Source organism: Oncorhynchus nerka, linkage group LG3 (genome assembly GCF_034236695.1).
Source record: "Oncorhynchus nerka isolate Pitt River linkage group LG3, Oner_Uvic_2.0, whole genome shotgun sequence".
Taxonomy (NCBI): Eukaryota; Metazoa; Chordata; class Actinopteri; order Salmoniformes; family Salmonidae; genus Oncorhynchus; species Oncorhynchus nerka.
In genome coordinates, this window is record NC_088398.1 from 7,315,010 (window position 1) to 7,459,188 (window position 144,179).

The 144,179-nt window shown below is 44.2% G+C and overlaps 3 protein-coding genes and 2 pseudogenes across 3 annotated transcripts; 4 read left to right on the forward strand and 1 right to left on the reverse strand.

Moving 5' to 3' along the window:
* Positions 1 to 148, forward strand: part of LOC115119138 (ETS domain-containing transcription factor ERF-like) — an 83,128-nt pseudogene extending 82,980 nt beyond the window's left edge.
* A 7,796-nt stretch (positions 149 to 7,944) lies between these two features.
* Positions 7,945 to 74,530, forward strand: LOC115116689 (protein capicua homolog). The gene is given in 22 exon segments (XM_065007750.1): positions 7,945 to 8,190; positions 22,659 to 26,692; positions 50,788 to 50,937; positions 51,106 to 51,268; positions 61,260 to 61,368; positions 61,534 to 61,716; positions 61,834 to 61,972; positions 62,166 to 62,344; positions 62,498 to 62,636; positions 62,982 to 63,079; positions 63,235 to 64,186; positions 64,284 to 64,423; positions 64,650 to 64,810; positions 65,854 to 65,929; positions 65,932 to 66,043; positions 66,971 to 67,507; positions 67,608 to 67,927; positions 68,116 to 68,273; positions 68,764 to 68,915; positions 69,118 to 69,252; positions 70,870 to 71,046; positions 72,471 to 74,530. Coding segments are annotated over 21 exon segments (8,196 nt in total). The 5' UTR covers positions 7,945 to 8,190; positions 22,659 to 22,845; the 3' UTR covers positions 72,740 to 74,530.
* A 1,724-nt stretch (positions 74,531 to 76,254) lies between these two features.
* On the reverse strand, positions 76,255 to 82,902 carry LOC135563906 (zinc finger protein 574-like). Its single transcript, XM_065007753.1, has 8 exons — positions 82,660 to 82,902; positions 80,810 to 81,416; positions 80,475 to 80,641; positions 80,233 to 80,328; positions 79,348 to 80,141; positions 79,001 to 79,136; positions 77,283 to 78,821; positions 76,255 to 77,153 (listed from the first exon to the last, which is right to left on the reverse strand). The coding sequence occupies exons 2-8, from the start codon at positions 81,108 to 81,110 to the stop codon at positions 76,980 to 76,982; spliced, it is 3,207 nt and encodes a 1,068-aa protein (XP_064863825.1). The 5' UTR covers positions 81,111 to 81,416; positions 82,660 to 82,902; the 3' UTR covers positions 76,255 to 76,979.
* Positions 82,903 to 84,077: 1,175 nt separating this feature from the next.
* LOC115124714 (glycogen synthase kinase-3 beta-like) lies at positions 84,078 to 105,151 on the forward strand. Its single transcript, XM_029654161.2, has 10 exons — positions 84,078 to 84,456; positions 90,042 to 90,229; positions 93,166 to 93,249; positions 93,397 to 93,507; positions 98,652 to 98,782; positions 99,329 to 99,533; positions 101,422 to 101,517; positions 101,668 to 101,854; positions 102,262 to 102,339; positions 102,582 to 105,151. Exons 1-10 carry the CDS (start codon positions 84,282 to 84,284, stop codon positions 102,644 to 102,646), a joined length of 1,320 nt encoding a protein of 439 aa, XP_029510021.1. The 5' UTR covers positions 84,078 to 84,281; the 3' UTR covers positions 102,647 to 105,151.
* A 2,464-nt stretch (positions 105,152 to 107,615) lies between these two features.
* Positions 107,616 to 144,179, forward strand: part of LOC115124713 (zinc finger protein 850-like) — a 36,864-nt pseudogene continuing 300 nt past the window's right edge.

Below are 144,179 nucleotides of genomic sequence, written 5' to 3' on the forward strand. Positions count from 1 at the left end.
CCCCCCCATGCGGTTATATAACACTCAAACAGAGGGATGAGATTTAATACCATGATGTAACATTGAATTTCTCTTTAATTCTTTTGTTTGTTTTTCAAACTTGTCATTAAGCTGTAATCAGGGTTAATTAAAACTGGTTATAAACCAATACCCTCGTCTGTTGTTTGTTTACGTCTGCTGGATGTTTATAAACAAATACATGAATGAAGTAGCGTTGTGGTGCCTGGTGGGAAATTTCCAGTCCATGGATGTTTATCAACAACATATTAACCTCTAGTCCTCTAGTCTTCTCAGTCAGTCAGTACTAATCAATATTCTGTCTGACATCCCCAGCTCTCATCTCTAATTACATGACTGACAGGACAGGAATTCACATCACCAAGACATTCCCATTATGAGACATTAATTGAAATTCTTCAAGGATCAATGGGTATAAATCATTGTTAGTAATTACCAGTGAACAGCAGTATATCTTCCAGATTGTGCCTATAAACATGTAGATGTACCAAGTAGTGTCTAATTGATACTCCCCTGTGCTGGTGATCAATTCAGAATGTATATACTGTACAGTGTGTCAGTCCCTCCTTCCCTCCCCAGGACTGGACTGGAGACAGAACAGAGGGGACAGGCCAGCCTGGGCCTCAGCTCCACTGATGGAGAGTTGCAGAGTTCTCGCTATCTCTCAGCTTTATTTGCTCAGAGATGGTGATGAGGAAAAGCACTTTGTCCGTGGCGTTGCTGCCCACTCGTCCGCCTAATGCTCCCATACTGTATGTGGCTGTGGTGTTGCTGCCCACTCGTCCGCCTGTATGTGGCTGTGGCGTTGCTGCCCACTCGTCCGCCTAATGCTCCCATACTGTATGTGGCTGTGGCGTTGCTGCCCACTCGTCCGCCTAATGCTCCCATACTGTATGTGGCTGTGGTGTTGCTGCCCACTTGTCCGCCTAATGCTCCCATACTGTATGTGGCTGTGGCGTTGCTGCCCACTCGTCCGCCTAATGCTCCCATACTGTATGTGGCTGTGGTGCACATATACCTTTTAGCGTGACGTCGGTCGCTCATCTAAAGAGAAGGGAGGAGATGGAGAAGGATGGACGGAGTAATGGAAAGGAGAGATGGAGCCAATGGTAACATGTCACAAGTCTTCTGTCATTAAAGTAACTGTCCAGTGAAAATCCCACTTAAATATTCTGTTAACTCACAACCAAATAATGTTGATTCATTCTATACTTTTAATTGTGGCCAAAGCATAAATTGGAGGGGAAAAAAACACTTCAAAAACCCCAACTCAAACTTATCTCAAACAGACCGTTTGCTATTTCCTCATAGAACATGTTATGTTGGTTCATTATGCTAAACAGTGGTCTACTCGTGTTTATATTTTAAATGACTTTTTAACATACTTCATTACCGATTTTTGGAAGGAAAACGGTTTCCCTCATATTGTAATTAATTATTGTTCCTATTTCATGGAAATCTGGAAATTCTGAACAGTTACTGCATAAGGCTGCCATAACAATAATGTAATACAGTCGTCAGATGGTCAAGTAGTATAGTATTTTCTGTGTTGTCAGATGGTCAAGTAGTATAGTATTTTCTGTGTTGTCAGATGGTCAAGTAGTATAGTATTTTCTGTGTTGTCAGATGGTCAGGTAGTGTAGTCTATTCTGTGTTGTCAGATGGTCAGGTAGTGTAGTCTATTCTGTGTTGTCAGATGGTCAGGTAGTGTAGTCTATTCTGTGTTGTCAGATGGTCAGGTAGTGTAGTCTATTCTGTGTTGTCAGATGGTCAGGTAGTGTAGTCTATTCTGTGTTGTCAGATGGTCAGGTAGTGTAGTCTCGTCTGTGTTGTCAGGTAGTGTAGTCTATTCTGTGTTCTCAGATGGTCAAGTAGTGTAGTCTATTCTGTGTTGTCAGGAGGTGTAGTCTTTCAGACACCCAGATGGGGAACCCAGGTGACAGGTGCTTAACACACACAGATGTTCACTTCACGTGGAGGGGGAGATGGAGGAGGAGAAAAGAGTGGAGACCACAGGAACCACGTCGCTCTCGCACCTGCACCACTTTGCCCGCTTGCTCTTATCCAGCGCATGCTTTCGCGGAAACCTGCATGCCCCTACACACACTCAGACACACACACTCAGACACTCACATACTATGCATGCATTCATACAACCACACACATACCATATGCACTATGCATATACACACATTCCCAATCCTGTATGTTTACACACATACTCACACACACATACAATGTGCAGACATACAATACACTGCCTGCACACACTCCGACATAGTGAGCAGCACAGTGCGCCTGGCTCCACCCCAGCCACATCCTCTCCTGTACAGAGAAGAGCTGCTCTACTGAACCACAACACAGGCAGTCACAACTGAGAAAGTGACAGTTTCTCACACCTCCTCTGCTGGTAGGTAGGTTCATCTACATTCACTACAAGGTTCAGTTCCAGATCATCTGGCTGTTTCAGTTCCAGTTCCAAATCAGTTGATGAACTTGAACCCAACTTGTTCATGTTTTATTTTATTGCATTAGTTAATTTATGTGAATGCGTTAGTTATACTGTACAACATCTAAAGCTGATGGAAGACATGAGAACTAGAAGACTGTTAGAACAGGTACGTATCCGTTTTTGATGTAAACGGTGTCATTATCAGAAGCATATCCCCCTCTGCTGTGTGAAATGAGTACTGCAGGCAAACACAAACTCAGTCAAACTGCCCCAAAATGTACACATAATTATGCTAAAATGTCTTGACTAAAACTATTTTGGATTGAAACTGTACTGGAGTGTTTTAGCCTACTGTACTTTGATAACAGGTTATGGTTACAGACATACTGTACCAAGGCCCTGCCACTACTTCAATTAACCCCTTCAGTAGTAATAAGACTATGTCATCAAATAGCAGATCAACAGATTCATTCAAAGCAGTAACCTCAGCCATGCACATGTCATCACCCATATACCTAGCCTGGGTACCAGTCTTTTTAGCTACCATTCCACTCCTTGCCACTCTAGTCAAAGATCTTAGGCAAATGAAAGGAGTGTCAAGGAGTGGTATGTAATAGCTGAACAGAGATCCAGACTACCATAGGTTACTGGTTACCTCAAATTGTCCCTCACTCATAAAGTGTGGAATGTGTTGACAAGGGGCTCTTACATAGGAACAGAGTCTCAGTGTTGACTCGTATATGACATGTATCCCTGCCACAGCTGAACGGTGTCCTGTTACTGTGTCAGTAATGCAGCTGACACACAGGGCCCACTGTACTGTATGTTATGGATCGGATAGCAGTTGGCCTCTTTTACCACCTCTGTTAGCGTTTAACCATGCTATTATGTTCCGCTCGCAGTGTGCTGTCGTTTGTGTAGCCTTTCATCAATGTCATGTAGTGGTAGCAAATCACTGACAAACACTCTCCAGTCCACCTTAGGTTTAGTTTAGAAGGGGATAAAACGTGTTTATTTTTTGACTATTTGGGGATTTCTATTCGCTGAGTGAAGAGAAAATGTTTTTTTAAATGCTGCTGTTGTTCATGAAATGGCTTCTGTCACGGATCTCTCACCAATTAGTCGCAGCGTTCTCTCTGTGAGAGGCTGTCACACACACTCTCTCTCTCTCTCTAGACCATTGGATTCATATCTTTATCCATACATACTGTAGCCTTTCCTCATATCAACTGTAACTACAGTATCAGATGAGACAGGACAGACCAACCAACCAGGAGTGTGTTCCCTGTCTTTCTCAAACCCTTTACAGTTTAACAGGGTTTTTACGGGATTATTGATCAGACTAATGAGCCCTAATGGTCCTGGCTGTGTGGGGAGTGTTGTGTTGGGAGGGGTGTGGTTTGCTTGAGCGGAGAGAAGCTGTGGAGTTTGCTGTGTCTCCAGGAATAGGCTCAGTCTCTACTGACATGCAATATACACTATGAGCCTGATAGGAATGCTGTCCCTCTGTCGAAAGCTGAAGGTGCACAATGTAGAAATAGAGCATATAGATCCAAAAGAGCACACATCCACTTAATGATGTGGGCTTTTTAAGGTTGCTGTGTGATGTTGGCTCTATGTGTTGCATTGCTGTGGTAACTGGAGCCTCCTTGGCCCTGAGGATCTTCTTGCTCTTGTGCAGACAAGCAGCATAGAAATTGGGTTTATAGAACGGATAAGTGAAGCGTGATTGCATTGCATAAGCAGTTTGGCAGGAACACAATGTTCTGTTTCTAAGGTAACCAGGGACCTGTAGCCCCAGGTATCCTCTCACATCAGGGGAGTTGGTTACCCAGGTGTAATAGGAGGCAGGAAATAGGTCACAGGAAACAGGTAACAGCTTCAAGCCTTCCTTCAGTCCACCCTATAGAGAATGATAGAGGCCTCTAGTGGCCAAAATGATGTATTAGCATGACCAGCTCCATTGAGTGCTTCCAACATTTGAATGTCGTCAACTGGGTGGGACTTCCAACCTCATTGGCTGATCCCTCCTGATGACCCGGTTGGAATCATGTCCAACCGGGTCATTAGGAGGGGTTAGCCAATCGTGAAGAAGAAAATGGACCACTTTAGCCTCAGTGGCGCTGCCCATGCTGTCACAGACACTGTAATTGCACAGATACAAAGATGAGTCCACCCACACCTCCATTCCTGTGGCTCAAAAGATGTTTCCTTTCTTGGGAAATGTACCGCTAATCCTCTTCCTTGTATCTCTCCCTAGGCCTGGAAACATTGTTGTTTTTTACCTGGAAACCTTGTTAATGACTGTGATGGCATAGGGTCCTAAGTCATTGGTGTTGGGTCCGGAGACAGGAATTAGAGGTTAGAGGTTAGGGGTTATGCTACTGTGAGTGTCTGCGGTATTACAAGAGCCAGAGCTGTCAGACATTCCATCGGTCTGCCTGTGCAGTGTGGGTTACTGCTAGGGGTGAGGAGGTGGGGTGTTGGTTGGGGGTCACCTTAGCATTTAAGTGTATTACTGTATTATGTTCTAATGTTATATAAACTCTGTAGGAGCATACAAACAGTGAAATACACTAATTGCATACAGAGAGATTAATTTACCAATACCGTTACGCATCACTGTATAGTCATAGTGCATTTTCAGATACTACATACTTGGTTCTTGAACTCTCCATCAGTAAGAACATTGATGATGTGTTCTGTCTGTATCCAATGGAACATCTCATGGTAAATACCAGTGACAGTGAGAGCTGGAGATGGTTTAAAAGGGCATAGCTGTTGGATGGCTTGTCATAACTATGAGGTTACAAGGTTAGACTCTTGACATTTACTGGTCAAAGGTTGTTTGTTTAGGCCTCCTGGTTAAGAAGCAGGCCGTGTATACTGAGACGAAAGAAACTAACTAAAACAAAGAAAGAAAAACTGAAAAGAGTACAGCTAGTGTGATTCATTCAGGCTAGCCTGAATCCACAATAAAAAGTCCTCTTCTATCCTACCTTATATGGGCCTGCATATTATTCCAACTTTCAGTACAAATAATGGTAGTCCTCTAGTGTAGTGAATATATGTAGCCACCTCCACATGCATTTCAGTTTACACTGAATGGCTGAATAGGGATTTGTCCTCCTCTTTCTATTGGCTTCATACCACAGTATTATTATTACCCCCCCCCCCCCCCCCCCAGGACCCAAAACTCAGCAGGGGGGTTGAGCCTTTGACTTCTGATTGACAGGTCAGTGATGAGGGTATAGAGAGGAGTCGTTGCTGGGGTGAGGGGTCAAGGTCAAAGGTCAGAATCCTGCTGAGAGAGGGAGAGACTTGCTAACGAGGGAAACATTGCACAGCCATGTCGTCATCCACACAGCTCAGGTCTCTCTCTTTCAGTCAACGAACTGCTGACACGTGGCAGGGAAGAGCAAACTTATGTTTGATTACTAACAAGAGTGAATTAATCTATTGATTGGAATTAATTTGAAAATGGTCGATGAACCATGCTAATTACCATGTAAATACACAGTGGGACCACATTTATATTCAACTTTTTTTCTGAAACAGTTTGGGTCCTCAATGGTTTAAATACATTACAAACTGAAACAGATCTGAAACAGTCTCAATTGCTTTTTGTAATAATATAACTCCATTCAAACTATACATTACTGCATATTTTCATATAATCTACCTGTTATTTCCAGAAACTAATAAGAAAGCTAGAGAATGCTATGTCTGCGGTGGAGTTATTATAGCCAAATACTGCTCCCCTGACAGCAGAACTAGAAGTTAACTCATTCTCCAGAGATGGAAAGTAACTAATCAGCAACAGACAGAGACACAGACAGACAGACGTAAACGTTTTTAGACATTATATCACATTGCATTGCTGTCTGTTTACCGCTAGGTGTCTCCCTTCCTGCTCCTTTCTACCTCCTCTCACACACACACGCGATAACACAATCTGCCTCTTTTTACCTGCTGGTGTGTCTTTCAGATTTTTGTGTTGTTTTTGAATCAACATGTATTATTTTGTATAAACAGAGATTCTACTATTTTCATATTTTAATCGTTTACATATGGCATGTGAGGGAACACTAACAGGGGACACCGACATCGAGGACGCTGTGAGAGGCTTCTGCCCAAGCTATCTGTCTCTGCGTGAGTCTGTTTGTCTGTCTACTACAAGAGAAATGAGGATTATGTAATGTTTACTATGTAACTGTCTTTGTTGGCTTGCACAGCCTGGAAAAAAAGAGAAGACTACTCCTCTATATCTCTGTATCTCTGTCACTAAATCAGAATCAAAGGTAAAGACCTCAAACCAAATTTCTCTTTCAAAGGTTTTGCAGAAAAATCTCCAGAACAGTAGGCTACAAAAATGTTATTCATATAGTTTTTCAGAAAATCTGCCAGTGTGCTGTAGGCTAGAAGTCCGTTGTAGTCGTTGTCCTACTGTCTGTCTGTGACTGCCATAGTACTACAGAGGTTCGGCACGCCACTCTTCCATGCAGCCTGACTCTCTCGTACTACCGTACTTGCAGTAAACACTGGTGAGCCGAGTTTACGACAGACCACGCCCCCTTCGTCCAGCTGGTGGCAACATGCGTGATGACATCACCACTGCGTTCGGCCATTGGCTGGGAGAATTCTCCGTCCTGGCCAATCACGCGTTGGCAATTTGACGTCAGCTAAGATCCCCTGTTCATTTTCTAGGGGAGAGGCGGGGCTGAGAATGATCGTCGACGTCAGACAGAGCTGAATTCAGCGCCGTGATTGGCTGTTCGGTGCGAGGTGAGGGTCTGTTGCTGAGAGAAAATAAAGGAGTGTAAATCAGCGAAATGAGAGATACAAAGTAGTGAAAGCGGTGTAATGGCACAACATTTTACACTATAACAATTATAAAGAAAACGAATATCTCAACCATTGAACAAGGAAATGGGCTCGAGAGCAGTAAAACTTTTTAGGACCCCTCTTTCTGAATCACTCTATCCCACTTTCCCCAATTCTTCAGGTCTGCAGAGGGAGTTGACATACTTGCAGAAATCACAGATGAGCTTGTAGTTCTGTAAGTGCTCACACTATCAACGATCTATCTTTTCCTTGGTGTTTTCGTGATAAGAAACGTCCCAGAGCAGACTGTCTAGCCAGGGATGGCCCTTGCGCTGTCAGTTGTGGTAAACGTGCCCCATTATTTTGGAGGGGGGAGGACACCTATGCTATTCTATTGGCTAAACTCTGATTCGGTCCCTCCCTTGGGCCCACCCACACACTGTTCCTATGGTTCCCAATGCCCTTATTGGATACTGTGTAGTTTGGGACTAGGCACCGGCTTGGTCTAATATCCCATAGCCATTCGCCAGAGACACGTGTCAATCATGTGGACTTTGACAGCGGTCCACACCCTTTTCTTTGTGCCGTTCACGCTGGTAGGCTACTGTACCAGTCAGAGATCTGTGATTGGTCAGAGAGGCCAGCTGTTAGTGGTTCATTCACCATTTTGAGACTGTAGTGGAAAAGGGACCCAGATCTTTAAAAAAAAAAAATTAATCCCTGGTTGAGTTGCTCTGGGAAAAATACATGTTTTACGGAGGGAAATTAAAGTGCGAGCCCGGGACCACACAGTAGCAACGGCCAGCCGAGGGATGTTACCCGCGAGCGTGCAAGCTTCCTCATCTGCAAAATAGGATCGTACATGTTTCTATTGCCAACTGAATTTTTCTGTTTGGGTGAGTTACAACTGACCGACTCGTATGTTCTTCTCCAACTAGCTAACAACAGTTACTATCAACGGTTAACGGTCGGTCTGGTTGCCCTGTTTTTCGTACTGATCGCGTGTAAAGAAGAGTGACACAGCTTTCTCGCTAAGTATCAAGGAAGGGACGAGAGAAAAGAGGAGAGGGGGTGAGGGTGCACAGTCACTAAACTTTGTCAACGGATTAACTGCATAACCTGCAAGCAAGCTACAAGTAACTTTGCACTACAATTCTCCACCTCAACGTTGCGGTAAACTTGACTTTGTGCATAGCAGTAAATAGGTAATCGACCCATCTTGCACACCCCAGTGCAGCAAATACATGACACCCCAGCATCAGCTCCAGGATTTACTATTGCTGTCCTGACTGTTTGTAAATAGTAAACGAATGGAACACTATGTCCTATTTAGCCTAAAACAGTTGTAATGACGTTGTTGTTACTACTACTACTACTACTACTACTACTGAGCAGTAGTAGCCAGATTAGCTAGCGATTTGTTGAATTTAACTTTTGCGCCATGAACCGTCCCTGAAGTAACTGCACAATTTGCAATATATTTTAGTGTTAGAGAAAGCTGTGCAAAGCTGCGTTGTGTAGAAAATGTCGTTAGGCTAAGCATTCGACACAGGCTGTTGTGTTTGTTTGCTTCTGGTAAGACAGCCTTAACTCCTTTGACATTGTGCAGTATGGAGTGCAGCGGCTCTAGTACTAGCTAGGCTACTCTTGCTCGGATCAGCGCAGAACCTAGGCCGGGGAGAAACAGCTCGTTTGCTGTCTGGCACGATGTAACGGCTCCTCTAAGGCCGTGCTCCCACTTTTCTGCCCAGCTAAACTACTATCACAGCACTCCAGAGGCATCATGACTGCATTGAGCTGCAGTTTCCTTATAGACTTTTCTACATTTGACATGTAGAGTATTTACAGAGTTAAACAACATTTGCAATGGGGGTGTTACAGACTTGTACCTTGGTGCTGTCAGAATTGACAGCATTTGCAATGTGTTGCAGATTATGCAAATAGAAAACGTTTGATTTTGTATCATCATCATTGCTTTCATCCCTTAATTTGTGCATGAATATGGAAATCTCTCCTAGATTGAAATGTATTCTGTAGTTTAGCAGAGCAGTTTGCCATTGATTTGGCATTGGCAGTCCTGCCATTGGGTCCCAGTCAACACTGAACACCTCTGGTCCATGCTAAAGCTGTAGATCAATAACTGACTGGAGTCCCTAACGGTTTTCAACCTTCAATATTTCTGTTTCATCAATAATATGGACAGTGACAGTCATAATTATGCCAGCAAGCAACTGACCTTATTTTAACTACGTCACAACTAAACTGATGTTCTCCACCGTAGCGCCCTCACACACTCACTCACACTCTCACACACTCACTCTCACTCACACACTCACTCACACTCACTCTCACTCACACACACTCTCACACACTCGTTCATAGTTCTCCCTCTCACTACACCAAAAATACCCTGTCAAAATGTGTTCCTTCATGTCGCATTGTGCGATCACTCCACCCCCTCGTCGTACAGTGAGTACGTACACAAGAGCTACTCAAGTGTGTGCGTGTGTGTGATGTGTGTTATTTTTTGCTGTTTCATGTGTGTTGGTTCCCTGGTGACCCAGTTGAAGGGTAGGATGGCCCTGTCACCACGGTAAACCACGGGGGAGAATACAGTACACTACCCTGGTACTACACCTTTTAATCCTTAGTGGTGTAGTGTGTCTTAGTGCTCCCCTCTCCATCCCGTTCCCTCCACTGCAGCCCTGCGCCCTCTCAGACGCCCATAAAATACATTTCAGAGAGGGATGAACTGCAGTGTACCATACCCCACACACACAGTGTGAGACAACGTGAAGTCCCACACTCAACATATGCTGTTTTGTACACACACTCTTGTGCGGCACATCTCCTGCACACGGGCAGTCGGGCACACACACACCCTCTGCCACAGTGTGCCGGGGCACTGCACTATATTACTCACAAGTTGTTCACAAAAATTGCATTGTGGCAGTAGTTTATAACCGTGGGCTAGTACAGTAATAAAGTGTAGTAGGACTAGGAGCATGCTTTTATTCTGTACATGTGCCCATGTCTTTACACTCTCTGTTGAGATTAGATGTCTGTATTAATTACTCATCACTGTGTGTGTGTGTGTGTGTGTGTGTGTGTGGTCTTAGGCCAATGGAAAATTGAACAGTGTGTCTGTTCTGTAAATTCCTGGTTCAGTGTTATTGTGTGGGACTGCTCGCTGTGTGTGTGTGTGTAGTCAATGCTGCTCGTATTCCAGGGTGATCGTGTTTAGGCTGATTTCTGAGTACTAGGCCTTCACTGTCTGTGGGGCTAAATGTTTATCAATCAACCCCTTTAAGGCCAGTTCTGCCAGAGGCTCTCACAATACAGAATGGAATCATTTATACATTTAGATGGATCTAGTTATTGGCCTAGTATTTTAGTTGGTACAGTGTAGGCTACATTGGATGGTACTTGAATCACATGATAAAATGTACATTGTACAACATTTGTATTGTACTGTAATTAACAGGCTAATCTCCTGTTATTGCCTTTTTTGTGATTGAGCCAGAATCAACAGATCTTTATCAAGGCCAGTAAATGATCATTGTCTTTTCCCAGAAGAAGATGCAGCATATGCTTAACATTTCTCACAGTCATTTTTCTGGAATCTAAAACATGGTATTCGGAAACAGATGTCGGGCACATACAGACAGCTACTTTTACTTTGTTACTCTTGTTTTTTCAGGGACAATGCACATTAATGGGTGGCAGGTAGCCTAGCAGTTAAGAGCGTTGGGCAAGTAACTGAAAGGCTTCGAATCCCAGAGCTGGCAAGGTGGAAAAATCTGCTGTTCTGCCCTTTATCAAGGCAGTTAACCCCAAACAACAACTGCACCTCGGGCGCCGATAACGTTGGTTGAATGCATTCAGTTGTGCATTTGACTAGGTATCCCCTTTCCCTAATCTACAGTCTCGGTTTTAGCCAGCCGGCTAATTTTCTGCCGTAATCCCAGAGCAGGTTATTAAAAACACTTAAAATGAGAAGACTGACAATAAGCACATACGGAGCAGCATATGAGGAGTAACACTTAGAACGCAGACATACGGAGCAGCATATGAGGAGTAACACTTAGCATGCAGACATACGGAGCAGCATATGAGGAGTAACACTTAGCATGCAGACATACGGAGCAGCATATGAGGAGTAACACTTAGCATGCAGACATACGGAGCAGCATATGAGGAGTAACACTTAGCATGCAGACATACGGAGCAGCATATGAGGAGTAACACTTAGCATGCAGACATACGGAGCAGCATATGAGGAGTAACACTTATATGCTGCTCCGTATGTCTGCATGCTCTGAGGAGTAACACTTAGAACGCAGACATACGGAGCAGCATATGAGGAGTAACACTTAGAACGCAGACATACGGAGCAGCATATGAGGAGTAACACTTAGAACGCAGACATACGGAGCAGCATATGAGGAGTAACACTTAGCATGCAGACATACGGCACAATAACACAAAAAACAACCAATTCTTTGGAATTGTGGTCTTAAATGAAAATCAACATTTAGGTTTGATGAAAAAAAGACTAATTTTAGCCTTGGATGGTTGCTGATCTCTCTGGGCTGTATTCAACTAAAACCATGCCCATGATCAACACACTAACCTTGGCCCGATACTTCACACTAAATCTTGTACCACACACTACTTCCAGGCAGGGTTTCACCTATATTCATTTAGCAGTGGCAAGCCGCCGCTGCTAAATTGTTGCTCCCACTCCAAGAAATAGCATGTAATACATATATATACAATACCAGTCAGAAGTTTGGACACACCTACTCATTCCAGGGTTTTTATTTATTTTTACTATTTTCTACATTGTAGAATAATAATGAAGACATCAAAACTATGAAATAACACATATGGAATCATGTAGTAACCAAAAAAGTGGTTATGTTTGAAAGAATGCCAAGAGTATACAAAGCTGTCATCAAGACAAAGGGTGGCTACTTTGAAGAATCTAAAATATTTGGGGGGATTTTTATAAAAAGATCTGGATGGTAAAACATCAGTGTAAACTTAAATGACAAACAAAACAGATATAAAGTATGTAGAAAAGATAAAGGAGCTATGTCTTATAAATAAGATCATCTTTGAGGAATAACAGTCACCAAGGCATGGGGCTACCATTGATTTTGTTATAATGTTTGAGTCACTCAGATAGCTAAGATCATCTTTGAGGAATAACAGTCACCAAGGCATGGGGCTACCATTGATTTTGTTATAATGTTTGAGTCACTCAGATAGCTAAGATCATCTTTGAGGAATAACAGTCACCAAGGCATGGGGCTACCATTGATTTTGTTATAATGTTTGAGTCACTCAGATAGCTAAGATCATCTTTGAGGAATAACAGTCACCAAGGCATGGGGCTACCATTGATTTTGTTATAATGTTTGAGTCACTCAGATAGCTAAGATCATCTTTGAGGAATAACAGTCACCAAGGCATGGGGCTACCATTGATTTTGTTATAATGTTTGAGTCACTCAGATAGCTAAGATCATCTTTGAGGAATAACAGTCACCAAGGCATGGGGCTACCATTGATTTTGTTATAATGTTTGAGTCACTCAGATAGCTAAGATCATCTTTGAGGAATAACAGTCACCAAGGCATGGGGCTACCATTGATTTTGTTATAATGTTTGAGTCACTCAGATAGCTAAGATCATCTTTGAGGAATAACAGTCACCAAGGCATGGGGCTACCATTGATTTTGTTATAATGTTTGAGTCACTCAGATAGCTAAGATCATCTTTGAGGAATAACAGTCACCAAGGCATGGGGCTACCATTGATTTTGTTATAATGTTTGAGTCACTCAGATAGCTAAAATCATCTTTGAGGAATAACAGTCACCAAGGCATGGGGCTACCATTGATTTTGTTATAATGTTTGAGTCACTCAGATAGCTAAGATCATCTTTGAGGAATAACAGTCACCAAGGCATGGGGCTACCATTGATTTTGTTATAATGTTTGAGTCACTCAGATAGCTAAGATCATCTTTGAGGAATAACAGTCACCAAGGCATGGGGCTACCATTGATTTTGTTATAATGTTTGAGTCACTCAGATAGCTAAGATCATCTTTGAGAAATAACAGTCACCAAGGCATGGGGCTACCATTGATTTTGTTATAATGTTTGAGTCACTCAGATAGCTAAGATCATCTTTGAGAAATAACAGTCACCAAGGCATGGGGCTACCATTGATTTTGTTATAATGTTTGAGTCACTCAGATAGCTTATGCCATGTTCTAATTCTATGGCAAAATCACATTTATTGCAGGAAATTAGCTTTAAAACTGTCTGTAAATGTTCTCTCAGCCCCATGGCAAAATACGTAGAATTACAGGAAATTACCTTTAGAAAACCAACATTTTGTCTTTGTGGCCAATAGGAGGGCCTTTCAAATCTTTGGTCGAAGAAGTGCAATTGGCCACGCCTACTTCCAAGCCCCCCCTACGCTATCTTTGCCACCGCTGCTGGAAAAAAAATCCTAGGGGAAACACTGCTTCCAGGAATAGATGAATGGTCACTAACCTTGAATTCCTAGTGTGTGGAGTAATACAACGTAATAAAATACAAATGAAATGTAGCCTACAGTATGGCACAGTACACACACACACACGCTAAGGGCTTTACAGTACGGCACAGTACACACACACGCTAAGGGCTTTACAGTACGGTACAGTACACACACACACACGCTAAGGGCTTTACAGTACGGCACAGTACACACACACGCTAAGGGCTTTACAGTACGGCACAGTACACACACACACACGCTAAGGGCTTTACAGTACGGCACAGTACACACACACGCTAAGGGCTTTACAGTACAGCACAGTACACACACACGCTAAGGGCTTTACAGTACGGCACAGTACACACACACACACACGCTAAGGGCTTTACAGTACAGCACAGTACACACACACACACACGCTAAGGGCTTTACAGTACAGCACAGTACACACACACACACGCTAAGGGCTTTACAGTACAGCACAGTACGCACACGCTAAGGGCTTTACAGTACAGCACAGTACACACACGCTAAGGGCTTTACAGTACGGCACAGTACACACACATTACACGCTAAGGGCTTTACAGTACGGCACAGTACACACACACGCTAAGGGCTTTACAGTACGGCACAGTACACACACACACACGCTAAGGGCTTTACAGTATGGCACAGTACACACACACACGCTAAGGGCTTTACAGCACAGTACACACACACACACACACACACGCTAAGGGCTTTACAGTACAGCACAGTACACACACACACACGCTAAGGGCTTTACAGTACGGCACAGTACACACACACGCTAAGGGCTTTACAGTACAGCACAGTACACACACACACGCTAAGGGCTTTACAGTACAGCACAGTACATACACGCACACACTAAGGGCTTTACAGTACAGCACAGTACACACACGCACACGCTAAGGGCTTTACAGTACAGCACAGTACACACACGCTAAGGGCTTTACAGTACGGCACAGTACACACACACACACGCTAAGGGCTTTACAGTACGGCCCAGTACACACACACACACACGCTAAGGGCTTTACAGTACGGCACAGTACACACACACACACACGCGCTAAGGGCTTTACAGTACGGCACAGTACACACACGCTAAGGGCTTTACAGTACAGCACAGTACACACACACGCTAAGGGCTTTACAGTACGGCACAGTACACACACACACACGCTAAGGGCTTTACAGTACAGCACAGTACACACACACACACGCTAAGGGCTTTACAGTACAGCACAGTACACACACACACACGCTAAGGGCTTTACAGTACGGCCCAGTACACACACACACACACTAAGGGCTTTACAGTACAGCACAGTACGGACACGCTAAGGGCTTTACAGTACAGCACAGTACACACACGCTAAGGGCTTTACAGTACGGCACAGTACACACACATTACACGCTAAGGGCTTTACAGTACGGCACAGTACACACACACACACGCTAAGGGCTTTACAGTACGGCACAGTACACACACACACACGCGCTAAGGGCTTTACAGTACGGCACAGTACACACACACACGCTAAGGGCTTTACAGTACGGCACAGTACACACACACGCTAAGGGCTTTACAGTACAGCACAGTACACACACATGCTAAGGGCTTTACAGTATGGCACAGTACACACACACACACGCTAAGGGCTTTACAGCACAGTACACACACACACACACACGCTAAGGGCTTTACAGTACAGCACAGTACACACACACACGCGCTAAGGGCTTTACAGTACGGCACAGTACACACACACGCTAAGGGCTTTACAGTACGGCACAGCACACACACACACACGCTAAGGGCTTTACAGTACGGCACAGCACACACACACACACGCTAAGGGCTTTACAGTACGGCACAGTACACACACACACACACACGCTAAGGGCTTTACAGTACAGCACAGTACACACACACACACGCTAAGGGCTTTACAGTACGGCACAGTACACACACACGCTAAGGGCTTTACAGTACAGCACAGTACACACACACGCTAAGGGCTTTACAGTACGGCACAGTACACACACACACACACACGCTAAGGGCTTTACAGTACAGCACAGTACACACACACACACGCTAAGGGCTTTACAGTACAGCACAGTACGCACACGCTAAGGGCTTTACAGTACAGCACAGTACACACACGCTAAGGGCTTTACAGTACGGCACAGTACACACACATTACACGCTAAGGGCTTTACAGTACGGCACAGTACACACACACGCTAAGGGCTTTACAGTACGGCACAGTACACACACACACACACACGCTAAGGGCTTTACAGTACAGCACAGTACACACACACGCTAAGGGCTTTACAGTACGGCACAGTACACACACACGCTAAGGGCTTTACAGTACAGCACAGTACACACACACACGCTAAGGGCTTTACAGTACAGCACAGTACATACACGCACACACTAAGGGCTTTACAGTACAGCACAGTACACACACGCACACGCTAAGGGCTTTACAGTACAGCACAGTACACACACGCTAAGGGCTTTACAGTACGGCACAGTACACACACACACACGCGCTAAGGGCTTTACAGTACGGCACAGTACACACACGCTAAGGGCTTTACAGTACAGCACAGTACACACACGCGCTAAGGGCTTTACAGTACGGCACAGTACACACACACACACGCTAAGGGCTTTACAGTACAGCACAGTACACACACACACACGCTAAGGGCTTTACAGTACAGCACAGTACACACACACACACGCTAAGGGCTTTACAGTACGGCCCAGTACACACACACACACGCTAAGGGCTTTACAGTACAGCACAGTACGGACACGCTAAGGGCTTTACAGTACAGCACAGTACACACACGCTAAGGGCTTTACAGTACGGCACAGTACACACACATTACACGCTAAGGGCTTTACAGTACGGCACAGTACACACACACACACACGCTAAGGGCTTTACAGTACGGCACAGTACACACACACACACGCGCTAAGGGCTTTACAGTACGGCACAGTACACACACACACGCTAAGGGCTTTACAGTACGGCACACTACACACACACGCTAAGGGCTTTACAGTACAGCACAGTACACACACATGCTAAGGGCTTTACAGTATGGCACAGTACACACACACACACACGCTAAGGGCTTTACAGCACAGTACACACACACACACACACGCTAAGGGCTTTACAGTACAGCACAGTACACACACACGCGCGCTAAGGGCTTTACAGTACGGCACAGTACACACACACGCTAAGGGCTTTACAGTACGGCACAGCACACACACACACACGCTAAGGGCTTTACAGTACGGCACAGCACACACACACACACGCTAAGGGCTTTACAGTACGGCACAGTACACACACACACACACACGCTAAGGGCTTTACAGTACAGCACAGTACACACACACACACGCTAAGGGCTTTACAGTACGGCACAGTACACACACACACACGCGCTAAGGGCTTTACAGTACGGCACAGTACACACACGCTAAGGGCTTTACAGTACAGCACAGTACACACACGCGCTAAGGGCTTTACAGTACGGCACAGTACACACACACACACGCTAAGGGCTTTACAGTACAGCACAGTACACACACACACACGCTAAGGGCTTTACAGTACAGCACAGTACACACACACACACGCTAAGGGCTTTACAGTACGGCCCAGTACACACACACACACGCTAAGGGCTTTACAGTACAGCACAGTACGGACACGCTAAGGGCTTTACAGTACAGCACAGTACACACACGCTAAGGGCTTTACAGTACGGCACAGTACACACACATTACACGCTAAGGGCTTTACAGTACGGCACAGTACACACACACACACACGCTAAGGGCTTTACAGTACGGCACAGTACACACACACACACGCGCTAAGGGCTTTACAGTACGGCACAGTACACACACACACGCTAAGGGCTTTACAGTACGGCACAGTACACACACACGCTAAGGGCTTTACAGTACAGCACAGTACACACACATGCTAAGGGCTTTACAGTATGGCACAGTACACACACACACACACGCTAAGGGCTTTACAGCACAGTACACACACACACACACACGCTAAGGGCTTTACAGTACAGCACAGTACACACACACGCGCGCTAAGGGCTTTACAGTACGGCACAGTACACACACACGCTAAGGGCTTTACAGTACGGCACAGCACACACACACACACGCTAAGGGCTTTACAGTACGGCACAGCACACACACACACACGCTAAGGGCTTTACAGTACGGCACAGTACACACACACACACACACGCTAAGGGCTTTACAGTACAGCACAGTACACACACACACACGCTAAGGGCTTTACAGTACAGCACAGTACACACACACACACGCTAAGGGCTTTACAGTACAGCACAGTACGCACACGCTAAGGGCTTTACAGTACAGCACAGTACACACACGCTAAGGGCTTTACAGTACGGCACAGTACACACACATTACACGCTTAGGGCTTTACAGTACGGCACAGTACACACACACGCTAAGGGCTTTACAGTACGGCACAGTACACACACACACACACACGCTAAGGGCTTTACAGTATGGCACAGTACACACACACACACACGCTAAGGGCTTTACAGCACAGTACACACACACACACACACACACGCTAAGGGCTTTACAGTACAGCACAGTACACACACACACACGCTAAGGGCTTTACAGTACGGCACAGTACACACACACGCTAAGGGCTTTACAGTACAGCACAGTACACACACACGCTAAGGGCTTTACAGTACAGCACAGTACATACACGCACACACTAAGGGCTTTACAGTACAGCACAGTACACACACGCACACGCTAAGGGCTTTACAGTACGGCACAGTACACACACACACATGCTAAGGGCTTTACAGTACGGCCCAGTACACACACACACACACGCTAAGGGCTTTACAGTACGGCACAGTACACACACACACACGCGCTAAGGGCTTTACAGTACGGCACAGTACACACACGCTAAGGGCTTTACAGTACAGCACAGTACACACACACGCTAAGGGCTTTACAGTACGGCACAGTACACACACACACACGCTAAGGGCTTTACAGTACAGCACAGTACACACACACGCTAAGGGCTTTACAGTACAGCACAGTACACACACACACACGCTAAGGGCTTTACAGTACGGCCCAGTACACACACACACACGCTAAGGGCTTTACAGTACAGCACAGTACGGACACGCTAAGGGCTTTACAGTACAGCACAGTACACACACGCTAAGGGCTTTACAGTACGGCACAGTACACACACATTACACGCTAAGGGCTTTACAGTACAGCACAGTACACACACACGCTAAGGGCTTTACAGTACGGCACAGTACACACACACACACGCTAAGGGCTTTACAGTACAGCACAGTACACACACACGCTAAGGGCTTTACAGTACAGCACAGTACACACACACACACGCTAAGGGCTTTACAGTACGGCCCAGTACACACACACACACGCTAAGGGCTTTACAGTACAGCACAGTACGGACACGCTAAGGGCTTTACAGTACAGCACAGTACACACACGCTAAGGGCTTTACAGTACGGCACAGTACACACACATTACACGCTAAGGGCTTTACAGTACGGCACAGTACACACACACACACGCTAAGGGCTTTACAGTACGGCACAGTACACACACACACACGCGCTAAGGGCTTTACAGTACGGCACAGTACACACACACACGCTAAGGGCTTTACAGTACGGCACAGTACACACACACGCTAAGGGCTTTACAGTACAGCACAGTACACACACATGCTAAGGGCTTTACAGTATGGCACAGTACACACACACACACACGCTAAGGGCTTTACAGCACAGTACACACACACACACACACACGCTAAGGGCTTTACAGTACAGCACAGTACACACACACACGCGCTAAGGGCTTTACAGTACGGCACAGCACACACACACACGCTAAGGGCTTTACAGTACGGCACAGCACACACACACACACGCTAAGGGCTTTACAGTACGGCACAGTACACACACACACACACACGCTAAGGGCTTTACAGTACAACCATTTTACTCGCAAATGCGCCTAAATATTTTGCTGCGCAACCTGGAATTAAAATGTAGATCCACCAGTGTGCCTAGAAAAGAAATCACCCAGATGATGATTGTTGCAAAGATTATTTCACTGTACAGCAGCCCCTGAGTGGAGAATACACTGAGCACAGATTCATGACCATCATGCTTGCACCATTACTACAAAGAAAACGTCTTGTTACGTCAAACATTTTTTCTACATTCCTTTGTGCGCTCCAACATTTTTCAACTTAAGCGCACAGGTGCTCCTTGTAAAAAAAGTTCCGTTTAGAGTCCTGCCGCTTTCTTATCAGCCGAAGCCAAGAGCATTTTTAAAGACCATGACCATAACCAAACACATTTTTGAGGCTTGAGATCAGATCCCTTACTAGCTCCCTCCCCTGACTCCTCCAACACGTATCTCACCACCTCCCTACACTCACCGCGTCCCTACACTCACCACGTCCCTACACTCACCACGTCCCTACACTCACCACGTCCCTACACTCACCGCGTCCCTACACTCACCACCTCCCTATACTCACCACGTCCCTACACTCACCACGTCCCTACACTCACCACGTCCCTACACTCACCACGTCCCTACACTCACCGCGTCCCTACACTCACCGCGTCCCTACACTCACCGCGTCCCTACACTCACCGCGTCCCTACACTCACCGCGTCCCTACACTCACCGCGTCCCTACACTCACCACGTCCCTACACTCACCACGTCCCTACACTCACCACGTCCCTACACTCACCATCTCCCTACACTCACCACCTCCCTACACTCACCACGTCCCTACACTCACCACGTCCCTCCACTCACCACCTCCCTACACTCACCACCTCCCTACACTCACCACCTCCCTACACTCACCACGTCCCTCCACTCACCACATCCCTACACTCACCACCTCCCTATACTCACCACGTCCCTACAATCACCACAACTAGGGACAGGAGGTTTTTCTCACCACGTCCCTACACTCACCACGTCCCTACACTCACCACGTCCCTACACTCACCACAACTAGGGGCCAGGAGGTTTACCGCACAACGTAACCATAATTGCTCTACTTTCTGGCCAGGTGTCATTCTAATAAATGAATCAGGCTATCCGGTTATTTTAGCCGAAGGGAGAGAAAGGGCCAAAACCCGTAATGGGACGGCCAGGGGCCTGAGAGTGTGAGACCGGCTGAGGGAGTTTGTAACAGCCTCATATGAAGTAATATTAAACTAAATACTAAAGAGGTTAGGGTGTACAACAGGAAGCATGGGTTGTGTACGTGGGTTGTGTACGTGGGTTGTGCACGTGGGTTGTGCACGTAGGTTGTGTACATGGGTTGTGTACATGGGTTGTGTACGTGGGTTGTGTACGTGGGTTGTGTACGTGGGTTGTGTACGTGGGTTGTGTACAAGGGTTGTGTACGTGGGTTGTGTGCGTGGGTTATGTACGTGGGTTGTGTGCGTGGGTTGTGAACGTGGGTTGTGTACGTGGGTTGTGTATGTGGGTTGTGTACATGTGTAATTCGTTTTTTGGCAACAAACAGTTAAAACACGGTGTGTCTTAAAATGACTGTTGAAGAATTCTCCCTTTAGCCTAATCCTCACTTCGTCTCCGAGAAATGTGGGCGTGTTTACATCCGTGTGTGTGTTTGCCTCTGTGTGTGTGTTTGCCTCTGTGTGTGTGTGTGTGTGTGTGTGTGACTGTTTTGTTTTGCGCATCACTGAATAGTGTGCCTGACTGTGTGCCAGGGTTAACATTTTCCCAATATGAGCACATTAAACCATGCCAGATTATTCAAAATGTGTGTCTGTGTTTGCCAGTATGAAAAAGAGACAAGGAGACACAAAAGAGAGAGAGTGAAAGAAAAAGGGAAAGAGAGAGTAGGGCCGGATGTGCTAGAATGAGTGTGGAAAATCCCTATGACTCTATATGGGAAAGGCAGACCTATTGTACAGCCGGCTTACTCTTTTCTCTCTCTCTCTCTCTCTCTCTCTCTCTCTCTCTCTCTCTCTCTCTGTACCTGTTTATGCCCCATGTATTGGTGTGTGTGTTTTTACCTGATGTGTAAATGTGAGCCCAGGCACACACATGCACACACATGTCGCATTGAACTGCACAACCTGGATTGTGTGCGTGCGTGTGTGAGTGAGTGAGTGAGTGTGTTAGTTTGTAATACAAGAGAAGTGCTCAGATGTAAAACCATATGTATTGAGTCATAGTGACCAAGCTAATGTATTACATAATACGTATTCAGTTTCTTGTTTAACCTTAATGATGTTACATCTGTAAAAGCTCTGTTTAGCTAGTGGAGGCTCATCCACAAATGTTAGGAACTGTGGCCTTTGAAACATCGTCATTAGCTGGAGTGGGAATCATCAACACTCTTTACTTCCTCAAATTCAGTCAACATGAATGTATATCCAGGACACGCATGCACATACACATACCGTACACACACTTTAGTGGATTACATGGAGGTGAATGGTGGTGTTATGAGCCGGTCGGTGGGAAGTCATTCAGTGCAGTACACTTCCAGGTATGACATCATTTTGTAATCTCAGCCATTTTTGGTGATGACGATAATAAATGACCACCTGCCTTCTGTCTCTGTCTCTCTCTCTCTCTTTAGTCTGATTTTCAGAAGAACAAGGAAGGAAAAAGGGCAGTGAAAAGGAGAGCAGAAGACCAGGGGGCGAACGGAAAAGAAAGAAGAAGAAGAAACAGGGTAAAAATAAGACGAGCCAAAGAAAGGAGTGCAACCGTCAGCACTCACCCCACAGAGTATAAAGGCAGAAAGGAAAAGACGAGCTGAAGAGATGAAGCCACTAAAGAGACAGAGGGGATGCTCTCCCCCCTCCACGCGGGCCAAAGGGGGGAAGAAGAGAGGGGCGACAGAGACCCCCCCAGAGAGGGACAACAGGAACAAACTCAGGAAGGAGAACCAAGGCGGACAGCCTCAAACCACACCCCCCGCCCACTTGCCACGGAAACAATCCACAACCTCCTCTGAAAGCTCTCAGCAGGAGCCAATCAGAGGCAGCGAGACGCCAAAGAAGGAGGGGCCTAGAGAGCAGGTGCCGCCAAGGCAACCTGAAGTTAAAGAGAAAACCGAAGACAGCAGAGGGGGGGTTGGGGGGAAACCAGGGGGGCCTAACAGCACCCCCACCTCCTCCCATAACAACAGCCTCACCATCCCCACCCCCACTACCAGTCCCAGCCCTACCTCCATGTCCAGTAGGAAAACAGCCACCTTCAAGGCCAGAGTCCCCAAGAAGAAGTACATTGCTGAACACTATGCTGGTAGCAACGCTCCCAGCCTCCCCTTCACCCCTGCCCCCATGCACAACAGCCACAGTAACTACAGTAGTACTAGCAGTAGTATTAATATCATCAACAGCAGTAGTACTAACAGTAATAACAGTAGTAATACCATTAGTAACAGTCGTAGGACCAACACTACTATTAATGGTATTAACAGTGGTACTAACAGCATTAGTAACAGCATTAGTAACAGCGTAAGTAACAGCATTAGTAACAGCATTAGTAACAGCATTAGTAACAGCGTTAGTAACAGCATTAGTAACAGCATTAGTAACAGCGTAAATAACAGCGTAAGTAACAGCGTTAGTAACAGCATTAGTAACAGCCATAGTAACAGCTCAGTCAGCCACTCGTTAGCCCCCAGTGTGTCCAATGAGGAGAGGAGGGTAGCCGCTAGCAGCCACAGCCATGGCCCGGGGGAACAGGGGATGACAGGGGCCTCCATAGGGCCCAACAATGGCAGTGTGGCCCCCCAGGACAAAGAGAGAGACCCCCAGGGTGGGGAGACCGAGGCAGAGGGGGCCCCTAACTCAGTACGCTCCGTATCCACAGATACAGCCAGCGAGCACGATCTGGAGGTGAACTCCCAGCCCAGTACCAGCCCTGCTAGAGCCCCCTACCAGGGCAGTCTGTCCGGGGCGGATGCTCTGGCCAAAGGCCTGAAGAACCAGAGAGTTCTAGCCCGCTGTCGATGGAGAGACAGACTTAACGGAGAGCAAGGTGGGAGGGAGAGAGAGAGTGATGGACCCCTGTCTCCTATGTTCAGGGCTGGGGTGGTGCGGCGGGTGAGTGGGGGCAGCGCTGATATCCAGCTGCAGGGGGAGGAGGGGATACTCTGTTACCCCTTTCAGGGGGGGACCGCACACCCGGAGGGGGAGGAGACGAGCGTGGAGTTCATCCTGGACGCCCCTCCACCCGGCACGGCGTCCGTAGCCATCGGGACACGCGTATGTGTGCCTTTCGGAGGGGGAGGGCGAGATGGGGGTGAACAGGGGACACCTCAGCTATACAGAGAAGGGGTGCTGTCCCAGGTAGACCCCCACCCTGCCGTGTCGTTCCCCTACAGGGTGCTACTGTGTGAGGATCTAGAGGTGCTGGAGAATGGAGGGAGGGAGGAGGAGGGAGGGATGGAGGAGAAGAGGAGGAGGGCGCAGGCCCAGGCTGTATGGGTGTCCAGACAGAGCCTGAGGCTGCTGACTCCCCCCTGGGAACTGCCTCACCCAGGGGGGAGCGAGAGGGAGAGGGAGAGGGAGGAGAGGGAGAGGAGGGAGGAGATGGAGGTGGAGAGGGAGGTGTGCCAGCTGAGTATTGGGATGGCGCTGGGTGGGCCGATGGGAGGGGGGATGAGGTTGGTGCATAGCTTCTCTCCAGATGGGGTGGTAGGGGGGCATCACTATGGAAACGTCCCGCTCCACCCCTCCTCATTGGTAACGAACAGCGTTGTCACCATCACTGGAGAGGGTTACCCTGACAGAGAGATAGAACAAGAGAGGGAACAAGAGAGACAGAAACAGCCCCAAACACCAGAGGATGACATGGAGATGTCTAGGTTCACTATGGGTACCCAGCATTGCCACATCCTCTCCAAGCCCCTCCTTGGGGGGCACAGCTACCCCTCCTCCCAACACCTGGTCCAGGGCCTGGGCACGCCACTGGGCTCTCACCTGTCCTCCCTCACCTCGCCTGGCCCCGAGGCCCTGGGCATGACCCCCCCACCACACCTACCCCCTTCCAAGAGCGCCCTGGTCCCCCTGGACAAGACCCCCTCCCAGATCCCCACCCCTACCCCTGGAGGGGGGTCTACCTCCTCCTCAGCCTCCTCCTCGCGCTCCCGCACCCCCCTGTCGGCCGCCCTGCAGAAGTACAAGAAGGGGGACGTGGTGTGCACCCCTAACGGTATCCGCAAGAAGTTCAACGGCAAGCAGTGGAGACGCCTCTGTTCCAGAGAGGGCTGTATGAAGGAGTCCCAGAGACGAGGCTACTGCTCACGCCACCTCTCCATGAGAACTAAAGAGATGGAGGGAGCGGGCGGAGGGGGAGAGAGGGACAGGGGGAGAGGAGGAGGGGGGAGCAGTTCGGGGACGGTCACCCCCTCAGACCTGCGTGGGTTTGACTGGGATGAGACGTCCAGAGACAGCAGCGAGGCCAGCAGTAGAGGAGACTCCCGCCCTCGGCTGGTGCTGCCCTCCCTCCTACCCCATGACTTCTCCAGGTTTGACTTTGACGAGTGTGAGGCAGCAACCATGCTGGTGTCTCTGGGCAGCTCTCACTCTGGGACCCCCTCCTTCTCCCCAATCTCCAACCAGTCCCCTTTCTCCCCTGCCCCTTCTCCCTCACCCTCCCCCCTCTTCGGATTCCGTCCCGCCAACTTCTCCCCCATCACCGCCTCCTCCGTTCTCCCCCCTCCTCGCAGACACAGACACCCCAGTGCCACAGGGGGAAAGCTGGGCACCCCTGGAGGGGCAGAGAGGGAGAGGCATACCTCAGGGATCCAGCCGTCCTTCCACACTAACCTGACCTTCACTGTCCCCATGAGCCCTAGCAAACGCAAAACAGACGTTCCCCCTCCTCCCTCCTCCCACCCCCACCACGACTACCCCCCCAAACCTGAGCTGGAGCAGGGGGACCTGAACCCTGCCTCATTCCCCGTCCTCTCCCCCCAGACCCCAGCACACACCCACGCTTACACACCCACCTTCTCCTGTCCCCGAGGGGTGAGCACACCAACCAGCCGGCCCCCCTCCTCCTCCGCCATCTCCCCTCCTCCCCTCCTGGTGTCCCCAACTCCCCCCTCCCCTCCAGACTCAGGCCCCTGCCGTTTCCACCCCACATCCCAGCAGGCCTTGCGGGACTCTCCAGTGATCGTGCGGAACCCGGAGGTTCCTCTGGCCAAGTTCCCAGAGCGTCCGTTAGGCCGTGGGGGGGGGGGTGATCCTAAGAGTCTTAACAGCGTTACTCCCCAGCCTGTCTCCACTCTCCAAGTCCCTGTACCCATCAACGCTGCTGCTGCCACGGCAACCAATGGCACCGTCCTCCTCCAGAGCCCCACCCCCACCCTAGTGCTGGTGTCATCCTCCCTGACCTCCGTCTCCCCCGGTTACCCCGCTTTGGCTTGCATCTCCATCTCCACCACGCCCCCCTCTTCGGGACCCCCCCTCACCAACCCAGCCAGCCCAGGGGAAGGGCGGGGTAGGACGGAGAGGACAGGCTCGTTTGGAGGGGAGGTTCAGCAGCCAGTGGCCTGTCACCCCTCTCCTACAGCCCTGCTGCCCCTCATACTGCCTGCAGAGAACCTGCACCCCACACCATGCAAAGACATCATCATGGGACGCCCCGGGACAGGTGAGACAGACTGGGAGACAGCCTGGACATGAAGGGATGAGATGGGGTAGAGGTACAGGGGGAGGGATGAGATGGGGTAGAGGAACAGGGGGAGGGATGAGATGGGGTCGAGGAACAGGGGAGGGATGAGATGGGTGTAGAGGAACAGGGGAGGGATGAGATGGGGTAGAGGAACAGGGGGAGGGATGAGATGGGGTAGAGGAACAGGGGAGGGATGAGATGGGGTAGAGGAACAGGGGAGGGATGAGATGGGTGTAGAGGAACAGGGGAGGGATGAGATGGGGTAGAGGAACAGGGGGAGGGATGAGATGGGGTCGAGGAACAGGGGAGGGATGAGATGGGTGTAGAGGAACAGGGGAGGGATGAGATGGGGTAGAGGAACAGGGGAGGGATGAGATGGGGTAGAGGAACAAGGGGAGGGATGAGATGGGGTAGAGGAACAGGGGGAGGGATGAGATGGGGTAGAGGTACAGGGGGAGGGATGAGATGGGGTAGAGGAACAGGGGAGCGATGAGATGGGGTAGAGGAACAGGGGGAGGGATGAGATGGGGTAGCGGATCAGGGGGGGGGATAAGATTTGGGTAGAGGCACGGGAGGGATAAGATTTGGGTAGAGTCGCGGGGAGCGATGAGATTTGAGTAGAGGAACAGGGGAGGGATGAAATGGGGTAGAGGAACTGAGAGGGATGAGTTTTGGGCAGAGAAACAGGGAGAGGGATAAGGGGGGTGAGAGATGCTATGATTATAATGTTCTGATTATTTAATGTGACTACTAGGCTATGATTATTGTGTTTAACTCCAGGCGAGGACCTAGGTTGGCATCATGAAATGGAAGAGCTTTTGAAACGTGAATGCACTGTTTGTTGTAGCAGCAGCATGAAAATGGTTACCTAGTTTCATTTTCCACCAAATTCACATTTATGGAACAGGGATTGACTTCTGGGCAGGTCATTTCACTCGTCAAACAGAATGAGTTAAGTGACATTTAGTGAAGGGAGGGTACTGGGATGTCTGGTCTGTTCAGCAGCTTTGCATGCTCCTTGGGACCTCCCTACCCCATTGAAGTTGGCATTTTAAAATACTTTAGGTTAGGGTAACAATAGGGTTTAGGGTAACAGTAGGGGTTAGGGTTTAGGGTAACAGTAGGGGTTAGGGTTTAGGGTAACTGTAGGGGTTAGGGTTTAGGGTAACAGTAGGGATTAAGGTTAGGGTTTAGGGTAACAGTAGGGGTTAGGTTTAGGGTAACAGTAGGGATTAAGGTTGGGTCAGAGTAGGGAAATCAGTTCAGATTAAATGGGTATAAAATACAGGATATACTGTATGTAATGTAGGCCACATACGGACCGTTTCCCCCATCTCTCGCTGGGTGTGTGTGTGTCATCATTGTTTGAGACTGGGTTTAGATAGAGAGTGGGGAAGCCTCTGAAAGAGAGGATGGGAGGATGAATGACATTTGTGGTTTTGTCTTTGAGAGAATGCTACTGACATGAATCCTCTCAGGCCCATCTCTGCAGTGCCGTCTGACTGTAAGAAGGGGTACAGTCCCAGTTAGGATACGGTATGTAGGCTACCACTGCACCAGTACAGTCAGTTCTACCATTCTGGTGTGTGTGTGTGTGTGTGTTCTGGTGTGTGTGTCAGTTTATCTAATAAACAATAGGACAGTATTGACAGGAGGTAATCCCACAGGAGAACCAGAGGTGGGCCTGTGTGTGTATGTGTGTGCGTGTGCGTGTGTGTGTCTCTAAAGAGACGGAGGGATGGTTTGGTTAGCTGCCTTTCACCAAAGGCTATTATCTACTCACGCCAAATATCAATGACTCATTGTGTGTGTGTTAGAGAGTGTGTGTGTCTCTGTGTCATGTTGTATAGTATGAAGGGGTAAAATAAGGTCTGGGAGTTATTTTTGAGTGAGTTGCATTGGGCTCGTCCATTTTAGAGTTGTGTGTGTTTGCATGTGAACGTTACAGTGCCAGAGTGCATGTGGGTGTGTAAAGAATCCTCTGTGCTTCAAGCTCCTGTGTGGGCTCTCTTTCTCTCTGTGTGTGTGTGTCTCTCTGTGTTTGTGTGGGTGTGTGTTCTCTTTCTCTCTGTGTGTCTCTGTATGTGATCAATAAACAATGAATCAACATTTCTCCATCTGCGCTGGAGCAGTGGTATGACATTTAGATGGCCTGTTGTTGTATTCAGTGTGATTGTATGTGTTGTAGGTCTAGCTATTTGTCTGTCTTTGCGAGACAAGTGTATGTGGGTGTTTTCTCTCTCTTGAGAGAAAGAGGGTGTGAGTTCTTGTTTGTGCATGTGGTTGTCAGAGAGAAACTAGGGAGAGGTGTGTGTGCTTACTGCATAGTTACGATGAGCTTTGAATGTAAAACTGCTACACACACACAACAAATAGCCTAACATATTGCAGATAAAAGTGACATTATACAGTTGAAGTCGGAAGTTTACATACACCTTAGCCAAATAAATTTAAACTCAGTTTTTCACAATTCCTAACATTTAATCCTAGTAAAAAATTCCCTGTCTTAGGTCAGTTAGGATCACCACTTTATTTTAAGAATGTGAAATGTCAGAATAATAGTAGAGATAATGATTTATTTCAGCTTTTATTTCTTTCATCCAGTAGGTCAGAAGTTTACAAACACTTAATTATAATTTGGTAGCATTGCCTTTAAATGGTTTAACTTGGGTCAAATGTTTCAGGTAGCCTTCCACAAGCTTCCCACAATAAGTTGTGGGAAGTCCCACATTCCTCCTGACAGAGCTGGTGTAACTGAGTCAGGTTTTGTAGGCCTCCTTGCTCGCTCATGCTTTTTCAGTTCTGCCCAGAAGGATTAGGATTGAGGTTGGGGCTTTGTGATGGCCACCTTGACTTTGTTGTCCTTAATGAACTTGTTGGGGATAGGGGGCAGTATTTTCACTTTGGACGAATTGTGTGCCCATAGTGAACTGCATCCTACTCTGTCCTAGATTGCTAATATATGCATATTATTATTACTATTGGATAGAAAACACTCTGAAGTTTCTAAAACTGTTTGAATTATGTCTGTGAGTATAACAGAACTCATAGGGCAGGCAATCTTCCAAACGGGATGTGAAATTCTGAATGCGGGTCTAATTTTAAGTCATTGCCTCTTCACTTCCAAATAAGATATGGATCTGTTAGCACTTCCTACGCCTTCCACTAGATGTCCTCATTCAGTAGAACGTGGAATGGAGCCTCTGAAAGTGTGAACTTTGACCGAATGGGAGGGGAATGAGTCACTGTCCTGGCAGAATGCAATTTCCCTGTTGCGCATTTGTCTGTTGATATCACCATCGTTCCATTTGGCTGCAGATGAAAACGTATGTTCCGGTTGGAACGTTATTGGATATATATGAAAATAACATCCTGAAGATTGATTCTCTACTTAGTTTAACCTGTTACTCCTACCCCCTACTTTTTTGAACATTCTGTTAAAAATCGCGCAACATTTCAGCGCCCTGCTACTCATGCCAGGAATATAGTATATGCATATGATTAGTATGTGTGGATAGAAAACACTCAGACGTTTATAAAACTGGTTAAATCACGGCTGTGGCTATAACATAACGTGCGTTTCATCGGAAAGCGCAGGAAAAACTGATCACTGAAAATGGAAAAATATATTGCTGCGCGACTTGAACCCATTGATAAAGGTGAACCACAATTAATGGGGCTGAGGTTGCAGTACCTACAGCTTCCACACGGTGTCTAGAGTCTTGTCATTTGCCTACGATTTGTTTCTTGGTCAAACAGATGCAAGGCAGCGCAGTTCTTCAGGTCTAGGACCGGATATTTTGGTTGAGTTTCTAGCCTGACATTTTTCCAGACGGACAGCTATAGAATATACTTCGTCTTGTGATTAATTTGATCGCTTATTAACGTTTACTAATACCTAAAGTTGCATTACAAAAGTATTTCGAAGTGTTTTGTGAAAGTTTATCGTCGACTTTTTGAATTGTAAAAAATTACGTTATGTTATGAAACGCTGTTTTTTTTCGTTGATCACACAGTCTACATATAACGATATCTAGGCTATATATGGACCGATTTAATCGAAAAAAAAGACCCAATAGTGATTATGGGACATCTAGGAGTGCCAACAAAGAAGATGGTCAAAGGTAATGAATGTTTCCCAAAGCGCTAAGAACCTTGGCGTGATCCTGGACAACACCCTGTCGTTCTCAACTAACATCAAGGCGGTGGCCCGTTCCTGTAGGTTCATGCTCTACAACATCCGCAGAGTACGACCCTGCCTCACACAGGAAGCGGCGCAGGTCCTAATCCAGGCACTTGTCATCTCCTGTCTGGATTACTGCAACTCGCTGTTGGCTGGGCTCCCTGCCTGTGCCATTAAACCCCTACAACTCATCCAGAACGCCGCAGCCCGTCTGGTGTTCAACCTTCCCAAGTTCTCTCACGTCACCCCGCTCCTCCGCTCTCTCCACTGGCTTCCAGTTGAAGCTCGCATCCGCTACAAGACCATGGTGCTTGCCTACGGAGCTGTGAGGGGAACGGCACCTCAGTACCTCCAGGCTCTGATCAGGCCCTACACCCAAACAAGGGCACTGCGTTCATCCACCTCTGGCCTGCTCGCCTCCCTACCACTGAGGAAGTACAGTTCCCGCTCAGCCCAGTCAAAACTGTTCGCTGCTCTGGCCCCCCAATGGTGGAACAAACTCCCTCACGACGCCAGGACAGCGGAGTCAATCACCACCTTCCGGAGACACCTGAAACCCCACCTCTTTAAGGAATACCTAGGATAGGATAAAGTAATCCTTCTCACCCCCCCCCCTTAAAAGATTTAGATGCACTATTGTAAAGTGGCTGTTCCACTGGATGTCATAAGGTGAACGCACCAATTTGTAAGTCGCTCTGGATAAGAGCGTCTGCTAAATGACTTAAATGATGTTAAATGATTGTGCGGTTTGTGTAGCGCCGAATATGCTAATTATTTTTGTTTACGTCCCCTGCGGGTCTTTTGTGGTGTTACATGCTATCAGATAATAGCTTCTCATGCTTTCGCCGAAAAGCATTTTAAAAATCTGACTTGTTGCCTGGATTCACAACGAGTGTAGCTTTAATTCAATACCCTGCATGTGTATTTTAATGAACGTTTGAGTTTTAACTAATACTATTAGCATTTAGCGTGGCGCATTTGCATTTCCAGAGCTCTAGATGGGACGCAAGCGTCCCGAGTAGAAGCAAGAGGTTAACCAGTTTATTCGACCTGGAATATATATTTTTTAAGTTTTTGTCCGAGTTCTCCTGGACCAGCATCAGCTTTTGGGCACGTGAGTTGAAAGTGCTAGCAAATGCAGCTAATCGGATACTAGTATTGGACATTATGGAACAAAACAACGATTTATTGTGGAACTAGGACTCCTTGCACTGCATTCTGATGAAAGATCATCACAGGTAAGAGAATATTTATGATGTAATTTCGTATTTCTGTTGACTCCAACATGGCGGAGAAATATATTTACGTCTGAGCGCCGTCTCAGATTATTGCATGGTAGGCTTTTTTTGTAACGTTGAAAAAAAATCTGACACAGCGGTTGCATTAAGAACCAGTGTATCTTTAATTATATGTAGAATATGTATCTTTCGTCAAGGTTTACGATGAGTATTTCTGTTATCTGGCGTAGCTCTCTGTAATTACTCCGGATATTTTGGAGGCATTTCTGAACATGGAGTCAATGTAAACCAAGATTTGTGGATATAAATATGCATATTATCGAACAAAACATAAATGTATTGTGTAACATGTCATATGAGTGTCATCTGATGAAGGTTATCAAAGGTTAGTGATTCATTTTATCTCTAATTCTGCTTTTATGACTCCTAATCTTTGGCTGTGGAAAATGGCTGTGTTTTTTTTTGTTGATTTGGTGGTGGTCTAACATAAATATATGTTGTGTTTTCACTGTAAAACATTTTAAAAATCGGACATGATGGGTAGATTAACAAGATGTTTATCTTTCATTTGCTGTATTGCACTTGTTAATGTGTGAAAGTTAAATATTTCTAAAGAATATTTTTTAATTCCCCGCACCACCTTTTCAGCTGAATGTGGGGGGGGGGGAGTTCCCCTAGGGTTTTAAGCCATTTTGCCACAACTTTGGAAGTATGCTTGGGGTCATTGTCCATTTGGAAGATCCATTTGTGACCAAGCATTAACTTCCTGACTGATGTTTTGAGATGTTGCTTCAATATATCCACATCACTTTCCGTCCTCATGATGCCATCTATATTGTGAAGTGCACCAGTCCCTCCTGCAGCAAAGCACCCCCACAACATGATGCTGCCACTCCGTGCTTCACCGTTGGGATGGTGTTCTTCGTCTTGCAAGCCTCCCCTTTTTACTCCAAACATAACGATGGTCATTATAGCCAAACAGTTCTATTTTTGTTTCATCAGACTAGAGGACATTTCTCCAAAAAGTACGATCTTTGTCCCCATGTGCAGTTGCAAACCACAGTCTGGCTTTTTTACGGCGGTTTTGGAGCAGTGGCTTCTTCCTTGCTGAGCGGCCTTTCAGGTTATGTCGATATAAGACTCGTTTTACTGTGGATATAGATACATTTTTTTACCTGTTTCCTCCAGCATCTTCACAAGGTCATTTGCTGCTGTTCTGGGATCGATTTGCACTTTTCGCGTGGCTACGCAGTCGTGGGTGAACAGGGAGTACAGGAGAGGGCTCAGAACGCACCCTTGTGGGGCCCCAGTGTTGAGGATCTCTAGGAGACCGAACACGTCTCCTTCCTGTGCGGTATGACGGCTGCGTGGTCCCATGGTGTTTATACTTGCGTACTATTGTTTGCACAGATGAACATGGTACCTTCAGGCGTTTGGAAATTGCTCCCAAGGATGAACCAGACTTGTGGAGGTCTACAATTTTTTTTCTGAAGATTTGGCTGATTTCTTTTGATTTTCCCATGATGTCAAGCTAAGAGGCACTGAGTTTGAAGGTAGGCCTTGACATACATCCACAGGTACACCTCCAATTGACTCAAATTATGTCAATTAGCCTATTAGAAGCTTCTAAAGCCATGACATCATTTTCTGGAATTTTCCAAGCTGTTTAAAGGCACAGTCAACTTAGTGTATGTCAACTTCTAACCCACTGGAATTGTGATACAGTAAATTATAAGTGAAATAATCTGTCTGTAAACAATTGTTGGAAAAATGACTTATGTCATGCACAAAGTAGATGTCTTAACCGACTTGCCACAACTATAGTTTTTTAACAAGAAATTTGTGGAGTGGTTGAAAAACAAGTTTTAATGACTCCAACCTAAGTGTATGTAAACTTCAGACTTCAACTGTATACACTGAACAGAAATATAAACGCAACATGGAACTATTTCAACGACTTTACTGAGTTACAGTTCATATAAGGAAATCAGTCAGTTTAAATAAATAAATTAGGCCCTAATCTGGGAACCAGGCCCAGCCAATTAGAATTAGCTTTTCCCACAAAAGAGCTTTATTGCAGACAGAAATACTCCTCAGTTTCATTAGCTGTCCGGGTGGCTGGCCTCAGACGGTCCCGCAGGTAAAGAGGCTGGATGTGGAGTTCCTGGGCTGGCATGGTTACATGTGGTCTGCGGTTGTGAGGCCGGTTGGACGTACTGCCAAATTATCTAAAACAAGGCGGCTTATGGTAGAGAAATTGACATTAAATTCTCTGGCAACAGCTCTGGTGGCCATTCCTGCAGTCAGTATGCCAATTGACAAAACTGCACATTTTAGAAGTGGCCTTTTATTGTCCCCAGGTCAAGGTGCAACTATGTAATGATCATGCTGTTTAATCAGCTTCTTGATTTGGATTATCTTGGCAAAGCAGAAATGCTCACTGACAGGGATGTAAACACATTTGGACACCAAATTTGAGAGAAATCATATTTTTGCGCGTATGGTACATTTTAGGGATCTTTTATTTCAGCTCATGAAACATTGGACTAACACTGCATGTTGCGTTTATATATATTTTTTATAACATCATGTACTTTCACACTGGGCAGGTCACTTATAAGATGATTCCAGCCCCCCCTCCCCTCCATTCTCTACTGAATGGCTGTACAATTGAGTTAGTTGGTAGACCTCCAGCTTTGGCTAGAGGTGATATGTGAGAGAGAAGGGAGGAGGAGGAGTGAGTCAGGTAAATTAGATTGAACTCTGTTGAAGAAGTGAGTCAGAAGGATGAGTTTTCTGCAGCTTCCTTCCCCTGTTTCCACTCCTCCTTCCACCCATCCAATACAACGTTCCATTTATTCATGTTTATTATCGTCACACACACTAAAGCCACAGTCTGGGATTTGTGTTTCAGCCTAACAGTAGCCCTGCCACTCGGTTTGGTGAGCTGAGGGATGGAGCTGGGAAATGTAACCACACTCAGACGGAACTCTGGATTCAGGGACTGTGTGTGTGTGTTTGTAACTCAAAGTTCATTTTATAAAGGGAGTAAGAGGGTCAATGTCAGAGCAGAGGGTAGTGCTGTAAAATTGATAGAACCATTGAGAGACTATGTGAGCAAAGGATGAGATGGAGGGAGAGAGGATGAAAGGGAAAAGTATATCATATGTGCATGATGCGCGCAACCACGCATCAATCATCGAACACCGGAAATTATGTGTACGTGCCAAAACATCTGTTGCCATGGTAACAAAGCAAACACTCCCATACACCGATGTGCACGCATACAACATGCAGTACAAATAGATGCTGGCGCTACGCAGTTCCCCTTCCCTTCGCAGTCAGTGGAAGTGGAAAGACATAGTCCTGCCTCTTTCGGTTCATCTCTGACATTTTAGTTAACATTTGAACATGAACACAAGACAAAAATATGATGTTTTGCTCTCTAAATTGATTTGTAGTTGACGTTGAAGTGCTTGGGGTCAAATCTTTATTTGCATGTTTGTACTGTTAATGTTACCACAGAACCCAGCCAGAAATACACATCACACAAAGTCATGGCAACTGTGTTTTTCTCAGTCTCTTTTACCTGCTAAGGACAATTTGCTTTACATCATATGGAACATCATGGACGCATAAATAGTACTCTGATAAACAACTTAGGCCTCAACATTACATTCCCCATTTTGACACGCCTACTCTTAACATTTTGATTTCAGAATCTGACTGTTCTCTAAATAATTCAAATCAACGGTTTCACTTCTTATTCTAGTTATCCTATGTGCTCCACCTTTAAAGTGACCACCTACATTAGTAGCCTAGTTCTGGCCAGGCCCATTCAAACAAGTTTATGCTGTTACTTTCTGGAATACAAATCTACTGTATGTAGCATGAATGAACCTTTTGTAGTGAGGTTGGGACTGTGCGTGTGGTTGGTGCGTGCTTCATACAGAGTCTATTAGAACTAAACGATCCTTCTCAGCCCTGTGTTAGTTAGTGGACCCTGTTAGTTTCTCAGAGCCAAATGGAAACTCCAGCTTTCTCTGTGATTATGAGGTGAAATCTGGATAGTCGGTGCTTCACAGCCAGCCTGACTGGGCTTAGCACCTTCACACACATCTACCCAACAACAGGCGGGCACACACACACCCACCACTGGGGCCGGCCAGGCACAAACACACACACAGATGCAGCACGGATCACGCCACGCACACCCAACACAGGGAACTCACTTATACACACACACACACAACACAGGGAACTCACTTATACACACACACACACACACACACACACACACACAACACAGGGAACTCACTTATACACACACACACAACACAGGGAACTCACTTATACACACACACCATACACAGGAAAAGCAACTGGAGATCCGTCTCTTCCCCTCTCCTTTCTCTGTCTCGCTCTGCCTTTCCCAAACCACAAAAAGTGCCCATTCTCCATGTTAACCCTTCGCTTCATCGCACTGCAGTCTCCTCCTCTCCCTCTCATCATCCTTGTCTACCCGGATACAGATACCCGGGAATAACAACGCCCCCCCCCCTTTACGTAACACTTAAAGCCCCGCACTGGCTCCCAGACCATGGCAACAGACTACCACACATCTGGATAGACTAACACTCATTCATATCGTGATAGTTATATTACCGTGTATATATAGTCAAATACACAAGGGTAGGCTTATGCGTCACTATTGTACTTCATAAAACATATATTTTTTGTGGGGGGGGTCTATAAAGTACATTTTTAATGTTCCTCTGAAGTACAGGTGCTCTCCGACCTAAGTTAGACTTATCTTTACTTTAGGAGAGCAGTTTTTATTTTAGGGAGGTCGAACATCTCTCTTCCCGCTCTCTTCTTCTCTCTCCTGCTCGAGTGTTTTCCCAGGCTGTCTGGCATGGCTCTGTCCGTCTGCTGGTGCTTTATCTGCTGGCTCATACTGCCTCCAGGTGGACAAACACACACATTACATCTCAGCCACAGAACAGGGACGGGGAGGACGGCGCACCTAGACGCTGATCTGGAGTCAGTTTGGTGTGTTCCCCCCTATAATGGTTAAGGTTAGGATTTGGCAATGTTGAGTTGATCCTAGATCAGTGGCTAGGGAGTGGGAACAGGAGAAGTACTGTGCTCTTGAACAGGGTAATGCTCAATGTTAGTGCGCATGTGTCCTGTGTCTGAAAATAACAGACGACAAAGAGCTCGACTGTCGATGGTGGATATGTGTGTACCGAAGAACATTGAGCATCTCTTGTACCCATGTCCATGATTTGTCTGGGCAGGCTGGATCACACACTGAAACACACACAGCTTATGGTCTCAGGAAAGCTTCAGGTTGACGTGACGCACACTAGTTCTGTTTTTTACAGAAGCCGAATTCCATGATTTGATTACTCACGAATAGATGACATCATAACGCTCTGTCTCTAGGGAAGACACAGAGGCCAGGTGGAGAGTGGTGTGTGTTGTGGTGCGTTCAGGGCGCCGTTGGTCTCCACAAGTGACATGTGGACTTGTGCCCAACATGACTGTTACCGTGGTAACTGTGAAGGGTGGAGAATCGAGTTATAATTGGATAGAGCAAATGGGTGGGTGTTGGAGGGAGAAAGAGGCGAGAGAGAGAGACTGTGGCGTGACCCTATATGTGATGCCAGATGAGAGTGGGAGTCAGGGTGGGTGTTGGAGGGAGAGAGAGAGAGACTGTGGCGTGCCCCTATATGTGATGCCAGATGAGAGTGGGAGTCAGGGTGGGTGTTGGAGGGAGAAAGAGGCGAGAGAGAGAGACTGTGGCGTGCCCCTATATGTGATGCCAGATGAGAGTGGGAGTCAGGGTGGGTGTTGGAGGGAGAAAGAGGCGAGAGAGAGAAACTGTGGCGTGCCCCTATATGTGATGCCAGGTGAGAGTGGGAGTCAGGGTGGGTGTTGGAGGGAGAAAGAGGCGAGAGAGAGGGACTGTGGCGTGCCCCTATATGTGATGCCAGGTGAGAGTGGGAGTCAGGGTGGGTGTTGGAGGGAGAAAGAGGCGAGAGAGAGGGACTGTGGCGTGCCCCTATATGTGATGCCAGATGAGAGTGGGAGTCAGGGTGGGTGTTGGAGGGAGAAAGAGGCGAGAGAGAGAGACTGTGGCGTGCCCCTATATGTGATGCCAGGTGAGAGTGGGAGTCAGGGTGGGTGTTGGAGGGAGAAAGAGGCGAGAGAGAGGGACTGTGGCGTGCCCCTATATGTGATGAGAGTGGGAGTCAGGGTGGGTGTTGGAGGGAGAAAGAGGCGAGAGAGAGAGACTGTGGCGTGCCCCTATATGTGATGCCAGATGAGAGTGGGAGTCAGGGTGGGTGTTGGAGGGAGAAAGAGGCGAGAGAGAGAGACTGTGGCGTGCCCCTATATGTGATGTCAGGTGGGAGTGAGAGTCAGGGTGGGTGTTGGAGGGGGCTTCACGTAGAGCCTCATGTCAGAGAACAGGAAACACCCACAGAGAAACTGGACATAAACGCACAGACACACACACACCCGCAGCATAGATCAACACCTCATACAGTGTGAAGATATTCCTGTAGACACAGAGTATTATGCAGTCCCTCAATATGTAGCTTGTGGTTCGATGAGAACAAACTCCTACACAGATACAGGGCAGAGCTCCACCAATCAGAGACAGGAGAGGGAGATCGTTAAGCTTAGCTGAGGGGGTCTCTCTCCTTCAAGATTTTCTCCCTTTAATTTCAACACTCCTCTCCATGTCCTTTCATTTTGTCCTGTGGACTAGTAGTTTGTCACTATTCAGTCAAGTCTGCATGGTGATCTATTAGGTCTCTCAGAGGTAGGGGAGTATTCAGCCCAAGTGATCTCATAATTCTAGGTTTAGTCTTATCCTCAATTTAATGGCTTGAATGTCTATTGATAATGTCTTGTATTTCCTGCCTGTTGTTCTGTGATCTGTCTTCACCCGCGTGCTGTTTCATTTGTTGTTACCCAACATTCTTTCCTACCAAACATAATCACATAGTCTACCAAAGGAAATGACTCTTGTATAACTTGCATAAGTTAAAGCCCCCATGCAGTCTTTTTATTTTTATATCATCACTGTGGGCCCAATTCAGACCTAGGAAATGTATACCTTTCCTACACACGCCTTTCCTCAGTAGTTGGTATTCACACTTACCTTATGCCAGGAGCATAATAGGCTTTGCCGGCTTGGTTTGGAATACATTTTATTCAACCGCTGAAAACCCCCCCACTTGTCGCTCAACAGATTTTCTCGTTTAGTTTTGATTCAATGTATCTAAAGCCATCCCTTTAAATGTGGCACCTTTTAATTAGAATTGTCTCGACAGACTATATGGAGGGAACAGTTCAGATTATTAGGGATCAATGAAAGAAAGACATGAAAATACGTGTATATTCATCTCTGTTTCATCATCTTGTAGATGATTTAGGGTTAGGAAAGCATTTATAAACTCATAAAAACAGGTTTGTAGAGGCTTTATGCACTAAATATACGGAACAAAAATATAAAACGCAATCATTTCAAAGATTTTACTGAGTTACAGTTCATATAAGAAAATCTGTTCATTTAATACATTCATTTGGTCCTAATCTATGGATTTCACATGACTGGGAATACAGATATGCATCTGTTGGTCACATATACCTTTAATAAAGAAAGGTAGGGGCGTGGATCAGAAAACCAGTCAGTATATGTTGACCACCATTTGCCTCATGCAGCGTGACACATCTCCTTTGCATAGAGTTGATCAGGCTGTTGATTGTGGCCTGCGTTTATATTTTTGTTCAGTGTAGTTTAATAACAGTGTACCCTCAGGGACAGGGCTGTAACCTCCCCTCTGTCCCTCTGTAGTGGTTTATATGTATTGACATGGTCAGAGCTCAGTGTAGTTTAATAACAGTGTACCCTCAGGGACAGGGCTGTAACCTCCCCTCTGTCCCTCTGTAGCGGTTTATATGTATTGACATGGTCAGAGCTCAGTGTAGTTTAATAACAGTGTACCCTCAGGGACAGGGCTGTAACCTCCCCTCTGTCCCTCTGTAGCGGTTTATATGTATTGACATGGTCAGAGCTCAGTGTAGTTTAATAACAGTGTACCCTCAGGGACAGGGCTGTAACCTCCCCTCTCTCCCTCTGTAGCGGTTTATATGTATTGACATGGTCAGAGCTCAGTGTAGTTTAATAACAGTGTACCCTCAGGGACAGGGCTGTAACCTCCCCTCTCTCCCTCTGTAGTGGTTTATATGTATTGACATGGTCAGAGCTCAGTGTAGTTTAATAACAGTGTACCCTCAGGGACAGGGCTGTAACCTCCCCTCTCTCCCTCTGTAGTGGTTTATATGTATTGACATGGTCAGAGCTCAGTGTAGTTTAATAACAGTGTACCCTCAGGGACAGGGCTGTAACCTCCCCTCTGTCCCTCTGTAGCGGTTTATATGTATTGACATGGTCAGAGCTCAGTGTAGTTTAATAACAGTGTACCCTCAGGGACAGGGCTGTAACCTCCCCTCTGTCCCTCTGTAGCGGTTTATATGTATTGACATGGTCAGAGCTCAGTGTAGTTTAATAACAGTGTACCCTCAGGGACAGGGCTGTAACCTCCCCTCTCTCCCTCTGTAGCGGTTTATATGTATTGACATGGTCAGAGCTCAGTGTAGTTTAATAACAGTGTACCCTCAGGGACAGGGCTGTAACCTCCCCTCTCTCCCTCTGTAGCGGTTTATATGTATTGACATGGTCAGAGCTCAGGGCAGTTTCAAAGCTGCAGTCTCTCACTTTTTTTGGTCGAGGTCAGGTCTAATGCCCATTAGTTTATCCGTTCGCTTAACGCCACAGGCTTGGGCATTCCCATGACAGAAGTGACTCCCTCAGAGACTGGGGAGAAAGTCCCAGCTGAATGGACAACACAATGAATGACAGATAAGAACACTTCAAAGAATAAGTCTGTTTCGACTGCCATTTACATTTTGATAAAGTGAATCTTTCAACACAAAATCCTGAATTTTTCATTTTCATTTTTTTTTATAAATCCCTTTGGCACTAATTTCAGAACCTTGTGGTCATTTTTCAAAACTCTAGACACAAAACTCAAAACGGTCATCACTTGTAACACAGGCTGTCCAATGTTCAGAACATTGCATTGTGCATTCATATCTTTAAAGAAACCTTGCACTTGCAGAATCATTGGTTAAAATATCTCATTATCATGAAATATCAAAGGAACATTCATTTAGATCACCCAAACACAAGATACCGATAGTTTCACTGTGTAGTTGTTCGTTCATTCATTAAATATTGTAGTACAAAATATGTGATGCATGTTTCATTATGGTACTACACGTAAATACATCACTGTAAAAGGACTAGTAGAGAGAATACTACAGACACAGTGGAATCATTGAACAAAATATGACATTTATTAATGAAATACAATAAAATCACTCATAGGTTTCTTTGAATCAAAGCAAAAATAATTAGCCACAAAAAAAAGAAAAAAACTACAGTAAAACATCACCTGCAGTGTTCCTCACCTGGTTTACTGTAAAACATCACCTGCAGTGTTCCTCACCTGGCTTACTGTAAAACATCACCTGCAGTGTTCCTCACCTGGCTTACTGTAAAACATCACCTGCAGTGTTCCTCACCTGGCTTACTGTAAAACATCACCTGCAGTGTTCCTCACCTGGCTTACTGTAAAACATCACCTGCAGTGTTCCTCACCTGGCTTACTGTAAAACATCACCTGAAGTGTTCCTCACCTGGCTTACTGTAAAACATCACCTGCAGTGTTCCTCACCTGGCTTACTGTAAAACATCACCTGCAGTGTTCCTCACCTGGCTTACTGTAAAACATCACCTGCAGTGTTCCTCACCTGGCTTACTGTAAAACATCACCTGAAGTGTTCCTCACCTGGCTTACTGTAAAACATCACCTGCAGTGTTCCTCACCTGGCTTACTGTAAAACATCACCTGCAGTGTTCCTCACCTGGCATACTGTAAAACATCACCTGCAGTGTTCCTCACCTGGCTTACTGTAAAACATCACCTGCAGTGTTCCTCACCTGGCTTACTGTAAAACATCACCTGCAGTGTTCCTCACCTGGCTTACTGTAAAACATCACCTGCAGTGTTCCTCACCTGGCTTACTGTAAAACATCACCTGCAGTGTTCCTCACCTGGCTTACTGTAAAAAGCTAAACAAAGGATTGATTACTGTACTTCTATATTTCCATCAACCCTGTCTTGTGGATTTGGCCACAGGTTCTCATCCACATCACAAAGGATGTTTTCATTAGCCAAACATCTTGGGAAGAATGTTCGGGCGATTCCAGGCCTGACACTGGTCTGCCGTGATGTCATTGCATGCGTCATCCATGGCCTGGAGAAGGGTGGCTTGTTCGTGAGAGTGCCTACAATATACCTTCCACCTCCATGTGGAGAAAAATTCCTCAATCGGGTTTTTAGGAAAGGAGAGTACGGTGGTAAGTACATGGTGGTAAATTGTGGATGGGCCTGAAACCATGCTTGCACCATTTGAGCATGGTGGAACCTGACATTATCCCACACAATGACATAGGTCATACCTTCAGCTCTACAGACCTGATTTAGCTCATCAAAGAAGGTTACATTCGAACAGTGAATCATGTGGCTGCCTGCAACTCAATATATAGAGTGTATAGAGTAGAGAGCTTTAGTTGTTGTTCTACCTAACATTAGAACGGGCAAGATACATAATCTAAGATACTATGACTGTAGTATGATTGTTGATGCCACACATGGTGATTCCAGCATCTCAGAAACAGCTGCCTTCCTGGGATTTTTACGCACTACAGTCTCTAGAGTTTACAGAGAATGGGGCGATAAACAAAACACATTCAGTGAGCCGCAGTTCTGTGGGCAAAAACACCTTGTTAATGAGAGAGGTCAGAGGACAATGTCCAGACTCATTCAAGCTAACAGAAAGGCCACACATGCTCAAATAACAGCTGTTTTAAACAGTGGTGGGCAGAAGGGCATCTCTTAACATACAGCACTGTGAATAATTCAGGCTGTTGTGGAGGCAAAAGGGGGTCCTACTCCGTACTAGATGTGTGTACCTAATAAAGTGGCCGGTGAATGTACAGTAATGTCAAATCTGAAAACATGGTCTGGAAAAGTGGTACATGGGACCATGATAAAGAATGATGATGAAATATTACATCCATAGATAATGTAGTCCAATTGGTTGGTTCCACGGTAATTGATGTCAATGGATCTCGTTATCCTGAAACTTTCATGATCTAAACATGGAATATTGTTTGGCAGTTTCCATTAAACTATGCATTAAGAGTAATGCAACAGTTACTTATCATTTTGAGCAGTTGTATCAATTGATAGATCATTGTAATGAAATGAATAGTCATCTCAGATGTAATGTGTGAATTGCATTTTGAAATGGTAATACTTTGATGTTAAGTGTTGTCATTTTGAACAGGTGATTTTAGTTCAATGAACAAATGATCTTAGTTTTATGTGTATTTTATCCAAGCATTTGGAAAAAGTGTTAGAGTTTTGAAAAATGTGCATTTTGATCATTGGTTGTGGGCTTTGTGTCTAGAGTTTTGAAAAATGACATCAAGGTTCCAAAATTAGTGCCAACGTGATTGTAAAAAACTGTAAGCAAAAAGGTAGGATGCTGTTGACAGTAGCTGCGAGCAGATACTGTATGTCTGTCTTTCAGTAGTGGTTCTGGAACAGTTAATATAAGTTGTTTACTATGACAACAACATCTGCCTCATCTGAGCTAGTAGCGCTCGCTGTGACCTTATTGGCTGGCTCCCAAAGCTCCCTGTGAGATGACTGTCTAGAAGAGGGAGATTAGACCCTCCCTCTATTGTATTTGTGTCTGATTGAACAGAATAGTTCAAATAAAATGTACACTGTGCTGGAGGGTATTAGACACACTATTTGTCATAGTTTAGACTGTGTGTTGTGAAGTACACTATTTGCAGCTGTTAGTGAGAATTGTGTGTAGATGTACTGTGCCAAAACACTCAATTTGTCATAATGTGTGTATGTTTGCACGTGTTATGAGTTTTCTATTAGCAGCAGTTTTTAGTGATAAATTATATGTAGACATCTATGGGCAACCTTTTATCCAGTAATATGAATCGCAGTCAGTGCCCTTAGTAGTTGGTGTGTGTGTGTGTGTGTGTGTGTGTGCGTGTGTGCGCGAGTGAGAGATCCATCTCCCCCATCTCTGGCCTCTCCACCCTTCCTCCCATAAGAGAAGTTCTGTTTTCCCTCCATCTCTCCTCCCCTCTACACAGAATGACTGTTAGTTTATTTTTACACTGATACTCTCTCCTCTCACTCTTCTATTCCCACCCATTTTTCCCTGTTTCTAAAACCTCCACCACTCATTTTCTTTCTCAGTCCTGGTTTGTGTGTAAGTGCAACTGCGTATGTGTGTACAGGTGTGCATGTGTGTACACGCTTGTGTGCTTGTATCTCTCAGAAAGCACACACACATTTAAAAATCAGTCTGGGGGATGTTAAGCTGCACTATGGAAACATTTAGAAAATAAATTTTCTGGGATTGAATGGGCTTTTTATGGTGGAAAATGACATCATTGCTCGCCTCCCCTCTCCGTTTCTGACTAATGACACGGAAACTGAGAGAAACGCTCCACAAACAACTCAATAATTTACCACTCAGTTTACATGCCAGTGTGTGTGCCAACCACACATAGCAGTGTGTGTGTGTGTGTGTGTGTGTGTGTGTGTGTGTGTGTGTGTGTCGCATACACGTGGTTAAATAACATGTTGTAATAGAGTGAATAATTGTCCAACCATCTGATTTTATGGTGGTGAAAATGTATTTCATCGTTCCACAACCATTAGGCTACTTCTAATACTTCTAATGCTTATGACTACCATTATGTGGAACTGCTTCTGCTGTCTTTACTGCCACTATTTAAAACACAATGGTAGTGGAGCAATTAGTTGAAGAAGTAGTAGAATAGTAGTCTAGTTGGAAAAGACACTAGCGTTGGTTCCTCTAAGCTTCTCTAATGCTGCTAATTACTCATTACCAATACTCTGTCTCTTTTTAGCATTCCTGTAATTCAGTCACATGGTGTGTGTGTATGCACTGCTGAGTCATAAAACACATGGCTGAGCACTGAGCAGCAGTTATAACATCAGAGAGTAGGCTACATTAGATGATGCTAGATGACTGGTTGATGTTGTTACACTGTAATAACCCTACAGGCTCAGAGGATAAATGACATGATTCCTGGAATGTGGAAGGTAATTGTCTGGAAATATTATTAATGCATTTAATAACAAAAAGCCCAAAGATACAGATAGTGTGGTCTCACAGGCATCACCGGGTTGTCACTAGTTACCACAGCCACAAAGTCATAAACCCTGCCTATTTCTACAATTCATCTCCTTAAAATTGTGATTTTAAACCTAACTCTAACCTTAGTGGAAGCGACAGCATTTTAGCAACATGACATTTTATTTAAAAAATATGTTCATATACAGCCCCAGGAAGAATATTACACTTTTTATTTTAATTCTAATCAAACACTTAAATATGGTCATTTTCATGTAAGGCATTTGTGAAAATTCTATATCAATATAGAGTGGGAAAGCAGCCATGCGTTTGGACAATTAAAAGATACAGCAGTAAATAAAACCTAATAACAACATACAGTACCAGTCAAAAGTTTGGTTACACCTACTCATTCCAAAATATTTGTACTATTTTCTACATTGTAGAATAATAGGGAAGACATCAAAACTATGAAATAACACATATGGAATCATGTTGTAACCAAAAACCTGTTATACAAATTTGAGATTCTTTAAAGTAGCCACCCTTTGCCCTGATGACAGATTTGCACTCTTGGCATTCTCTCAACCAGCTTCTTGAGGAATGCTTTTCCAACAGTCTTGAAGGAGTTCCCACATATGTTGAGCACTTGTTGACTGCTTTTCCTTCACTCTGTAGTCCCCACCCATGCTAACTGGCTAGCTTGCCACTTCCAGACACAAATGAACGAACACCTCACTCTGCCTATTTTAATCACCCTAGCAGAGTTGGTTAGGCTGTTTACAAGTTTCAAGTGTCTAGAGCGTTCTTGACTAACTATTACTCCCCCCCCCCTACGTTTACTGACACCGGTCATATTCAGCAGATGTTGTGCGTTCGTAAATTCATCAGTTATTCTGCGCTCTGGCACACTCAGACAAGAGTACTCAGAAATGAGAGTAAAGGGGGATAGCTAGTCAGTTGTACAACTTAATGCATTCAACTGAAATGTGTCTTCCGCATTTAACTCAACCCCACTGAATCAGAGAGGTGCGGGAGGATGCCATAATCGACATCCACGTCTTCAGTGCCCGGGGGACAGTGGGTTAACTGCCTTGTTCAGGGGCTGAAAGACAGATTTTTACCTTGTCAGCTCAGGGATTCCAACACTAACCACTAGGCTAGCTAGATAGCCAGAGTGAATTTGCGAACGCAAGATATATGCTAGGTAACTGGATGACAGTTATTCAAGTTCTTGCTAGCTAACCAAATGACACCTGCATCTCTAGCTGTGAAAAGCCACCGAAAAACAATGAGGAGAAAAAGTCAGTCACCCACTCCTCTAATGGCATGACGTCCTCCTAGCAGCTAGCTAACGTTAGGCTCCGTGTTTTTAGATTGCTACATAAATAGATACAGTAGCCTATTAGCCACAGTATGACTGACTTGTGATCATTACCCTTGCTAGTTTGATTGTATTGACATACCAGCCTTAGTTACATTTGTCAGTTTTTGTCCAAAATATTGAGTCATTGAAACTAAACTTGGAATTTTATATTTTTAACTGATACGATTGTCTGTTTGTGTCATAGTTAAAACACTTGTCATTTGCACTTTAACCACACTGCTTAACCTTAAATTAAGACCAAAAAGACCATTTTTGTTTTCAAACATTTTTACCATAGTGCCAATTTTGACTTTGTGGCTGTGCTATCTAGTGGAACCTGCTTCACAGCTACACTTCAAAGAGTTTGATTTCTAGAGTGCCCCCTATGCAGATGGACGAAGTCGGTACTGCATGTCGTTTTTACTATTTTTGGTGAAGGACCTTATATAAACTTCTGTCAAGCGATTTGTTGTCCTCCATCTGAGTGTATCTGTTCACTTGCTCGGCAATCAATCTAGCATACTACCTAAAATAGACCGATGGGACATGGGCGGGATTATGAATAGTAATTATTGCGGTATGAGTCAGGTTGGGCAATTTGGGATTTGTAGCCAATAAATGAACGCCAGAAACGTCACGGTGGGATTGAATAACAGCCAATAAGGAAGTAATGTCCCAATTTTATATGTTATTTTTTAGGAGCTCTATTTCATTGCAGCTATCAGTGACTGACTGATCGAGTGAGATTTGCATATGACTGACATTCCAGTGCATATTTCAACCAATCAGCGGTCACGGCGGCGGGATGACAGATGGCTGCCTTGACCAATGGTGGAGCTTAGATTAAGAGAAAGGGGCGGGGCACGGTTGGGCGAGGTTGACACACTGAAAGAGCGAGAAGGGGCAGCCTAGTTTACAACAAGGAACAGGGAGGGGGAAAATAAAGAAAGGGCCAGACGAAGCAAGAGAGGACAAATCGTGGGGAAGAGAGTTGAGCTAAAGTGAGGAGATGTTGTGATACGATAACTTTTCTACTACAAATACCTGCGGAGCTGACGGACAGGAGTGGGCGCGCGCGAAGTGACCTGCTGCAGGCAGAGATCGCACCGGACATCGAGCGGCTATTTCTATAAAGCCCCCGATTCCACGGATCTGTGTCGGAGCATCTCCGGCTGGCCTCTCGCTTCGGTTTCCTGCCTTTGAGCTCAATCCGGTCGTTTTCTGTGGTCCAAGGGGGGCAGCAACCAACACAGAACAGTGCTGTGGTCTCGCCCCACTTTCTGTCATTGGGGTCCGAGGTCCGAGTTATCATCGTCGCCGCTGCTCTTGACAGCGTTGGAGTGAAATACTTCTGGCAACTATATTTTCAGTCGATTACCTTTTTGAGACGTTGATAGATACGAGGCAGGGGTGTGTGTGGGAGCCGACTGAGGCCACGGTGGTGTTTAAAAAAATATTAACGTTAGTGGGGGTAGTGCATTGGTGGCTAGCCTTAAAGAAAATCCCAAAACTGGTATATTGGATTTAATCAACAACTGGAGAGCCAGTGTGATATGGGAGATGGATGACCAGTTTTACGCACACCTGCATATGATCCGCCTTGTGTGGTAGAAAGTTAATTGATGGTGAATACGATTTCACGTTACTTTACATTTTTAATATGAGTTGGTGCCAAAGCAATAGAATATCAATGTTGGATGCTGACAGTAACCATACGGCTAAACAGGCAGGTGGCTAACGGTTTTGGGGGTAAAAAAAATGCAGGTGTATTCAGACAGGTTTTTTTTTGTCAATTTAGCTACCATCTTATAGATCTAGCACGCAGCAGTCATTGTTCCTCAAATAATTTAAGTGGTTTCATGGTGTGAAGAAAAACAATAGTAACAGACATATGTTGTGTAAAGGAAGGGTAGTGACATGAGGACAACAATTGCGTTTCTTTGACTGCTTTCTGTTCTGCGGGTGCAGGGCCAGGGGCGTTACGGGGGGTACGGTGTTATTTGGACCGGTGCACTTGAGGCTGGGGTTGCCTTCTCGTGTTGAACCTGTCGGCTGTATTTTGAAGTAGAAAAGGTTACTTTGACCGACAATTGCAGTGCTACTTGCGTCAATGTAGACGGCAATAAACCCCGTATGTGGTGGAGAGGTAACATAAAATAAACAATTGGGGTTGTCACTTGTCCTCCAAACTTCAGCAAGAACATCCAAAGTTAAAGCATGATGTTGCTGAGCATAGCCTGCACGAGTTTATGGATGGCAAATAGCTGCTGCTAGCCTGTGTTAATTCAGCTAACTAGAAGTTGTGTATAACTTTACACACGGTCCGATGCATACGCATTTGATTGATATTCAGACAGATACAAATCCCTTCAATAAACAAATCTAGCAGGATTATGAATTTGATAGCTTTGTCATTTTGAGCATTTGCATAACAACTAGCTAGCCAGATGGCTAATGCACGTAGTTAGCTAGCCAGCTTGCTATCCACTGCTAGCAATTAATGTTAGTGTCGTCCAAGCTAGCTGTCAGACATTATTGGTCGACTACATGCAATACATCGAATACTCCGTTTCTGCCCTAAACATGTATTTTTTTGCATTTCGCACCATTTGTACACTGCTAGACTGAAGCGAGTACGTGTAGAGACAAGTTGAACATGGTCGCGAGGATAGCGTATGTCTCGGACTGATGTGCCAATTTACTCCGTGGCTGAGGGTGAGGCCTAGTTAACCTATTCGTGACCGCAGCACTCCAGTAATGTAAACAAACAGGCGAGGGTGCATCAGGGGTTATTAGACCAAGAGGAACACAGACTTTTCCGACTATATTTAACGTATTGTCGTATCTTCTGTATCCTGTTGCAACTTGTGACTACTGACTAGTTGGCAATCCATTTGACATTGTGTTATTCCCCGTATTTCATGTTCTGCACTGGGGAAATGTAATTGTTATCGTCAATGCGCGTGAACAAATAGGCTGCTCGCAGAGAATGCGGCATTCTGAAAAGATGAAAGCGTGAGCTGGTCTCATGTTGTTGACGGATACGCATGGGACTTCATTTTAATCCGAAATCAACATTTACAGATATATCAGTACGCCACCGGATAAATCATAATAGCAGTGCGACTATTGCAGTGAAAGTTGTGCGTGATGACCGCAATCTGAAGATAAGCGTCAGATGCAGGCACTATCGAGCACTGTTGCCATCCACTATACGATCTTGGATCACTGATTTAATTTTTCAAAACATGGATTTTTATCTGACGTTGTAAAGGGACGCTTTCAAGGACCCTTTTAAATTGAGACTCGTTTTTGGAAAAACACCATAAAGGACTCTTTTCAACCATGTATTCATCAGAGACCCCTCAATACCTCCGTCAAGGACTGAGCATGTTTGGTCAGTCATGGTCATTTACTACTTCTGTGTGTTTTTCATATTTGTCTCCAGCACCATTTTGAATATTGTAGCAGTATGAATTTGCAGTGAGATATACAGGTCTTTCTCACGGCTGATTGATCAGCTACCCGCTGGTGAGTTTCCAGAGGTGTCCCATATGGGGAGCAGCAACAGCCATGAGTATATACCTGAGGCTAATTGGTTAAGCCAGTGGGCCACTGGTTCTGGGAAGATGGGCCTTTGTTGGTCACTTCTTGGCCATACTAGAAAAGTGTTCATATTGTCACAAATAAACTATTAGCATGTGTACAGGCTAACAACAATATGTTCCCAAAATCTGGAAATAGAATCTTGTTTACATGAAAGTTGAGATTGTTTATCGGAAGTTGAGATTTTAGAAAAAATATGTTTGAGCTAGTTTACTATGAGGAGTGTATTGTCTGGACATATTGTGAGTCCATAAACTGTTGCTCAAAAATAATATTAATTGACTGGATTACACTGAATAAAAGGAGTAGGCCTAACCATTTCTTTGTATTTTTTTTGCAGTCTGGACCAACGTGGAACCCCGGTCAGTTCCTGTGTTTCCCTGGCATTCATTGGTCCCTTTCCTGGCACCAACCCAGTCAGATGCCTCTACTCAGTCTGGTGAGGGCCAACAACCAATCAATCACCCCCAAGCTGCCAGTCTGAAAACAGGTAGGTTGTGGATGAAATTCGACCCAAATCCCAGCAAGATTACCATTTCTACCATGATTTCAAACACTTGAAACATAATGAATTACGTAACACAAACATTGGTATTACCAGATAATTATCAGAGATTTGAATCATTGCGAAAATACCCCCTTTTCCTGTCTTTCTCAGAGTCTCAGGGGGGTGCAGTGCTGCTACAGGAGGCCAACGAGGGCCCCTCCCTAGAGAGAAGACCCACAACACGGCTGACTCCCTCCACGGACGACCTGGCCCCGGAGAGGGAGGCCGAAAGAGAGAGGCCAGACAGTGAGACTGAGAGTGATGTGGATGACCCGTAAGTGTGTGCGTGCGTGACTGCATAGACGTGTGTGGACACTAGGGCTGACCCCAAATAGTCGATTGTTTGGCTGTTGGTCAACCGATATTATTTTTAGTTGAGCAGTAGAAAATATATACAGTACCAGTCAAATTTTGGACACACTTACTCATTTCAGGGTTTTTCTTTATTTTTACTATTTTATACATTGTAAGACAAGAGTGTGCAAAGCTGTCAGGGCAAAGGGTGGCTACTTTTTTTGGTTACTACATGATTCCACATGTGTTATTTCATAGTTGTGATGTCTTCATTATTATTCTACAATGTAGAAAACAGTCAAATAAAGAAAAACCCTTGAATGATTAGGTGTGTCAACTTTTGACTGGTACTGTATATATTTATTTATTAAACACGAGATACTTGTCTGATTTGCACCCATCTCAGTGAACTAATCCATTGCGGAGGGTGGCACAGTCCAAGAGGAAGGGGAGTGTGTTAGGATGCATAATGCACGTCTCTCTCCTGCAATTTGTGCACTTACATTATTTCATAACTTCATTGTGAGAATTGTTTGTGTGTGATTGTTAGTGTCTATCAATTCCCCATTACATATATCACCGGTAGTAAATTTACCATTAATTCCTATAATATCTAATCCATAATGTTTTTTGGTTACGGTCATTTTTGTTATTGCATTTAATATATTGTTAATCCAGTCTTTTACTGTTCTCATTGTCAGAGTGGACACATTGTTAGCCTACACTACCTACACTAAACTTGTGCGAAACAAGTTTTGGTTTATTTCATTCCATTTACGAGTTTTGTCAATTATAGACCATATTTTTGCGCAGTGGCAAACCTATAGGCCTTCAGTGTGTGACAGGTTAGTACAGTGGTGAACCTATAGGTCTTCAGTGTGTGACAGGTTAGTACAGTGGCAAACCTATAGGCCTTCAGTGTGTGACAGGTTAGTACAGTGGCAAACCTATAGGTCTTCAGTGTGTGACAGGTTAGTACAGTGGTGAACCTATAGGCCTTCAGTGTGTGGCAGGTTAGTACAGTGGTGAACCTATAGGCCTTCAGTGTGTGGCAGGTTAGTACAGTGGCAAACCTATAGGCCTTCAGTGTGTGACAGGTTAGTACAGTGGTGAACCTATAGGCCTTCAGTGTGTGACAGGTTAGTACAGTGGCAAACCTATAGGCCTTCAGTGTGTGACAGGTTAGTACAGTGGTGAACCTATAGGCCTTCAGTGTGTGACAGGTTAGTACAGTGGTGAACCTATAGGCCTTCAGTGTGTGACAGTGGCAAACCTATAGGCCTTCAGTGTGTGACAGGTTAGTACAGTGGCAAACCTATAGGCCTTCAGTGTGTGGCAGGTTAGTACAGTGGTGAACCTATAGGCCTTCAGTGTGTGGCAGGTTAGTACAGTGGCAAACCTATAGGCCTTCAGTGTGTGACAGGTTAGTACAGTGGTGAACCTATAGGCCTTCAGTGTGTGACAGGTTAGTACAGTGGCAAACCTATAGGCCTTCAGTGTGTGACAGGTTAGTACAGTGGTGAACCTATAGGCCTTCAGTGTGTGGCAGGTTAGTACAGTGGCAAACCTATAGGTCTTCAGTGTGTAACAGGTTGGTACAGTGGTGAACCTATAGGTCTTCAGTGTGTGACTGGTTAGTACCTTTGTGAACCTATAGGTCTTCAGTGTGTGACAGGTTAGTACAGTGGTGAACCTATTGGACCTTCAGTGTGTGACAGGTTAGTACAGTGGCAAACCTATAGGTCTTCAGTGTGTGACAGGTTAGTACAGTGGCAAACCTATAGGCCTTCAGTGTGTGACAGGTTAGTACAGTGGCAAACCTATAGGTCTTCAGTGTGTGACAGGTTAGTACAGTGGTGAACCTATAGGCCTTCAGTGTGTGACAGGTTAGTACAGTGGCAAACCTATAGGCCTTCAGTGTGTGACAGGTTAGTACAGTGGCAAACCTATAGGCCTTCAGTGTGTGACAGGTTAGTACAGTGGCGAACCTATAGGTCTTCAGTGTGTGGCAGGTTAGTACAGTGGCGAACCTATAGGCCTTCAGTGTGTGACAGGTTAGTACAGTGGCAAACCTATAGGCCTTCAGTGTGTGACAGGTTAGTACAGTGGCAAACCTATAGGCCTTCAGTGTGTGGCAGGTTAGTACAGTGGCAAACCTATAGGTCTTCAGTGTGTGACAGGTTAGTACAGTGGTGAACCTATAGGTCTTCAGTGTGTGACAGGTTAGTACAGTGGCAAACCTATAGGCCTTCAGTGTGTGACAGGTTAGTACAGTGGCAAACCTATAGGCCTTCAGTGTGTGACAGGTTAGTACAGTGGCGAACCTATAGGTCTTCAGTGTGTGACAGGTTAGTACAGTGGTGAACCTATAGGTCTTCAGTGTGTGACAGGTTAGTACAGTGGCGAACCTATAGGCCTTCAGTGTGTGACAGGTTAGTACAGTGGCAAACCTATAGGCCTTCAGTGTGTGGCAGGTTAGTACAGTGGCAAACCTATAGGCCTTCAGTGTGTGACAGGTTAGTACAGTGGCAAACCTATAGGCCTTCAGTGTGTGACAGGTTAGTACAGTGGCAAACCTATAGGCCTTCAGTGTGTGACAGGTTAGTACAGTGGTGAACCTATAGGCCTTCAGTGTGTGACAGTGGCAAACCTATAGGCCTTCAGTGTGTGACAGGTTAGTACAGTGGCAAACCTATAGGCCTTCAGTGTGTGGCAGGTTAGTACAGTGGTGAACCTATAGGCCTTCAGTGTGTGACAGTGGCAAACCTATAGGCCTTCAGTGTGTGACAGGTTAGTACAGTGGTGAACCTATAGGCCTTCAGTGTGTGACAGGTTAGTACAGTGGCAAACCTATAGGTCTTCAGTGTGTGACAGGTTAGTACAGTGGTGAACCTATAGGTCTTCAGTGTGTGACAGTGGCAAACCTATAGGTCTTCAGTGTGTGACAGTGGCAAACCTATAGGTCTTCAGTGTGTGACAGTGGCAAACCTATAGGTCTTCAGTGTGTGACAGTGGCAAACCTATAGGTCTTCAGTGTGTGACAGTGGCAAACCTATAGGTCTTCAGTGTGTGACAGTGGCAAACCTATAGGTCTTCAGTGTGTGGCAGGTTAGTACAGTGGTGAACCTATAGGCCTTCAGTGTGTGACAGGTTAGTACAGTGGTGAACCTATAGGCCTTCAGTGTGTGACAGGTTAGTACAGTGGCAAACCTATAGGCCTTCAGTGTGTGACAGGTTAGTACAGTGGTGAACCTATAGGCCTTCAGTGTGTGGCAGGTTAGTGCAGTGGCAAACCTATAGGTCTTCAGTGTGTGACAGGTTAGTACAGTGGTGAACCTATAGGTCTTCAGTGTGTGACTGGTGAACCTATAGGTCTTCAGTGTGTGACAGGTTAGTACAGTGGTGAACCTATTGGACCTTCAGTGTGTGACAGGTTAGTACAGTGGTGAACCTATAGGTCTTCAGTGTGTGACAGGTTAGTACAGTGGCAAACCTATAGGTCTTCAGTGTGTGACAGGTTAGTACAGTGGTGAACCTATAGGTCTTCAGTGTGTGACAGGTTAGTACAGTGGTGAACCTATAGGTCTTCAGTATGTGACAGGTCAGTACAGTGGTGAACCTATAGGTCTTCAGGGTGTGACAGTGGCAAACCTATAGGCCTTCAGTGTGTGACAGGTTAGTACAGTGGTGAACCTATAGGCCTTCAGTGTGTGACAGTGGCAAACCTATAGGCCTTCAGTGTGTGACAGGTTAGTACAGTGGCAAACCTATAGGCCTTCAGTGTGTGGCAGGTTAGTACAGTGGTGAACCTATAGGCCTTCAGTGTGTGACAGTGGCAAACCTATAGGCCTTCAGTGTGTGGCAGGTTAGTACAGTGGTGAACCTATAGGCCTTCAGTGTGTGGCAGGTTAGTACAGTGGCAAACCTATAGGCCTTCAGTGTGTGACAGGTTAGTACAGTGGTGAACCTATAGGCCTTCAGTGTGTGACAGGTTAGTACAGTGGCAAACCTATAGGCCTTCAGTGTGTGACAGGTTAGTACAGTGGTGAACCTATAGGCCTTCAGTGTGTGGCAGGTTAGTACAGTGGCAAACCTATAGGTCTTCAGTGTGTGACAGGTTAGTACAGTGGTGAACCTATAGGTCTTCAGTGTGTGACTGGTGAACCTATAGGTCTTCAGTGTGTGACAGGTTAGTACAGTGGTGAACCTATTGGACCTTCAGTGTGTGACAGGTTAGTACAGTGGTGAACCTATAGGTCTTCAGTGTGTGACAGGTTAGTACAGTGGCAAACCTATAGGTCTTCAGTGTGTGACAGGTTAGTACAGTGGTGAACCTATAGGTCTTCAGTGTGTGACAGGTTAGTACAGTGGTGAACCTATAGGTCTTCAGTATGTGACAGGTCAGTACAGTGGTGAACCTATAGGTCTTCAGTGTGTGACAGTGGCAAACCTATAGGCCTTCAGTGTGTGGCAGGTTAGTACAGTGGTGAACCTACAGGCCTTCAGTGTGTGACAGGTTAGTACAGTGGTGAACCTATAGGTCTTCAGTGTGTGGCAGGTTAGTACAGTGGCAAACCTATAGGTCTTCAGTGTGTGACAGGTTAGTACAGTGGTGAACCTATAGGTCTTCAGTGTGTGACTGGTGAACCTATAGGTCTTCAGTGTGTGACAGGTTAGTACAGTGGTGAACCTATTGGACCTTCAGTGTGTGACAGGTTAGTACAGTGGTGAACCTATAGGTCTTCAGTGTGTGACAGGTTAGTACAGTGGCAAACCTATAGGTCTTCAGTGTGTGACAGGTTAGTACAGTGGTGAACCTATAGGTCTTCAGTGTGTGACAGGTTAGTACAGTGGTGAACCTATAGGTCTTCAGTGTGTGACAGTGGCAAACCTATAGGCCTTCAGTGTGTGGCAGGTTAGTACAGTGGTGAACCTATAGGCCTTCAGTGTGTGGCAGGTTAGTACAGTGGTGAACCTATAGGTCTTCAGTGTGTGACAGGTTAGTACAGTGGCAAACCTATAGGTCTTCAGTGTGTGACAGGTTAGTACAGTGGTGAACCTATAGGTCTTCAGTGTGTGACAGGTTAGTACAGTGGTGAACCTATAGGTCTTCAGTGTGTGACAGTGGCAAACCTATAGGCCTTCAGTGTGTGGCAGGTTAGTACAGTGGTGAACCTATAGGCCTTCAGTGTGTGGCAGGTTAGTACAGTGGCAAACCTATAGGTCTTCAGTGTGTGACAGGTTAGTACAGTGGTGAACCTATAGGCCTTCAGTGTGTGGCAGGTTAGTACAGTGGTGAACCTATAGATCTTCAGTGTGTGACAGGTTAGTACAGTGGTGAACCTATAGGTCTTCAGTGTGTGACTGGTGAACCTATAGGTCTTCAGTGTGTGACTGGTTAGTACAGTGGTGAACCTATAGGTCTTCAGTATGTGACAGGTTAGTACAGTGGTGAACCTATTGGACCTTCAGTGTGTGACAGGTTAGTACAGTGGTGAACCTATAGGTCTTCAGTGTGTGACAGGTTAGTACAGTGGCAAACCTATAGGTCTTCAGTGTGTGGCAGGTTAGTACAGTGGCAAACCTATAGGTCTTCAGTGTGTGGCAGGTTAGTACAGTGGTGAACCTATAGGTCTTCAGTGTGTGACAGGTTAGTACAGTGGTGAACCTATAGGTCTTCAGTATGTGACAGGTCAGTACAGTGGTGAACCTATAGGTCTTCAGTGTGTGACAGTGGCAAACCTATAGGCCTTCAGTGTGTGGCAGGTTAGTACAGTGGTGAACCTATAGGCCTTCAGTGTGTGGCAGGTTAGTACAGTGGTGAACCTATAGGTCTTCAGTGTGACAGGTTAGTACAGTGGTGAACCTATAGGTCTTCAGTGTGTGACAGGTTAGTACAGTGGTGAACCTACAGGCCTTCAGTGTGTGACAGGTTAGTACAGTGGTGAACCTATAGGTCTTCAGTGTGTGACAGGTTAGTACAGTGGTGAACCTATAGGTCTTCAGTGTGTGACAGGTTAGAAAGGGCCAGTGGTGTAGCGTAGGGTATACGCAGGTACAGTTTAAGATGTATACTCACTTTTTTCCCCAGTGGGCTTTGCGTATACTAACTTAATCCCTGCTGATGCGTATCAAAGTAGTGTAGTGAAGGTATATGACTTATCAATTATGAAGTACAATAGAGAAATCATTCACAAAGTAGCCTACAAAATTGCAAAGCAAGTGAAATATATTCACATGCACACAGCCTAGTTTCAATGGAATATCATCTGCAGACAGTAAGAGTGTGTAGCTTTCAAATGGTTTTGTCATGGAACAGCTCCGAGAAGAATGACATCGGTAGCTGGTAGGGTAGGAAAGAAGTTTCAACGTACGATATCTACCAGTAAATGCTGACTTAGGCAACAAAGGATATGCATACCAGGTATTTAAAAAGTTTAGTCAGAAGAGTTGGTTAGTAGGCTATTTGTAATGCGCGATTGTCATCATGCACTGTTTGCGTCAGGGGCGCAGACATGGATGTGCCTGGGTGGACAGAGGCCCACCCACTAGGGAGCCCACCCAATCAGATAGATGTGGTTTAAGCGTTGTTGTGGACTTACATGCTGACCAGACCGGGCGCGTGCATCCGCGTGTGCCATCGCAACCATGTCGATTTTGTCCATCCACACTAGACGTGATCAGGACACGCAGGTTGAATTATCAAAACAAACTCTGAACCAACTATATTCATTTGGTGACAGGTCGAAATTATTAAACTTTCATGGAAATTTAGCTAGCTAGCTTGCTGTTGGTGCCTTTCCTTCTCTGGGCGGCCTGTTTGGGAACTTTTTGGCAAAATTAGAATTGACCAACTTCTCCAGGACAACTACATAGGGCAGATGGAAAGACAGCATGAGGTTAAAGGATAAGCTGTCCATAAACTCTGACATAATAAGCCAGTAGGTCCCAATCATAACAATACAAAACACAACCATTAAGCATTTCCCAATGGAAATGTACAACTATTACCTCCCATTGAAAAAAGCATTTCACGTTTAGCACACAAAGTAATTGGTGACCTGAAGTTTAAAGTGGAACTGACAACATTTTAACTACTTTGCCGATATGAAACAAACACACAATCATAATATCAGTCAAAAATATCAAATTCCCAGTTTATGCTACAAAACCAACTTTACAAGGTTTTTATAAAAATAATTTTAAAAATTAAATGTTTTATATTTGACTCAACGTTCCATGACATACACTAAGGCATTGTTGGCAGAACAGATGGATGCAGTTCATTGCATGATTAATATAATTCAGCAATACAAAGTTTGCTGCCTCCATTCGGGAAGCACTGTTTCAGTTTCAATGACTCAATATTCTGGACAAAAACTGACAAATGTAACTAAGGCTGATATGTCAATACAATCAAACTAGCAAGGGTAATGATCACAAGTCAGTCATACTGTGGCTAATAGGCTACTGTATATTTATGTAGCAATCTAAAAACACGGAGCCTAACCTTAGCTAGCTGCTAGGAGGACGTCATGCCATTAGAGGAGTGGGTGACTGACTTTTTCTCCTCATCGTTTTTCGGTGGCTTTTCACAGCTAGAGACGCAGGTATCTTGAACGACTGTTTGCATATCTCTTTCGTTTGCAAATTCACTCTGGCGATCTACTCTGATTTCAGAGTACTCTCGTCTGAGTGTGCCAGAGCGCAGAACAACTGATGAATTTATGAATGAGTAACACCCGCTGAATATATTAGTAAACATAGGGGGGGGGAAAGGTAATAGTTAGTCACGAACGTAAACAACCTAATCAGTTCTGCTAGTGCGAGTAAAATAGTCAGTGAGGTGTTCCCTCATTTGTGTCTGAAAGTAGTTAACTAGCAAGCTAGCCAACTTTAGCCAGTTAGCTTGGGTGCTTGGTTGGGACAAGCATGCATTGGTAGGCAAGCTGCAGAAGGTCGAGGAGGCTACAATTACGCATCGTTTAAAGTGCAGTTTTAACAGCAAACTACCTGAAATGTTACTTTGTTAGATTTTAGCTCATCTTGCTATGGCTAGCATTAGTTGATGATATTGTTGTTGTTATGTGTATAACTAAGGAAGAGAGAGCCTACCTTTTCATGGTTGTTTGATCAATAGGACTGTAAAGTTCCCAAATGTAAGAGGACTCCTGTGGTGTTTATATATTTGCAGAAATCCATTCCAGGGGTATTTTTAGGGTTTTTGGTGAATGTGTTCTAATGATTTAAAGTCGCAGTGTTGCATCTGCCTGTAAACACATGGCAGGCTCGTGTGGTAAATGGGATGTTTGGCAGGAGCTGGAGGAGCATGGTCGGGTCAGGTTAATTTATTTCTTCTTCTGGTTATCTTGATCTGTCATATTTATTCAAATATTGTGCTTAAAGGGAAAGGAGGATACCAAGTCAGTTGTACAACTGAATGCATTCAACTTAAATGTGTCTTCCACATTTAACCCAACCCCTCTGAATCAACATCCACGTCAAGCATCAGACAATCTCAATGCATATAGTTGATTTTATATACACGTTTAAAAATTGATACCAGTTGATTGATCGAAAGAACAGACTACTTTCGGTCGGCCAAGATAATTTTTGTGCAGGGACAGGCCTAGTAGAGTGAGTGGCTCCACGCGTCCACTTACGTTTTCTACATGTAGAGCAGCATGTTATATGAACAACGAGGTGAGGAACAAAAGCATCCATCTCTGTGCTTTATTACTAGCCATATGAATGGCTATATGAATATAAGCTAAATGAATATACAGGGTGGCAGGTAGCGTAGCGGTTAGTGTTGGGCCAGTAACCAAAACGTTGCTGGTTTGAATACCCGAGCCGATAAGGTGAAAGATTTGTCGATGTGCCCTTGAGCAAGGCACTAAACCTTTACCCTTATTGTAAAATAAAACATTTCCCTGCACCTATCCGGTGTTTGACAAAAAAGCATCAAAAATAACTGAAAAGAATGGCAGGGGCCAGGCTGCTGCTGTCCATTGACTGTTATGAGCTGTCTGCTGAATCCACTGAACTCTCTGGGGAGATGAGACACTTTTCCTGCTCTTTGTGTGTGTGTGTGTGTGTGTGTGTGTGTGTGTGAAAGAGTGACAGTTTTATGCAAATCTCTCTCCTTAGAGTTGTTTTTGTCTCTTTTTTTTATGTTCCATGTTTGCAGAGGTATGATGGTGGGTGAGATATATTTATCTCTCACCCACCTGTGTGTGTGTACATACAGTTGAAGTCGGAAGTTTACATACACCTTAGCCAAATGCATTTAAACTCAGTTTTTCACAATTCCTGACATTTAATCGTAGTAAAAATTCCCTGTCTTAGGTCAGTTAGGATCATCAATTTATTTTAAGAATGTGAAATGTCAGAATAATAGTAGATAGAATGATTTATTTCAGCTTTTATTTCTTTCATCACATTCCCAGTAGGTCAGAAGTTTACATACACTCAATTGGTATTTGGTAGCATTGCCTTTAAATTGTTTAACTTCAAATGTTTCAGGTAGCCTTCCACAAGCTTCCCACAATAAGTTGGGTGAATTTTGGCCCATTCCTCCTGACAGAGCTGGTGTAACTGAGTCAGGTTTTGTAGGCCTCCTTGCTCGCACACACTTTTACAGTTCTGCCCACAAGGTTTTTCCAAGCTGTTTAAAAGGCACAGTCAACTTAGTGTATGTAAACTTCTGACCCACTGGCATTGTGATACAGTGAATTATAAGTTAAATAATCTGTCAGTAAACAATTGTTGGGAAAATTACTTTTTTCTTACACAAAGTAGATGTCCTAACCGACTTGCCATTTTTATAGTTTGTTCACAAGAAATTTGTGGAGTGGTTGAAAAACGAGTTTTAATGACTCCAACCTAAGTGTATGTAAACTTCCGACTTCAACTGTGTGCATGTATATGTGTATATATATATCTATATATATATTATGTCTGTCTCTTAGGTTCTTTCCCAGTGTTCTTCCTGAGCCCTTGTCGGTGACTCCTGTGAAGAGACGCACTCAGTCCCTCAGCGCCCTGCCTAAAGATGGGGACAAGAGCAGCCCTGGCAAGGTAACCTCTCCCCTGTCTCTCGCTCACTTATTTTGTCAATTCATCTCTTACCTCGTCATACATTCCATTCCTCATTTAATCACATTGTTAAAAGAGGAGCATCCCTGGCAAGGCGCTCTGGCTTTCTCTCACCCTCTCATCTAATCATTCTTTCCTCTCTCTCAGAGGGAGAAGGACCACATCAGGCGGCCGATGAACGCGTTCATGATCTTCAGTAAGCGTCATCGAGCGCTGGTGCACCAGAGGCACCCCAACCAGGACAACCGCACGGTTAGCAAGATCCTGGGCGAGTGGTGGTATGCCCTGGGGCCCAAAGAGAAGCAGAAATATCACGACCTCGCCTTCCAGGTGTTACACACACACACCAATTTAGTGCAATGGTTTAGTCTGACTTGACTAAGCAGCCAAAAAAATGAATGTATTTTGTTTGCTCATCCTCTATCTCTCTCTCTCCCTCTTTCTCAGGTGAAGGAGGCCCACTTTAAGGCCCACCCAGACTGGAAGTGGTGCAACAAAGACAGGAAGAAGTCTAGTTCTGATGGCCGAGGGCTCCCGGGGCCGGGGGGCAAAGACATTAGAGAAAGGAGTATGTCTGAGACGACCGGTGAGTCACACACTGCTGCTCAAAACACCCAAATAAGAGATAACAGAAAGGAAGAGGGATGTTTATTTGATTGCGAAGGTTTCTTCTGAGCTCTGTCATCATTAAAACTTTATCATTGAATATCTATCTAGCTCTCTCTTTCCTCTTGCTATGCACCACTGTCTCACTCTCCCACTTACTTTCTCTCTCTCAGAGCCCCATGGTGTGGAGCTGAAAGGGGTGGGGCCTGGCCTGCTGGGTGTGTCTGAGCGGAATCCAGGGGAGGGGCATGTAGGTCAGCTACCCCGCCCCCGAGCCTTCTCCCAGAGTGCCGTGCACAGCCTGGAGAGGAGTGACAGGGGCAACACACAGGCCCTGGCTGAACTGTCACAGGTAAGGCCATGCTACATAATGTTGTTTCCACTACAGCCACTTTACTTAAATGATAAACAGGTTTCTTAGTTTAGTGTGTCAATTTTGACTCGTCCCTCTCATCCATCACTTTGTTGTTTTATATCTGGCTTCCTCCTCCTCTTCCTCTCTCAGATGTGTGGGGATGGTGGTGGCCAGTTTTCGGGGCGCGCCCAGACCCTGTCCCGGTCTCAGAGGGGGGTCAGTGAGGACATGACCAGTGACGAGGAACGCATGGTCATCTGTGAAGAGGAGGGAGACGACGATGTCATCGGTGAGAAACTGAACTGCTGTGACATCATCTCAACAACAGTTATAAGCTTATTTTGGAGTAAGCCCCTGTAAACACGTGAAATTCAGGTTATTACACTGCTGGGAAACACAGTACTACTAGTAGTTCTTTTCCCATAATGACATAATCTTAATTGGACAGTTTGAGAAATAACTCAGAAATTCAATTCAATTGCCCTTCAGGGACAATAAAGGTCTATCTGGTCGCAGGAAATTACACACGAACAATTCCCAGACAAGCATATTACGTGTACAATATACTGGCAGAGGAAGTTAGAAATGGGTGTTTATGCACATAAACCATGAGTACCCTCACTCCCCCCTACAGAGGACCCGTACCCTGCCAGCTCCATAGACCTGAAGTGTAAGGAGAGAGTGACAGACAGCGACAGTGACAACGCCTCTGGGAACGAGAGCGATCGCAAGGTAAAGTCTCTTCCTTTATCAAGGCTAGATTGAGTTACAGTTGTCTGACTGATCATGTTGTTGATATAGTACCATTATTTAGAGAAGTGGAACATGTTTTAGTCCTGCTTTTCACCCTGCTACAGACATTTAGTTGTTTCTCTTTGTCTCTGCAGCGTGTCTTTGCTCCAGTGATCTGCTCTTCCTCCTCCCAGCCCACCCCCCACGGACGCTCCGTCTCTCTCTCCTCCTACCCTTCCAAACGCTACGACGAGGAGAAAGGAGGGGGGCTCTCAGACCGCAGGAGAAAGAGAGGAATAGAGGGAGGAGGTGGTGATGGAGGAGGAGTGGCATCCCTCTCTCTTTCCCTGTCCTCCTCAGGCCACTCTGTCATCTCCAGCCCCGGAGGCCCAGTTCCTTCTGCCCTTGCCCCCCTTGGCCTGTCTCCTCTCCTCGGGTTGGGGGCTGTCAGAGTGGCCTCTACAGTGGTGACCAACGTGGTTCGTCCGGTCGTGAGCACGCCAGTCCCCATCGCTAGTAAACCCCGAGACGGAGCAGCTTCATCCATTCCTCACCCACCAGACAGGAGGTCCCTCCCATCGCAGCAAGCGCAGCTTCTGATTGGATCCGGAGTAGGAAGCGGAGGGCCTGGGTACTACTCCTCATCCTCACCCAATCCCATAGGTGCAGGGGCGGGTCCAGGGGGGCTGGTGACCAGCTTGGTGTTCCCGGGGCACAGCCAGTCCACCGTCCAGCTCATCAGTCCCTCCCCCCATCCGTCCTCCCACCACCAGCTGCCCCCCACCGCCCCTGTCTCTGCCCCCACACACAACCACACCAACGGCCCCCTGCCCCTCTCCCTGCCCCAGTTCCTCTCCTCGTCATCTCTGGCATCCCCCGGGGGCAAAGCCATCACACAGGTCCAATACATCCTGCCCACCCTATCAGCCAGCTCCAATCCCAAGAGCCCCTCCCCTCAACTGCACAACCTGCCGAACAGTATCTTCAACCTGCCCACAGCTCCGTCCACCCACATGTCCATAGCCAATGGGAAGCAGGTGGGGCCGGGCTCGCTGATGGGATACGCCTCCAGCCCAGCCGTGGGAGTGGTCAGCCCGGGAGCCAGAGGTGAGGGGGTGGAGAGAATCGTACACCAAAACTGTGTGGAGAGTTTTCAAAAAAGGCTTAACCTTATCCATATTTTCCTCTCTCTTTCACTCTTTAGTGCAATCCCAGTCCCCAGTCCTACAGGGCAAGATGCTGCTTCCCATGGCAACAGTGAGGACGGCACCCGCCCCTGCCCAACAGTACCCCCTCGTGGCTCCACCTCTTCCTGTCCAGAATGGAGCTCAAGCAGGAAGCAAGGTAAGCAGTGTTACCATGGTGATGACAGCCAAACCAAGACATTGAGATTTCAGCAGGTTTATTCTGTATCCCAGGGCTGTCAGAGCTCCAACATGACCATTCTTACTTAGATTATTCTATGATTACAAAGACTAAGTCATTACACTTGTAGTTACCCCAGGTGAATGACTAAATACACAGATATCCATCTTCTCACTCTTTCTCCATCTCTTTTTCTCTCTGATAGATCTTCCAGATCGCTCCCATGCCTGTTGTCCAATCCCAGCTCCAGCAAGGCGGGGCAGGGCATCCTGGGAGCCCTTTTCCCGTTACCTTGGGAACGGCCACAGTGTTGCACCAAGGTTCTGCCCCATCTCAGACTGTGCTGCTGCCGCCCCCACCAACCAGGTAGGAGGATACAGACCAACTCAATCTAACAGTGCACTATTAGCGCTGCTGCCCTACCATAATACATAACACAATGGTTTTGGAAGAAGTGCAGCTCTTGTGTTGTGTGTTAGTCATTCTGCTCTGTTGCTGGCCCAGGCTGCCTCTTCCTCTGCAGTGCCTGCCGCCCCCTCACTGCCTCTCAGCTCCACCACACAGACACACTCATCTACTGTTTCCTCTACTGTTCAGTCACCCACTGACACCCACTGCACCATTTCTCTCCTCTCTCCTCCTTTCATTATTGTTCATGTTCTATTTTCCTATTTTTTTTTCTTTCCGCCTTCACTGCCCTTTTCATCTTCTCTCCCACTCATACACACTTTCACTCTTTCCCTGTTCACCTTAACTGTCCTCTCTTTCCTCTCTTTGCTCTTTCATCTTTGCTCTTTCCTCTCTTTGCTCTCTTTGCTCTCTCCTCTCTTTCCTCTCCTCTCTTTCCTCTCCTCTCTTTCCCCTCCTCCCTCTCTCCTCTCTCTTCTCTTTCCTTTCTCCTCCCCCTCTTTCCTTTCTCCTCCCCCTCTTTCCCCTCTCTTTCTCCTCTCTTTCCCTTCCTCTCCTCTCTTTCCCTTCCCTCTATTTCCTCTCCTCCCTTTCCTCTATTTCCTCTCCTCCCTTTCCTCTATTTCCTCTCCTCCCTTTCCTCTATTTCCTCTCCTCCCTTTCCTCTATTTCCTCTCCTCCCTTTCCTCTATTTCCTCTCCTCCCTTTCCTCTATTTCCTCTCCTCCCTTTCCTCTATTTCCTCTCCTCCCTTTCCTCTATTTCCTCTCCTCCCTTTCCTCTCCTCTCTCTCTCTCCCCCCTCTTTCCTTTCCTCTCTTTGCTCTCTTTCCTCTCTTTGCTCTCTTTCCTCTCTTTCCCTTCCTCTCTTTCCCTCTCCTCTTTCCCTTCCTCTCCTCTCTTTCCCTTCCTCTCCTCTCTCTCTCTCTCTCTCCCTTTCCTCCCCCATCTCTCTCTCTCTTTCCTTTCCCTCTCTTCTCTCCTCTTTTTTTCTCTCTCACAGGATCACCTATGTCCAGTCCACGCCAGGAGTCCCCTCTCCTCTGCCTCTGGTCTCCACAACAACAGGCTCCTCCTCCCCCAGCAGGCCCAGCCCACCCCTGGATCTGCATATGTTCCGTCGCCCCTAGCAACGCTGGGCTTTACAGCCATAGCTCCCCCTGGACAGAACCTAGTCCAACCCCTCATCACAGGTCAGTAGAGCTCTGCTACCCGAGCCTGAAGGGCCCTGACATTATACATCAGGTTAGGGCCGGGTAGGGCCCTCATCAATAACTAAGGTACGGGCAGGGCTCCTGTATCACTAAATTGATCACTAACATTTTGAAGCTGAGCCATTTGCTCGTGTTCTGCTGCGAAGTACAGTCATGTCTGACTCAGATCATAACATGGTGTCAGAAATGCTTCAACCTCGTTCAATATAAAGCAGGAGAGATTATTTAACAGAAAATAAGAATGTCCCTTGAATTTCGTGGTAGTATAGAGTCTCTCATGTCTCGTCATTGAGCAGAGCAGCCCAAGCAAAGCCGTTACTATGGATACTCACAGACCCAGAGCCTCCATGAGCAGAGTGCATGCAGAGTGACAAGCGCTTACGGAGTGAGTGACAGACTGAGAGGAGCAGCTAATGGATGTATTAATGGAGGAAGTTATTTCAGGTTTCGGGCCGAATCAGGCCTGGGTAGGACATGGGTTTGGCTCAGGCATAAAAGGGCTTTACAGGTCAGTGCATCCACCCGAAGGACATCTAGAATAAGATGGATACTGGATGGTTGCCGTTTTGCAAGCTCCAACCTAATTTTGCTTGCTTACTTTATCATATTCTTCTTATTTCTCTATCTGGTGTGTTTCAGTTCTACCTTGTTATTTTTAGTGTTACATTATTATTGATTACTGTAGTGTTGGGGTTAGAGCTGGTTAGAAAATCATTTGACTGTACATGTGCATGTGACATTCAAACTTAACTATATTGTACTTTTAAGGTCACTGTGAACTGCATCAGTAGCAACAAGAAATCTCCCCTCAGTTTTGAGGAGCAAAACCTTTTATCACACTCTGGCTGTACACTCTGGCTGTACACTCTGGCCATTGAAGGGTGTTAACTATTTCTCTCTCTCCAGGTCAGCCTCCCCTTCAGCCCCCAGTCCAGTCCCCTACCTGCCCCTCCCTCCCCTCTGGCCCAGCCTCTGCTTCAGTGGGACAGATAATCACCGCCATCTACCCTCCTACCAACATCACCATGGCAACCGGGGTGGTCTCCATATCAGCCGTGCCGCCCAACATGGTGTACACAGTCTCCAGCTCCTCCAGTCTGTCCACTCACATCCTGCCCAAACACACATTCGCCCCTGCCACCCCCACCACACACACTCACATCCAGCTCCAGTCGGACAGACAAACAGACAGGCAAGCAGGGGAGAGACCCACAGACAGAATGTCTCACTCTCAGTCAGAGAAAGCGGCAGACAGACCAGCGGAGACGCAGCCTGAGCTACAGGCGTACGGACAGACGGACAGGTCATCCCTCACGCAAGCGGACAGACAGACGGCGAGGCAAGCCCAGACCTTCAATAAGAGCAGCAGCTTAGTGGCGCCCCCAAGTGGCTCCTCATTGTCACTGAGGCCCTGCAGCCCCCCCCTGCCCTCTCACACTTCCAGTAAGTCTAAGGCACCCGCCTTGTTTTTCGAACAAAGATCTAATGCTTAACAAATGCAAGTATATGAGGTAACATAAAATATATATATATATTATTTCAGCAGGCAGTGCACCAGGCACCCCCAAACTCCCCCAGCTCCCGGTGAGAACCCCTCAGAAAATCAAAGCCACTGTTGCCAACATCCCGGTGGGCAGCTACGAGGGAGGAGGCCGAGGAAAGGAGAGGGAGAAGAACCGAGAGAGGGAAAGAGAGAGCACTGGAGCAAACAGTCGTTTTTCCTTTGAGCTGGAGCATCCTGGGAAGTCGGCGTCCCCCTCCCAAAACACACACGCTGCTGAGGAGCCCCCCTCTGACAGACTCCCTGAGGGACACTGCCCTGGGGACAACACTGACACACGCAGCACAGAGGCCAGCAACGAGGTGAGAGAGAGATGGAGAGATTGACCTAATGGATTGTTTTGGTTTTTCTTCTCAATAATCAGAGAATGCAAATAAGATCACATTCATAGAAAATTAGATGCATTTCTGATTTTACACCCTGTGTCCCTAAACTAAACCCTCCCAGCATACTGTATTATTAAACTGGTTCTCCTCTCTGCCCCATACAGTCAGGGTGGAAGGACTCCGTCCCCTCCTCACCCCTGCCCCCTCCCTTGGGTACAGACCCTGCCCTGCCACCTCCCCAGAGCGACAAAGACGCCCCTCCTCCCAAGAAGGTGAAGGCCCGCCCCCCGCCACTCAAAAGGACCTTTGACTCTGTGGACAAGTGAGTTACCCTGAGTATAGACACACCATCTATCAATTTATAAAATATGTTTGTTAGTGAGAATCCCTGAGTATAGACACGCCATCTATCAATTTATAAAATATGTTTGTTAGTGAGAATCCCTGAGTATAGACACACCATCTATCAATTTATAAAATATGTTTGTTAGTGAGTTACCCTGAGTATAGACACGCCATCTATCAATTTATAAAATATGTTTGTTAGTGAGTTACCCTGAGTATAGACACACCATCTATCAATTTATAAAATATGTTTGTTAGTGAGTATCCCTGAGTATAGACACACCATCTATCAATTTATAAAATATGTTTGTTAGTGAGTATCCCTGAGTATAGACACGCCATCTATCAATTTATAAAATATGTTTGTTAGTGAGAATCCCTGAGTCATCCTGACACTTCAAAGGGTTCAGGTACCTTACTCATGTGTTTCTCTCCTTTCTCTCCCTGCATCCCCCTCTTTCTCTCAGGGTGTTGTCAGAGGTGTATTTTGAGGAGCGTTTTGCTCAGCTACCAGAGTTCAGGCCAGAGGAGGTGCTGCCCTCCCCCACCCTGCAGAGTCTGGCCACCTCCCCCCGCGCCATTCTGGGCAGCTACCGCCGCAAGAGGAAGAACTCCACAGGTAGGAGAGAGAGAGAGAGAGAGAGAGGAGGTAGAGAGGACTGAAGGAAAGAGGGAGACAGACAACTGAGATCGACATTTTATGTTGCAAAACATTTTGCTACGGTGTGCCCCACTGAAGTAGAGGCATCTGCTAATCGTGTGTGTGGAATATGTATATGTATGTATATATATGTATGTCTCTCATCCCCTCTTCTGTCCAGACCTGGACTCGTCAACAGAGGACCCCGTGTCTCCTAAGAGGAAGAGTAGACGGCGCTCCAGCTGCAGCTCGGAGCCCAGCACACCCAAGAGCGCCGCCAAGTGTGAGGGAGACGTCTTCACCTTCGACCGACCAGGTAGAAACACAGACATGCTCACACCCTCATTGTAAGGTTTATTCATGTATAGTGCCTTCGGAAAGTATTCAGACCACTTGACCTTTTCCACATTTTGTTACGTTACAGCTTTATTCTAACATTTATGAAATGTATACTTTTTTTCAGCAATCTATACACAATACCTCAGAATGACAAGGCGAAAACAGGTTTTCAGATTAGTATTTACATAAGTTTTCAGACCCTTTGCTTTGAGGTGCGTCCTGTTTCCATTGATCATCCTTGAGATGTTTCTACAACTACATTGGAGTCCACCTGTGGTAAATTTAAATTGATTGGACATGATCTGGAAAGGCACACACCTGTCTATATAAGGTCCCACAGTTGACAGTGCATGTCAGGACAAAAACCAAGCCATGAGGTCGAAGGAATTGTCCTTAGAGATCAGAGACAGGATTGTGTCGGGGCACAGATCTGGGGAAGGGTGCCAAAAAATGTCTGCAGCATTGAAGGTCCCCAAGAACACAGTGGCCTCCATCATTCTTAAATGGAAGACGTTTGGAACCACCAACACTCTTCCTAGAGCTGGCCACACAGCCAAACTGAGCAATCAGGGAAGAAGGCCCTTGGTCAGGGAGGTGACCAAGAACCTGATGGTCACTCTGACAGAGCTTCATAGTTCCTCTATGGAGATGGGAGAACCTTCCAGAAGGACAACCATCTCTGCAGCACTCCACCAATCAGACCTTTATGGTAGAGTGGCCAGACGGAAGCCACTCCTCAGTAAAAGGCACATGACCGCCCACTTGGAGTTTGCCAAAAAAACACCTAAAGACTCTCAGACCAGATAGGGAATGCCAAGTGTCACGTCTGGAGGAAACTTGGCACCATCCCTACAGTGAAGCATGGTGGTGGCAACATCATGCTGTGGGGATGTTTTAAGCAGCAGGAACTGGGAGACTCGTCAGAATCGAGGCAAAGAACCGAGAGATCCTTGATGAAAACCTACTCCAGTGCACTCAGGACCTCAGACTTGGGCGACGGTTCACCTTCCAACAGGACAACGGCACTAAGCATACAGCCAAGACAATGCAGGAGTGGCTTCGGGGCAAGTCTCTGAATGTCCTTGAGTGGCCCAGCCAGAGCCCGGACTTGAACTCAATCAGACATCTCTGGAGAGACCTGAAAATGGCTGTGGAGCAACGCTCCCCATCCAACCTGACAGCTTGAGGGGAATAGGAAAAACTCCCCAAATACAGGTGTGCCAAGCTTGTAGCGTCATACCCAAGAAGACTCAAGACTGTAATCGCTGCCAAAGGTGTTTCAACAAAGTGCTGAGTAAAGGGTCTGAATACTTATGTATATGTGATATTTAAATTTGCAAACATTTCTAAAAAAAAAACAGTTTTTGCTTTGTCATTATGGAGTATTGCGTGTAGATTGATGAGGGATAAAAACAATGTAATCAATTTTAGAATAAGACTAATGCAACAACTGGAAAAAGTCTAGAAGTCTGAATACTTTCCAATTGCACTGTATATTTAACTGCTAAAACTGCTCTCCCAAATCCTAAAATATATTTTCCATGTTTACACAAATGTTTTATATAAAATGCTAACCAGTGTGTGTGTTTGTCAGCCCCCCCGTCTGTGTGTCCCCCTCCAGGGTCCGGGACAGGGACAGGAGCTGAAGGAGAGGACATCCTGGGGGAGCTGGAGTTTGACAAGGTGCCCTACTCCTCTCTGAGACGCACACTGGACCAGAGACGAGCCCTCGTCATGCAGCTCTTCCAGGAGCATGGCTTCTTCCCCTCAGGTCAGTACAGACACACGCTTGTATATAGATTTTTATATACAGTACCAGTCAAAGGTTTGGACATACCTACTCATTCAAGGGTTTTTCTTTATTTTTACTATTTTATACATTGTAGAATAATAGTGAAGACATCAAAACTATGAAATTACACGTATGGAATCAAATAGTAATCAAAAAAGTGTTAAACAAATCAAAATAGATTCTTCAAATAGAAACCATTTGCCTTGATGACAGCTTTGCACACTCTTGACATTCTCTCAACCAGCTTCACCTGGAATGCTTTTCCAACAGTCTTGAAGGAGCTCCCACAAATGCTGAGCACTTGTTGGCTGCTTTTCCTTCACTCTGCGGTCCAACTCATCCCAAACCATCTCAATTGGTTTGAAGTCAGGTGATTGTGGAGGCCAGGTCATCTGATGCAGCACTCCATCACTCACCTTCTTGTTCATATAGCCCTTACACAGCCTGGAGGTGTGTTGGGTCATTGTCCTGTTGAAAAACAAATGATAGTCCCACTAATCATTAACCAGATGGGATGGCGTATCGCTGCAGAATGCTGTGGTAGCCATGCTGGTTAAGTGTGCCTGCCTTGAATTCTAAATAAATCACTGCCAGTGTCACCAGCAATGCACCATCAAACCTCCTCCATGCTTCACGGTGGGAACCACACATGCTGAGATCATCCGTTCACCTACTCTGCGTCTCACAAAGACACAGCGGTTGGAGCCAAAGGACAGATTTCCTCCTGTCTAATGTCCATTGCTCGTGTTTCTTGGCCCAAGCAAGTCTCTTCTTCTTATTGGTGTCCTTAAGTTGTGGTTTCTTTGCAGCAATTCGACCATGAAGGCCTGATTCACACAGTCTCCTCTGAACAGTTGATGTTGAGATGTGTATGTTACTTGAACTCCGAAGCATTTATTTGGCCTGCAATTTCTGAGGCTGGTAACTCTAATGAACTTAGCCTCTGCAGCAGAGGTAACTCTGGGTCTTCCATTCCTGTGGCGGTCCTCATGAGAGCCAGTTTCATCATAAAGCTTGATGGTTTTTACGACTGCACGACTGTTCTTGAAATTTTCCAGATTGACTGACCTTCATGTCTTAAAGTAATGATGGACGGTCGTTTCTCTTTGCTTATTTGATCTTCTATATACCACCCCTACACATTTTTGGTTACTGCATGACTCCATATGTGTTATTTCATAGTTTTGATGTCTTCACTACTCTACAATGTAGAAAATAGTAAAAAATTAAATTAAAATAAAAACCTGTTATGAGGTGTCCAAACTTTTGACTGGTACTGTACATAGGCCCTACTCTCATTTACAGAGTGTATACATGTGCACACACAAAGTCCTCCCCACTAGTCAAACAACAATAATCAACACTTCCTCTCTGTCTTCCTCCTTCTCCTGTCCTCTCTACAGCCCAGGCCACGGCAGCCTTCCAGGCACGCTACTCAGACATCTTCCCCACCAAGGTGTGTCTGCAGCTGAAGATCAGGGAGGTCCGACAGAAGATCATGCAGACTGCCGTCCCCTCTGAGACCAACGAGGCTTCCTCGCTCCCCGGACCGTCTGGCGCCCAATCAGGGGAAGGGACAGGAGGAGGGGCGGAGCCATTGGGAGAGGAGGTGGATCGAGAGAGGGAGGGTAGTCCAGAGGAGCTGAGAGATTTGCAGGAGTCTTCTAGATGAAGGATGCTGACAGGCTGGATTGACCAATCAGCGATGGACCAGTTCCCCAAATCCCGCCTCTTAATTTTGTTGAAGCTACACCCCTCTGTCTGTGTGCATATCTGGACCTGTCTTCTCTCTCTTTCTCCAGAGAGCCAGGTCAGAAAGAGCAAGTGGAAGAGACAAAGAAAGAGGATGTGTGTGTGTGTGTTTGCAAAATGTGGGATTGTTTAAAACTTAAAAGGGGATTTTTTTAAAAGTGTAATTCCCCCTCTCCAAAAAAAATGACATTTAAAATGCCACACACACAGACAGGCAGACAGACACACAGCTGATGAACCCAAACTCCAATACCCACACTTGAATTAGCACTTTGTTCGTAATATGAATATTATCCCTGTAAGCTTCCATTGATGCCAGTGGACTATAGACTATACAATAACAACTCTCCAGCTGTTACCCATTGCCTTGGAGCAGGGCCCATCTTTCAGACTGAATAACATATCACGTAGTGGGACTGTTTGAAGGTCATTTATCTGACTCTAACCGGACTCACTTTGTTGTTTTTGAAAATGGAGGGCTTGGGAAGTAAGATCAGTTAATTGGCTGGTGAAGAGGGTCTTGGCTCTTAATTCTCCCATTGACTCATTTGTTTCTGCTGGACATTAGGGGGCTGGGTCCCCACTGGCTTGAGATGATGCCATTGGATGGTGAGGGATCAGAAGGATCCTTGTTTTATTGTTAGATTTTTCTCTACTTTGAATCATAGAAGCATAACTTCAGGACAGGTCTGTGAGGGGGACTGGAGAGAGTTTAGGACCTCGCCCTCACTTCCCATGATTGGCTACAGAAGATGCCAGTAAAGATGCACCAAGCGTTCCTGCTAGTCTGATTCGCTCGCCATGAGGGAAGGAGGCGGGGAGAATGAGTCGATGGGCACATCATGGCTCTACATTTCTCACTGTCACTGCAACCATGTTTTATCTATTTGTAGACTTCAGTTGAGAACCCAGAGGACGTCAGGCTGACAGGCCTATTACTTCTAATGCCAAGCAGTTTTATTATCTAACTTTTTATTTTAAAGACAACAAACGTGTTTTTTTTAATCAAACACAGGTAACGTTGCAGTTCATTATGTTGTTATTTTATTACTGTCACTAATATTACTCCTCTCATTGTTATAGTGGACCTGATCCTTGCTACGGGCTGGTATCAATGTCATTAGATTGTCTCTCTCAGCCTGTTCTTATTTGAGGGGAAATGGGATAGGACCTGTGAGAGAGATGGTCCTCACCTGTGCCTCTTTCCCTCTCTTTGTCTTCCCTTTCAACACCCTCACTTCGCCCCAGCAAGGACCTGGGGTGACAAATATTTTTATTCATTTCAATGAGGGATAACAAAGAGAAGAGGGTTGACATTTGTATTCATTTAAGTGTAATAAGTATGTTTTTGGACAACCCTGTATACCGCTCTCTCTCACTCCCCTGCCAGTAAGGTTTGATTCTATAGCCTCCTCCTTCCACCTCTTTTCCTTCCGTTCATCCTCCCTTACTGTTCTCTCCAGGCCTTTTTGGGGGTGGGAGGAGATGAGCCTGGAGGGGGCAGGGCAGTATAGAGTGGTAGGGTATAATATTGGTTGTCTTTGTGCAAGACTTGGTTGTGTTGTACATATTATTTACTGTAGAGTCAGAAGACTTGCTATAATATTGATGAGGAACAATGTGTAACTGACTTGTATTGACTTTTAAAAGACGCCATTACACAAGGTCAAACTCCAAAAATGTACAAATGAATAATAAATATGAATATTAACATGTGTTTACTCCTTGTTTTACTGAGATACAGTATGCAATATATACATTTATGAATAATATAAGTTTATCTATCTTTCAGTATAGATAGATGTTCAAGTTGTTCAAGTTAACTTTTTTTCACTCGTTTTTAATGTACCACACAGCTGAACCATCTGTTATTGATTAGTTATTATTGTCCAACTATACTGAACAAAAATATAAATGCAACATGTAAAGTGTTGGTTACATGAGCTGAAATAAAATATCCCAGAAATGTTCCATATGCAAAAAAAGCTTAGATTTCTCTCATTTTGTGCACATATTTGTTTACATTTCTCCTCTGCCAAGATAATCCATCCACCTGACAGATGTGGCATATCAAAAAGCTGATTAAACAGCATAATCATTACAGGTGCAGCTTGAGCTGGGGACAATAAAAGTCCACTCATGTGCAGTTGTGTCACAGAACACAATGCCACAGATGTCTCAAGTTGAGGGAGAGCGCAATCGGCATGCTGACTACGAATGTCCACCACCAGCTGTTGCCTGAGAATTGAATGTTCATTTCTCTACTATAAGCCACTTCCAACTTTGTTTTAGAGAATTTGGCAGTATGACTAACCGGCCTCACAACCACAGACCACGTGTAACCATGCCATCCCAGGACCTCCACATCTGGCTTATTCACCTGGGGGATCGTCTGAGACCAGCCACCCGGATAGCTGATGAAACAAAAGTATCTCTGTCTGTAATAAAGCCCTTTTGTGTGTAAAAATGCATTCTGATTAGCTGGGGATGGCTCCCCAGTTGGTGGGCCTATGTCCTACCATGCCCACCCAAGGCTGCACCCCTGCCCAGTCATGTGAAATCCATATATTAGGGCCTAATGGATTTATTTCTTTATATGAACTGCAACTCAGTAAAATTGTTGCATGTTGCAATTATATTTTTGTTCAGTATATAACCACTACAATTCAAAAGTTTGGGGTCAGTAAGAAATGTTTTTGAAAGAAAAGCACATTTTTTTGTACATTAAAATAACAAATTGATCAGAAATATAGTGTAGACATTGTTAATGTTGTAAATGACTATCGTAGCTGGAAATTGATTTTTTGAGATCTTCAGTTTCTTGGCAATTTCTCACATGGAATCACCATTAATCAGAACAAGAATAGACTGACAGGTTTCAGACAAAAGTTCTTTGTTTTTGGCTATTTTGAGCCTGTAATCAAACCCACAAATGCTGATGCTCGTGATACTCAACTTGTCTAAAGAAGGACAGTTTTATTGCTTCTTTAATTAGAACTGTTTTCAGCTGTACTAACATAATTGCAAAATGGTTTTCTAATGGGCCTCTGTACACCTATGTAGATATTCCATTTTTTTTTATCTGCCATTTTCAGCTACAATAGTCATTAACAATGTCTACACTGTATTTCTGATCAATTTGGTTATTTTAATGGACAAAAACATTTGCTTTTCTTTTAAAAACAAGGGCGTTTCTAAGTGACCCCAAACTTTTGAACTGTAGTATGTGTATATATATATACACACACATAAAAAGTATAGTCATTAGGGAGAATGCAAGGACATACATTTCTTAAGGAGAATACTGCACATAAAACAATATAAAGTGCTTGGCCCTTATGTTAATTTTCCCTGGGCTTAATCCTTTCTTCAAAAGGAGAGAATGGGGTCCAGTATCAAGACACAGTAACACACAGTCACAAAACAGGCAGAGCATATTATCAAATATCATTTAATCATTCATTTATCTGTTCACAGCAAAAAGAGAAACAGTCATTGTTTTCAAAGTAAAAATCACATATTACAGAAAAGCACTGAATGAACATCCATGGGCAGTCAAGAACATGACAAACACAGGAAATGGCCCTCGATTCACATCTGTCACAACAACCTCTCCACCACCACTGACCGGCTCTGCCCAGTCTTTCTGAACATGAGATCATTCACTCCTCCAGACCAAATGTGTTACGAACACCTACTGTTGTCCTGCCTGCTGCAATTGTAGACAATCGTTTTTATACTCAACAATGAGAACCAGACCAGTGTTCCTACACTGCTGTAGTTCACTAGATCACAGTTTAATCTTCTACTGCTCCCCATACATTCACCCCAATAGGATGTCAGTAAAACATGCTCTCTGCCAGTCAAGAGTCAGTACACTCCCACAGCCCACACAGGTAGTTCTGTCATGGTTCTCCGATAGTTGAGCCTCTCACTGGCTCTCGGTAGCTGTCGATAACTCTGTGAGGCTTGTTTGATGGTTCTATGACAGTTCTGTGATAGTTCTGAGTCGTGTCTCTTTCACCCTCAGAATATCTAGATCGTCGTGTGAGGGTTCTGTGAGGGTTATCTGATGGTCCGGTCATGGTTCTGAGTTGTCTCTGTCTGGCCTTTAGATGAGCTGTAGACTGTCTACAGAGACGAAGTCCATCCCCAGACTGTTAGATGAGCTGTAGACTGTCTACAGTGATGGAGTCCATCCCCAGACTGTTCTCCAGGGCTGTGTGGTAGATCTCTATAGCCTCAGCCAGGGGTAGGGTTCCTCCCTCACTGGTCTCTATGATGGCGATGGTCTCCCCAAACTCATTACACATGATGGTGGGAGTACCCTGGGTCTGGATAGGAAAGGAAGCATTGTATGGAGGATGTTAGAGAAAAACATTTGAACAACATATTTTCTCAATTTTACAGACTAACACACACTCAGAAGCCGCACACAGACCCCGCCAGCTCCTCCCCCTCACCTGCTGTAGGGTTGACGTCTGTATGTGGATCAGCTGAGGCTGCCCATTGGCCAGTTCCACCTGGGATGCCTCCACTAGCGCCACGGCGGCGCTGGTCTCCATGGCAACCTGTGCTGCAGCCACCTCTTCCTGCCTCTGCTGGCGTGCGTGGGTCTTCCTGTGGTTCCGCAGGTTGGAGAAGGACTTGAAGGCCTTGCCGCACACCAGACAGGCGTGGGGGCGCTCCCCTGTGTGTGTACGCCGGTGCTCCGCCAGGTGCATGCTCTGGACAAAGCCCTTGTCACATATTTCGCAGCGGAACGGTCGCTCCCCTGTATGCGTGCGCAGGTGCTCTCGCAGGTGCGTGTTCTGCCGGAAGCGCTTGCCACACAGGTTGCAGGGGAAGGGGCGCTCTCCTGTGTGGATGCGCTGATGCAAGGTCACGCCAGAGGAGGAGACAAACAGCTTACCGCAGGTTAGGCACTGGTGGGATTTACCCCTGGCCACTGCACCACCACAGGACCGACCAGGAACCAGGCCGTGGCTCAGCTGATGCAGACGCCAGTTGGCTGCAGAGTTGAGCTTCTTCCCACACACAGTGCAGCCCAGGCCCCCTCTCATGATGCTGGTGGTCCCTATGTCTTCTGAGGTGGAGGGCTCTGAGAGGGGCTCCCCGTCAGGGCACACTTGGGGCTGGCTCTCTAACCCTCCCTCTCTGTCTGCCTGGGCCTCAGTGGGGTGGACCTCCTGACAGTGGCGGTCTCTCTTCCTCCTGTGCAGGAAGCCAGCCTGGCATTGGGGGCAGGAGAACGGGGCCGGGGCCCCCGGGTGAACAGTGTAGCGGTGGGCGGCTAGCTTGGCCGGCCGTACGAAGGTGGCGGGGCAGTCCGGGCAGGGACAGGGAGGGAGGTTGGCATGGAGTAGGCGGTGCTGCCGGAGGTTGGATGACTGGGTGAATGTCCGGTGGCAGATGTCGCAGCGGTAGGGGCGCACGCCAGAGTGGGTGAGGTTGTGGCGAGACAGGTTGGCCAGGGACGAGAAGGTCTTTCCGCAGTCTGAGCACTGGAAGGGCCGCTCGCCGGTGTGTGTGCGCAGGTGGTTGCGTAGGTGCATCTGCTTCTTGAAGGTCTTGGTGCACACGGAACACTTGAAGTGTCGCTCGGAGACGTGGGCCGTATGGCGGTGTTTGACCAGGCGGAGCAGAGAGGGGAAAACCTGAGGGCAGGAGGGGCAGGGGAACGCGCCCCAGGGACCAGCGAGGTTAGGGTCAGTAGAGGAACCAGGATCAGCAGTATGTTCTCCCGGTTGGGACTCTCCACTGCCCCCTGGTATCCCATCCACATCCACCCTGTTCTCCTTTCCTCCCTCTGCCCTGCTCAGAGAGCTGGAGGCAGTGTCCTCCCCCGACTCGCCTATCTCCATCTCAGCCTCAGTAAGGGGGGCCATCAGGTTCTCCTCGTCCCCCTCCATGGGGCTGCCCTCACCCCTCTCCCTCAGGGCCCGGGCTCTCTGAAGGATGGACAGGGCTGACAGGGACATCCTCCTGGGGGCCGCTGGGACCTGCACAGGACATCGTCAAAACACATGCTCATACATTGACCGGTATGGGACTGAATTTAACTAGAGAAACAAAACATTTGCACACATTTCTCATTGATGATTTGCACAAAACTTTTCTCAAGTTAGAATTTGGAACTATAAGAACAATATTACCATTTTTAAAAAGAAAACGTGGTTACCAGGACGACAGGGGTAGGTGTAGTGGTGGCTGTTTTGGTGGTGTGTGTTCTACGGTGGTACAGGAACTTGGTCATATTGGTGAAGGTCTTGGCACAGTGTTCACACCTGTGGAGCGGCTCTGCTGTGTGAGACTTCCTACAGGACGGAGCGAGGGATGACGTGAGGGATGACGTGAGGCAGAGGCAGGGATGGGCGGATATAAAAAGAGAAGAGAAGATTTGTCTCAGAGGCTTCAATAGAATAGCATTCAAAAAGCAATAGACAGGAAAACATTGAGATGGTTTGAGATGGGATTGATGATTGAGATGGTTCATGATGAGAACATGATGTCTGGTCAGGCACCTACCTGTGTATGATGAGGGTCATCTCTGTGTTGAAGCCGTGACCACAGTCCACACACAGATACCGAGCCTCCCCGGAGTGAGAGCGCATGTGTGTCTGCAGTGACATCGCCTTCTTAAACACCTTGTCGCACTCCCGGCACTCGTATGTGCCATGCTCGTGCACACGCCTGTGTGCCGCCAGCCGATTGGCTGACGTGAAGGTACGCTGGCATTGGCTGCAGTGCAAGCATAAGGGTGTGTTTCTAGATCTTTTAGCCAGGGCGCGTCTTCCCGTTCCCTTCCCCCTCTCCTCTGCCACCCTCCCCCCATTCTCCTCCTCTCTCTCCTCCTCCCTCCCTCTGTCCTCCTCGTATCCCATCATCACCCCGTCCTCACTGCTCTCCTTCTCCTGGGCCAGGAAGTGCTCCCCCTGGTGTTGCAGGAAGTCCTCTGGGGTCTGGAAGAGGAGGGCACACTCGGAGCACTCATAGGGGTGGAAGATCACCACCTCCCCCTGCTGCTCTTTCTCCTCCCGGACATCAGACAGCACCACCTCCAGTCTCTGGAGGCCGTTCTCCGGGACCCCCAGCTTTCCTACCGAGCCCACCCCTAGAGGAGTGAGCAGAGGGGGCAGCAGCTTGGCGCGCCGTAGGCCGGGGGTACTGGATCCATCGGCCAGGGCTTGGGCACTGCAGATCTGGAGACGCATGGTGGCCGAGCCGGGAAGGGGGGAGACGGGGGGTAGGAAGGTGGCCCGGGAGGGTGTTGAGGGCTGGGGGGTAGACTGATGCTGCTGTTGTTGTTGTTGGGCCAGGACCTGAGAGGGGGGCACAGACATGATCATGTTTGAGTGAGAATAACTGGTTACTGGTTTTAAAAAGCTTTTTGACATGAAGTGTATACAGTACCTGTGCTAAGATCTCCCCAGCTTGTTGTTCACTCAAGACAAAGTTCTGGACACTGACCAAGGGTGTCACAGTACCATCGGGCTGCAACACATACTCCTGGGAGAGAGAGGAGGGGGGAGGAAGTTTGAGCCAAGAAAGGAAACATCTAATTCTGCCTGTCTGCTTTTGCGCTAAAGAACGCCAGCCTGTAAGCACTTTGATTAAGGGTTTTCTGATGAAATGTGTTGGTATTTAATACTCACAGTCTCTGTGGCACTGTGTGTGCTGCTCTTGCTGTGGGTCTGTCTGTGAGCCAGCCACACCTCTGGAGAGTCAAACAGGGCCAGGCAGTCTAGACACTGGTACTGGACAGGCCCCGACACCTGGCCCTCTGTCCCTGCCTCGTCTGTCTCCAACACCTCACACAGTTCTGGGGAACACAACACAACGTTCAGCAGGCGAGTCTCACTATCTAGCCTCTCTACATTCAAACAACCTCTGCCTTTTATCCTTGAAACAAACCACCACCTTTCACCCCCCCTCCTCTTCCAGACACATATCCACCCTTTCCTGTCCTCCACCATCCCCTCCCTCTCACCATGGTCCTCTGTCTCCAACCCTGCCTCTCTCATGTGCAGCTCCTGGTGCAGTAGCAGTTCATCTGGGTTCCTGAGGAGGGCACCACACTCCAGGCACTGATACTGGCTGTCCCCGTACTCTGAGATGCCCTGGATGGCCATGGCCTCCCCAGCCTCCCCCTCTTCTCCCTCCTGCCCTGTGTGGATCTGCTGGTGCATCAGCACTTCTTCTAGGGTGTTGAAGAGCTGGTGGCACTCGCTGCACATGTACTGGTGCTGCACGTCGTACATTCCCTCTGGGTCCTCCTGCTGGTCATCCATGACTACTGCAAGGCGTTTTTTGTAGGACCGTGTCGTGTGTGTGTGTGTGTGTGTGTGTGTCAGCACAATTCAATGAATGAGAAAAAGTATCCTGTCCTGGTCTGAGTTAAATCTCTGTGTTACTACGATCCTGATACAAGTGTGCCTCGATGGTTGAATTTAAGACTTTGAAGTCTGTTTGTGAGCAAACAGTGTGTTGTGAGTTTTAGGGATTGAACCAGTAACAATGATTTGTAAAGTAGCTAGCCTCTTTCCTCAGGTCTCTCACTATGATGTTCTGTGATGTCAGGACAACAGGGAGGGAGCCTGAAAAAAAGCAAAATACAGTAGTCTGTCAGCTATTTGGTAACACCTGTCCCAATCCCCAACTGGCCCATAGACATTATTTTAGTTTACAATGATGTAGGTCATTTCCATGTAAAAGGAGCCATGAGCACCAACATGTGAAATTGATAGGAGCATATCTCAATCTGGCCCTCATACAATCATGGCCACCTAATCATCCCCAGCTTCCAATTGGCTCACTCATCGCCCCTGTAACCATTCCCCGGGTCGTTGCTGTAAATGAGAATGTGTTCTCTGTCAACTAAGGGCTAAATAAATACAATTAAAATGAATAACAAAAAATATTTCAAAATGGGTGTCAAATGAAAGCTAAGAATCTATATTTACAGTAATGTACTGTACTCTTTTGTGTTCTACTGTAATGTCCAAACTTGTGAAACATAGACATCTATTATTGGTTCAGATTTGGTCCGGATCGAACCAACCAAATGTGGTCTTGTTTGGGGTTGGAGCTCATTCGAATAATAGCCAGTGTGTAGAATGATACCCATATATGCAAAGGATATTGCATATGAATCACAATAAAGAAAATTACATTCATAACCATAAATTATGCACTTCTGTGTAGTACAGATCAGGGAACCACGATGTAATTCCATTACAGTAATTATGTTACTTCACTATCTGTAGTTCAATAACCAAAAGAGATTTACCGCAATTCTGTTAACAAAATTCGCATCTACACTATTGTTCCAGTAAATGTTTTTTGTTTAGCATACATTTTAAAGTGAAAAATCTGAGTCTCAGCATAATTCCGTTATCATGGAATTGCCCTGAAGCTATTGCATGGTTACATAAAATCGTCATAGAAAATAGAGCTGATAGCTACACGCTAATTAGAAGCTGCAATAAGCAGCAGAAGCTAACTGCATGTAGGCGCCAAATGGTGGTAGACGGGAGAATTTTTTTCTACTCAAATATGGCATATAATTCATGACATTTAGTTTATAGAAGCCACAGTGCTGCATAACTGATCATGTGTAGCATGATAGCTTGCGACATTGCTTCCTGTGTGTTATCATTCATGTGGCGAGCTGTTGGCGGCGCTCTCTCGGATATCCGAGACCTCTTCGGAGGCACCGCTGTCTCCTGACTGTGGCTCCCCGGCTCAAGGCGGTCGTCAGGCGGCGCTATCCACTTTTCCCCGCAGGTCTCCGGTAGACACGACAGGCCCTTCCTTCCCCTCCCGTTAAAAGAATCTTACCTCTCATCTACTGTCGTTGGACAATCCCTCGTGAGGTAGTCACAAAGCTCCGCAAAAGCAACAATGCACTCTCCGTTCCGTCTTTAAGTGAATAATGCACTGATTGAACAGAACGCATTAAAATTGTGAACCTTCTGGCAGAGAAACATTTCGGTGCACGAAAAACATCGTTTGTCTGCGGATCGTTCCCCTGTTGTCGGCACACTCCGCTGCCTTTCGCTCTGGCCTTGTGGCTTTGGAAGGCAATGATTGGATACATTCCCTGTCAGTCATCAAGCGGTCTTTAGGGCATTTTCACAAAACGTACTGTATATTTGCGGTAGTGGGAGTTTACTGTCGCCATGTCCGTGTGGTTTGCAATTTGTTTTTGTATCTACTTTATTAGACCTGTTTAAAAACGAAATTAAACTGCACTCATCTGATCCTCTTTGTTTAAACTTAAAATAATGGAAACTTTGAATAATGGATCATTGTTATGCTATATTAATATCACCATAATGATAATGTATTTGCTAACCCTGTAATCTGAAACAACAATAAAATGACTTCTATAAATTGTTCTTGAATTGCCACAGGCTGACACACCTCTACTCCAACTCCTTAGCTGTCTGAATTAAGAAGAGTGGCTAAAGGTGCTTGCCTGCCAGGCAGTGAGAAGAATCCACTCTCAATTCTTCTGGTGATAATGTGGACCTGCTATATTTTTTTATTTTCAAATCTCTTTTCATGCCAAGATAATCAACTTGGTCTGCTATCTACCTTTGTGTGTGTATGTCTGAGGGGTCAGATCTTCAAACTGCATTGCTGACTTTTCCAAAATGTTGCTTGAGATGTATTTATGCTGTTGTTGAGCCCTTGGGTATCTCGACATCAGTGGTTCCCAACCAGGGGTACTATTCAGTTGATGGTACAGTAACCGAAAAAGGTTGGGAAGCACTGCTCTACTTTTTCAACTCCTCAAATGCCAAGTTAAATATATAGATTTGACTTGATGCAAATGACATGTTAGATTTTAGACCAGTCATAATTTCTTCATTCGCCATTAATTGGGGAGCATTACAATTGGCAAGACAATCACAAGAAGAACACTATGAATCGCTGTCTTTGGTGTGCATTTTCTATTATAAATTGAATAAAGATATTCATATATATATATTCGTAATTTGTTTACTTTAACCGTTTGTAACCGCTATGCTCCGTAAATGCACTTTCTGGGGTGTAATCATTAGTCCAAACGGTTGCAAACTTTTGCATTTTGCAACGAAGAGAGAGTTTCTATTGGCCAAATTCAGGTAGGCCCCGCCCTGTGTAGTTCCGTTGTTTACGTTAAAGAAACGTTTTGTAACAGAATTGGCGTAATGAATACGCCCCAGTTGAATCTACCCTCAAAACTTCGTTACCCATGAAGCAATGCTATCAGCCAGTGCGTTGCTGTGCGTCAAGTCCAACCACTGTGCCAAGCGAAGAAGAAAGGGGGAGACGTACAAGCTAGCTAAAACGATATGCTACCAATGCAGTTAAATTTGTAACGACTACATTAGAAAAGATAGGTCAACCCTGTGCCTGCTTGGCTCTAAATCGTAACAACCTTTTCCCCTGCCCCGGCTATAGCGCACATAGATATGAGCGGCAGCGGGCGGCCCAGGACCAGCTCGTTTGCTGAGCCTCCAGGGGCTCCCGGAGCCGCTTCAGCCGCCGCCGGATCGTCTGTTACCGGAGGGAGTTCTGCAGGAAAATCTGGGGCTTCACAGGCCACAGGGAGCAGCTCGACTGGCTTCGGAAATGTGAAACTAGCCCGTGAGTATAACTAATTGAACACAAAACGAAGGGATCGGGATATATGTGTGTACTGATAATTTACAGCAAGTATCTAACTAAACAAATTGATAAAACTGTCGATGTTATCATTTCGCAAAGCTAACCTAGGTAGCTAGCTAACTAGCTGGCTAGGCTATGTATGTTTTTGTCAAAGGGACAGTGGGATCAAGCCGGGCTTTGATTGTGACAGATCTGACTAACGTTAACTAGCATAGCATTTGAGGCGAAACGTTTATACGATGTTAGAAACTGGGGAGAAATTGATGAAAATAGATTGGAACCAGATTTCCGTGATATTTGTCGTTGGAAGCCAGATTGGAAAAAACGGGCATCAGCGGTAACGTTACCTACCTAGGTGAAATCAAACGAGGTTGACCGTCGTCCTCATTTAGCTAGTTAGCCGGTAATCTTAGCTATTAGCATTGGAAGTTATGTAGCTGGTTGCTTAGTTAGCTAGCTAACGTTAGACCGGTAACCTAGCTAACAGCTATATATGCTATTTAGAGGAGACGAGGTTACCGTTAATTCAGTTCACATAACGTAATATATTGGGTACTTGTACAACATGGCTTACTGTGACCCTGAACAATTAGCTTAACTTGTTCAAGAACAATTTACGTGCCAGTTTGCCAGTTTGGTTAGCTTGTCCATGGCAGGAATATATTAGCCAGCCAGATTGCTGGAGTGCGCTGTGTCAAAGGTCTGTCAATGTCATTTTTATAACGTTACAAGTCCAGTTTTGTTTTTCAGTTCTTTGGTCAACCGTTTTACAATTGAGCAATAATGTGGGTGGTAAGGAACCGTTACGTGTCTATCTTGTTATTGAAATAATACTATCATCATAACCACGTATTTCCAAATACAATATGTGTTGGTCTCATCTCGTTATTCTTCAAGATCTATGATTGATTTTCCTTATATTTGCATAATTTCACACGTGTCCATATATTGATAGATAGATTTCCATTGAGATATCCGTACATTGAAGATTCAGTGCAATGACAGAAATTGACTGTATGCCCAATGGTAGTTTGGATATGCGGTGTTGGCAGAATACCTACAGGGAGGTGTTGACACAGTCAGACTTAGGGAAAACCAAATCTGGAACATTGCACCACAATGTCCATGTCAAACAGACATAGTCTACTCTGCCATATGTCATGAGGTGGTTGAAAGTGTACCCATATTTTGGTAAGACTTTAGTGGGTCTTTATTAAACCTAACACTTTTATCATTTCAAATGTATTTGCTGCTGACATTTCTTCAGTTGAAAACCAGAAACGTTGCATACCAATTTCCATTCTGATCACTGACTGCTATTCTGATAGCCCTGCCATGTTGAAGACCCGGCCTGGGTCAACCATGGCACTTCAGACTGCACTGTGAATGTGCTCAGCTCTCCAATGGAACCCTATGGGAAAATGTTGAAGCTTCAGTGTGAAGGGATTTGACTGTAGAGATTGAGGGAGGCAGGGAAAGAAGGCAGGGAGGGTGAGTGAATCATTGGAAAGATAAGCTAGAGGTGGGAGATGAAGACTGGAAACAGGTGAGCGACAGATAAATGACGGTGCTGGTCAAATGTCTTCTCAGTCCAGTAGGGTATACATGAACACCTAACCTAATCAGCACTTCTTCAGTGGCTCAGTCTCTGTTCAGGTGTTCTAACAGTAATCCTCTGTTTTGAATGGGGTCTGATTTGGTCTCTCCTGACCACAGTACTGCATTCCTAGAAGGGTGTGCCCACTGATAAGCATTGTTCCTGGTCTGGAGGTGTCTGGACCTACCAGAAACCCCAACAAAGGTGCTGCGCTACTGTTCGGTTTCTGGAAGTAACACTGACTTGTCTAAGTGAAGTGCAAAGCCAAGATCAAGGGTTGTAAATGTCTGACAAAAAGGTGTCAGACAAGACAAGTCATAGGCAATAATTGCCACTAGGATTATCTTAGTATCCTGGGGCTGCACTTAGCGTTACTGACGTTTCTCAGCTTCCTACTGCTCTATTGGTCTCAGCTCCTATCCTGGGGACCCACATGACTGCACATATTTGTTTCAGCACTAACACACCTACACCTGATTCAACTAATGAAGGGCTTGATGGTCAGTGAATTAGTTGCATCAGGTGTGTCTATATTAGTACTGGGCCCGGTTTCCCAAAAGCATCTTAAGGCTAAGTTCATTGTTAGAACCATATGATCCTATGCTTCTAAGACTAATTTTGCCTTAAAATGCTTTTGGGAAACTGGTCCAGGTCTGGAACAAAACTGCCGTTGTGGGCCACCAGGGCTGGAGTTGAGGAACACTATTTTAGAGGTTAAGTGGCAGTGCCACTAATCTGATTAATATTCTCTAGTGCCAGACCAGCAATACTAGCCGACTAGCTACCTCTCTCAAAGGGATACTGTAGCTCTGGCATAAATAAATGTTTGGTTGTAATTAGAGGTCGACCGATTAATTGGAATGGTCGATTAATTAGGGCCGATTACAAGTTTTCATAACAACCGGAAATCGGTATTTTTGGATACCGGTTTTGCTGATTGGAATTTTTTTTTTAACACTTTTTATTTAATCTTTATTTAACTAGGCAAGTCAGTTAAGAACACATTCTTATTTTCAATGACTGCCTAGGAACGGTGGGTTAACTGCCTCGTTCAGGGGCAGAACGACATATTTTCACCTTGTCAGCTCGGGGGATCCAATCTTACAGTTAACTAGTCCAACGCAATAACGACCTGCCTCTCTCTCGTTGCACTCCACAAGGAAACTGCCTGTTACACGAATGCAGTAAACCAAGGTAAGTTGCTAGCTAGCACGAAACGTATCTTATAAAAAACAATCAATCATCATCACTAGTTAACTACACATGGTTGAGGATATTACTAGATATTATCTAGCGTGTCCTGTGTTGCATATAATCTGATTGAGCATACAAGTATCTGACTGAGCGGTGGAAGGCAGAAGCAGGCGCGTAAACGTTAATTCAAACAGCACTTTCGTGCGTTTTGCCAGCAGCTCTTCGTTGTGCGTCAAGCATTGCCCTATTTATGACTTCAAGCCTATCAACTCCCGAGATGAGGCTGGTGTAACCGAAGTGAAATGGCTGGCTAGTTAGCGCGCATTTCAAACGTCACTCGCTCTGAGCCTGTGGTTGTTTCCCTTACTCTGCATGGTGGTGTTGTCGTTGTGTTGCTGGTTCGAGCCCAGGGAGGAGCGGGGAGAGGGATGGAAGCTGTACTGAGACACTTTAGTATTGCCAGTGTAAATCAGAACATCCAATTGTCAAAGGTTAATGAAATACAAATGGTATAGAGGGAAATAGTCTTATAATAACTACAACCTAAAACTTCTTACCTGGGAATATTTAAGACTCATGTTAAAAGGAACCACCAGCTTTCATTTGTTCTCATGTTCTGAGCAAGGAACTGAAACGCTAGCTTTCTTACATGGCACATATTGCACTTTTACTTTCTTCAACACTTTGTTTTTGCATTATTTAAACCATATTGAACATGTTTCATTATTTATTTGAGGCTAAATTGATTTTTATTGATGTATTATATTAAGTTAAAATAAGTGTTTATTCAGTATTGTTGTAATTGTCATTATTACAAACAAACAAAAAATAAAAAAATCGTCCGATTAATCGATATCGGCTTTTTTGGTCCTCCAATAATCGGTATCGGTGTTGAAAAATCATAATCGGTCGACCTCTAGTTGTAATGCATGGCTGTGTAATCGCTAATCCTTTTTGTGACCGTGTTCACTCGCTTTATATTTAGAAATAACTTATGAGTTACTTGAGACTAAAGTCTGAGTGTTCTGGAAATCATTTCTCTCCCTCTTACTCTTTTATTCAATCATACTCATCAGACCTCTGTGTTAACTTCCTCTTTAGGAACCAAAGCACTTCCCTGACAGCTGATCTGTCTGACTGCTCATCTTTGCACTCATTATTAAAGTGACTATCATGCCACTGCTGTTTCATATTTAAAACTCTCCCCACTGATTCCACTCCTTAAGAAGAGGGCTAAACAGACTCAAACGCTGTGAGCCACATAATTACAGATCAGACGACGTTCTCTGGTCGTATGAGACTTCAGAAGGAAGAATAGTTTAGTGCGTCATGCAAGGATCTGGTTTGGATTAATCAATGAATCTAATGCCTACCCAGTGTGAAATCTACCTCTAGCTATGATGACCCTTCGTATACTAGTATGTGAAAAGCTATGTGTGGTGTCTCCAGTGTGTTTATTACAACATGCCTTCCAGAAGCATCCAGAGGTGTCTAGTCTACATCATAGGAGTAACTTTAAATCCATCAATCAACTGCGCCCACCTAATGCTTTTAGTAGTGTTGAACAAAACCTGCCATTCACCCTCCCTTCCAGTCTGATTCCTGAGACTGACATAGTCCGGCTTTACAATTAGAAATAGAGGATCCAAATGAAATCCATCTTCAGCAGAGGAAGATCTAACTAAATTAAATACATTTTTATCTTCAGCAGAGGAAGATCCAAATTTGTCTTCTCAACAATCTTAAGCTAGTCACCCACTTACACAGCTTTATTCAAGAGACCTTGTCAGACTTTAGAATAGAACTGGGAGATACAGAGTTATTAGAGAAAGCATGGTCATGTTGAGGCAGGCGAATGGAGGAACCGGTGCACACACTCACTGGGCGTGCTACTGTACTGTCCATTCAATGCTATCACAGGCTCTGACAAGCTCGTTGGCTCCAGGCCCTACCTCTACTGTAGTGTTCCTCCTCCCTTCACAATCTGTGCTTCTCTGGTGCTGCTGTGTCAGTCAGTTCACCCTCAACCATTCACAGACACAGCCAACAAGCTGAGCTGCACGTCTGACCCGAAGTAGATCTGTCACTCACTGTATGAGCTCAGAGAATCTTCCTTTCCATAAGGTCGCACATCAGACAGACAGTAGGGCTGTGATGATACCAGTATTGTGATCCTTTGAGTATCGCAATACTGGTATCGTCCCGGCCCCGTTCAAACACTTTAGAAACGCACCCTCCCTTGAAGACAATAACTATAGATATGACATTCTGTCAAAGCTATGTTGGAGAGCCCTCACTTTCACCCAACCCACCTTGTTAAATCGCCCATTACCTCAAGAAACAGAGGAAAGCAAGAATTCATTTCTCAATATTGTCAGGTTCCTCATATTTAAACCGTACTGTCCAGTGTAGTGAGGGGTGAAGAGGTTAGCGATGTTCAGAGCTGTGACAGCCAGGCGTGCAGCTACTACAGCTCATTACCAGCTAGTATTATGTGTCTGTGGGGAGAGGCTTCCGAGTTTATGGACATTTAGAGAGGGGGGGGTGATTAACATTTGTTGTTTAGTGTTTCCCCTTGGGGGATTGGAGAAAGGATGAGGTGACCGTCACTACGTTTCCTGCCCAGATTCATGGTCCCGTGTGTGTGTGTGTGTGTGTTTGGTGTGTGTGTCCCTGCATCTGGATAACATCTAAAATACTTGGGGTCCTTTAGCCCCCTTCCCAAATGGTCCTTAAACCTTCATTTGTTTTGACCTCTGTACCTCTCCCCCAGGAGACAGTGGCAAGGTGACGACTGTGGTGGCCACACCAGGCCAGGGTCCAGACCGCCCACAGGAGGTGTCCTACACAGACATCAAGGTGATCGGGAATGGTTCCTTCGGCGTGGTGTACCAGGCCCGCCTCATTGACAGCCAGGAGATGGTGGCCATCAAGAAGGTTCTGCAGGATAAGAGGTTTAAGGTACAGAGTCTACAGACACACAGCACAACCCACTTCCACTGGCACTCTATGCTAGTGTTGTAGTACTCGTGCTGAAGTACTCGACCATTGGTGACTCACCTTCCCGTGTATTTTCACTTGGACTGGAAAGGTTATTATGATAAGCAGAACATTAGCAGCACTGGGTGCGCAGAGAACTGAGGGTTCTGTTCTCTAGTTAGCAGTGGGAAGGACGTGCCACACTGGTACACCCGCTGCGGCGAAAGCAAGCGCTGAGTGTGGGCAGACAGGAAGCCAGGCTCCACTCACGTACTGCCTCCGATCAAAGTGCCTTCAGAAAGTATTCACACCCACTGAATTGAAAATTAAATTGAGGTGTTTTTGTCACAATACCCCGTGATGTCAAAGTGGAAATACGTTTTTCACAATTTTTACAAATGAATGGAAAATGTTAAGCTGAAATGCCTCAAGTCAATAAATATTCATCCCCTTTGTAATGACAAGCCTAAAGTTCAGAAGTAAAAATGTGCTTAACAAGTCACATAAGTTGCATGGACTCAATTTGGGTGCAATAAGTGTTTACCATGATTTTTGAATGACTACCTCGTCTTTGTACCCCACACTTACAATTATCTGTAAGGTCACTCAGTCGAGCAGTGAATTTCAAACACAGATTCAACCACAAAGACCAGGGAGGTTTTCCAATGCCTTGGAAAGAAGGGCACCTAAAGGTAGATGGGTAAAAAAAAATATATATATATATATAAGTGGACATTGAATATCCCTTTGAGCATTGTGAAGTTATTACTTACACTTTGGATGGTGTATCAATACACTGTTTTATGTATGCTTTTTTTTAATGGTCGAATTAATAAACAAATACTAAAACCTGGTCACTACAAATATACATGTGTCCTTCCTGACTCCGTTGCCGTAGAGGAAGGAAACCTCTCAGGGATTTCACCATGAGGGCAATGGTGACTTTAAAACAGTTGCAGAGTTGGTTGTGATAGGATAAAACCGAGGATGGATCAACAACATTAATATTAACCTAATTGACAGAGTGAAAAGAAGGAAGCCTGTACAGAATGAAAATATTCCAAAACATGCATCCTGTTTGCAACAAGGCACTAAAGTAATACTGCAATTAGCTTTTTGTCTTGAATGCAGTACTACAACACATTACTGAGTACCACTCCATATTTTCAAGCATAGTGGTGCCTACATCATGTTATGTGTATGCTTGCAATTGTTAAGGCCAGGGGAGTTTTTCAGGATAAAAAAAGACTGGAGTTAAGCACCGGAAAAATCCTAGAGAAACTTGGTTCAGTCTGCTTTCCACCAGACACTGGGAGATGAATTCACCTTTTAGCAGGACCGTAACCTAAAACACAAGGCCAAATCTACACTGGAGTGTGCGTACCAAGAAGACAGTGAATGTTCTTGAGTGACCGAGTTACAGTTTTGACTTAAATCTACTTGAAAATCTATGGCAAACTTGAAAATTGCTGTCTAGCAATAATCAGCAACCAATTTGACAGCGCTTGGAAGAATTTTTTTATTTTTTTTTAAGAAGGGCCAAATGTTGCACAGTCCAGGTGTGGAAAGCTCTTAGTGACTTACCCAGAAAGACTCACAGCTGGAATCGCTGCCAAAGGTGCTTCTACAGAGTATTGACTCAGGGGTGTGATTACTTATGTAAATTAGATATTTCTGTATTTCATTGTCAGTACATGTGGCAAAATATTTGTATATTGTTTTCATTTTGTCATTATAGGGTATTGTGTGTAGATGGGTGAGGGGAAAAAATAGTTTAATCCATTTTGAATTCAGGCTGTAACACAACAATAAATCAAGGGAGTATGTAGGCTGCACATCGCGTTAGCGACTCATTTCCCTGTAACCACCAGTCACCAGCCTACTATTTAGCTTTGCCTGGTTAAGAAACACAAACTGCTTTATGAAATTGAAAACAATAGTAGTTTAAAAGGAAAACAAGTCTAGCTATTGTCTCTCTCTCCCCTTGAGTATTAAAAAGTAGGCTGTCTTTGAATTTGTCATCTCGCTCTACCCTCCCACTTTCCCTAGTCTTCCTTTGGGTTTCACTCTGGAATAAATAAATACAACTTTTCAGTGGGCGATTTACAAAAAGCAGAGAGCCTGTTACAATTATTGGAAATAATAATCTTACAGGAGCAATAGCCAATTCTGTCCAGAGACCATTCATCCTTTCAAGACATCATTGAACCTTCTATTAAAATAAAATGTTTGATCCTGTGTATGAAGGACTTATTTGTTTTGTGGGCTATTGCATATTGTAGGCAATTATGACCTTTGTGTAACTGGAGGAAAACCTTTGCATTACTTCAATGCGCACATGAAAATCTTCCCACCAGACTGCCACTAGTTGTTGCTGGGCAGATTTCGTCTGCCAAATCAAGAGGCGCGACATACAAGCATCAAGCCGCCAATACAAGCGAGCAAAAAAACTTTTGGAACCAAAATACCAAATATGTCTAAAGAACCCCGGACTCATTCCTTTGCTTTCAAACTTTTTTTTTCTTCTTTAAAAAAATATATATGTGCACATAAACCGATATTATTGTGTTCCCTTTTTTGTTAAACTCCAACCCAGTGTCTCAGACTTGAGCACTTGGATCAGGACTCGAGCACGGACTTCACCATTGGTGACTCAAACTCAACTTAGCCTCAGACTTGTGACTCGACTCGGGCTCAAGCACACGACTCGGTTTAGTGACTCAACTGAAACACTGGTCTACACACACACATAGTGCAACTCACTTCCACTGGCAGTCTACAGAACCCCCCCCCCCCAATCACTCACACACTATCAGATGTATTTCTGTATGTTCTCTCCCCATACCTCAATGTTACTACTGCTCAACTGATGAAATCTTGAGACCTAAATTACACCCCTTGCTATTTCTATACTCCAGAACCGAGAACTACAGATCATGAGGAAATTGGACCACTGCAACATAGTCAGGCTACGTTACTTTTTCTACTCCAGTGGGGAGAAGGTATGTACAAGTCACACTACCAGGTATTGGGAACGACATTTTCACGTTTATGCCGCAAAAAGAAAAATCCAGACTTGTGAAAAAATGGATTACATTTCAAAATGGATTCAACAACATTGCTCTTCTCCTATTGTTCTTCCCTTACAGAAAGATGAGGTGTATCTGAACCTAGTGCTGGACTTTGTTCCAGAGACAGTGTACAGGGTGGCCCGGCACTTCAACAAGGCCAAGACCACCATCCCCATTATATACGTCAAGGTAATGCACTCACTACTACTTCTCTTCCCATGTTTCTCTTATTACTTTCCCTCCCTTTTATCCTCGTTCTCTCTGTCATTGTTTTTTTTTTCGCTCTCTTTTTCTCACTCTCCCTCTTTCTCACTCAGTCTGTCTGTCTTCTCCTCATCTCTCGCTTGCCCTATCACCCCTCCATCGTTCCTCTTTAAGCTCCATGCTGCTAGAGGCAGAGCTCTCTATTTAAATGAAATGGTACTGGGCTTGGGCGCTGTACCGGGTTATTTGGAAATGAACGTTTTTCTATAAATGTTCATATTTGTAGCAACTTTAAGTAAATACCTTCAGTCAACTTGTGCAATACATTAGGAGATAAACTGGATTGGTTTCTTCATTTCACCTGTCAAATTATTTACGTTATGAAGCTTAACGTAGTTCCCCAGAAAGCCAGTCCCGTGTTTGTAAATAGAACGGAAGAAAGCGGGAGCAAGTGGGTCCAGCTGTATATTAAAAGTCACGTGTTTATTTTTTTGGCCACAATAGAGTGATCAGGGACATGCAACTATAGTTTTCTTCCCAGAAAATACATTGGTTCAACACATTCAGCAGAAATTTGCTTCATTTTCATCAGATGACAACAGAAGTGCAAAGCTATTTGCATAGTAAATGAGTTTACAATGAAAATGCAAGGGTATTCTTTTGAAGAAAAAAAAATGCATGGCCATCATATTTCTAATGTTTATCATAGAAACAATGTAGCTGGCTACATTTCCTAATGTTTTGCTAGAAGTTAATCTTGCGTTTTACGAGAGAGAAGTAGGCTGGTTACACTGAGGAAAAGTAGCTACACATCAGAGCGCTGTCTGCTGATAGAATGCCCTTAGTGAGTTCTCATCCCAGTGGACAAGTGCAACTGAAGCACAAAATTTGTCTGATGCCGAGCAGAAATTACGTAAAGAATTATTTTAGATCTGAGTTTACAAAGCGCAGCAAGATATAACTTTTCTCCTAAATGCAGAATTCTTAATTTTTCATGAAAGCGACACCAAAGTTTAACTTGCTATCATCTTCTCCGAGCAGAGCAGACAGGCCCGTTGCCCGAGCGACTGCACACAGACACAATGTGTTCACATACTGGTCCAGAGCCAGTACTGTTCTTCCTTCAGACAAACATGTGTCAACTTTGTTTGTACAATGTATTTCATTCACATTTGCTTGTAAATGTCCAAATTCACCAAAAATTATATTCGGTAGCTCCTATGTATGTATAACTTTATGAGCTGGATTGCCTGTCTTTGCAATTACTTTATTTTCGTTTGTGCTTGTTGGCACATTTAGCTAGCAGCATTCATGGAAATTTGCCATTACTTGTACTAATTTTGTTAGCCTTCTGGTAATGGACGCCCATCAGGCTTTTTTTGTGTTTTGTGGCTCCCCCTTGAGTACTAATCCGGTAATACTGTAAATCCCGTCTTGGGAGAGTCATGAGAGAAGGACGGAATAACGATGTTAAAGTCTGGGTACCCTAAATGGTACTGTATTTGACTAGAGGACTCTTTCCCCCAAGGATCTGATGAGAAGAAAACACATAGATGTTGAAGTGGGAAGTTTACATAGACTTAGGTTGGAGTCACTAAAACTCGATTTTCAACCACTCCACAAATTTCTTGTTGACTAGTTTTGGCAAGTCGGTTAGGACCTCTACTTTGTGCATGACACAATTATTTTTTTTTCCAACAATTGTTTACAGACAGATTATTTCACTTCTAATTCACTATATCACAATTTCAGTGGGTCAGAAGTGTACAATTTGTAAGTCGCTCTGGATAAGAGCGTCTGCTAAATGACTTAAATGTAAATGTACATACAATAAGTTGACTGTGCCTTTAAACAGCTTGGAAAATTCCAGAAAATGATGTCATGGCTTTAGAAACTTCTGATAGGCTAATTGACATCATTTGAGTCAATTAGAGGTGTACCTGTGGATGTATTTCAAGGCCTACCTTCAAACTCAGTGCCTTTTTGCTTGACATCATGGGACAATCAAAAGAAATCAGCCAAGACCTCAGAAAATAAATTGTAGACCTCCACAAGTCCGGTTCATTCTTGGGAGCAATTTCCAAATGCCTGAAGGTACCACGTTCATCTGTACAAACAATAGTATGCAAGAATAAACACCATGGGACCACGTAGCCGTCATACCACTCAGGAAGGAGACGCGTTCTGTCTTCTAGAGATCAAATTAAATGTATTTATATAGCCCTTCTTACATCAGCTGATATATCAAAGTGCTGTACAGAAACCCAGCGTAAAACCCCAAACAGCAAGCAATGCAGGTGTAGAAGCACGGTGGCTAGGAAAAACTCCCTAGAAAGACCAAAACCCTGGAAGAAACCAAGAGAGGAACCAGGCTATGAGGGGTGGCCAGCCCTCTTCTGGCTGTGCCGGGTGGAGATTATAACAGAACATGGCCAAGATGTTCAAATGTTCATAAATGACCAGCATGGTCAAACAATAATAATCACAGTAGTTGTCGAGGGTGCAACAAGTCAGCACCTCAGGAGTAAATGTCAGTTGGGTTTTCATAGCCGATCATTGAGAGTATCTCTACTGCTCCTGCTGTCTCTAGAGAGTTGAAAACAGCAGGTCTGGGACAGGTAGCACGTCCGGTGAACAGGTCAGGGTTCCATAGCCGCAGGCAGAACAGTTGAAACTGGAGCAGCAGCACGGCCAGGTGGACTGGGGACAGCAAGGAGTCATCATGCCAGGTAGTCCCGAGGCATGGTCCTCGGGCTCAGGTCCTCCGAGATAAAGAAAAATAGAATTAGAGCGAGCATACTTAAATTCACACAGGACACCGGATAAGACAGCAGAAATACTCCGCATATAAGAGACTGACCCTAGCCCCCCGACACAAACTACTGCACCATAAATACTGGAGGCTGAGACAGGAGGGGTCAGGAGACACTGGCCCCATCAGATGATACCCCCGGACACGGCCAAACGGGCAGGATATAACCCCACCCACTTTGCCAAAGCACATCCCCCACACCACTAGAAGGATATCTTCAACCATCAACTTACAATCCTGAGACAAGACCGAGTATAGACCACAAAGATCTCCGCCACTGCATTTTCTGAGGTCTTGGCTGATTTCAGAAGCCACTGCTCCAAAACCGCCATAGAAAAGCCAGACTACGGTTTGCAACTGCACATGGGACAGAGATTGTACTTTTTGGGAAAATGTCCTCTGGTCTAATGAAACAAAAATAGAACTGTTTGGCCATAATGACCATCGTTATGTTTGGAGGATAAAGGGGGAGGCTTGCAAACTGAAGAAAACCATCCCAACTGTGAAGCACGGGGGTGGCGGCATCCTGTAGTGGGGGGGCTTTGCTGCAGGAGGGACTGGTGCACTTCACAAAATAGATGGCATCATGAGGCAGGGAAATTAGGTGGATATATTGAAGCAACATTTCAAGACATCAGTTAAGTTAAGCTTGGTCGCAAATGGTTCTTCCAAATGGACAATGACCCCAAGCATACTTCCCATTTGTGGCAAAATGGCTTAAGGACAACAAAGTCGGGGTATTGGAGTGGCCATCACAGAGCCCTGACCTCAATCCCATAGAACATGGGCAGAACTGAAAGTGTGTGTGAGCAACGAGGCCTACAAACCTGACTCAATTACACCAGCTCTGTCAGGAGGAATGGGCCAAGATTCTCCCAGCTTATTGTGGGAAGTTTGTGGAAGGCTACCCAAAACATTTGACACAAGTTAAATAATTTATAAGGCAATGCTACCAAATACTAATTGAGTGTATGTAAATTTCTGATCTACTGGGAATATGATGGAAGCTGCAATAAATCATTCTCTCTACTATTATTCTGACATTTCACATTCTTAAAATAAAGTGGTGATCCTAACTGACCTAATACGGGGAATTTTTACTAGGATTAAATGTCAGGAGTTGTGAAACTGAGTTTAAATGTATTTGGCTACGGTGTATGTAAACTTCTGACTTCAACTGTATTTTCTCTCTGCTCTGACTTTTTACTGTAGTCTTTCTCTCTGTCACCTCTCTTTTCCAACTCCTCCATTCTCTGCTTTTCCTACATCAGATTTCTTGGGGACAATACCTACTTCAGTGTTTTAGAATTGAAAAAATTAGAGCGAAAGAGAAACATACTTTCTCTGTTTGCAGTAAGCTTGGTTGTCTGTTAAAAAGTGCACTTATGTTGTCTGTTAGTTTTGTGTGTGCTATGCTCCGTGGCAGCAGAGAGGACTATCTGTGTCTCATGGCCCATTTGCCTCAGCCCACCCTGCTGCTCTCTCCTGTGGTGTGGAGATGCATACTGATCATACACACACACACACTGCCCTCACTCAGCATCTCTCCACCTCTCCCTGTGCTCCTCTCATCCCTCCCTACTCTTTATCTGCATCTCTTCCCTTCCTTCCTCTCTCCTTGTTCCCTTCTTCCCTCACTACTCTTCAGCCCCTTTCTCTCCAATTAAATTCAAAGGGGCTTTATTAGCATGGGAAACTTGTTTACATTACTGTTTATTTAACTTGCTGTGGCAAACAGAAGTGAGAAGATACAACAATATCAACAAACTATTAGAATTGAACAGTAAATATTGCATGCAAAAATAACAATGTTTTTCCATCTCTCACTCCTCTGCACCCCCCTGCTCTCTCTGTGGTGTGCAATTAAGCTCTTGTTTCCCTCTAAATCTGCCCTCCTGCCATAGCCAGGCAACCTCGTCCCCTTCTCAACACCCGTCTGTCTACCCCTTGCACCCTGTGTGCCCAATAACACAGCTAACGACCCAATAGAGTGACCCCAACACACGCACACTCAGACAGCCAGAAACCCTTACACACATACAGTCACATCTTCTGTCATGCTAGCTCTAAGCTTCGCGATGGGAACATTTTACTGGCATGTCTAAAGCAGAGAACCCACAAGTTCTAGTAATGTGTTTGAGTAAGTTGCATACATCCAGAATGTTTGACTGTTCTGAGTGCAGTGAAGTTGGTGACCAACTGTAGCTGTCTGGACACTTGGCATGACTGTAGTCGTAATGGAGGATATTATGATGATCAGTGCTACTGGCTGCTAACTGTGTGTGTTAACATCATGTGTCCTGTGTTCTCCCTCCAGGTGTACATGTACCAGCTGTTCCGCAGTCTGGCCTATATCCATTCCCAGGGCGTGTGTCACAGAGACATCAAACCCCAGAACCTGCTGGTGGACCCCGAGACGGCCATCCTCAAACTCTGTGACTTCGGCAGGTTAGTCTGCCTGTCTGTCAGTGAGCACCTCTGGCCATCTCTGAATGGCTCTGACTGTGTTCCTTAGTCTGCCTGTCTGTCAGTGAGCACCTCTGGCCATCTCTGAATGGCTCTGACTGTGTTCCTTAGTCTGCCTGTCTGTCAGTGAGCACCTCTGGCCATCTCTGAATGTCTCTGACTGTGTTCCTTAGTCTGCCTGTCTGTCAGTGAGCACCTCTGGCCATCTCTGAATGTCTCTGACTGTGTTCCTTAGTCTGCCTGTCTGTCAGTGAGCACCTCTGGCCATCTCTGAATGTCTCTGACTGTGTTCCTTAGGCTGCCTGTGTAAACGCATCTCAATTCTTCTGATCTTTTTTCCACTAATTGGTCATTAGAGAGATTTTTCAGGGCTGATCTGATTGGTAAAAAAAGAAAAAAAGAAATCGGTATTGGGCTGCCTGTGTAAATGCCGCCTTACTGTTCAGTCTGTCTAAATCGATCTCTGTCTTACTCTGTCTCGATATATTTTTCTCTGACTGACCACCTCTCTTCCCCTCTTGTCTCCAGTGCTAAGCAGCTTGTTCGCGGGGAGCCCAACGTGTCCTATATCTGCTCGCGGTACTACCGTGCCCCCGAGCTCATCTTTGGCGCCACGGACTACACGTCCAACATTGACATCTGGTCAGCGGGCTGCGTGCTGGCCGAACTGCTGCTGGGACAGCCCATCTTCCCCGGGGACAGTGGAGTGGACCAACTGGTAGAGATCATCAAGGTAGAGAAGAGGGGACCTGGGAGCTGAGAGGACACCAAACTGTAGGGGTGGGAGATTGAAAGAAGAGGGAGTGTAGGTCTATGTTGGTGGCGGCGGTAGGAGCGTACACATGAAGTCAGAAGTTTACATACACCTTAGCCAAATACATTTAAACTCTGTTTTTCACAATTCCTTACATTTAATCCTAGTAAAAATTCCTTGTTTTAGGTCAGTTAGGATCACCGCTTTATTTTAAGAATGTGAAATGTCAGAATAATAGTAGAGATTTATTTCAGCTTTTATTTCTTTCATCACATTCCCAGTGGGTCAGATGTTTACATACACTCAATTAATATTTGGTAGCATTGCCTTATAAATTATTTAACTTGGGTCAAATGTTTCGGGTAGCCTTCCACAAGCTTCCCACAATAAGTTGGTAGAATTTTGGCCCATTCCTCGTGACAGAGCTGGTGTAACGGAGTCAGGTTTGTAGGCCTCCTTGATCGCACATGCCTTTTCAGTTCTGCCCACTAATTTTCTATTGGATTGAGGTCAGGGCTTTTTTGATGGCCACTCCAATACCTTTGTTGTCCTTAAGCCATTTTACCACAACTTTGGAAGTATGCTTGGGGTCATTGTCCATTTGGAAGACCCATTTGCGACCAAGCTTTAAAACTTCCTGACTGATGTCTTGAAATGTTGCTTCAATATATCCACCTAATTTCCCTTCCTCATGATGCCATCTATTTTGTGAAGTGCACCAGTCCCTCCTGCAGCAAAGCACCCCCACAACATGATGCTGCCACACAAGTGCTTCACAGTTGGGATGGTGTTCTTCAGCTTGCAAGCCTCTCCCTTTTTCCTCCAAACATAACGATGGTCATTATGACCAAACAGTTCTATTTTTGTTTCATCAGACCAGAGGACATTTCTCCAAAAAGTATGGTCTTTGTCCCCATGTGCAGTTGCAAACCGTACTCTGGCTTTTTTATGACAGTTTTGGAGCAGTGGCTTCTTCCTTGCTGAGCGGCCTTTCAGGTTATGTCAATATAGGACTCGTTTTACTGTGGATATAGATACTTTTGTACCTGTTTCCTCCAGCATCTTCACACTTTGCTGCTGTTCTGGGATTGATTTGCACTTTTCGCGCTAAAGTACGTTCATCTCTAGGAGACAGAACGCGTCTCCTTCCTGAGCGGTATAACGGCTGCGTGGTCCCATGGTGTTTACACTTGAGTACTATTGTTTGTACAGATGAACGTGGTACCTTCAGGCTCTTGGAAATTGCTCCCAAAGATGTAACAGACTTGTGGAGGTCTACAATTTTTTTCCTAAGGTCTTGCTGATTTCTTTTGATTTTCAAGCAAAGAGGCACTGAGTTTGAAGGTAGGCCTTGAACTACATCCAGAAGTACACCTCCAATTGACTCAAATTATGTAAATTAGCCCATCAGAAGCTTCTAAAGCCATGACAGCATTTTCTGTAATTTTCCAAGCTGTTTAAAGGCACAGTCAACATAGTGTATGTCAACTTCTGACCCACTGGAATTGTGATACAGTGAAATAATCCGCAAACAATTGTTGGAAAAATGACTTGTGTCATGTACAAAGTAGATGTCCTAACAGATTTGCCAAAACTATAGTTTATTAACAAGAAATTTGTGGAGTGGTTGAAAAACGAGTTTTAATGACTCCAACCGAAGTCTATGTAAACTTCCGACTTCAACTATAGGTCTATGTTGGCGGCGGCGGGAGCGCGGGTCTATGTTGGCGGCGGCGGGAGCGCGGGTCTATGTTGGCGGCGGCGGGAGCGCGGGTCTATGTTGGCGGCGGCGGGAGCGCGGGTCTATGTTGGCGGCGGGAGGAGTGATCATTCTTGGAGAAACTTCATGCATCTTTCACTCTTCCAGGTTTTGGGGACTCCGACGAGAGAGCAGATCCGAGAGATGAACCCCAACTACACAGAGTTCAAATTCCCCCAGATCAAAGCACACCCCTGGACAAAGGTACTCTCTGCCCTCAGTTCTATTTAAAAAGCTTTAACACCATTGTCTTCCATTGGGATCCATATTAGAGAAAGAACATTTTGAAATGGAACAAATACGACAGCCTAGATGAGTCAAACAAGATTACTTTTTTTCCCCTTCCTCCGTCAGGTGTTTAAGCCGCGTACCCCCCCAGAGGCCATCTCCCTGTGTTCCCGTCTGTTAGAGTACACCCCTGTGACTAGGCTGTCCCCCCTGGAGGCCTGCGCCCACGCCTTCTTCGAAGAGCTGCGCCAGCCCACTGCACATCTGCCCAGCGGACGAGAACTGCCCCTCCTCTTCAACTTCAGCCCCGTCGGTGAGTCCACACCCCTCCCCCCTCTGTTTGGCCCTCCCTCAGTCAGTAGCCATGCCCTCCTCTGTTTGGTCCTCCCTCAGTCAGTAGCCATGCCCTCCTCTGTTTGGTCCTCCCTCAGTCAGTAACCATGCCCTCCTCTGGTCCTCCCTCGGTCAGTCAGTAGCCATGCCCTCTTCTGTTTGGTCCTCCCTCCCTCAGTCAGTAGCCATGCCCTCTTCTGTTTGGCCCTCCCTCAGTCAGTAGCCATGCCCTCCTCTGTTTGGCCCTCCCTCAGTCAGTAGCCATGCCCTCCTCCCTTTTGCCCCAAGCTTCTGTAATCCCCTCAGTTTTCCAGAGTAAGTCTGAAGCGTGTATGTTGAGAATCCTGTGTGTGTAGTATGAACCTCCTCTCTCTTTGTCTTTCTCAGAGCTATCTATCCAGCCCCAGTTGAACTCCACACTCATTCCTCCTCACGCTCGCGCACAGACATCACCTGCCTCACACGGTATGTATAGCACAGCCAACTCGACACATGCTTATTACATGTTCAATACATGCTTATTAGATGACTACATATTTACAGGACTAAGATAGGGGATATAGCTTCAAATCAATATTTAACAACCTTTTTAATTGAATATTGCTGTGTTTGGATGTTAAACCCAACATATTAAAAGCATTGACCTGATGGTGAACTGAAGTGTTTAGTGTGGTGTGTATCTGATGTCCTGTCTCTCCCTCCACCAGATGGCAGTGTGTCGGACAGTACCGCCCAGCCCAGCTCAGTACCTGGATCCATCAACAGCACCTGAACCCCCCGTCCCCCATTCACCCCGTCTTTCCCCTTTTCCTCTCAACCCCATCCCTCTCTTCCTACTCTTCCACCCCCTTTTGGCTCCAAACTTCAAAAAACAACTATACACACACACATACAACAAAAATACTACAAAATCATCTTTTATCCCTTGAATATTCCCATTATAGGTGTAAAACAATATCTGTTGGTGGCAGTAGTCCAGTGACTGTTGGGTTGTAGAAGATGGGTGAATCTGACAGAAACTATTCTGTATTATAATCTCTGCTAATCAAATTTGATCCCTTATAAAAAACGGTTTTATTTATTTGAAAGTCCATTTTGTTTTAATGATGTATGCCAGTGAATGGGATGCGTCAACTGATGCCCGTTTCAGTTCAGACAGTTTAGGACAATCTTCCGTTGTAGAGGTTAAAAACCAAATGGTCACGTGGGCAGATCAGTCCCTGCAGCCAATGGGAAAACTCTGGGGAATGGAGGTGTTCCATCTACCAAGACAATACTCCCAAACCAAGTCCAAAGTGTTAATTAGTTCTGAAAATTGAAGAGCTGTGTTATTTTGGTTTATTAAATTGGATCCCAAACAGCAGCAAATTCAACTGGCATTTTAAATTGGATGAGGTGATTTTTAGAAGCTTTTATCACACAGGTGGTTTAAAAATTCAAAGGCGGGAACCGCAAGCTGTTTTATTAAACTGTTTCTGAGAAGAAACATTGAGGTGAAAGTCTTAATGTCTTTTATTTGAATAAGAGGGACCTTTTTTAAAAGAATGGAATGTACATATTCAGTTTCTATAAGCTCTTGTCCCAGTCAGTTTAGCTGGAGACATGTGTAGGTGAGAAGTAACCTTTGCACATCTCTAAAGTGGAGTAGAGCGGAGCTGTAGGGGCCGGCTGCATCTCTTGTGCAGTGGAGATATGCAACCTGTGTATAGGAAGGGGTAGGGCTCCTCCAGTCACACCTGTACACCAATGGCCATATAGCCGTACTTGAACCAAAGCTCTGTCACATTAGCTTTGAAAGTACTTGGCACTTTCACTCCTCCTTATCTCTAATTTTTCCTCAATTCAGTCTAGATGCACAATTACACTGCATGTAGGGGAGGTCTTAAGTGTAAGTGCTTGTGTGTGTGTGTGTGTGTGAATGAGGTTTTTTGTGTGTTTGACTTTCCCTGGCCATCTTCCATCTCCAAATCAACCCACTCTAGCACTCTTGTTTTTGTAAGTCTAGATTCTAACAGCGTCAGTGATTTATCATCAGTAAAACCTTATTTTCATCTGGCCCACCAACACAGACTTGCATGTTCACCATGCGTTAGAGCAACCACACCTGTTCTCCCTCCCCACTCATCACCGCACAACAACGATGGTTTGATCAAAAATACCTGCACCCAAAAAATGTAAATGCCCCAACCACTTCCGGAGCCTTCTGTTCCTCTCCTCCTTCCTCTGCCTCTCCTTCCCTCTCTTTCTCTCACTGTAAATATCAATTACCTTTTTTTTTTTTTTTTTTTTTTTGTTATTATATTGTTCTTGTAATTTCATTTGATTTTCTCAAGCAGAGGGGAGCTGGTGTAGCAGCGACCAGGCTCCTTCTCCTCAGTCTGTCTGTAAATACAACTTCATTTCAGTCCCTGACTCGGGGGGAATAACAGAACAAAATGTTTCTCTCGTTTTTATTCTCTCCCTCCATTTCTCTCTCGTTGCCTTTCCCACAAATATTATGATCACTTTATTTATTGTATTTTTGGGGTTTATTTTTGTTTCTCTGGGGGGGGGGTCGTTGTCGGCTGAAGGGTTTATTTTGTAAAAGTCATCAATGCCCCGTGTCATGCAAAATAATCGAACTTCCAAGATACTGTACTTTGATCTGAACTTGAGTGTTTTCCAATAAAGGTCCTGTATTTGCAAGTACACATCCTAGCCAGTAGGTGGAACTACATTTTATTTTCTTTGATGTGAAGGGATTCTCACATGACTCTGCGTCTATGGTAGTCTCGCTGATGTCCCGACAGTATAAATGGCTGATCCTATGTAGGGTTATTGGTGATATTGCTGTATCTGGGTGGGTTTGAATGAGGGGATGAGTGGGGAGGGTGGTGTGATGTGTCCCTTCTCCCGTGTCCCACAAGTGTTTTGTGTAATGGGTTTAACCTGTTACTTCTGTCTGTGATTGCATGAATGAGTGATTGACTTTAAAGAATGGATGAATGAACTGACAAATCTTACAAAAGTGTGAGTTGGGAGAGCGTGGATACATTTTTTTAAATCTTATGTTTTCCTAAAATGAAGAGCTAACTGAGTTATTTTAGTGTTTTATTTTCCTGGCACGAGATGGTTTTAATTTGTGATCCTGATCTTTATGGCCCTGCACAAGGGTCATACCACATCACTGGTGGGAAACGGAACGGTTTTGAAGTGGATGTGGGAGAGGGACGGACTGGGAGAGACTTTTGTTTGTTGATATAAATAATTAAACTCATGATTAAAGTGATGAAACTGCCCTGGTCTCATGTTTATAAAGAATGGATGTGTGCATGCACACCAATTTATGTAGTGTCAGGTGTGAATGGCACTAAAACAATCTGCATTTATTGACCAGCGTACTTGACTGTTTTGGCTGCTAGTAGCAGACAGACATCTAATTTATGATCAACTTGGGTGTGTTTACGCTACACAGGCCTTCAATTAAAGGACACACCAATAAGTAGTAATGGCATTTGTTTGTTTTATGCAAATGACATCTGAATGGTAGTAACAAGTCAGCTGACTGCAGAGCAGGGGCCAGAATGCCATAAGGCACTTAGGGTTTTATAGTGTTTCCACAGCTGATTCATCTGTTAGAAGGCCAATGAGCCATCCATCAGGAGGAGGGGTGGAGCTGACTGATCCATCTCTCTCCCCACTGGCAACACGAGATGCAATCTGCCTGTCACTCATGACACCATGCTTTATAGTTCTGAGCTTGAGGAGACCGTCACCATGGAGGGCTGGCCAATGTGAGTCGCTTCCTTTCCTTGTCACCTTTCCTTTATGCCCACTAATCTGAAAGGATACAACTGAGTAAAGCACTATTGACAAATAAGTCCACTAGAAAGAGAATTTTAATCACATGAAACAAAGTCACTTCTGCTTCAACAAATGTCATGTGGAGTTAAACCCCATTGACCAAAATTTGAACTGTAGTAGTATCTGACATTTACTACTCCTATCAAAGCATGATTTCTTGAGAGACCGTAGTATTTCATGAATGTTGGCACAGCTAGGATCATGGAGGAAAATCTCTAATGAAAGGCCACTCCAGTGTATACATGAGCCAGGTGGCTGAACACGCAAATGGCTTGGAAGGATGAAATTAAAATAGTTATTGGAACCACACAAATGTCAGTGAAATGATACCTTGCTTGATGAAATGCCTCTAGTTAATGAAATGACAGAAGGGAGGGGGGTGTCATTGGCTCATTAATAGGTGGGCATCATAGGCAGATAAATAGGCAGGCAGATCATAATATTCTTAATATTTTAATCTGCACATTTGATGGTGTTGTCATATGATGTATCCACCCTTACTGTTTCTGATTTTAAGAGCCCAGTTGATATCTGGTGAGACTTGATATGTCACATAATACCCTTCAACTATTCCATAACTATTCTAGAGCTTGTAGATCAGTATACACTCCAAACCTGTCTTTCCTGTGGACCGGTCTCAGAGGGGTTCTAACTTTTCCATCCAACATGATTCAACCTCAACTGCCAAGGAGGGCAGGATTTAATGTTGTCGCCAGGTGTTCCTGAACCTTTTGGCTGCATCTGCTTTTTCTATATTCAACAGAAAATATAGATGGGATCCTACAGAACTTTTGCCTCCCAGTGCTTTAGAGAAATCTAGTGAACATTGCAGTTTAAATCTGCCCCTCAGGTCCAGGCGGCAGCACTACTGAATTAACAGGAAGAAGCCTTGTCTGACCCGCTTAGCTCCATCAGCTCCACAGCAGTAGCTCAGTGAGACAGGAAGTGTCTCTAGAAACAGGAGAGCGAATGAGGAGGACAGACAAAGTGCAGCAGTAAACAGGGGCTCTCCAGCATATGAACCACATCCCTCAATGCAGAACATGTCTGGGATGTTTCCACTCGTCATGTAATGCGTCAAGGATGAATAAATGTTATTCTGCAGCATGTTAAGCAGCTTGCAGTTTCCATGGCGATTGAGTGGCCCCTAGCTGGCCCTCCCCTGGCTGTGTGCCCGGACTCCTCTTTAATACCATTTGGTGCTGGGTTAAACACTCTGAAGGAACCGGTCGTCCTCCCGAACAGCCCGGGGGAGAGAAGAAATGCTGTGGGACAGTTCATATGTTCTACCAACTACTGGATATAATGCTTGACGGGTCAGAATCATGGTGCTTCAGCAGCCTGTTGGGGAATAGATAAGCATTCAGTTACTGTGGGTTTAAAGATGAAAACATGATTGATTGAGATCTTAGTTCAAGACTTTCAGAGGTTTTATGAATGAATAGCACAAAGCCATGAGCTGCATCATGTTCATGTTGAAATTTACATTTAAAAAATAAAAGGTCAAACTAATTGGGTAGGGTGGCAGGTAGCCTATTGGTTAGAGCACTGGGCCAGTAACCGAAAAGTCATTGGTTTGAATACTTAAGCCAACATGACTGAAAACTATGTTGATGTGCCCTTGCTCAAGACTTTCAGAGGTTTTATGAATGAATAGCACCAAGCCATACTCTGCATCGTGATCATGTTGTGATTATAGCTTAACTTCCAAGATGTTTACATAAAAACAAAAAGGTTCCAACTAATTCGGTAGGTCGGCAGGTAGTTTAGCGGTTAGAGCGTTGCGCCAATAAGGTTGTTGGTTCGAATACACATGGTGAAAAATCTGTCGATGTGTGCCCTTGAGCGAGGTACTTAACCCTAATTTGCTCCAGGGGCGCAGTACTACTATGGCTGACTGTAAGCATGTCACTGCATATTTCTGGTGTGTGACAAACATTTTTTTTATTTTATGAAAGTTGCATGTTCTATCTTATTTGCTACAAAAACAATTGAAAACCGAGTTGATAAACAGAAAAACAACAATTTAAGTGCCCTGTTTGGGACTTTTGACAGCCATCATGTTGCACCAAAGGCATACGCTAAATGCGTTCTTTTGTGTAGTGTAGTCGAATTCCATTGGTGTACGGCGTACGAGAGAGCAGACAGCCAATCCGCTCAAGCCTTGTTAACATGTTAGAACAATAACACAACTTGTTTCTTCAAGAGATAACGGCTTCAGTTTTCGGTGAGTTGTTATTTTGTAATTATCTAACTTAATTCCTTTTTTTATGGATGGAATGTGACTTCAGCCAGGACAACATTTCAGGGACTGATTTCTGTTTTCGCGGAGTCTCAACGGGGGGAGACATCCAACGTTTACATCGAAACTGCAGCCGCCATTACACCACAGAAGAAGTGAATGCCACCCTTCTTCGTCGTTTTTACAAAGCACATAAAATATCTTCAGAGCGACTGCTGGCAGACAGTGGTGGATTAGTTTAGCTAACCAGACAACTGACTTGTATTGATAAAGCTCAAGCAGTTTTAATGTGATATTAATCGTGGTAATGTAGCTAAACGTTGCTTGAATTGTTTGTTTGCGGAAATGCTAGCTAGCAACTAGCTAGCTGGCTGTCAATCAATACAGAATAGGCTAACGTTATTTATATTCCCACAAACCTGCATCAACTAACTATAGTAACGTAAATTGGCTAAATTAAACCAAATATAAACTTGCCAGTGCCACCAGCGAGTGAGCCACCATATAAAATAGCAAACAGCTAAATTGCTGACCTCTGGGATTTGGAGTCTGGATCACTTTAGGCATTAATTTGGCGCCATTCACTAATTTGCACTGTAATGGCCCAAGTTAGTGTGAACGTATTGCAATGTGTCAGCACACAATTCCACTAAAAGGTGCTAGCTGTTTGTCGTATTGTGTTGCATGTTATTCTCTAGTTCTGTTGGGGAAACTATAAAGCTGTATAAAGTAGCCTACAAGCATGACCTAATCATATACCGTTGTGGAATAGATTATTATTGCCAGAAAATACTCTACCATTACACTTACACATCTGCACTGGGGTCAGAACGCAATCATGATATAATTAAGACACTGGAGCCAGCACTAGATATGGGTCGGAAAACGTACTTCTATGCAGGGATGGGATATGCTACTGTACTCCAAATTGTACCTTTATCCACACGGCTCCACCGAGAATATGGAAATTCTGCTAGTTTTCCCAGAAAAGTCATTTTCGTGCTCATGCTAAATAGCAGTCACAGCAGCCATTATGGAGTGGCATGTCCACTGAAATGACAATGCTATTCCAAATTGGCTGCGGTGGCTACTGCTAGCTAGCATGAGGACAAAAAGTCAGTAGTGTATTTTTTTTAATAACCCATCAACCCTCTTTGGAAAACAAACATTGCTTTTTTTGTTTTTACAGATTTTTTGTTTCATATACATACATTATCTACCTTTTAGGAGCACCAGCGTGGACAAAATTACAATTACCTACTGCCATTTTGTCTGAAAGTTCAAATCTCCTGTCTGACCAAATCCCAGGAACACATGAAGATACTAATTTCCATCAGTAGAGGGCAATGTTTACAACATGATTTAAATCAAATCTTTTTACATCGTTCCCATTTGAGGATTTGCCAGCATTTATACATGGGGTAATACAACACATTCTCAATCGGTCTCCAAATAAAGATGATGCTATTTAGATGCATCAGCTCTGTGTGTATGGTGGGGTGGATATGCTACATTTAGGTTATGTTAACCCTTGTGTAGCCTTAACATTCTGTATACTCCCCTTAACCTAAGGGTAAAACATGACCTGCCTTCACTAAGCCCCTAAAATAAAGCAGCTTAATTTAATTTTAAACCCCATATCTATTTTGCACAAAGAAACAACCTGTCATTCATTACAAACTTTGTGAATATATGGGCTTTCCTTCTTCACAATCAGTGGACACCAACCATGTTATTTTGCTGCTCTTTGACAAAAATGTATCTTTCAGTTTGGGGGATTTCTTCATCTAAAGATGATGCATCATGCTCTGGGTTGTATTCTTCCATATCTTCTTCTTCAGATACCTCCTCTTCTAAATCATTGTTCTCTTATTCCTCCTGGACATCTGAAAAAATCAAATCTACGACCTGTTGGGCACTGAAACGTGCACTCATGTTAAGTTCAATCAGTAGCACATAATCTCAATTTCTCATTGCATCTTGGTGGTTTTTGTGGTGTGTAAAGGATTGTATAACTGCCGGGTCAGAAATGACCCTAAGACAATATTTGTACCCTGGTGGTGTACAGCTTTCATGGAAATATGAACAAAGGCGATGATTCATTTTTTCTGATGTTGGGGTCGCTAGGAAAAGTCATCAAATTTCAAGTTGAAAAAATATAATTTAGGGGATTTTCTCTGCTGTTAAACATAGTGGCTGGTCATTTTTTACCCTTAAGACATCACAATGGTTAATAACATATTAGTTAGGCTATAGGCTAATAATTGAGTTCAGGTGTTGCTTGCAGACATAAAACAGAACACCCAACCTGAATTGAATATGATCAGTAATGCACTGTTTTGGTCTAGATCTCCTCTCTCTCCCTGTTGCAGGTATGGCGATGGATAGTGCCTCTGTGTACATGTGCTTCCCCTGCTACCAAGAGTTTGACACCCTGGAGGAGGTGCTGGCCCACCAGCTGACCTGCACCACAGAGAACGTGGGGAGTGGGGCCCCCACCCCCGTCTCCATCCCCTTCCTACAGACTCAGGTAATAGTGGAAGCTTCAAACTCCATGGACATTTTAAACTAAATAGGCTAGGTCTAGAATATTGATAAACTTTTCTCATCTTTTCCACATCTAGGCTAAATGCTTCTGGATAAAAGCGTCTGCTAAATGGCATATATTATTATATTACAATTTATTAATGCAATAGTGTGTACATTTCATAGTGTCGCCATTATTGTGCTCAAGGCCTCCCATGTGAATTGGAGAGCCTTGTGAGGCTGAAGCATAAGTCCACACGCGCAGAGCCGTGATAGTCCGGCGGTCTGTCTGTGGGGGAGGCCGCGCTCCTTCAAAGTTCCCAACCAACGAGGCTCCAGTTTGTATGTAGTGACGGTTGAAAAATAGCTTGAGCCTCGCTGAGAATTCAAAAATGAAAGCCTACGGTCCAACACTCTAGAACACTGCTGTGTAGACGCGTGCATGTTTTGGACTCTGATAAGCTCTGTAGCCTACACAACTGCACTGCATTTTACCCAGTACAAAAGGAATTAGATCCTCTGTTAAGACATACATAACCAATCATTTTCAGTTCACTTGTTTGTTGAGTCATAATAGGAAATTAGATGACCAGCACTGTTCTTGTTTTTTGTTTTGTTTATTTTTAGAGGATAAAAATAGACAATACAATATTCACTAATAGAAATAAAATAAGATGACGGATCACATTTCTTTCTACATCAAATATTGAGTTATAATATTCCAATGTACAGATACTTTTTCTGTTACTATGTAACAGGGAATAACACTGTCCTTGTTCCACTGTATCGCTACCTCGTAATGACAGCTACAGTGTGCTCGGAGGTTTGAAACAGTGAGCCGTCGACCGTGAGTGACGTTTACCAGCGTCGCTCTCCGAAACGTGTCCCCAGCCTCCCATGGTGACGGTCTCCTCAAGCTCAGAACCAGAAAGCGTGGTGTCATGAGTGACAGGCAGATTGCATCTTGAGTTGCCAGTGGGGAGAGAAAAGGAGCGTGAAAGATGAATCAGTCAGCTCCACCCCTCCTCCTGATGGATGGCTCATTGGCCTCCTCACAGATGAATCGGCTGTGGAAACATTCTATAAAACCTAAGTGCCTTATGGCATTCTGGCCCCTGCTCTGCCGTCAGCTGCCTTATTACTACCATTCAGACTTCATTAGCTAGATTATCATCATTTCTGTGTAACATTAAAGGCGACATTGCTATAAAACGGGGTGTTTACATTTCAAATTAATGTAGGCTGCTATTATACCAAACGTTTTTAACTTGACTTGTTCGGATCCAGAGAACTGTAATTACATGGAAGAGGCCTAGTAGGAAATTAGAAGCTTTGCTTTTTAGCATTAAAAAGGAAGATGGAAAATGAACACCGTGGTAGAACCACTTTGTAATATGTATGTATTTAATGACATTCCTATTACCCATCTTGCTTACCAAGAGGGACAGATTAAGTGTTATTAAAAAGAAACTTCAGCAGTGGTGTGCTCCCTCAGTTACTTTAATTACATGTTGACCCATGTGTAATATTTTAGTGCACTTCCCGAGTTGAAGTCCAGTTCTGGAATCGTTAATTAAATCAATTCATTATGGTACAGGCCTCTATACAGACTAGCCAGTTTCACTGACCAAACAGGCCTATGGGCCCTGGTCAAAAGTTGAGATCTATAAGGAATAGGATGCTATTTGGGATGTAGACACAGTTTCCTGTCTCAAGTCCTTCTAGGAGACTGACTCAACCACCAGCGTCACATTGAAAATGCTCTTTCATCAAGAACATATGAATACACACATACATGACACCATTTCAAGAGCTCCGGACGGTCCGCAGTAATCGTTTTTGCCACGTTGGATAAGAACGGTGTCAGCGGCAGTTCAAGTTACATAGTCTGGTTTTATAACTCCGCTCCTTTACTGAGCTAAAACGCTGAGTTGTGAGTACTTTGAAACTAAATACATCAGACATGACTGAAATGTCTTGTAATGGTGATTTAGTTAGTTTGCGGCATCAAAACAAGCAACCAAAAAGTATTTACTAAGACTATGGAGATTTAACTACACTGCTCAAAAAAATAAAGGGAACACTAAAATAACACATCCTAGATCTGAATGAATGAAATATTCTTATTAAATACTTTTTTCTTTACATAGTTTAATGTGCTGACAACAAAATCACACAAATTATCAATGGAAATCAAATTTATCAACCCATGGAGGTCTGGATTTGGAGTCACACTCAAAATTAAAGTGGAAAACCACACTACAGGCTGATCCAACTTTGATGTAATGTCCTTAAAACAAGTCAAAATGAGGCTCAGTAGGGTGTGTGGCCTCCACGTGCCTGTATGACCTCCCTACAACGCCTGGGCATGCTCCTGATGAGGTGGTGGATGGTCTCCTGAGGGATCTCCTCCCAGACCTGGACTAAAGCATCCACCAACTCCTGGACAGTCTGTGGTGCAACGTGGCGTTGGTGGATGGAGCGAGACATGATGTCCCAGATGTGCTCAATTGAATTCAGGTCTGGGGAACGGGCGGGCCAGTCCATAGCATCAATGCCTTCCTCTTGCAGGAACTGCTGACACACTCCAGCCACATGAGGTCTAGAATTGTCTTGCGTTAGGAGGAAGCCAGGGCCAACCGCACCAGCATATGGTCTCACAAGGGGTCTGAGGATCTCATCTCGGTACCTAATGGCAGTCAGGCTACCTCTGGCGAGCACATGGACGGCTGTGCGGCCCCCCCAAAGAAATGCCACCCCACACCATGACTGACCCACCGCCAAACCAGTCATGCTGGAGGATGTTGCAGGCAGCAGAACGTTCTCCACGGCGTCTCCAAACTGTCACGTCTGTCATATGTGCTCAGTGTGAACCTGCTTTCATCTGTGAAGAGCACAGGGGTGCCAGTGGAGAATTTGCCAAACGTCCTGCACGGTTTTGGGCTGTAAGCACAACCCCCACCTGTGGACGTCGGGCCCTCATACCACCCTCATGGAGTCTGTTTCTGACCGTTTGAGCAGACACATGCACATTTGTGGCCTGCTGGAGGTCATTTTGCAGGGCTCTGGCAGTGCTCCTCCTTGCATAAAGGCGGAGGTAGCGGTCCTGCTGCTGGGTTGTTGCCCTCCTATGGGCCTCCTCCACGTCTCCTGATGTACTGGCCTGTCTCCTGGTAGCGCCTCCATGCCCTGGACACTACGCTGACAGACACAGCAAACCTTCTTGCCACATCTCGCATTGATGTGCCATCCTGGATGAGCTGCACTACCTGAGCCACTTGTGTGGGTTGTAGACTCCGTCTCATGCTACCACTAGAGTGAAAGCACCGCCAGCATTCAAAAGTGACCAAAACATCAGCCAGAAAGCATAGGAACTGAGAAGTGGTCTGTGGTCCCCACCTGCAGAACCACTCCTTTATTGGTGGTGTCTTGCTAAATGCCTATAATTTCCACCTGTTGTCTATTCCATTTGCACAACAGCATGTGAAATTTATTGTCAATCAGTGTTGCTTCCTAAGTGGACAGTTTGATTTCACAGAAATGTGATTGACTTGGAGTTACATTGTGTTGTTTAAGTGTTCCTTTTATTTTTTTGAGCAGTGTATATCCATAATAGCAATCTGTTTCTACATACGATACTAAATGTTTCTGCATTCCTCAATTCTAACAATGACGCCAACAAATTACCAAAAGTAGAAACCAGCTGGTAGTTCCACTGGATGTCATAAGGTGAATGCACCAATTTGTAAGTCGCTCTGGATAAGAGCGTCTGCTAAATGACTTAAATGTTAAATGTAGTACTCAGTCTAGGCTACTAATAACAGAATGAGCCACAGTGGTGCCTCTGCTTGAATGAAGACACTCCTGAAGGAACACATCATTAACCTCGACCTTGATGGTTCTTATCATCCTAATGGATCAACGAGCAGTTCTCAAACGCCACGGACTGGCCCTCTGAACTCAACTGATAGGCCTGTGGTATTTATCATCGCCCTGCCCCTCAGTCCTTACCCCCCCGCTCAGAGAAACCCTCCCTCCCCGCCTCTGTTGATCTAAAGACTGCTCTGTCTGCTCTCATTGATCCCTCAGTCCTTACCCCCCCGCTCAGAGAAACCCTCCCTCCCCGCCTCTGTTGATCTAAAGACTGCTCTGTCTGCTCTCATTGATCCCTCAGTCCTTACCCCCCGCTCAGAGAAACCCTCCCTCCCGGCTCTGTTGATCTAAAGACTGCTCTGTCTGCTCTCATTGACCCCTCAGTCCTTACCCCCCCGCTCAGAGAAACCCTCCCCCCGCCTCTGTTGATCTAAAGACTGCTCTGTCTGCTCTCATTGACCCCTCAGTCCTTACCCCCGCTCAGAGAAACCCTCCCTCCCCGCCTCTGTTGATCTAAAGACTGCTCTGTCTGCTCTCATTGACCCCTCAGTCCTTACCCCCCGCTCAGAGAAACCCTCCCTCCCCGCCTCTGTTGATCTAAAGACTGCTCTGTCTGCTCTCATTGACCCCTCAGTCCTTACCCCCCGCTCAGAGAAACCCTCCCTCCCCGCCTCTGTTGATCTAAAGACTGCTCTGTCTGCTCTCATTGACCCCTCAGTCCTTACCCCCCCGCTCAGAGAAACCCTCCCTCCCCGCCTCTGTTGATCTAAAGACTGCTCTGTCTGCTCTCATTGACCCCTCTGTCCTCTGAATACTCTATTACTATATTCCTCTATTGTCATCCTTCATCTGCCTGACAATAACACTGTTCCTGTTTCAATTGTCTATGGACTTTTTCAACAACAAAAATTATTGTCCAATACGTAGGTATTGTGTAATGTGTTATTTTACAGGGTCAGCCATAGTAGTAAGGCACCCATGGAGCAAATTAGGTTTTTCACCTTGTCGGCTCGGGTATTCAAACCCAACCATATAACTGCTAGGCTACCTGCTGACCTGTGATGGTATTGCTATCCAGTACTGCCATGGAAACCTCCATTGTTAGGTGGAGTTCTTTCAATTTGACACCAAAACGTATTGATGTTTTCATTCACTCATTATTGTCCAGACTGGTCAGCTTGTGTTTTGTCTTTTCTCACATTCTCTTTTTCTCTCTCTCCAGCAGCAGATATATACCCAGCCCATTGCTCCATCGCCTGCCCCTCAGACCAAGGCCAGTGTCTCTTCTGTGATGCCCAGCTCTGGTGCACCAGGTCTGGCCATGGCTAGCCCAAATAAGCCTTCCTCAGGAGATCAGCCCAAGATCCTGTACCAGTGTGGAGACTGTGACGCCCTGTTCCACTCCCTGATCCTCTGGCAGCAGCACCGCAAACATGGTCAGTGTCTGCAGACCAAGGCAGGACCCACCCAACCACAACCAGAAGAGACCGGCTCTGGATCTGGATCAGAACTGCCCCCAGAGGGAGAGGGGAAGCACAGTCAGGTTGAAGTGGAGGTGGACCTGGGTCCAGATGAACCGAATGAACCAAGCTCAACGGATGACCAAGAAGGAGGAGGGGGCAGAGGAAGGAGTCAGGAGAGGGCACAACAAACCCAGCAGGAGCAGGATGTAGTGACGTCTCAGCTGTCAGCAGAGAAAGAGGAGGATGGGATGAGTGCAGAGGACATATCAGCCACCCTGGATCACATGTATCTGCCAAACGCCACCAACAGAGGGCAGGAAGGAGGCGAGGAAGAGCCAGAAACCGAGAGCATAGGGGAATCCACTGGATCTAAAGCCTCTGAGATCCAGGCTCAGGCAGCTCATTCATCTACAGAGGCCCAGTCTGCAGCAGACAGCCAGTCCATCCCCGACCCCGCTCCCTCCCAGAACCCCCCAGACCCCGCTCCCTCCCAGGACCTCCCAGCCGATAACCCTGAGCAGACGTCCTACTTCTACAGGATAAAGGCAGCCAAGAAGCTCAAGCCCCCGTCCAGCCTGCTGTGTGTGGACTGTGGCTCCAGCTTCGGCATGGTGTCTGAGCTAGTCACCCACCGCAAGTCCCAGCATGGCCTCAAGGAAGCCCTGCACCACTGCACCGTGTGTGGGGAGAGCTTCCTCAACACCACCCTCTTCCTCTACCACCGCAAGCAGCACAAGGAGAAAGGCAAGGAAGGGGTCACACAAACCCAGGCCCAGGGAGGACCGATGCAGGATGCAGATTACCAGGATTACAAAATGGTAACACTGCAGCAAGAGGTGGTGGAAGAGATGGTGGAAGAGTCTAAAGAGGAGACAGTCGGGGTGGCGGATTCCCAGAACAATGGAACTGAGGAGCAGAACGAGAATGAAACCTCCTCTACTTCCACTGTCTCTACCTGTGCTCCGGTTCAGGTGCCTAAGGTGGTCCAGAGTTTCCTGTGTGCCCAGTGTGGAGCCAGCTTCAGTAAAGAGCCAGAGCTCAGTGCCCACCGTAGGGACAAGCACGGCCTGAACGAGCCCCTCCACCACTGTTCCCAGTGTGGCCAGAGCTTCATGAACACCACCCAGTACCTTTACCACCGACGCCAGCACCGTGGGGAACCAGGGACTGGGGCAGGAGCAGCCACACCCCCCCAGGGAAGCCCCCGCGCCCCCAAGAGGATGCTGTCCCCCCTGCCATCTCGTCCAGTGCTGCGTTAGGCTCACCAGCGAAAATACCTGCTATCAGGATACGCAGCATCAACGATCTCAATGGTAGGTTCGACCCAGTGGCAGCTGGGTTCAACATAGTGGGAAGACTTAACTCTGCTGTAAAAAATAGAATAATAACTGATTCCAATCCAAACGGAATATTGCTAAGTTTCACTATTGTTTAAGGTTATTTTGACAGACCGTCAATAGTTTCTGACCATGCTCTCTCCTCATTGGGCAGAGAACAAAGACCAGGGTAAAGAGGTGAATCCAGTCATCCTTAAGGAAGAGCAGGAGGAGAAGACTGTAGTGGGGGAACAACTGGACACCAACCTCCCTCCTCCAGCCAAGCTGATGCAGGACTGGTCCCGCACCCCTCTCCCCCACGTCTGCCCCCACTGTGGCCAGACCTTCACACGCAGGGGGTTCCTCCGCGCTCACGTCTTCAGCCACACCGGAGAGAAGCTCTTCACCTGCAAGGTACTGCTAGACTGGACATGTGTTCTATTGAAAATGCTGTGAAATATTGATGTAAATGACTGAAACTAGTTGTGTATCAACAAGTAGCAGGAGTTAGTTAGGAGCAGCTTCCTATTATATACTGAATGTTTATTTTTCTGTTTAATCTATGTGATGAAATCTCAGTGCTCTTGTGCTATGTGAAATAGCTATGTTGTACTGGGCTTCTGTCAATCAAATTCATCTTCGTTCTTCTTCTTGGTTAATTCAGGTGTGTCAGAAGTCGTTTGCGTCCTCTCCCAACCTGCTGCGCCACAGCCTGACCCACATGGGCACCAAACCTTTCCCCTGCTCTGTGTGTGGCAAGCGCTTCTCCCAGCCGGGCGCCCTGAAGAGGCACGGCCTCACCCACAGCCAGCCCAAATCCCGCCGCCGCAGGTCCCGATGGAAGGTCAGACATGGGGGGGGTCACTGCACCCTATAGTACACTATTCCCTATGTGGTGCACTACTTTTGACCAGGGCCTATAGGGCTCTGGTCCCCATTGGGCTCTGGTCCCCATTGGGCTCTGGTCCCCATTGGGCTCTGGTCCCCATTGGGCTCTGGTCCCCATCGGGCTCTGGTCAAAGTAGTTTTTAATATATAGGGAATGCGGAGCCATTTGGGACACAGCCCTGGATTACCTGATTGTTTTACAATGAGAACATCTTTGAACACACCACGAACAAGTCCTGGAGAGCCACGGCGTGAACAAGGTTTTGTTCCAGTCCAATCGGGTGTGTTGCAGCTGGGCTAGAACAAATATCTGTACACACTGAGGCTCTCAAAGATCAGAGAAATTCAGGAATGCTATTTGTCTTTATGTTAACATTGAGACAGGCTGTTAGTTGTTTCCCCTGATGTTGTGCTGTGTCAATGACATCCCTGCAGAAGAGGACACCAGAGGGGGAGGATGGAGAAAGCCAGCTGTTCGCCTGTCCCAACTGCACTGCTCGCTTTCAGACTGACCTACAGCTGCAGGAGCACAGGTACGGGCGTGACTGGGCTGTGACTCAATTAAATGTGCAGGTTGAAATCAACCCCAAAGGCCTGTTTCACAGAACTAGATTAGACAAGGAACACAGGTGACTCATTTCAATGTGTAAGTTACCTTGATTGAACCCTCCATGTTTTACAGGGAGAAACAAACACACCACGGTACTGTATTTACAGTGACAGTAGAGCATAAGACTGGACTGAGAACAGGAGATGTGCTACACATAACCCAAACACAGGCCGGACGCTGTTCCTACACAGGCCGGACGCTGTTCCTACACAGGCCGGACGCTGTTCCTACACAGGCCGGACGCTGTTCCTACACAGGCCGGACCCTGTTCCTACACAGGCCGGACCCTGTTCCTACACAGGCCGGACCCTGTTCCTACACAGGCCGGACCCTGTTCCTACACAGGCCGGACCCTGTTCCTACACAGGCCGGACCCTGTTCCTACACAGGCCGGACCCTGTTCCTACACAGGCCGGACGCTGTTCCTACACAGGCCGGACCCTGTTCCTACACAGGCCGGACCCTGTTCCTACACAGTGAGGGGATTTAATCCGAGTTACAGAGATACCTCAGTGCCCTTGAGCCCTCGCCAGCGATGATTGACAGGCGGGCGGCGGTAAATTAAGATGATAACGATAAGGGGTAGGATGATGGAGACCGACCGGCTGAGGAACTAGAGGTGGGGGATGCGGGGAGGGAGGAGGTGAGGCAGGAGAAATGATCCGGGGATCAATAGGAGGGCGTGATCAGGGAGTGAATGGAACGTTACCCTTGAACTGTATGTCAGTGTGTAGTTGGGGTGAAGCAGGAAGTCCCAGTGTCTCTGCAGGGTACAGTCCGTATTCCTACACCCCCTCTCATTAGTGAACACTGGGGGGTGTGGAGACCTGGACTGAAGCTTTAATTCTCAGGGTCATCTTGGCCTAAAATATTGATTCTTATTGTCAGCCCTGTGCAAAGGGATGATCGACCAGACAGTTTATATAGGGCTATAAGTGGTCCACAGCACACACTATGTTTACCATCTAATATTAAACGATGGGGTTAAGTACTTTACAAATTCACTATCATCAGTCATAAATTATACATGGAACACAATGTATTTTTCAGTGATTCATAATCATTATTTCTTTAGCTGGCCTGATGCCCACACTGACCATCTAGGACAGTGTGACGAACATTATCGTTACCAAGGACATTAACTCAGCTGCTTGTAATGCATAGGCTAGTGGCGAGCACTAAAACACCTGCTAGCAAGGGTTGATTAGTGGAATCTGAGGGTTTTAATGCTGGGCTAGAATAAAACCATGACACTGCAGGACTGTAGTTAAGAGTTGCATACCTCCACTGCTGAAGAAATGTGTTTAGGTGAACTCTTCCACCACCGCAGTGTTTCCCAGCCCTGGTCCTCCAGTACCCCCAACAGTACACATTTTTATTGTAACCCTGGACAAACACAACTGATTCAACTTGTCAGCTAATCATCAAGCCCTCAATGAGTTGAATGAGGTGTGTTTGTCAAGGGCTACAACGAAGCTGTGTACTGTTGGGGGTACTGGAGGACCAGGGCGGGGAAACACTGCGCTAGTCATCAAACACAACACTGATCCAGCCAGTTAAATACATCCCAGTGGTTCTCCTCCCTCTCCTTCCCCAGGGCTATATCCTGCCATTATGGAATGGATAAACATAGGCTCTCATATCTCATCACACACTGAAACCACCCGTTTATCTGCAGCCATTGTATTATATGACACACCTAATGACTCCATATTGAACCTTAAAAGGCTTAACAACATGGCTAAGCACACAGGTCTGGAGGTAATCCTAATACTGTGACACTAAGGTGATAGCCAGCATGTGGTTGTGTGTGTTATTCCTCCTCTGTGGAGGAGGATTACAGTGGGCCATTGAAGCGTGGCTTACATGCATCTACAAATGACACACTGCAGTGTTATGTGCAGCAGCTCACTGGTACTAATATTGTTGATGATGGTGCTCCTTTTGTCCCTTTTCCTCACAGCTTTAATTCTTTCTCAGCTTCCAAGAAAAACATATTGCTCATTGCAGTACTGTATTATAGCCCTCGTTTTTTATAGCTTTGTGTTTATCCCTCTCTTTTTTTTCATTTTCTGCTCTGAAAAACCCCAAAACATTTTTGTAATTTATTCAGAAGTGTATTATTAATATTAGTTGTTTACACTTCTTTCCCTTTTCTCTTCCCTTCATTGTATTCTGTCCATCAGACTGCTCCACACCAGCCACCCGTTCCCCTGCTCTGTCTGTGGAGAGGCCTTCAAACGCAGGAAGGAGCTGGACCTGCACGCTCTCATTCACCAAGGTAGCTCCTCCCCTCTCCTCTCAGCTGCCCTCCTCTCTGTGTGTCTGATAAGCACTGGACGAGACAGAGACCAGTGCCCGTATCCAAGCTTCTCAGAGTAGAAGTGCTGATCTAGGATCAGTTTAGCCTTTTAGATCATAATGAATTAGATTATAAGGACAGTGGTGATTATATAGTGTGTATGCGTGGCTGTGAATTAGTGAAGCTGTTCATAATGGAGCTGATTTCCATGTTAAGTATGCAGAAGTAATCCATGCGCCTTAGTAATAATTAGGGGTATAATTGTTCACCAAACTTATGGTTCGGTAGGTATTGCATTTTTGTGGTCACGATTCGGTTTCTGTTCAGGGGGGAAATGGCCGGATTGTTATGTTGGCCTTCAAGTTTCCACTCAGATGTTGCGTTTGTAACCATGTGGAAGGTGGGTATTTACCAGATGTGAAGTCATAAATACCAGTTGGATGCACTCATGTGATTTGAACTCGTTGAGAAAAAAGGATTGGTTAATGGCCAACAAGCTGTGTCAACCATAAACTAAAAGTAGAGCTATCACGCTTGTAAACAAATTCTAGTTAAAAAACCACACTAATAGATTGCTTTTTATAAATAATGTTTTGTTGTTTGATTTAGCTGCCGAAAATGCTGTTATAGAGGTAATTTCCTTAGTAGGTGACGTCAGAGGTCACCATGTGGGAGAAGTGGATTCTCAGGATGATAGACCAGTTTCCCAATAGTAATTACTCCGTTCAAGTGGATTATTCCCAGTTGTATGCGGTAAATTCCCACTTCGTTATGAACGCACCGTGACACTGCCTCCTTCAGTGTCCAATGTACCACGCTTCAAAACACATCTCCCACTCCGGGGTAATGTGATGGGCTGTCACTATAAGCTCAACACAGGGTGCATTGACCAATTCATTGAAAACTTCAGCTTTGGTTTGTCTATATAGAGCGGGTACAACCTGTTTGCTGAAATGGGTGCAAGTGGGAAGTTCGTACCTGGCTCAAGCACTTTCACGAGGAGTTAATACCCCCTATTCTAAACCACCGTGAATGGATGCATACCCACAGCTATAAACCAAAGATGGTAAAAAATATAAACAGCCTATCTATCGCTCTTGTAATTTATTTGGCTCGTTCAGAATCAGCTGCTACGGGCTACTTGAATGCAGAGGGGAAACGATGTTGTGTAGTTTCTTTGGCCCGGTCAGAATCAGCTGCCAAGGGCTACTTGAATGCAGAGGGGAAACGATGTTGTGTAGTTTCTTTGGCTCGTTCAGAATCAGCTGCCAAGGGCTACTTGAATGCAGAGGGGAAACGATGTTGTGTAATTTATTTGGCTCGTTCAGAATCAGCTGCCAAGGGCTACTTGAATGCAGAGGGAAAACGATGTTGTGTAGTTTCTTTGGCTCGTTCAGAATCAGCTGCCAAGGGCTACTTGAATGCAGAGGGGAAACGATGTTGTGTAATTTATTTGGCTCGTTCAGAATCAGCTGCTACGGGCTACTTGAATGCAGAGGGAAAACGATGTTGTGTAATTTATTTGGCTCGTTCAGAATCAGCTGCTACGGGCTACTTGAATGCAGAGGGGAAACGATGTTGTGTAATTTATTTGGCTCGTTCAGAATCAGCTTCCAAGGGCTACTTGAATGCAGAGGGGAAACGATGTTGTGTAATTTATTTGGCTCATTCAGAATCAGCTGCTACGGGCTACTTGAATGCAGAGGGAAAACGATGTTGTGTAATTTATTTGGCCCGGTCAGAATCAGCTGCCAAGGGCTACTTGAATGCAGAGGGAAGACTATGTGTAGTTTCTTTGGCCCGGTCAGAATCAGCTGCCAAGGGCTACTTGAATGCAGAGGGGAAACGATGTTGTGTAATTTATTTGGCTCGTTCAGAATCAGCTGCCAAGGGCTACTTGAATGCAGAGGGGAAACGATGTTGTGTAATTTATTTGGCCCGGTCAGAATCAGCTGCCGAGGGCTACTTGAATGCAGAGAGAAAACGATGTTGTGTAGTTTCTTTGGCCCGGTCAGAATCAGCTGCCAAGGGCTACTTGAATGCAGAGGGGAAACGATGTTGTGTAATTTATTTGGCCCGGTCAGAATCAGCTGCCAAGGGCTACTTGAATGCAGAGGGGAAACGATGTTGTGTAATTTATTTGGCCCGGTCAGAATCAGCTGCCAAGGGCTACTTGAATGCAGAGGGGAAACGATGTTGTGTAGTTTATTTGGCCCGGTCAGAATCAGCTGCCAAGGGCTACTTGAATGCAGAGGGGAAACGATGTTGTGTAGTTTATTTGGCCCGGTCAGAATCAGCTGCTACGGGCTACTTGAATGCAGAGGGGAAACGATGTTGTGTAGTTTCTTTGCGTTTCCATCTTACTCTGGTATACTGGGGCCCACTGATGTTGCTGTAAATGTGTCAACATATTTGAAGTGTTGTTCGCTACATAGGCTATTCTTGTTGAGCGTGGTGACTTAGTGTTACTGTTTTATCCACAACTCTATCCATCACCCCTGTAATCTACTGGGAAGCCTAAATGTTCCCAAACTGGGGACTTAAAAGATGGAGGATCCTCCAATTCTGGTCTATCGAATCGACCCCACCAATAATGGGTCGCGGCAACGTAGCTGCAGCTGACCTCATCGGTGCGGTCGGCGTCAGAAATGACCGCATCTCAGAGAGAGAGAGATGTGATTGGTTGGAATTGATTCATTGATTATTAGTTAATGCTCTATTGATGGAGAGGTTCCTTATTAAATGTTTCAACGGAGGGCTCCTCAGGGGGGACTGGTGAACGCTCCAGCCGGGAGGGAGGATTCTGCTGGGTTGGCGTTGCCATGGTACTGTAACTGTAGACGCCTGTGGCTAAGATGGGGAAATATCAAAGCTCAGCGTCTTCTCTCATCTTCTTTTTCTCCTTTAGCTACACAGAAACAGACAGAGAGCCTGAGACTGTTTACCAACATCCAGACTGCCAACAGTAGTGCATGTGTCTGTCTCTGTGTCTATAAATAAGTTACCTTAAGCCACATACTGTAGCATATACTGAGTGATGACAGTACAGAATACCCTCTAACCCAGTGTGTGTTTTGGTGGGTAGGGACAGGAGGGGCCTGTGACCAGGGCATGTGACTGTCTAAATACCCACTGAATCTATACATCCCTGTCCTTTCCATGTTTAGTGTATTTTTATTTAACCTTTTATTTAACGAGGAAAATCCGATAAGAATTCTTATTTACAATGACGGCCTAGGAACAGTGGGTTAACTGCCTACGACAGATTTTTACCTTGTCAGCTTGGGGATTCGATAGAGCAACCTTTCTGTTACTGGCCCAAAGCTCTAACGACTAGGCTACCTGCCACCCCATGTACATTCTCGGACACTGTTTGGACTGTGATAAACACTAATTTATTAAGTAATTAACTCAATCTGCCCACTCCATCTCCCCAGATAAGGAGCCAGTGTTGTGCCCCCACTGTTCCTCCCAGTTCTTGAACCAGTCAGTGTTGGACATCCATCTGCAGCGCTGTACCAGCTCAGAGGAGGACAAGACTGTGGGCCGTGGCCGGGGACAGGGACGGGGACGCTCCATGGGACAGGTACACTGGCCGCCTACTCTATACTAGTTATTCCTTATATTTATATATATACAGTGGGGCAAAAAAGTATTTAGTCAGCCACCAATTGTGCAAGTTCTCCCACTTAAAAAGATGAGAGGCCTGTAATTTTCATCATAGGTACACTTCAACTATGACAGACAAAATGAGGGAAAAAAATCCAGAAAATCACATTGTAGGATTTTTAATGAATTTATTTGCAAATTATGGTGGAAAATAAGTATTTGGTCAATAACAAAAGTTTATCTCAATACTTTGTTATATACCCTTTGTTGGCAATGACAGAGGTTAAACGTTTTCTGTAAGTCTTCACAAGGTTTTCACACACTGTTGCTGGTATTTTGGCCCATTCCTCCATGCAGATCTCCTCTAGAGCAGTGATGTTTTGGGGCTGTTGCTGGGCAACACAGACTTTCAACTCCCTCCAAATATTTTCTATGGGGTTGAGATCTGGAGACTGGCTAGGCCACTCCAGGACCTTGAAATGCTTCTTACAAAGCCACTCCTTCGTTGCCCGGGTGGTGTGTTTGGGATCATTGTCATGCTGAAAGACCAAGCCACGTTTCATCTTCAATGCCCTTGCTGATGGTAGGCTTTGATACTTTGGTCCCAGCTCTCTGCAGGTCATTCACTAGGTCCCCCCGTGTGGTTCTGGGATTTTTGCTCAAAGTCCTTGTGATCATTTTGACCCCACGGGGTGAGATCTTGCGTGGAGCCCCAGATCGAGGGAGATTATCAGTGGTCTTGTATGTCTTCCATTTCCTAATAATTGCTCCCACAGTTGATTTCTTCAAACCAAGCTGCTTACCTATTGCAGATTCAGTCTTCCCAGCTTGGTGCAGGTCTACAATTTTGTTTCTGGTGTCGTTTGACAGCTCTTTGGTCTTGGCCATAGTGGAGTTTGGAGTGTGACTGTTTGAGGTTGTGGACAGGTGTCTTTTATACTGATAACAAGTTCAAACAGGTGCCATTAATACAGGTAACGAGTGGAGGACAGAGGAGCCTCTTAAAGAAGTTACAGGTCTGTGAGAGCCAGAAATCTGGCTTGTTTGTAGGTGACCAAATACTTATTTTCCACCATAATTTGCAAATAAATTCATTAAAAATCCTACAATGTGATTTTCTGGATGTTTTTCTTCTCATTTTGTCTGTCATAGTTGAAGTGTACCTATGATGAAAATTACAGGTCTCATCTTTTTAAGTGGGAGAACTGGTGGCTGACTAAATACTTTTTTGCCCCACTGTGTATATATATACTGTAATAGTATGATACCTTATATACAAATCAAATTGTATTAGTCACATGCCGAATACAACAGGTGAAATGCTTGCTTACTACGAGCCCCTAACCGACAGTGCAGTTTCATAAAATACGGAGAAGAATAAGAGATAAAAGTGGGGGGGCAAGCAGGCAATGTGAATATTCTGGGTAGCCATTTGTCTAGATTTTTAGGAATCTTATGGCTTGGGGGTCGATGCTGTTTAGTAGCCTCTTGGACCTAGACTTGGCGCTCCGGTACCGCTTGCCGTGTGGTAGCAGAGAGAACAGTCTATGACTAGGGTGGCTGGAGTCATTGACAATTTTCAGGGCCTTACTCTGACACCGCCTGGTGTATAGAGGTCCTGGATGGCAGGAAGCTTGGCCCCAGTTATGTACTGGGCCGTTCGCACTACCCTCTGTAGGGCCTTGCGGTCGGAGGCCGAGCAGTTGCCATACCAGGCAGTGATCCAACCCGTCAGAATGCTCTCGATGGTGCAGCTGTAGAACCCTTTGAGGATCTCAGGACCAATGCCAAGTCTTTTCAGTCTCCTGATGGGGAATAGGTTTTGTCGTACCCTCTTCACTACTCTCTTGGTGTGCTTGGACCATGTTAGTTTGTTGGTGATGTGGACACGAAGGAACTTGAAGCTCTCAACCTGCTCCACTGCAGCCCCGTCGATGAGAATGGGGGTGTGCTCGATCCTCTTTTTCCCGTTGTCCGCAATCATCTCCTTTGTCTTGTTCACGTTGAGGGAGATGTTGTTGTCCTGGCACCACACGGCCAGGTTCTGACCTCCCCTATAGGCTGTATTGTTGTTGTCGGTGATCAGGCACTGTTGTCATCGGCAATGGCTGCTTGAAACATGTACAGTAGGTATTACAGACTCCGTTACATTTTTTTGCAACTGATATGTCACACATATAACATGCAAAACACGCAACAACAAAAAAACAATTTATTTGTCATTTTTATATATATTTTTTGTTGTTGTTGTAGCTTAACAGGCTCTGCCCCACCTGCCCTGAATGACAGGTTTCCACTATACAAATGCACATTGTTGTGTCTTTGTCATCATTAAAGTGAAGACTGTTATTTTATCAAATCAATTCTCTGTCATCGGCAATTATTATTTTTTTTTACCCCTTTTTCTTCCCAATTTCATGGTATCCAATTGTTGTAGTAGCTACTATCTTGTCTCATCGCTAAAACTCCCGTACGGGCTCGGGAGAGACGAAGGTTGAAAGTCATGCGTCCTCCGATATACAACCCAACCAGCGCGCATCCAACCCGGAAGCCAGCCACACCAATGTGTCGGAGGGTACACCGTGCACCTGGCAACCTTGGTTGCTGCGCCCGGCCCGCCACAGTAGTCGCTGGTGCGTGATGAGACAAGGACATCCCTACCGACCAAGCCCTCCCTAACCCGGACGACGCTAGGCCAATTGTGCGTCGCCCCACGGACCTCCCGGTCGCGGCCGGTTACGACAGAGCCTGGGCGCGAACCCAGGGACTCTGATGGCACAGCTGTCGCTGCAGTACAGCGCCCTTAACCACTGCGCCACCCGGGAGGCCACAATTATTATTACTTGATTAAAAACTAATCATGTACATGTAATTAACTAGGAAGTCAGGGCACCAAGGAAAATCTTCAGATTACAAAGTTATAATTTTCCTAATATAACTCTTCAGATATTTTAATATCTGATCAATTAGTCTTCTAATGAATTAATGAATTATTCTTTACCTCGCGTTAGTCTCATTCCGAACGTTGTAAATTGTTGATTATCTGCACAAACCCAGCCTTTACCATGAATCATCCATACAATAATTGTCTTAATAATTTATTTACTAACTAACTAAATAAATGCATAAACAAACAAACCGTAGATATGGTTACAAGGAAATGACAGGGGATGTTCCCTAGTGGGCTAAGCCGATATGACGGCTTGGACAAAGGGAAGTGGGTCTGGACTGAGAAGGGTGGGAATTACAAGAGTCACTACACAGTTGATAATTATATTGATTGAAATGCTAATCCTTTGCACATGAAACCTCACTCATTCGGGAATCATTGCAATCAATGTATATTTACGCTCAGTGTGTCGTCCAAGATCTCTGTTGGAATCGTCCGTCTTTCTGTTGGAAAGTTCATCTGCTCGTCTCTCTATCTGCTTCCAAGTCGTCTCTCGTGGTTAGAATGGATACGTCAGAGTCCCATTCAGAAATGTTCTTATAGAATAGATGTTTTGGCGGTTGTCGGTCTTCGCATTCCAGGTCGACTTAATTCCTAGCTGCAGACTAGTAATTAGTATCGAAGATTTGCTCTTATTCTGTCGGTATCGATAGTCTCAGAGTTTAACCATTTCCACTGTGTAGCCAATGCTCCACGTTGTTTGGTTAGGAATTCAACAACCATTACAACCTTAGCTTATACAGAGGTTTTGTGGTCTCTATTCAACCTTTGTCCCCTCAGCTTACCGAAGTATGCGTGGTCTAAAGAGGTTTTCTTCAGGTGGGGATTTTATTTGAAACCGTAGAAAAGGGCTGTCCCATGACGCCAGATCAATGTCTATGCTCATGGGGCGGGTCAATGACCTAGTTCAACTTTAAAGGGAGTACAATTCTCTCACATTAACGGTTTAAAATCACATGACATAATTTCATAAATAGTTTCATCTTTACTCATTCATTTTATACAATAATTAGATGCAAACATCATAATGGAGGCTCCTGTATAAACAGAGTTATGGTAATGTGGCTGTATTGTCTTTCAATGAGGTCACAACATGAAACAAAACGGACCGGTCTTAGCTGGAAGTTCCTTTGTTCTACTGTGAAACTCTCTCTCTCTCTCTCTCTCTCTCTCTCTCTCTCTCTCTCTCTCTCTCTCTCTCTCTATACTGCCTGGCCATGAGGAGAGAGTCTCCTCTAGGAATGTATGGCCTGAGATAAAATAACCTGGGTGTAGGGGGAAGAGATGTGGTGAGAGAGGGGGCGATGGTAGTTGCTATACCCAAAGAGGGCCACGTCATGACAGTATGGAACAGTCAAAGCAAAACGTTGTTTCAAGACAAAAGTTTGACAATTGTTTTACAGTATTTGAAAAAATATTGACCTCTTGTTAAAGATGGAGTTTTGACATCGATTATTCATGCCCATCCCTAGTTCAGTCTGTTTTTGACCAGACACTGGGATATTCATTCATCTTTCAGCAAGACAGTAACCTAAAACACAAGGCCAAATCTGCACTGGAGTTGCTTACCAAGAAGTGAATATTCTTGAGTGGCTGAGTTAGTTTTGACTTAAATCTGCTTGAAAATCTATGGCAAGACCTGAAAATGGTTGTCTGGCAATGATCAACAACCAATTTGACAGAGCTTGAATAATTTAGAAAATAATAATGAGCCAATGTTGCACAATCCAAGTGTGGAAAGGTCTTAGAGACTTACCCAGAAAGACTCAAAGCTGTAATCGCTGCCAAAGGTGATTCTAACATATATTGACTCAAGGGGTTCAATACTTGTTAAATCAAGATATATATTTGTTTTTCTTTATTATTATTTTTTACAAATGTTCTAATATTTCTTCCACTTGGACAGAGTATTTTGTGTAGATCGTTGACAAAATAATTACAATTATATCCAATTTAATTCCACTTTGTAACACAACAAAATGTGGAAAAAGTCGAGGGGTGTGAATATGTGAAGGCACTGTATAGACATAGATACTGTAAGGATCTTACTCTACACTAGTTATACCTTATAGACATAGATACTGTAATAGTAGGATCATACTCTACACTAGTTATACCTTATAGACATAGATACTGTAATAGTAGGATCTTACTCTACACTAGTTATACCTTATAGACATAGATACTGTAATAGTAGAATGTTACTCTACACTAGTTATACCTTATAGACATAGATACTGTAATAGTAGGATCTTACTCTACACTAGTTATACCTTATAGACATAGATACTGTAATAGTAGGATCTTACTCTACACTAGTTATACCTTATAGATACTGTAATAGTAGAATGTTACTCTGCACTAGTTCTACCTTATAGACATAGATACTGTAATAGTAGGATCTTACTCTACACTAGTTATACCTTATAGACATAGATACTGTAATAGTAGGATCTTACTCTGCACTAGTTATACCTTATAGATACTGTAATAGTAGGATCTTACTCTACACTAGTTATACCTTATAGACATAGATACTGTAATAGTAGGATCTTACTCTGCACTAGTTCTACCTTATAGACATAGATACTGTAATAGTAGGATCTTACTCTACACTAGTTCTACCTTATAGACATAGATACTGTAATAGTAGGATCTTACTCTGCACTAGTTATACCTTATAGATACTGTAATAGTAGGATCTTACTCTGCACTAGTTCTACCTTATAGACATAGATACTGTAATAGTAGGATCTTACTCTGCACTAGTTCTACCTTATAGACATAGATACTGTAATAGTAGAATGTTACTCTACACTAGTTATACCTTATAGACATAGATACTGTAATAGTAGAATGTTACTCTACACTAGTTATACCTTAGACATAGATACTGTAATAGTAGAATGTTACTCTACACTAGTTATACCTTAGACATAGATACTGTAATAGTAGGATCTTACTCTACACTAGTTATACCTTATAGACATAGATACTGTAATAGTAGAATGTTACTCTACACTAGTTATACCTTAGACATAGATACTGTAATAGTAGAATGTTACTCTACACTAGTTATACCTTAGACATAGATACTGTAATAGTAGGATCTTACTCTGCACTAGTTATACCTTATAGACATAGATACTGTAATAGTAGAATGTTACTCTACACTAGTTATACCTTAGACATAGATACTGTAATAGTAGAATGTTACTCTACACTAGTTATACCTTAGACATAGATACTGTAATAGTAGGATCTTACTCTACACTAGTTATACCTTATAGACATAGATACTGTAATAGTAGGATCTTACTCTGCACTAGTTATACCTTATAGACATAGATACTGTAATAGTAGAATGTTACTCTACACTAGTTATACCTTATAGATACTGTAATAGTAGGATCTTACTCTACACTAGTTATACCTTATAGACATAGATACTGTAATAGTAGAATGTTACTCTACACTAGTTATACCTTATAGATACTGTAATAGTAGGATCTTACTCTGCACTAGTTATACCTTATAGACATAGATACTGTAATAGTAGGATCTTACTCTGCACTAGTTATACCTTATAGACATAGATACTGTAATAGTAGGATCTTACTCTGCACTAGTTATACCTTATAGACATAGATACTGTAATAGTAGAATGTTACTCTACACTAGTTATACCTTATAGATACTGTAATAGTAGGATCTTACTCTGCACTAGTTATACCTTATAGACATAGATACTGTAATAGTAGGATCTTACTCTACACTAGTTATACCTTATAGATACTGTAATAGTAGGATCTTACTCTGCACTAGTTATACCTTATAGACATAGATACTGTAATAGTAGAATGTTACTCTACACTAGTTATACCTTATAGACATAGATACTGTAATAGTAGGATCTTACTCTACACTAGTTATACCTTATAGATACTGTAATAGTAGGATCTTACTCTGCACTAGTTATACCTTATAGACATAGATACTGTAATAGTAGGATCTTACTCTGCACTAGTTATACCTTATAGACATTGATACTGTAATAGTAGGATCTTACTCTACACTAGTTATACCTTATAGACATAGATACTGTAATAGTAGAATGTTACTCTACACTAGTTATACCTTATAGATACTGTAATAGTAGGATCTTACTCTACACTAGTTATACCTTATAGACATAGATACTGTAATAGTAGGATCTTACTCTACACTAGTTCTACCTTATAGACATAGATACTGTAATAGTAGGATCTTACTCTACACTAGTTATACCTTATAGACATAGATACTGTAATAGTAGGATCTTACTCTACACTAGTTATACCTTATAGACATAGATACTGTAATAGTAGAATGTTACTCTACACTAGTTATACCTTATAGATACTGTAATAGTAGGATCTTACTCTACACTAGTTATACCTTATAGACATAGATACTGTAATAGTAGAATGTTACTCTACACTAGTTATACCTTATAGACATAGATACTGTAATAGTAGGATCTTACTCTACACTAGTTATACCTTATAGACATAGATACTGTAATAGTATAATCTTACTCTACACTAGTTATACCTTATAGACATAGATACTGTAATAGTAGGATCTTACTCTACACTAGTTATACCTTATAGACATAGATACTGTAATAGTAGGATCTTACTCTACACTAGTTATACCTTATAGACATAGATACTGTAATAGTAGAATCTTACTCTACACGAGTTATATCTTATAGACATAGATACTGTAATAGTAGGATCTTACTCTGCACTAGTTATACCTTATAGACATAGATACTGTAATAGTAGAATGTTACTCTACACTAGTTATACCTTATAGACATAGATACTGTAATAGGATCTTACTCTGCACTAGTTATACCTTATAGACATAGATACTGTAATAGTAGAATGTTACTCTACACTAGTTATACCTTATAGACATAGATACTGTAATAGTAGAATGTTACTCTACACTAGTTATACCTTAGACATAGATACTGTAATAGTAGGATCTTACTCTGCACTAGTTATACCTTATAGACATAGATACTGTAATAGTAGGATCTTACTCTGCACTAGTTATACCTTATAGACATAGATACTGTAATAGTAGAATGTTACTCTACACTAGTTATACCTTATAGACATAGATACTGTAATAGTAGGATCTTACTCTACACTAGTTATACCTTATAGACATAGATACTGTAATAGTAGAATCTTACTCTACACTAGTTATACCTTATAGATACTGTAATAGTAGGATCTTACTCTACACTAGTTATACCTTATAGATACTGTAATAGTAGAATCTTACTCTACACTAGTTATACCTTATAGATACTGTAATAGTAGAATGTTACTCTACACTAGTTATACCTTATAGACATAGATACTGTAATAGTAGGATCTTACTCTACACTAGTTATACCTTATAGATACTGTAATAGTAGGATCTTACTCTACACTAGTTATACCTTATAGACATAGATACTGTAATAGTAGGATCTTACTCTGCACTAGTTATACCTTATAGACATAGATACTGTAATAGTAGGATCTTACTCTACACTAGTTATACCTTATAGACATAGATACTGTAATAGTAGAATGTTACTTTGCACTAGTTCTACCTTATAGACATAGATACTGTAATAGGATCTTACTCTACACTAGTTATACCTTATAGACATAGATACTGTAATAGTAGGATCTTACTCTACACTAGTTCTACCTTATAGACATAGATACTGTAATAGTAGAATGTTACTCTACACTAGTTATACCTTATAGACATAGATACTGTAATAGTAGGATCATACTCTACACTAGTTATACCTTATAGACATAGATACTGTAATAGTAGGATCTTACTCTACACTAGTTATACCTTATAGACATAGATACTGTAATAGTAGAATGTTACTCTACACTAGTTATACCTTATAGACATAGATACTGTAATAGTAGGATCTTACTCTACACTAGTTATACCTTATAGACATAGATACTGTAATAGTAGGATCTTACTCTACACTAGTTATACCTTATAGATACTGTAATAGTAGAATGTTACTCTGCACTAGTTCTACCTTATAGACATAGATACTGTAATAGTAGGATCTTACTCTACACTAGTTATACCTTATAGACATAGATACTGTAATAGTAGGATCTTACTCTGCACTAGTTATACCTTATAGATACTGTAATAGTAGGATCTTACTCTACACTAGTTATACCTTATAGACATAGATACTGTAATAGTAGGATCTTACTCTGCACTAGTTCTACCTTATAGACATAGATACTGTAATAGTAGGATCTTACTCTACACTAGTTCTACCTTATAGACATAGATACTGTAATAGTAGGATCTTACTCTGCACTAGTTATACCTTATAGATACTGTAATAGTAGGATCTTACTCTGCACTAGTTCTACCTTATAGACATAGATACTGTAATAGTAGGATCTTACTCTGCACTAGTTCTACCTTATAGACATAGATACTGTAATAGTAGAATGTTACTCTACACTAGTTATACCTTATAGACATAGATACTGTAATAGTAGAATGTTACTCTACACTAGTTATACCTAGACATAGATACTGTAATAGTAGAATGTTACTCTACACTAGTTATACCTTAGACATAGATACTGTAATAGTAGGATCTTACTCTACACTAGTTATACCTTATAGACATAGATACTGTAATAGTAGAATGTTACTCTACACTAGTTATACCTTAGACATAGATACTGTAATAGTAGAATGTTACTCTACACTAGTTATACCTTAGACATAGATACTGTAATAGTAGGATCTTACTCTGCACTAGTTATACCTTATAGACATAGATACTGTAATAGTAGAATGTTACTCTACACTAGTTATACCTTAGACATAGATACTGTAATAGTAGAATGTTACTCTACACTAGTTATACCTTAGACATAGATACTGTAATAGTAGGATCTTACTCTACACTAGTTATACCTTATAGACATAGATACTGTAATAGTAGGATCTTACTCTGCACTAGTTATACCTTATAGACATAGATACTGTAATAGTAGAATGTTACTCTACACTAGTTATACCTTATAGATACTGTAATAGTAGGATCTTACTCTACACTAGTTATACCTTATAGACATAGATACTGTAATAGTAGAATGTTACTCTACACTAGTTATACCTTATAGATACTGTAATAGTAGGATCTTACTCTGCACTAGTTATACCTTATAGACATAGATACTGTAATAGTAGGATCTTACTCTGCACTAGTTATACCTTATAGACATAGATACTGTAATAGTAGGATCTTACTCTGCACTAGTTATACCTTATAGACATAGATACTGTAATAGTAGAATGTTACTCTACACTAGTTATACCTTATAGACATAGATACTGTAATAGTAGAATGTTACTCTACACTAGTTATACCTTATAGACATAGATACTGTAATAGTAGAATGTTACTCTACACTAGTTATACCTTATAGATACTGTAATAGTAGGATCTTACTCTGCACTAGTTATACCTTATAGACATAGATACTGTAATAGTAGAATGTTACTCTACACTAGTTATACCTTATAGATACTGTAATAGTAGGATCTTACTCTGCACTAGTTATACCTTATAGACATAGATACTGTAATAGTAGGATCTTACTCTACACTAGTTATACCTTATAGATACTGTAATAGTAGGATCTTACTCTGCACTAGTTATACCTTATAGACATAGATACTGTAATAGTAGAATGTTACTCTACACTAGTTATACCTTATAGACATAGATACTGTAATAGTAGGATCTTACTCTACACTAGTTATACCTTATAGATACTGTAATAGTAGGATCTTACTCTGCACTAGTTATACCTTATAGACATAGATACTGTAATAGTAGGATCTTACTCTGCACTAGTTATACCTTATAGACATAGATACTGTAATAGTAGGATCTTACTCTGCACTAGTTATACCTTATAGATACTGTAATAGTAGGATCTTACTCTGCACTAGTTCTACCTTATAGACATAGATACTGTAATAGTAGGATCTTACTCTGCACTAGTTCTACCTTATAGACATAGATACTGTAATAGTAGAATGTTACTCTACACTAGTTATACCTTATAGACATAGATACTGTAATAGTAGAATGTTACTCTACACTAGTTATACCTTAGACATAGATACTGTAATAGTAGAATGTTACTCTACACTAGTTATACCTTAGACATAGATACTGTAATAGTAGGATCTTACTCTACACTAGTTATACCTTATAGACATAGATACTGTAATAGTAGAATGTTACTCTACACTAGTTATACCTTAGACATAGATACTGTAATAGTAGAATGTTACTCTACACTAGTTATACCTTAGACATAGATACTGTAATAGTAGGATCTTACTCTGCACTAGTTATACCTTATAGACATAGATACTGTAATAGTAGAATGTTACTCTACACTAGTTATACCTTAGACATAGATACTGTAATAGTAGAATGTTACTCTACACTAGTTATACCTTAGACATAGATACTGTAATAGTAGGATCTTACTCTACACTAGTTATACCTTATAGACATAGATACTGTAATAGTAGGATCTTACTCTGCACTAGTTATACCTTATAGACATAGATACTGTAATAGTAGAATGTTACTCTACACTAGTTATACCTTATAGATACTGTAATAGTAGGATCTTACTCTACACTAGTTATACCTTATAGACATAGATACTGTAATAGTAGAATGTTACTCTACACTAGTTATACCTTATAGATACTGTAATAGTAGGATCTTACTCTGCACTAGTTATACCTTATAGACATAGATACTGTAATAGTAGGATCTTACTCTGCACTAGTTATACCTTATAGACATAGATACTGTAATAGTAGGATCTTACTCTGCACTAGTTATACCTTATAGACATAGATACTGTAATAGTAGAATGTTACTCTACACTAGTTATACCTTATAGACATAGATACTGTAATAGTAGAATGTTACTCTACACTAGTTATACCTTATAGACATAGATACTGTAATAGTAGAATGTTACTCTACACTAGTTATACCTTATAGATACTGTAATAGTAGGATCTTACTCTGCACTAGTTATACCTTATAGACATAGATACTGTAATAGTAGAATGTTACTCTACACTAGTTATACCTTATAGATACTGTAATAGTAGGATCTTACTCTGCACTAGTTATACCTTATAGACATAGATACTGTAATAGTAGGATCTTACTCTACACTAGTTATACCTTATAGATACTGTAATAGTAGGATCTTACTCTGCACTAGTTATACCTTATAGACATAGATACTGTAATAGTAGAATGTTACTCTACACTAGTTATACCTTATAGACATAGATACTGTAATAGTAGGATCTTACTCTACACTAGTTATACCTTATAGATACTGTAATAGTAGGATCTTACTCTGCACTAGTTATACCTTATAGACATAGATACTGTAATAGTAGGATCTTACTCTGCACTAGTTATACCTTATAGACATTGATACTGTAATAGTAGGATCTTACTCTACACTAGTTATACCTTATAGACATAGATACTGTAATAGTAGAATGTTACTCTACACTAGTTATACCTTATAGATACTGTAATAGTAGGATCTTACTCTACACTAGTTATACCTTATAGACATAGATACTGTAATAGTAGGATCTTACTCTACACTAGTTCTACCTTATAGACATAGATACTGTAATAGTAGGATCTTACTCTACACTAGTTATACCTTATAGACATAGATACTGTAATAGTAGGATCTTACTCTGCACTAGTTATACCTTATAGACATTGATACTGTAATAGTAGAATGTTACTCTACACTAGTTATACCTTATAGACATTGATACTGTAATAGTAGGATCTTACTCTACACTAGTTCTACCTTATAGATACTGTAATAGTAGGATCTTACTCTGCACTAGTTATACCTTATAGACATAGATACTGTAATAGTAGGATCTTACTCTGCACTAGTTATACCTTATAGACATTGATACTGTAATAGTAGAATGTTACTCTACACTAGTTATACCTTATAGACATAGATACTGTAATAGTAGAATGTTACTTTGCACTAGTTATACCTTATAGACATAGATACTGTAATAGTAGAATGTTACTCTACACTAGTTATACCTTATAGACATAGATACTGTAATAGTAGGATCTTACTCTACACTAGTTATACCTTATAGACATAGATACTGTAATAGTAGGATCTTACTCTACACTAGTTATACCTTATAGACATAGATACTGTAATAGTAGAATGTTACTCTACACTAGTTATACCTTATAGATACTGTAATAGTAGGATCTTACTCTACACTAGTTATACCTTATAGACATAGATACTGTAATAGTAGAATGTTACTCTACACTAGTTATACCTTATAGACATAGATACTGTAATAGTAGGATCTTACTCTACACTAGTTATACCTTATAGACATAGATACTGTAATAGTATAATCTTACTCTACACTAGTTATACCTTATAGACATAGATACTGTAATAGTAGGATCTTACTCTACACTAGTTATACCTTATAGACATAGATACTGTAATAGTAGGATCTTACTCTACACTAGTTATACCTTATAGACATAGATACTGTAATAGTAGAATCTTACTCTACACGAGTTATATCTTATAGACATAGATACTGTAATAGTAGGATCTTACTCTGCACTAGTTATACCTTATAGACATAGATACTGTAATAGTAGAATGTTACTCTACACTAGTTATACCTTATAGACATAGATACTGTAATAGGATCTTACTCTGCACTAGTTATACCTTATAGACATAGATACTGTAATAGTAGAATGTTACTCTACACTAGTTATACCTTATAGACATAGATACTGTAATAGTAGAATGTTACTCTACACTAGTTATACCTTAGACATAGATACTGTAATAGTAGGATCTTACTCTGCACTAGTTATACCTTATAGACATAGATACTGTAATAGTAGGATCTTACTCTGCACTAGTTATACCTTATAGACATAGATACTGTAATAGTAGAATGTTACTCTACACTAGTTATACCTTATAGACATAGATACTGTAATAGTAGGATCTTACTCTACACTAGTTATACCTTATAGACATAGATACTGTAATAGTAGAATCTTACTCTACACTAGTTATACCTTATAGATACTGTAATAGTAGGATCTTACTCTACACTAGTTATACCTTATAGATACTGTAATAGTAGGATCTTACTCTACACTAGTTATACCTTATAGATACTGTAATAGTAGGATCTTACTCTACACTAGTTATACCTTATAGACATAGATACTGTAATAGTAGGATCTTACTCTACACTAGTTATACCTTATAGACATAGATACTGTAATAGTAGAATGTTACTTTGCACTAGTTCTACCTTATAGACATAGATACTGTAATAGTAGAATGTTACTCTACACTAGTTATACCTTATAGACATAGATACTGTAATAGTAGGATCTTACTCTACACTAGTTATACCTTATAGACATAGATACTGTAATAGTAGGATCTTACTCTACACTAGTTATACCTTATAGACATAGATACTGTAATAGTAGAATGTTACTCTACACTAGTTATACCTTATAGATACTGTAATAGTAGGATCTTACTCTACACTAGTTATACCTTATAGACATAGATACTGTAATAGTAGGATCTTACTCTACACTAGTTATACCTTATAGACATAGATACTGTAATAGTAGGATCTTACTCTGCACTAGTTATACCTTATAGACATTGATACTGTAATAGTAGAATGTTACTCTACACTAGTTATACCTTATAGACATTGATACTGTAATAGTAGGATCTTACTCTACACTAGTTCTACCTTATAGATACTGTAATAGTAGGATCTTACTCTGCACTAGTTATACCTTATAGACATAGATACTGTAATAGTAGGATCTTACTCTGCACTAGTTATACCTTATAGACATTGATACTGTAATAGTAGAATGTTACTCTACACTAGTTATACCTTATAGACATAGATACTGTAATAGTAGAATGTTACTTTGCACTAGTTCTACCTCATAGACATAGATACTGTAATAGTAGAATGTTACTCTACACTAGTTATACCTTATAGACATAGATACTGTAATAGTAGGATCTTACTCTACACTAGTTATACCTTATAGACATAGATACTGTAATAGTAGGATCTTACTCTACACTAGTTATACCTTATAGACATAGATACTGTAATAGTAGAATGTTACTCTACACTAGTTATACCTTATAGATACTGTAATAGTAGGATCTTACTCTACACTAGTTATACCTTATAGACATAGATACTGTAATAGTAGAATGTTACTCTACACTAGTTATACCTTATAGACATAGATACTGTAATAGTAGGATCTTACTCTACACTAGTTATACCTTATAGACATAGATACTGTAATAGTAGAATCTTACTCTACACTAGTTATACCTTATAGACATAGATACTGTAATAGTAGGATCTTACTCTACACTAGTTATACCTTATAGACATAGATACTGTAATAGTAGGATCTTACTCTACACTAGTTATACCTTATAGATACTGTAATAGTAGGATCTTACTCTGCACTAGTTATACCTTATAGACATAGATACTGTAATAGTAGGATCTTACTCTACACTAGTTATACCTTATAGATACTGTAATAGTAGGATCTTACTCTGCACTAGTTATACCTTATAGACATAGATACTGTAATAGTAGAATGTTACTCTACACTAGTTATACCTTATAGACATAGATACTGTAATAGTAGGATCTTACTCTACACTAGTTATACCTTATAGATACTGTAATAGTAGGATCTTACTCTGCACTAGTTATACCTTATAGACATAGATACTGTAATAGTAGGATCTTACTCTGCACTAGTTATACCTTATAGACATTGATACTGTAATAGTAGGATCTTACTCTACACTAGTTATACCTTATAGACATAGATACTGTAATAGTAGAATGTTACTCTACACTAGTTATACCTTATAGATACTGTAATAGTAGGATCTTACTCTACACTAGTTATACCTTATAGACATAGATACTGTAATAGTAGGATCTTACTCTACACTAGTTCTACCTTATAGACATAGATACTGTAATAGTAGGATCTTACTCTACACTAGTTATACCTTATAGACATAGATACTGTAATAGTAGGATCTTACTCTGCACTAGTTATACCTTATAGACATTGATACTGTAATAGTAGAATGTTACTCTACACTAGTTATACCTTATAGACATTGATACTGTAATAGTAGGATCTTACTCTACACTAGTTCTACCTTATAGATACTGTAATAGTAGGATCTTACTCTGCACTAGTTATACCTTATAGACATAGATACTGTAATAGTAGGATCTTACTCTGCACTAGTTATACCTTATAGATACTGTAATAGTAGAATGTTACTCTACACTAGTTATACCTTATAGACATAGATACTGTAATAGTAGGATCTTACTCTACACTAGTTATACCTTATAGATACTGTAATAGTAGAATGTTACTCTACACTAGTTATACCTTATAGACATAGATACTGTAATAGTAGAATGTTACTCTACACTAGTTATACCTTATAGACATTGATACTGTAATAGTAGGATCTTACTCTACACTAGTTATACCTTATAGACATAGATACTGTAATAGTAGGATCTTACTCTGCACTAGTTATACCTTATAGACATAGATACTGTAATAGTAGAATGTTACTCTACACTAGTTATACCTTATAGACATAGATACTGTAATAGTAGGATGTTACTCTACACTAGTTATACCTTATAGACATAGATACTGTAATAGTAGAATGTTACTCTACACTAGTTATACCTTATAGACATAAATACTGTAATAGTAGGATCTTACTCTACACTAGTTATACCTTATAGACATAGATACTGTAATAGTAGAATGTTACTCTACACTAGTTATACCTTATAGACATAGATACTGTAATAGTAGAATGTTACTCTGCACTAGTTATACCTTATAGATACTGTAATAGTAGGATCTTACTCTGCACTAGTTATACCTTATAGATACTGTAATAGTAGGATCTTACTCTACACTAGTTCTACCTTATAGACATAGATACTGTAATAGTAGGATCTTACTCTACACTAGTTATACCTTATAGATGTGTCCCTCTCTCTGCTCATCCAGATGGAGTGTGATATGTGTGGTCATTGCTGTATGACCCAGGAGGGTCTGGACCTCCATCGGCTGTCCCATACGGGCCAGACCCCCCTGCGCTGCCCCCTGTCCCCCTGCAGACGGCGCTTCGCCTCCAGCTCTGCCCTCGGTGAGCACATTGTGGCCCACTGCCAGGGGACTATGGGGAAGGGACGTGGCTCCAAGAGGTTCCACTGCCAGATCTGTGGGAAGGACTTTGCCTACACCTCCACCTTCAACGTCCACATGAGGATCCACACCGATGAGAGGCCCTTCGAGGTAAAGGGGTGGGAAGGTTCCACCTTGATTGATTGTGTGTGTGTGTGTGTGGTGGGTTATCTACTGAGCACGACTGACGTTCGTTATGGTTTGTCTTGTTCTGAGGTGATTTAAAACCGTCTACTACAAAGGGATCAATTAGATTGTCCATTTTTTTATTCAGAAGCAGAAGAGGCCGTCTGGGCACGACTTTGGTCGTGATTTTGCCTGTGGTTACTTTTATTATTGTTTCATTCACTTCTCACTTCCCCCCTTCTCTTTTTGACCTGCACCATTGGAGCTCGGAGCTTAACAATGTCACTGTACCCTGCAAATGACATCTGAGACCCTGTGCATGTGACTAATAAACAAATCTAATCATCTCATCTAAAACATACAAGCTGTGGTCACCCCAGTGTATTATGCACGCTGGTGTCCTCCCTCCCTCTACACTTCCTATGATTAATGAGTGGGGCTGAGTTAGAGCCTGCCATCTCCCCTCTGTGTTACTATTCTGGGACCCAGCTCCATTGGGCAGCGTCCTAAACTCAGGACCAACCAGCCTCTCTGCTCACTGTGGCACAATGTGTGGCAGAACAGCCCCAGGCTTCTATAGTTCAATAAAAAATGCAGTCAAAGCTGTAAAGGTATTGGTGAGAATGTCCCTGCCGATTCCCTCTGGTTCTACTAATGGTAGGCGTTGTCTCTGTGGTCATTTAGTATGGCAGACAGGCAGGTAACACTGCTGTGTGGAAAAAGATGAATGTCCTGCAGTAGTAGTGCAGCTCTGTTCTGTCAGCTTCTTTTTTTCTCTTCAGTCCCCAGTGTCCCTCTTTCTGTTCTTTATCTCTACCTACCATTGTCCTCTGCCCTCCCTAGATCTCTCTCTCTCTCTTCTCACACATTGTTTTTCTACCCCTCCTATTCTTCTGCCTCTTCAGCCAGAAGTGCTGTGTCTACATTTTTGGAGAAGTGTTTCAGAAAATATGTTTTCATAAGTTTTCAAGATATGAAATCTATGAATTTTAATGTTCGCTCTTCTCCTCTTGTCCTTGTTCTCTCGTTATGTTTTCCAATCCTACCCATCCTTCTCCCCTCCACTCTTCTTCTACCTCTCTCCTCTTCAACTTCTCCTCCCTCTTTCTTTCTGTTCACTCTCTGCCTCTCCTCTCTCTCTCCTCTTCCCCTTTCTGCACTCTTTCCCCCTCTGTCTCTCCTCTTCTTCTCTGCTCTCTCTCCGCCCCCTACGTCCCCTCCTCCTCCTCTCTCAGTGTTCTACGTGTGGGAAGCGTTTCCGCCAGCTGCCCCACCTCAAGGACCATGAGCGTATCCACAGCGGCCTGCGGCCCTTCTGCTGCTGGGTGTGTGGTAAAGCCTTCAGTGTGGCCGGCCGTCTTACTGAGCACGCCCGCATCCACAGTGGAGAGACGCCCTACACCTGCCACCGCTGCCCCTCAGCCTTCCGCTCACGCTCCAACCTCGACAAACACATCCGTCTCCACGACGACGGAACGGATGGAACCACAGCCAACGATGTAGAGGCTGAAGGGGCGAGGGTGCTCTTGTCTACAGGGACGGGATTGGGTGGCGAGGGGGAGTCGGCGGTGCAGACCATTCTGCTCGTCCAGACGGATGGAACCACAGAGGGGGTGATGGTGCCGGCCGTGCCCGTCTCAGAGCACTCCTCTGGGGCTATGTTTTCTGGGCAGGCTGGGTCCTCCCAGGTGGTGTTCTTGGGTGGTCAGGCCATCTCTGTCCCCTCCCTGTCAGCTATCATGGAGGGACATGAGATCCCCTCGGTCACTGTGGTAGAGGGACAGGATGTACCACACACCATAGAGTTCATCCTAGAGGAGACCATCTCATAGAGGGGACTGTAGAGGGAAGAAAGGAGAGAGTTTGTGATAGAATGTATTAGAGACAGACTGAAAGAGGGTAGGATTTTCAGTTAGTGTTGAGTTAAATCAAGAGGTATAGTTTTTGCTGTTTCCTCAGTGCCGGGACTATTCTTGTTAAATGGTCCGAAATATTGTTTAATCGACTTAAATGATCTACGCATCTACATATGAATT

What these genes read in the sequence shown, in the direction of transcription:
- LOC135563906 (XM_065007753.1), bottom strand. Translation starts at nt 81,110, where the DNA reads ATGGATGACCAGCAGGAGGACCCAGAGGGAATGTACGACGTGCAGCAC. An exon ending in ATGACCCTCATCATACACAG is followed by an intron (nt 79,137 to 79,347) that starts GTAGGTGCCTGA and finishes TCCGTCCTGTAG; the next exon opens with GAAGTCTCACACAGCAGAGC. An exon ending in CACCTACCCCTGTCGTCCTG is followed by an intron (nt 78,822 to 79,000) that starts GTAACCACGTTT and finishes TGTCCTGTGCAG; the next exon opens with GTCCCAGCGGCCCCCAGGAG.
- LOC115124714 (XM_029654161.2), top strand. Translation starts at nt 84,282, where the DNA reads ATGAGCGGCAGCGGGCGGCCCAGGACCAGCTCGTTTGCTGAGCCTCCA. An exon ending in AACTGGTAGAGATCATCAAG is followed by an intron (nt 99,534 to 101,421) that starts GTAGAGAAGAGG and finishes TCACTCTTCCAG; the next exon opens with GTTTTGGGGACTCCGACGAG. An exon ending in GACATCACCTGCCTCACACG is followed by an intron (nt 102,340 to 102,581) that starts GTATGTATAGCA and finishes TCCCTCCACCAG; the next exon opens with ATGGCAGTGTGTCGGACAGT.